Source organism: Lissotriton vulgaris, chromosome 1_1 (assembly GCF_964263255.1).
Source record: "Lissotriton vulgaris chromosome 1_1, aLisVul1.2, whole genome shotgun sequence".
NCBI classification, from domain to species: Eukaryota; Metazoa; Chordata; class Amphibia; order Caudata; family Salamandridae; genus Lissotriton; species Lissotriton vulgaris.
The window spans coordinates 1,060,739,444-1,060,883,622 of record NC_141685.1 but is presented as its reverse complement, the minus strand read 5'-3'; the positions used below and the strand labels follow the sequence as shown (position 1 = coordinate 1,060,883,622).

The window sequence follows — 144,179 nt, the reverse complement described above, 5'->3', positions numbered from 1 at the left end:
CTAACTATATAAGGCCGAAAACCTATGGTTTTTTCAGTGAATTTCAAAGGTTTTTCAAATGCTAATTCCTAACTATATAAGGCCTAAAACCTATGGTTTTTTCAGTGAATTTCAAAGGTTTTTCAAATGCTAATTCCTAACTATATAAGGCCTAAAAGCTATGTTTTTTTCAGTGAATTTGCAAGGTTTTTAAAATGCTAATTCTATTAGCGGATAACGTTTAAATATGTTAATATCCTTGTGGGACCACCTGAGCAGCCCGAGGGATCCGATTTTTGGACCGGAGCTAGATGCTCTCTGATTGTACCGTATTTCTTGCCTACTGCCCCCCTGATTGTGCCATATTACTTGCTTCTGCCCCCCTGATTGTGCCAGAGGAGCGGAGCGGGCCATCTTCTTTGAGAAATTTGTGAAGATTCATCAACCAGCGCCAAAGTTATTCCCAATAGAATGTTGCGGATTTCCTATGGAAACTAGCTCCTAACTATATATACCTACTGCCGACCGCCAGTAGGTAATATATATATATATATATATATATATGTATATATATATATATATATATATATATATATATCTATGATATCAGAAGCAATACTATTTTATGCTTTACATGCATTTCTTTTCTTTGACTGCTTCTCTGACCCTCCTCTTTTTACACCCACAATTCCTATCCCACTTAGAAATTGTGAGTGTGGATCAGTTACGCCAACAGTGTCCACTTCTATCACAGGTAAAACTCACTGGCACACAGATCTTACACGTTGCTATGATCGAGAAGTGTCGGTTTCCACGTTTGCATTAAAATGAACTTCTGGGTACCGCAAACGATTCTTAACTCTTCCCATTACATTATGTTTGTCTATGGAAAGACTAGTTTGGCTGAGGTTTTTGAAAAATGTTAAGTCTATAAGTTTGCCCTTACTAAATCAAAAGGTATAAAAAAGAGGAAAAACCTTTGAGTCAAAGAAACCACCCTAGATGTGGCCATTGATTTCTGCAATTTCAAAGCTGGTATCGCCATTTGTTTCTTTTAAAAAGGTGAACTCTCACATACTTGCGCTCTTTGAACTCCCATAGCTGTCGGTGTTTCCTCTCACTTAACCAATGATAAAAGCATTGTATTGTCTTAAACAGTCTGGAAATGAAAGGCATGGCACTGAAAAAATTCCATCTAAGTGAATGCCTGTCTTCTGAGTGGTGAAGAAACATAAAATATGTGTTTATGCCAGGCTCTTCATCATCTTTATGGGGAGGCTGAGCGCTTTGGTCGTATCGGGTGCCGAAATGGACAATTCCTGGAGACTGTTTATTTTCCAGTTAAGCTGTGCTAATCCCCAAGGGCCACCTGAACCTAAACCAGAAGACACACACACACGGAGTAGGGTAGGGTGCTCTAAACTGGAGCCGCTCCCCACTTAAATTTGGGAACTACCCAGAGTTCTCTGCTTCTTTCTTCATAATTTATGTGGCACTCTGCACCTGAAAGGGTATTGTTTTGATATATTTCAAGATATGCAGGACTGAAGTTTAAAATATTTCTACTGTCATGGTATAAATGTATATGAATGTGTACATAATGTTGCCATGACAGTGTAAATAAATTGTATAATATATTAGAACAAGTGTGTTAATAAATGTATAATCAAAGATTATGTACTAAAGTGGAAAGCTCAAGTTCCCTATTATTATCATACTGCAGGGCAAATATTGTGAAGAAACAATGATCTCGAGCTGGGTGACCGCATATTATTTATCTATTTCCTGACAAAATAACTGATCCCATATTCAATAAGCATATTAAATGAGATATTATCTCACTGCACATGTTTAACCTCTTGTGTTCTGCTTACTGAGTAAAGGCCTTTCCATAGCACACACTATGATGCCGCTGATCTAAAAAAAATAACTTTAAAAAAACTGCCTGAGTCTTGGTTAAATACCCGTGCTAATAACTAATGCACATAAAAAAATGTGTGGTATAAAATTCACATGCAAATCTACCGCGACTAGTATACTACGTATTATTATTGTTTCGTGCTGGAGGGAGCGTTATGTCCCACTCAAGGCTTCGCTTCCCGTGAGTGCTGGCCCCTTCTCACATTCAATAATGGTAAAACATGGCATCTAAAACGCTGCGCATCTGCATATACAGGACAGAAAAATTAAATATGATGTTGAAGATAAGGTTGATAAAGTATTATTAGAGGGTACATAAAACCTAAAAAGACACCTTTCTGACTAATTAAAGTAATAGTCATAACCGTTACGTCCATCCTGCCGTTCCCACAAAACAAACAAACACACTCTCTTAAAAGTCATTGAGCAGGTAGGCTGGACGTTATCTGTACACACACTGTGTGAGATATATTCAAATAATACGTGTTTGGTGAGCACCATCTTGCTGCTTCTGTGATTTCTGCCTCTTTAATGATCCCATCTCTATAACCATCACAAGCTTCATCGATTTTAGCATACACTGTTTGGCATTCTTGCCGCAGAGTTGCTTGCACTGAAGAAAAGTGAATTTGGAAGGGGTGATCTTATCGAAGGGATCGTTAAGGGAAGAAGCAGGATATCCGGATTTGGAGGACTGATGGATAGATCAGTGAAGGATCGCCCGCAGTATTTTGGGTAGGTGAATTCAGGCTACATGGTCAGAGAGGACGGTATCAAATGATGGGAGGGCACTGGGTGTGCTCACAAGCACGCTGCCGCGTCTGGATAAGGGTGAGCTGGGAGGTCGAGATATGCGACGTTTTGGGTACTGGAGAAGATCAGTGTGATAGGCGCTTGTTAAGAATGAGATTCAGGCTGCCAGGGGGGATCTGAAGGCGGCGTGATACTCGTCCCAGGGCAAGTATGGAAGGCTTTAGGGGCCGGTTCTCATTCGATCTCAGGGCAATTCGGATCCACGACGCAGGACGCTACGGTCCAGGAGAGGCTCGCAGTGTCGAGACACCCTGGATAATCTAGGAGTGAGACCCGTCCCCAGACTTGCGGAAATTAGCAGCAAGACAATCTTTGGCCGTGCGCGCCTCAGAGCAGAGTATCGGTGCCCGAGGGCACAGGCCTCTCGCGCTGCTCCTCACCACACAGTACTTTCCCGCACTCACCGGTACAGGTGCGGCGGGGCTCTTCTCCTGTGGCTCGCCTTCTCCTCCGGCACTCTCCCAACACCGCGGGGGCCTCGCTGCGGTGCGGGCGGCGTCTCCTCTTCTCCCGGGGCTCCCTCAGCACCAGCCGGCAGCATCACCCGGTCTCCCCCTCGGCACGGGAGACCGGGCGGGCACATTGAAGGCTTCCCCCAGGCAGGGGGAAGCGGAAACCACGTCTTCCCGGCCCTGCCCACAACCAGGCGGCGGCCATCTTGAGGCGGCTCGGGCCGCGGCGGTGATATCGGGGGTAAAACGAGGGGTGGGCACCCTCGAAATTAAAATAAACACATTTAAATAAAAAGAGAGAAGCCCCCCAAGCCCCCCCCCAAATTTTTTTCCCCAAAAAATCGCGGGGTGCGCGCACTGTGCGCGCTTACAGATATATAATTGTTTTCTCTTTTAATTTTCTCAGGAACCACTGGAGGGATTTACACTATTTAACCAAAAGCGTGATCTGCGTACTAGACTCTACCATTTTGACAAGCTTGGTGTAATTCCCTTCAGTGGTTCAAGCTGTAGCCGTGTCTAAAGGTCCTATGGAAATTAACATGGGGAAAACACGTTTTGGGACCCCCCTTTTATCTCGGCCCCCGCTTGACGAATCCCCCCCAAACTTTCAGGGAAGGAGAGGAGCGGAGCGAGCCATCTTCTTTGAGAAATTTGCAAAGATTCATCAACCAGCGCCAAAGTTATTCCCAATAGAATGTTGGGGATTTCCTATGGAAACTAGGTCCAAACTATATATACCTACTGGCTACCGCCAGTAGGTACTATATATATATATATATATATATATATATATATACACACACACACACACATAAATACATAAATACATACCGGGTCTGGTGGCTCAGTGGACGAAGGCGTCCGCTGCAGGGACCTGTGTTCAACCTCATGGTCACAGTTTTTTTTTGTTGCTCTGGCCCCGCCCCTTGCCCCACTGACCAAGCCCCCACTGGTGCGGCCCTCAGACACAAACCACACTGTAAATTTGGCCCCCTAGAGAAAGTTTGTGAGTACCCATGCACTAACGGTTAATACAATACACGGCACAGCTGGACTTTCCTCAACTCTGCACTCTTTCCCCTGAAGCACAAAATGTATCCCCAGCCGTGAACCCCCCACTGGTATTAGTGTCACTTAGCCCAAGAAGGGGAGGGCTACCTGAGTGTTCCGGGATCCAGAGCCCAAGGACTGGTTCATTCTCCTATAGGGGACGAAATTAGAAATGGGGCCGGCCAGTCCACGTCTGGGCAGTAGTATGCATGGTGTCAGCGTGAACCCAGACCGCCTTCTAACCCCTTGAGCGCTGGCCTAATGTGTTCTTGTGCAATTTGCGATGCAGCATTCTAGTCCTCGGTGCTTTCCAACATTATGTGGTGTTCATGGGGAAAGTGCCCATCTTAGATTGTGGATGCCTTAGTTGTAATCTTGGCTCTTCCACTGGACTTCATCGTGTGATCCTGGACAAATGCTTTTTTCCCCTGTTGTTCATTTTCTTACATCTGACTTACATTAGAAACATCTGTGTTGGGCTAAATGTGGGTATTAAGTGCTGCTTAGACGACTATATGTCTGAGAAGCCACAGAGTCGGGGAGTGGTATTCAAGAAGCATTGGGGAGTGCATCCATCATGCCTCAGAGGGATGTCTACTATTTCTGATAAGAATCCCCGGCGATAGGCGGTGTTTCAGAATAATTCAGAAATCGTGCAGAATACTGGTCGGATTCATGTCTTTATACACTCAAATGATGGTGCCAATTGTGATATTTCTTACTGGACAGATATTTCGAGGGATAAATATATTGGATTCTTTTTTCCCTTTACTACCCATAACGTTATTCATTATCAAAACACACTCCGATTGACCTTATATAACATAACGCATGATCTCAGACTTCCCAATTTGTGTGAAGATAATAGCAGATGTAACCAACAGTGAACCCTTTGTCCATCAATACTCAAGCTCTAGGTCTCATTCAGGAAAGGGGAGGGGTCAGGGTGGGGGAGGGTCATTGCCCTTCAAACATGTGAAATGGACTTTAAAGTTACAGCTGTAGAAGTGTAAACAGTGAGTCAAGTATATAAACAATGAAGCAAGGTTAGAAATGTCCTTTTGTTTTAAAAGTGTTTAAACACTAAAAATTTAACTAAATCAAGTTTTGCAAGAGAAGGCTTGGTAACCGGGTCATACTTTTTTCTTTTTTTAAATTTCAATACGTTTTTTATTGTTTTTACATACACATAAACATACACATAAACATACACTCCTCACTGGTTACAGGGTTTCAGCCAAGGTTCGCTGAGTTGTGTGGCGCTACTTTACTGATTTTCAGTGCTAGGTTGACCCCCTTATCCAATTGTCCCCTTATATGGTAGGGGGGAGGTGTGAAGAAGGAAAGAAGGGAGAAAAAAGAAAGGAAGAAGAAAAAATGCAAGAAGTTTGCTATTCTTGTAATTGACACGGCCTCCTAAAGCGGGATATGCTGTACTCCGGCTGGTGGCTTTGTGTTGGTATTGTTTATGGCGGGTCATATGTGTCCAGGTATTTGTCTAGGGCCTCCCACATGCCCCTGTGGGGTTGCTTCCATGGTGATTGATGGAGGGCGATTGTGTCAGCCCCCCTCAGGTATGTCACCCAGTTGAGCCAGCCCTTGAAGGTTACCTTGGAGGTGTCTTTCCATTTGGTGAGGACTATTTTTACCGCCGCTGTGATTAGCAGGTCCTCTAGGTGTCTGTCGTCTTGTGAGTCTAGCTCAGTGGTTAGGAAGGCAGTTGTGAGGAAGGCAAATTCTGGTTTGAGTGTACATCCTAGTGTTTTGTTTATGAAATTGAATATTTTAGCCCAGAATTCTCTGACCTTGGAACAGTGGTATAGTAGGTGTGCAAGGTCGCCCTTCTCCTTGTCACAGTTCCGGCAAAGGTCGTTTTCTCTGAGCCCTAAAGTCGCCAGACGGGCTGGTGTCCAATAGATCTTGTGCAGTGGCCAAAATTTTGTTTGTGCTACTGTTGGGGTTATTTTGTTTTGTGTGGGGAAGACCATAGAAGTTGTAGTTCTCTCTCGCTGAGCGTAGTCCCTAGCTCTTTCTCCCAGTATGCGGTTGTATTTATTTTTGTTTAGCTTTGCACATTAATTTGCGGATAAGAGTAAATCTGAGACAGTACTTAAATCACAAAAAATAAACTGCAGTCTGCACATTAATTTGCGGTATGCACGTGGAAGTGAAATACTGCACGGTGGCCAGCAGTCAAACATTTGCAGGAATACTGCTGCTTGGTGCGCATGGTCAGGGACTACCGACCATCCCCTCCCCATCATGCAAACAACATTTACAATCCACGTAGTAATTAGCCAGGCGAGAGAATTCTTTGGAAGGCAGGGGGTCTCGCGACCCCCGGCCGTATTTATTAAAATATGAAAACAAATAAAAATGAGTAAAATAAACATTATTTACATAATTATTAAATGCAAAATTCAGACTAGATTTACAGCAAAGTAAACCGGTATGAAGGGCTAACCTTAACAAATGTCTAATACAGCGTGTTCATAACCGAATCTAACATCCTACGTATCAATTTTGCATTTTAATAATTTTCTGGGCCTACGGCAAGGTCGTTAACCGGTGTCAGATCCTTTTCCAGCTGCGCCCTCACGTCTGAGTGCGCATGCGCAACAAGGGCCCGATTACCAGGAGAGTTCGTCCCTCTCCCGGTTACCCTCGTACGCACCTTGAACTCCATTTAACCAAAAAGGAGGGCCCTTTCACTCACAACATTTGCTGACGTCATAGTGAATGTGCGGGGTGGCTACCAGCCCGAGGAAAGCGTAACTCCCTCCCCCGCACCTTTCCAAGCAAGAGGATATCCTGCCCCTTAAGTTCTAGGAGAGACCAGTGGCCCCTCCCCCTGGGCAACCCCATTCGTAAATGGTGTCGCCCCTAAGGACCTTAAATTGCTGCTCACCGATTATGACCTTACCGCCACAGGCCAGCATAGTTGACCGACTATCGGGCCCCCCCCAAACTCCCTACTCTGAAAGGTCATCCCTACCTCGCGAAACCCTCTAACCATGCTCATTGCCTGTCTCGATCCGGTGGACCCGATCCTGCAATATAAATGGTCCCCCCCAGTTTAACCAAACCGTTGCCAGCCATGTGTAAGATAAGGACTGGGGGCGGTGTGGTGTGACTATCAAGTAATTATCACTTCCTACTCTGAATGGACAGACAACACCTCTAGAATCCCAGTAGTCACTGTGACCGGGAGTATCTCGGCCCTAGGCGTATAACCCAACCTACTTCAGTATCCTGTTCAAGTTGCAGGGTCTAAAGGTTCATAGGCACTTAACACCCCCCTTTTGGCGCCATTACCTGGCCCCCGTCATCAGCACCACGGTGCGCCGGATCTTCACACCTACCACATTGATGTTACTCGCTGTTGGTGTTACCCTGCCATTGTACGGCTAAGCCCTGTGCCAGCCTATCTTCCTACTATGGAGCCTCCTAACACCACGCAGTGTTATTTATGAATGGTGCCCGCGAGCACCGGCAACCCATCGCCGTATCCATTTGACAACGAGGGTGTCGATGTGACGCCTGTTTGCGATGGCCCAGCGAGCACAGGCGCCGTTACTTTAGAGATACAGTTTCCTGATAGGGAACATACTGCCATAATATGTGAAGCTACATCCTGCTGTATTACTGTGGCCAGCCCCAACATATGGTTAACACACCATTAAACAATCAAACCCAGTGTTGGCATCTCTTGAGTCCTTGAACTATTGCCCATCACTCTTAGTGTTTTGTTTGCCATTCCTGTTTATGAAGCACAGGGTCCCTTTGGCTGTCCACCTCTTGCATTTGTCGCGTTGGAGTACTTCCCAAGTATCCGCCATGGATCCAGCCACACATAAATGGAAAACAAACAAATGATTAGTGCTTCTGGTCACCTGAAAGCTGCAGCACACGTGCCCGTATTACATTGACATTGCCTTCTAACCTTAACAAGATTAGCACCATACGCATCGGACTGTTTCACATGTGGAGTATAGGGTGCCCGATAGTATGACCTTTACTAAAGAATAGACCTGTGGTCCACAGTGAATACAAGCACTCACAGCCTCTGAGAACTGCCAGTGAGCCATCTATTTACCGAATGTAAACACGCCTTCATGACCCCTTAAGGACGGTACAGTGTGAAGTGCAGTCAAATAGCGCAATCGTGGTTACTAAAAGTATGCTGCAGCCCAGTACATTCATTGCCAGGTCGATGCTGTTGGTATTCCTGAAGTCTGTCCACTCCTACGTGTAAGAGTGTATGGGTGTTTTATATCAGTACAGATTTCCGAACCATCGCCTGGAATTGAACCTGTGTCAAACAGAGACCCCTACACACGAGCCCTTCGTCCTCTGAGCCACTGGACCTGGCCATGGCCCCCCCTCAAGCTTACGTGTACCCCCCCTTGGTGCCCAGGGCAAGCTGGAGTCTGCCCCAGAGGTAACCTATCCAGTCACTGTTACAATTTCCACAGAGGGCACATGCCGTATCTACCATTACTCAATAACGCCTTGATGGATACTTAAGGAAGGTATGGCGTATAAATTGGAGAACTTTCAGTCCCTTATGAAAGATTCCCCCCCACTAAGTCCAGTAATATTTCCCTCACATGTGTAACTACCCCGTGAGAGTGCTTGCCATTAATGTTATCATGGTTCGGCTCCTTTCAGGGCTGGTTGACCTGAGGCTAGGGGACTCGGAGCATTGTGGGTCTACTGTAATTTAATGATGTTGAAAGCCCCTAACATCCCACAAGAAGAAACTTTTCACTTGAGCTTTTCCCCAGCGGCATAATTGAGCCTTCCCCGATTTGCCAACTCAGTGCTGCTTGTAGTTCCCTGCAATGATTGTGAACTGCACAAGACAATCTTTCCCTCACAGTAAGGACTGAATTAAGTCCTGCCGAGCCCAGGCTTCTGTGAGCATCCATGGTCGGTGCAAGTCCTGCTTGTGAGTGACGGTGTCAGATCCTCAGCCCAGCACTATAAAATGGGGCTCTTCTGTCCTTCCTGAAAGACTCCACCCCACTAAGTGCAGTGCTATTCCCTTTACCCGAGTACTTCCCCATGAGAGCGCTTGCCATGAATGTAATAGTGCGTCAGCTCCTTTTCCAGGACTGGTTGACCGGAAGCTAAGGGACTCGGGGCATTGTGATTCCAGTGTAATTGAATAAACATGATATTGAATGCCCCTAACATTGCCTCCAATGTCTGCTTTTCTATCTGAGTATTTAGACATAGGATATAGGATTGAAAGGGACACAGTCTTTTTGCCAGTTCAGCAGCAAAGTCTTTAAGCATAGGATTAGCACAGTGATACCCATGCTGGGCGTTTGGTAAAATACCCTCCAAGCCACTCTAACATGATCAAAATTGTGCATTCTCTGGTGCTAGATGCTGCTTAGTTTGCAACACGTTTCTGTCCTGTTCAGACCTTTTCATGGCCTGGCATCATAAGCACTGACTGTATTAAAACACCCTCGTGTTCACATGGAACACTCGGCTTCAGAGTCTAAGCCCGGCCGTATTTAGCCTGATGCATTTCAAATCCTACAGAGCAATCGCTATTGTACTGCTATATCATCTTAAACAGTAACCTTTAGAGAAATAATACCTACTGATACTGGGCATAGGGTGCAGCAGATCATGACACACACCAACATAGATGGAGCAAGTAAAATCATCCTTCCCCCCTGCAAGGTTAAACTGTCTCACTGTGACAACTTCACTCAACATCCATTCTTCATAAAGATGCAGTCCAAGTTAAACTGATAAAATACTATATCCCAGTAATGTCTGGTACATAGCTTGACCTAAGAGGCATTCTTGCCCCCTACTTAAGACAGTGGGTGAGAATTAACTGCACCCAAAAAGAGGAAATATTTCCTCTGAGCAATTCATATAAAGGATCGGGTTGATCTCTGTTATTTGATAAAGTACATATGCAAATGCATGTCATCTTAATCCACCTCTGATGAGAGATGTGATTAGATTGAGAAATCAGAGATTTATTTAGCAATCACCTTATTTGGCTTACATTTGAACAGGAGAAGCAATTGGATGGACTCATGCTTAGACTAATTGAGGGTTCGGGTCCTCTAAGGTGGCATATCAGACGTTACGCTCGGTATGCTAAAGTTGACCTTGCCACACAGGTCATTGTCTTCACATAATCACTTACTGCTAGAGCTCTTACTGGCTTCCCCTCTGTCACTTGGGGGGTTGTCTCTTATAAATTGATGACATGCACTACAGCATTTTTCCACTGTCCTGTTCATAAGACCCCATGATGTTTCATTCTCTGCTCAGGTGTGCTACTGCTTTACCAGGTCACATTATTCATTTTTATTTTTTATTTTTTTCTGAGCAAGATACCATATCGTTTGGAAATGGTCACTAAAGTCTGTTCGAGTTATAACAGGAAATTCTGAAATAGTTGAGCTATCTTTGTTAGCAAAATTAAGTCTTCGTAGTTGTAACAAAGCCTTCATTTTCACCCTGTCATCTATGTCTAGAGCTCACCGGATGAGGCTAAAGATGCCTTTGTGTCATGCTCATGTGAATTTAGAATATATTGAAGACGTAGCTGTTTGTCTCCATCACTCCATCACGGACATTATCTCCCCGCAGGCCATCGCATCCACCAACTACACCCTGCTGGGAGACCTCAACTTCCACCTCGACAATCAACTGGACCCCAACACCACATGCCTCCTGGACAACCTCCACAACATTGGACTCCGCCAGATCGTGACCGAGCCCACGCACTCAGCAGGACACACCCTCGACCCCCTCTTCACTACAGGAAACTCCATCACCTTCAGCCACACCACTGAACTCCCATGGACCGACCATCGTTGCGTCCACTTCACCTTCAGAACACCCACCATCCACAGACACCAGCACCTGCTTCCACAAAGAAACTGGACCAAAATCACCGATGACCAGCTCACCTCCTCACTCAACAACTCCACTCCAACCATCGCGGAAAACGACGACCCAACACCGCAGCCCGAACCCTGCATAGATGGATCTCGGACAGCACCAACACCATAGCCCCCTCAAGAAAAACAACAATACCGTGCCAAGAAAGCCAGATGGTTTACCACCGAACTTCGAGAGTCCAGGCGCACATGCCGCCACCTCGAAAAGGCCTGGAGAAAGACCAAATCCACAGAAGCCCACAATAACTTCAGAGCCGCCACCAACGCCCACCACCAACTCATCAGAGGAACGAGGAAAAAAGCGATTGAAGACAGAATCTCCACCCACGCACACAACAGCAAGGAACTCTTCAGCATCATCAAGGAGTTCGCCCAACCCACCAGCGAGTCTACCCACATCCCTCCCTCACAAGACCTCTGCGACAAACTCAGCATCTTTTTCCACCACAAAATCAAGAGCATCTACGACAACTTCGACGAAGACAACCAACACACTGAACCCTCACCAACCACCCCCGACACCCGGAAACCAGCGATTGATGACTGGACAGCCCTCACCACTGAAGACAATGAGGTCAATCCACTCAGGGGCCCCCACGGACCCCTGCCCCCACCACATCTTCAACAGAGCCGCCAACACCATCGCACCCATGCTCCGCCAAACCATCAACCGCTCCCTGGCGACCGCCTCGTTCCCCGACGACTGGAAACACGCCGAGGTCAACACCCTCCTAAAGAAACCCTCAGCGGACCCCACCGACCTCAAAAACTACAGACCCATCTCCCTGCTCCCGTTCCCAGCGAAAGTCATCGAGGAAGCCATCAACAGCCAACTCGCCACATTCATTGAAGAACACAACATCCTCGACTCCTCCCAATCCGGCTTTAGAAAAAACCACAGTACGGAAACCGCCCTCCTCGCTGCAACAGACGACATCCGCACCTTACTGGACAAAGGAGAAACAGTAGCCCTCATCCTCCTCGACCTATCAGCGGCGTTCGACACAGTCTCCCACCGCACCCTAATACGCAGACTCTACGATGCAGGAATCCAGGACAAGGCCCTCGACTGGATCTGCAGCGGGTCAGACTCCCCCCTTTCCTCTCGGACCCCACACCTACCACCTGCGGAGTCCCCCAGGGCTCCTCCCTCAGCCCGACGCTCTTCAACGTCTACATGGCTCCACTTGCCCCCATCGTCAGAACCGACGGACTCAACATTGTGTCATATGCAGACGACACCCAGCTCATCCTCTCCCTATCCAACGAGCCCAACACCGTCAGACGCAACTTTAGAGAAGGCATGAAAGCCATCGCCAAATGGATGAAAAACAGCTGCCTACAACTAAACACCAACAAAACAGGAGTACTCATCATGGGCCCAAACCCCGACGCCTGGAGCGACACCTGGTGGCCCACCGCCCTTGGAAACCCGCCAACCCCCACAGACCACACACGCAACCTGGGAATCATCCTGGACTCCGAGCTCAAAATGGACCACCAGATCAACTCTGTCTCATCTTCCTGCTTCCACACCCTCCGCCTCCTTCATAAGACCTTCAAATGGATCCCCCTCGAACACCGAAAGACAGTCACTCACGCCCTGGTCACCAGCAGACTCGACTACAGCAACGCACTCTACGCCGGAATAAACAAAAACCTCAACCGCAAGCTACAGAACATCCAGAACGCCGCCGCAAGACTGGTCCTCAACCTGCCAAAACACTGCCACATCTCCCAGCACCTGCGCACACTCCACTGGCTCCCCGTCGAGGCGAGAATCACCTTTAAGATGCTCACCCACGCACACAAGGCCCTCCACAGCACCGGACCAGCATACCTGAACAGCCGCCTCAAATTCCACGCACCCCAAAGGACCCTAAGATCAGCCCAGCTTTCCTACACCGTGGTTCCCCGCACCAGAAAGACCAGATCGGGAGGCCGCTCCTTCTCCTTGCTCGCGGCCAAAGCATGGAACGCCCTTCCGCTCCACCTCAGACAGACAACATCGCTCCCCATCTTCGCAAGAAACCTCAAAACCTGGCTCTTCGACAGACCCCCTCCTTGATGGAATGGAACCTGCACCCCCCTAACCCCCCCACCCCTAGCGCCTTGAGACCCTTACGGGTGAGTAGTCGCGCTTTAACAAACTCCTGATTGATTGATTGTCTGACCTGATTGCAATGGTGAGTCTATATTGATCATCATTACCACTAATGTATGAACAGAAACTTTGCTGCGGAGCAAATATGACACAAGAAACTGGATAATCCTCTCCTGAGCAAAAAGTTCGTGTTTATTTTTAAGTATATTTACAAAAAGGGGTGGTGAGGGACAGAGTCTCTGAATTAAGCAGAAAGCTCTCACCCAGTCAAGAGATCAGGGCTAGTTCCAACACCGTTTTTTAGCTCACTGCACCATCCCAGTTTCAGAACCTGGCTGTATGCAAATTAGTCTGTTCCTGTCCCAGTGCATGATGGGAACAGGGCAAACCAAACTACAAAAGCCAATTCTTACACTGGGAAGGAAACAAGCTCCCGGGGACCGGTTTCTGGCATTACAGCCGTCTTCGGCCCGGTTTGCTTGAATCCTGATGGTGCAATATAGCCAGGTTCTGAGCTGGGATGGGGCAGTGAGATAAATAACGGTGATGGATCAAGCCCTGATCTTTGGACTGGGTAAGAGTGGTCTGTTTAACTCAGACACTCTGTTCATCACCACCCCCTTTTCTAAAATATTTTTAAGTATTGACAGTGTTGTGGCTAGCCAAGTTTACCATTAGTGTTCATTAGATAAATGAGATACTATTATGTAACATTTCATTTATCTTTGCCTAAACCGACAAAACAGTACTGTGCACCACTCATCTCTAAATGTTAGGAGTTAATATCCCAAACCCATGCCAGGGACTAACAACATCACACATAATGAAAGATGTGCTTTACAATGACTATCTATTCTCGCTGTATTGTGCATGCGGTGATGTTATTAACCCACTAGATGGCAGCACAGCCAGCTTAATCTAATTTTCTGTATCACGAACGACTCTCGCCACCTGCTATTATAATTGCTTCCGTACACCTTCATTAAATCATGCCAGTCTGTGCAGCGTTTAAAATTGCTCATTTTGTCGAAGGCTTCGTAGGCAGCAATGGAAAGGAGAGGCCTATCGACGTGGTATTACCCTCCATCTTAATTATCTGCTTTCAGCCAGCTGTATGCCCTGATGCGACCCTAACCCGAGCCCAGGGGCGTAACAAAGGCCCGGCCCCGCGGCCCCCGCAGTGCGGGGGGGGGGGGGGGGGTGCCCTCAAGCTCCAGGGGCAGCCTACGCGCACTGTATACTTACTCACAGACAGGGTCCGTCTGAACTCTGTGACCTAGTGTGAAAGTTATCTCCTCGCTCAGGTCGCTGAAAAAGCACGGGTTTTCCAGAGCAACACAAACAACATCCCAGCCCCAGGGGCCCAGCCCCCTTCTCTCCATTTACCAACCGGAAGAAAATAATATTTTTAAAGGGAGTGGATAGACTGACAGCAGAGCTCGTGATGCACCGGCGCAAGTGTGGGGGCTTCTGCAACTGTAATCGAAAGATATTCATCATTCTATCACTTCACCTCCTGACAAGGAAATACTGTGTATAATTAGACTCTGGGGTGACCTTAATGGTTAAAATATATTGGTGCCTTGTTGAATTTCATTATATTTTAATGTAATGGATGCAAACTACCAACATTTTATTTAATAAGAGCAAAGTCCTCATTTTGAGAGGAAAAAGCCTGACAACACCTCCCTGATTTTTACTACCGGCGCCCTACGCCCAATACCAACTGATGTTTTGGAGAATGTGTGACTTTCACACCAGTGTGTGTGAAATGATGACAACCACCCTTCCGCCCAGTGCCACCAAGAAATTAAGAGGCAGATTTACAAGCCCCTTGCGCCACTTTTGCGTCACTTTTAACATGGGAAAAGTGACGCAAAAGTGTTGCAAGGGGCTTGTAAATCTGCCCCTAAGTGTACTTTAAGTGGGTGGGGATGTGTGACAGCGGACAAAGGCATTTAAAAGTGGAAGGGTTGGGTACCAATCGAAACAATGTTTTGGATAATGTGAGCAACAAACACGAATAGTCAACTCTTAGTAACAAGTACCCAATTATTTTACGTGTTTTATTGCTGACAAAATTATGTGTAAGGAATGTGGATTTCTGCCCAGATGTGATTTAAAGTATGTTTGGACTTGTGGCAGTGGATAACACTCACTGGCAAAAAAATAAAATAATAATTAAGTTAGAGAGTAGTCTGATGAAAGAATGTGGACATTTCAGGGATTTCAACAATCGATTTAAACTTATCTCTGCTTTCACCCAACACTCCCCATACGCAGGTACCCACCGAAATGGTGTTTTGTAATCTGAGTAGTGGTGTTTTCAGGTACTTGATGGACACGTCACATAACCTTGCGTTGCCATGGAGTGCCCCACATTGCTCATTGCCATCAGCAAGGCAGACCATATATTACAAGGTGCATGCACCAGCAGTGGGCGCAGCGGTCCGAGGGGCCCACTGACCAGATTATTGCTGTGTTTTTCATTTATAAGAGAGAAAAAAAGCTTTAAAATATAACAAATGGGGGCGTGGCCAAGATGGCGGAGTAGGAGGACGTGTCCTTCCCGAGCTCCCGCTCCCGGCCAGGCCCTAAGCCTCTAAACCGAGCATTTTCTCCCCCCCCTAACTACCTGGGAGAGCGAGACCAGCTGGGGGAGCCTCCGGTCGCCGATGGTCTGGAGTCCGGACTCGCCGTCGCCTGGAGTGCCGTGAGCGTTGTGGGCGGCCCCGGAGCCCCGAGGCGCTGCAGTGGAGCGGGCCGGAGCCGAGGCACGGCTGTTGGAAACGCGGCGCCTGGTGTTTCCGAGGCCCGGATTGTGAGCGGATGCCGGTGAGGTCGGTGGCCCTGCAGTGGTGAGCGCCGGGGTCCTGGGAGAGAGGAGCGGAGCCCCGGGGGTGGCGCCTGCCCTGATGCCTGCCTGCCCTGGCGCCTGCCCTTCGGCCACTTGAGGACGCGGCTGCGGCCTAGCCGGAAGGCAGCGGAAGTCGGAGCAGCGGAGTGGTGGCTCTGGTGGCGGTGGCGGACTCGGCGCCGCAGCGGTACTTGCGGTCCACGGAGCCGCGCCTGTGACCCCTGCTGCAGCGCCCACAGCAGCGCACCCGAGACGCGGTGCCGGGGAGGCCTGGGAAGCCGCGGGCGGACACGGAGCGGGCCCCCCCCTTTCCCCCAAGATCATCAGAAGAGGTGAGGAGGCAGCAGGTGGGGCGCAGAGACGCGCTGAGGCCCCAGGCATAACAGCAACGGACCCCGCGGACTACCTGTGGGGGGTGAGAAACACGCAGGAGGCAGTTGGGGCCCAGGGTGGCGGCCGGTCCGGCCCAGGAGCCTCGCTGGGGGACGGTGGGGGGCCCCATACCCCGGAACTTGAACATTGGGGGCTTCCCATGAGCATGCGGACGTCGGGGGAATTGCGGAGCCCACCGACCCACGTCACAGGCCTGAGGTGACCGAGGGGAGGCAGCATTGGACTGGTCAGGGCGCGGCTTACCCGGTTGAGAGCAGGCGGTCCTGACAGGCCGTGGCTGCTTGGGACACTGTAGTAGAGCTGTATTGAGGACTTCTCAGGCCCGCTCGCGGCTTGGACCCCTGTGGTGACACGCGCTTGGTGCGGAGAAGCAGTGGTGGCTGTGTGGCCCTGGTGACGCGCGCAGGAGCTTAGAGACTGGTCCTGTGAGGAGGGCGCTGGGTATTGAGGCGAGTCAAGCACGGACGGCAGGCCCGCAGACAGGATGGCCGGACAGAAAGGCAATAAAAGGGGGGACCGCACTCTCCCTGAGATGCTGGGCAAGTCCCAGGGCAGGGGCGACAAGAACCAAACGTCGCCGGGGGCGGCCGGCAGCTCACAAGTAGTGTGCAGTGGAGAACCCCCGGTCACCAGATCCTTTCTGGAGACCCTCTTTGGGGCGCTGAGGGAAGACTTCCAAGCCCTGAAGCAGGAAGTAGCAGGGGAGGTTCGTGAAATACGTCGGGAAGTAGATGGCCTGGGGGAGAGAGTAGCCACGGTTGAAAGCTCCACACAGAGACAGGACGAGGAGATCACGCACCTGCAGCAGGAGGTGCTGCGCCCCAGAGATCAACACCTGGACCTTCAGCTGCACAATGAGGATTTAGAGAATAGATCACGAAGGAACAACATACGGGTACGGGGAGTACCTTCCACGGAGGAGAATGCTGGCATAGTCGAATACCTACGGGAGCTATCCCGTGACGTCCTGGGCGAGTCAGAGGACTTTCTTATTAGAATCGACAGGGCCCATAGGGTGGGTCCGCCTAGGCGTGCGACAGGGCCTCCACCAGACATCCTGGCCTTCCTCCCCGAATTCCCGCTGAAAGAACGGATCATGGCCGAGGCGAGGAGGAAACAACCGATAACGTTCCGAGATCACCCGGTGGCCCTATATCAGGACCTCTCCACGATTACCCTTAAAAAGCGCAAGGCGTTTAAGATAGCGACGGACTTCCTGCGGCAGCATGACACGCCCTACTCATGGGGGCATCCCTTCCGCCTCATTTTCAGATGGAATGGGGAAACGCACCAATTGAGGTCCCTTCAGGACACTTGCGAAGTGTTGGGGATCACTGCGGAAGAGGAGGAATCTTCCACACCACGGAGACGACGCACTACCGAGGAGGGATGGCGGTGAGTCACGAGGCACAGAACCTCAACTGTATCACGGAGACCGGGCTCACCCACTATCCGAGATGGGATGGTAGACGCCATTCAAGCGGTTTCAAGGGACACGGCAGCCGAAGGTGGAGTTGCACTTACCGCGTAACATGGCTCCGGGGGGAGAATGACACTGCATCACTGTTGGAGCTGGCTTGGGGTATGGTGGGGGTGGGGGGGCGGAGGGGGGGACACTGGTGGCAGGACGTCCACTGAGGTGCTTCACCACAGACTTGTCCGGTAGGGGCAGGACTGGGACTATTGGTACTAGGTTTCTGGGGGGGTTGCAGTGGATGGGCAGAGGGGGGGAGTTTGGGTTCGAGTTTGGAAGGGGGGTGGGGGGGAGTTGGGGAGTTGGGGGCTGGGGGTTGTGGGATCCGGGAGGGGGGAGTTTGGGGTAGCCCTGTCCGGTGCTTCTGCTGCGTTCATCCAGCTTTGTCATAACTCACGGGCCTATCTGGTTGGTCTTTCAGTGCTTTGTGCTTCAGTCCCACTGCCGATGTAGAGTATCCCTGATTTGGTATGGCGGGACTGAAGGTAGTGACCCTGAATGTTAAGGGGTTAAACATTCCCACGAAACGGAGGGCGATCCTCTCTCTGTTGGAGACCACTCAAGCTGACATCTGTCTAATTCAAGAAACTCACTTGCTGGCTAGTGACTGTCACAGGTTACGGTCCCGTTCCTTCCCCACACAGTTCTTTTCCTCCAACACGACCAAGACGGCTGGGGTGGCCATACTGGTGTCCAAGTCCTTCAGGGGGGAGGTGTTGCACAAACTCATAGAACAGAAAGGGAGGCTCCTGGCCTACAGATTTCAACTGGGGACTCTGCAGTTTACCGTAGGGACGATTTATAGCCCAAATGAGCAGCAAAACCGCTTTCTTCACTCGGCACTGGTAGACGTCACGGCTTCACCAGACAGACACATCATTCTGGGGGGGGACTTGAACATGGTATTCGACTCGTCAGTGGATAGATCAGCGCAGCGTCACACGCAGACTGGGGAGTTATCGAACGCGGTGAAGGTACAATTGGCTGACCTGGATCTTCACGATCTCTGGCGGGAGCTCCATCCCTTAGATCGAGATTACTCATACTACTCGCATGCTCACAAAACTTACGCAAGGCTGGATCATTTGCTGGTCACTGGTCCGGTTCGGGACATGGCCACTGCTTCTGATATGGGAGTTCTCTCTCTTTCGGATCACGCACCGGTCTCGGGAACCTTCCTTCCCCCGTCGGGCCCAGCGACCTTAAGGCGGTGTTGCGGGGAGACTTCATAGCGATTTCTTCGGCGGAAAATAAAGAGAGAAGATTGAAGCGGGAGGAGCTCATGCAGAAGGTCAGGGAACTAGAACAGGTACATCGCCGCACTGGGGCCCCCAGGATTTGGAGACAGTTGAAGGCTGCGAGGAAGCTCCTGTCGTCTTTGGACCTGGACAGGGCTGAATACGCGGCGTTACGTCTAAAACATGCCTATTACACTGGGGGGGATCGATGTGGGCGATTACTGGTGGCCAAACTCAGAGCTGTGCACCAGAGTCGTCAAATTAAAGAGATTGCGGCTGGTCACGGGTGACGCCGAAATTGCTGATGCCTTCCGCCAATTCTACTCTGAGTTGTACGTGGAGGGGTACGCGCGGATGGAATACCCCGATGTCTATTTGGACTCAGTGACTCTCTCGTCCTTGGCCCCGACACAAGACGACTACCTAGAGCGCGAGATACGGATCGAGGAGGTCGTGGCGGCTATTTCTAGACTTAAGCACGGGAAGGCCCCTGGCCCTGACGGCTACACCACTCTTTTTTATAGAACGTTTTGCTCAACGTTGGTGCCCATTTTGACCAAGCTGTTTAACTCCTTCACTAGCCCCGGCGCTATCCCACCGGATCTCTTACAGGCCACGGTGGCGGTCATACCTAAGACCGGGAGGGACAGGGCTCAGTGTAGCTCGTACTGGCCGATCTCCCTCCTAAATGTCGATCTCAAAATCTATACTGGGATCCTCGCTGCGAGACTGGCGCAGTTCCTCCCCGGTTTGATTGAACCGGACCAGTCTGGCTTTGTGCCTGGGAGACAGACTGTTGATAATACCAAAAGAATAGTGCACATCTTGGAAAAGGTCTCGCGGATCCCAGGGGAAAGAATGTTACTGTCGGTCGACGCCGAAAAAGCGTTCGACCGGGTGCATTGGCCATATTTGGAGCGGGTGATGGCACGTATGGGCATAAGGGAGAAATTTAGATGCATGGTGTTCAACTGCTACAAGTTTCCATCGGCGGCGGTGCGAGTCAACGGCTGCGGCTCGACACCTTTTACTATTGAGCGTGGCACGAGACAGGGGTGCCCGTTGTCCCCTCTCCTTTTTGCTCTGTACATGGAGCCCTTTGCCCAAAGAGTGCGACAAAATCCAGACGCGACCGGTGTGCGAATGGGCGGTTATACTCACACGGTCAGCCTCTACGCCGACAACGTGATTTTTACGTTGGAGGACCCGAGGCGGGCTCTACCCGCGTGTATGGACGAACTTGAGGCTTTCGCGGGGGTAGCCGGCTTTAAAATGAATGTAGGGAAGTCTACTGCATTAGATGTCTCCCTGTCGCCCGCGACGAGGCAATACTTACAGGCGCGTTTCCCTCTGCGTTGGTCACGGCACCATATACAGTACTTGGGCATCTTGTTGGCACCAACGTTGCAGACGATGGTTACGGCTAATTATGAGGCACTTAGCAAGAAAGTAAAAGAAGAACTAAGGAGATGGAGCAAGGGGATGATATCCTGGCTCGGCAGGGTGTCGGCAGTCAAGATGACAGTCTTACCCCAGATTCTGTACTTATTCCGGGCACTGCCGCTACAGCCCCCGAGGAGGTGGATACGGCAGATGCAGCTGGAGGTGTCCCGCTTTGTTTGGCAAGGCCGTAAACCCCGGATGAGGCGGGCTTTGACAACTCTGGCGCCGGAGTCAGGGGGACTGGGTGTCCCAGACCTTCACAAGTATTTCCAGGCATCACAGTTACGGTACCTGGTGGAATGGAGTAGGTGGGAGTCAGACAAACACTGGCTATTCCAGGATCAGGCGGTGGCGGGGCGGCCCCTGCAAGAAATTCCGTTTCTACGCAGACCACACCGCCCCCCGAACCTGTACGCATCGTACGTCACGAGGGTGCCGCTGCGAATATGGGATGCCACCAACAAGCCCTTTGATCTCACCACGTTCCCTTCTCCGTTTACGCCTATTGTGGACAACCCGGACTTTGCACCGGGGACGGAACCGGGCGCCTTCGCACATTGGCGGGCGAGGGGATGCAGGGCACTTTTTCACCTATATGGTGAGGAAGGGATTCTTCCCTTTGAGAGCCTTAAGGAAGAATACCAGAAGTCCGAAGCAGATAGAATGAGATACTGGCAGGTCCGACACTGGGCCCTGCAGCCACAAGTGAGGGAGTCAGCAGACAGACGCCTGTTGCCATATGAAAGATGGCTGGCGACACGCACATCGGACGCTAAACTCATAACTGATCTGTACAAAATATTGCAGCACCCACCCTCGCACTTTTATATCCCCGGCAGAGAGAGATGGAACAGGGAATTGGGGAGAACACTTAGCCACAAGGAATGGGAGCAGATCTCGTACCGAGCACGACACTCCGCCTATCATGTAGGGCTCACCAAAACATTCACCAAGGTGTCTACGTATTGGTACCATACCCCGGAGCGTCTGCATGAGATGAACCGGCTCATAGACACCGCATGTTGGCGCAACTGTGGAAAGGTAGGCACACTAACACATATTTTATGGGACTGCCCACTCCTACAAACATATTGGTCAGAGGTGCTCCATGAGATAGATACCTGTTTTGGTGTCGAATTGCCCCGCTTTCCAGCTTATGTCCTGCTAGGTCTCCCTAATGGCTTAATGTACCCGTTGAAATGCCGTAGGGGGAGGCAGATGGCTATCGCGCTGGGCTCAGCGGTTCAAAACATCCTAATACATTGGCGCACGCCCAACGCCCCCTCTATTACGGGTTGGCTACACAGGCTGTGGCATGTTCTGGGAATGGAAAAGATATCACTCACACTGGCCGGGGAGGTTGAACAATTTGAGGAGCTGTGGCAACCCTTTCACGCACTACTAGCCACAGAATTCAAGGAACTTACGTGCCCGAGATACCTGAGGCTTCTGAGGATCACACCGCCGTTATAGCACACAGCCCAGAGGGGGTGGGAGTGGAGGGGTTTCACGCCTGCGATGGGAGAGACGACGGATAGGAGTTGAGAGTATCTATGTTCTAATCGTAACAGCACTGGACAGGGGGGGAGGGGGGAGGGGCGGGTGGTAGTTGAGGGGGGTTGTTTCATTAAAAGAAGGGTATGGAAGGTTTGTTACTTGTTTACAGTCTTTGGTAGGGATTTAGCACACGGGGCCAACACCTTGAGCAACCCCTGGCGTGGACTGGGGCATTTGAACGTTAATATGGACGGCGGGCCCTGGCTAACGCATTGATTCCTTGCATCTTTGTCTCTCTTTTCTTGCTTCTGTACCCTTTAATAAAATACTTTAAACCTAAAATACAACAAATAAATAGCTAAATAAAGCAAGACATAGGTGGTCTCAAAGTGGCCAGATTAGTTGTATTCACACTCACACACTTTAGCACCACTTTACAAAGTTTGCCAGTGAAGCGCTACTTTTGTTTTCTCGTCTTTCTTTCAACGGCATTGTTTTCCTTGGTTGGGGAAGCGCAGCATTCCTGAAGGGACTGCAATACCTAGTTAATGTGTAGAGTGGAAAACGTTTAATGTGTTCATTATAAGCTGTTTTCCTTATTTTAGTTTATCTGCGTCCAGGGATGTGGTCTTTATAAACCAAACTGCTTACGTTTTTTAAGTATATAAGCAATGGATATTGAAACTGTTCAATTCTAGGCCCTATAGTCATTTCCTTCACTTTTCAAGCAAAAACACTCATTGATTTCTGAATAATGAGTGTAAAAGCATGAATGTTCCCACGTTGTTCCTTCTTACACTTCACATGCTTTACTTAATTTTGCATTTTCTATGAATGTTTGCTTTTTTCCAGGATGTTGTTGCTTTTTTTTTCAGGCAGCATATGACTTTTGTCTAGTGCATTATTTGAATTGAGTCGCATTCAGGTGTTTATAGCATGGCACGATCTGATTGTAGCTGAAGGCCGTGCGAGTTTCTCTCAGTGAGCAGTCTGGTGTTCAGTGGGGGAGAGGATGTGGCACTATGGCCAGAGCTGACGATTTTGGCACTGGGGAACCAGGTTCAGCCTTCATGGCCAGTCCACCAGAACACTCTCCTGAGGGAGCACATTCCATGCTAGACCTTAGAAGGCTCCGCAAGACCTTAGAAGCCCTGGTGTTTTAGCACAAGCAGGTTGACCCTAATGCTGACAAGTGTGCATTAAGTTTGAAGGCCTGTCCACCACAATATATACTGAAGTTCAACTTCAGTCTTGCGGGCAGGCCTACGATGCAGCACACCCTAGAGCAACAGTGATGGTCACTGAGGTCACAGAACCCTTGAAACCAGTCCACCTTACCCATTGGTACCTCCATTCGCCTTGTTATGGCAGTAGTAGTGCAACTCACCAAGGATCAGCAATGCAGGATTTGCACACACACCAAACTATGTTTGCAAACTTCACTGTTTCTGCTTCATGCACGAGCATTAATTGTGCTGACTGCTTTGGGGCCACTGGAATCATCCAGCTATGGGGGACAAAATTATGCCGCAGTGTTTACTAAATTATGCAGCAAACAAATGGCTGCAGCGTAATGCAGTATATTTTCTGATACTTTACTATTTTGACTTTTTACACATACTGTCAAGTCAGTCAAATTAACTTTATTCGATTCGATTAAAATCATACAAAGGACATAAAAACAGAGTTATTTACAATTAAAAAAGGATTAAACAGTTTCTTTACAATCGAGTTAATTTGGCATAATGTTATGATAAAAAAAAACAATTTGACTTTTTACACATACTGTCTGTGCAAAGATTTTGCCTCATTAGTACCAGTGTAACATACAAATGAAGCAGTGAGAAAGGTGACCAGTCAACCTTTGCAAAGGGCCCTGCACTCCGCAGCAACACAAGTCACATTTTTTAGTAACCTTTGATCCGTTTGAGCTACAATGTATTAGTTATAATCGTCAAATTATGCAGCAGATGATGTATTATGTGACAAATATGGCAGAGCCATAATTATGTAGAATACATTTGCAAACTAGGATATTTCGTCATTCGTGTTTGAACTGCTCTTGTGGAAAAGGGCAAGAGAAGTTCTGATGACAGAAAACTGCATGGCTCGGAGACAGATAGTTTGTGATTCCACTTTTGAGCATATGTGGGAGATTCTGTGATTGGAAATGTATCCCACTTTGTGAATGTATTTTAAGGTCAATAACTCATATTAAACCTTTAATAAACATATGCATACATTGGTTGAATTAAATAATGTAATAAGCTGTAAATGGTCATTGAAATGCTAAACAAATACTAGAAATAGGGATGTCCTTCTCTTTCTGGCCACACCTCTGACTCCGCCCACTTATCCAATCCTCGGTTTATCCCTGCCCTCTGATTCTCCGCCCACAGTTCCCCAGTGTTTTTCCCCCACTTCGACCACTGGTTGCATTCAGTTATGTTCTCTCTTCATTTCTCTGCAGTGGGTGCTGCTTTTATTCAGGGACCTGGGCCCAGGATTTGCTTGCATGCCATTTGCGAGACTCTAGCCACTACGAGCCTTACACCCATCATAAAATAAACCTTACTTTTTAAAAATGTTGCAGATATCAGCCTGCGGCCCTGCAAGGGTACTTGATTTATTGATGCTTCTTTACTGGAGGGTCCGGTGTCTCTGGATGGGGTGTGGCACATGAATAATATGACAAATGGCTTTTCCCATTACAGCCTGTTGGGAACTATGAAAGTGGACTAACAGCAAGACCCAAATGTCTTCAATCGCATGCTTCCTCTGGAGGAGCAGTGCTCTGTTAATATGGCAATGTTCATTTTTCATTGTGCTGAAAATACCCAATCGTGCTACGCATCCACACATTCAGAGCAAATCGTACATGCCCCTATTTTGTTTTTTCTGCAAAATTTGTATGTATATTAGGTAATACTTCAGTGATTATTTTTCTTCAGCAGTGATGTAACATAAGTTCCCGCAGTGCCTGGGTGCAGAGTTCCAGGGGGGCACCTCAGCAAAAGTGGTAGGTGTTGGGGAGGGGGCCCCTCCATGTACTTTGCAGGGGGGCCCCCTCAAGTTTCGTTACACCACTGCACGGGCCGCATTGCGTGTGGATTCGCAGTTCTTGCATACAACCCCAAGCTTTTTATATATCTTGTGTGGCTTTCTTTTTTTGCGTTTCAATTGTAAAGAAACTGGAGGCTGGCCTACTTCTAGAGCCCTATTGCCTCTTGTTCCCCTCTCTGGTCATTACCTGAGTTCTTGTGGTTTCCCAATTGTAAAGAAACCCCATTGAAAGTGCTTTTGCCCCGACCGGATAACCTACAGAGGTGCCAGTCTTCTGAGAGCAGATTGCGCACAGCCATTTCTTTCGGACATCACCCTTTACGCTTAGTGTAATACACATAGGCCAAACATGCTTTAAATTATGCTTTACACTGCCAAACAATAGAACTTCACACATTTCTAAATCCTCAGACAATGATGCGATCAGCGACACATGCAAGGACAGGCCCGCCTGTTCCTTAGTGAACGAGGACCCTTGTTGATAAGAGGCAGCTTAGTCTAAAATGTGCCTTAGTCCCGACATTAGCTCCAGCCATCCGCTCACGTACTGCAGGGCAGATCAGAGGCCCTAACTCCAGACCAGAGGCCCTAACTGTCTGTCCATTGATTTTACCGTATGAGAATGAAAGGTGGGCACTCGCTTGCAGCACACAGACCAGCATCCAGCATAACAAAGTCCTCTATGTAGGGCTGCGTCGGTGCTAAATTAACCTGCTTGCGGGGTGTGTATTTCAATGCGATTAGGCCCCGTAAGCCAGCGTAATAACCATGCCACATCCAGTTCGTGCGGTCTCTCTCGAGCGCACCACCCGCCTACCTAAGCGACTGAGGAGTGTTCATTCCTCCACCCGGCTCGGCTGCTCCTTTGCCTATCGTTCCCCTCTTAGTCCTCCAGACAGCCGAGGAACCTCGCCGCCTCTGAGCACCACCAGGAATTGAAGCTGCTTCTGTTGCACACGTGCGTCGTCGCGTTCTCTTCACTCCGCTCGCCTCCTGCCGCACGAATATCTGGTGAACTGCAAGTGAGCCATCTATGTTGCTCAACTACCTACCTGTAGCTGGGGAGCGCTGGTACAAGAGGGCGCTTCCCGCGCACCACAGGCCTCTTAAACCCCCCTGGTCCCGCCCCTTGACCCGGAAGCACTCACACCACTTCCGGGTCAACGTGGGACCCACCAATCAGGAGGGGGGAGCGGGGCCGGGCCCAGCCATGCGTGCGTGGGGGCTGAGCAGCCCCCCCCTTTCCTTTATCATTAGCAAGTGAACTTCGTCTCCAAAGGTCCCGTTAAAAGGGTACGGTGATGCAGCCCAGTTACATGTGTACCCGCTGAAGTGAACATCTGCTGGCTCTGCATAAATACTTATTGACATTATTTCTGCATCTACAGCCACCTATCTGAGCGTAGAATTCAAATAGTCATGCACAGAGGACCTCCTCGCACAGGTCAGTCTTGGTGCCATGCTCTGACAAAGTCGAGCATGAAGACACATGTGCAAGAGAAAAGGTGAGCTTGGATGAAAAAATAAAGGAAAAACAGGTCCACGTGTACTCTTGTCAAAAAGCTAAGTTGGGAGGATAGTATGTTTCTTAGTAAAAGTAAACAAAAAAAAGCGAATACAAACATTGGTAATGCATTAACAATGTAACTTATTCCCTTGCCACAAGTATGTACAATTAATACTGCAACACCAAAGGCAAACTGCCATTCACAGTTATAAATATATTTAACCTTGCATGCATCACTCCAAGGTACCGGTGATATTCCTCTGTCCGAGTGTTAACGAAGCCGTATTATGTTTTGGAGTGCTCAATGATGACCACAGGCAAGCAGACGGATTAGCTCCCTGCCACATACCCTTCCCTACAGCACACAAGCCCCTTTCCAGCAATGCACGCTACGTTGCCAAAAATATTCATTTCAAGTGACTCCTATTAACAAGTCGATGAGAAAGAAAAACACGCAAGGCTGCCCCCGGCCGCCCCCCTCTGAAATGTGCCCTTCATGCGCCTGTTTACTGTCATCACAGGCCTTGGCGCAGATACAATTTAAATAACTAATCAAATAAGATACCCAAAGCATAGGAAGAAGTCACAGATTGTATGTGATTTATAGCAGCCTAAAAATTGGCCAGCAGGTATATCACACGGACGCAGATCGTTTCTTTCCGAGGCTAATGGTTCATTATAGGTTATTTAGCGGTGTTGCCTGCAGAGGTGAAAGGGGCGCTGCTACACCCATGCTGAATCGTTATACATTATAAATGCTCTGGCTATTTGAGTGAATTAATACTATTCCCAGCGGACATGATAAGGGTAAATACCCTGAGTAGTTCAATTAATACACAAATCAAGCATATTTCTAAAGGTAGACAAGAGAGAAAAAGTTGTCTTATTCTGTTCTACTGCAAGACCAGAAATGCCAGTATAGCAAAAAGCCGCCGTAACCTTTATTACAATGCAAGCAATCCGTAACAAGCGCTCGCCATCTGTTTTCACTCAGCCGCTTATTTATATTTACATTGCGCTTTTACTTTCACTTTAAATGAAAGCGCCATGCAAAAATAAACACTGAGTGATAACAGATGCCCCCTATAAAGATAAGAAATTGCTTTGTGACAGCAGCAAAGCAGACAACCCTGTCCAGATCGAAATTGCTTTGTGAGAGCAGCAAAGCAGACAACCCTGTCCAGATCGGCCAGAAGAAAAGGCGAAAGGGCGTCAACAAAAAAATCTAATTTCCAATGGCAGGCCACCGTTTAGTATAAACGGTGACACCAGCCAATGAAAATGAGGGGCGGGGCTTAAAGTCTCCTTTTCTAAAATCTATTCTCTTACAATATCTCTCGCCCAGCAAGCAATGCTTTGCGCTGCAACGCCAGGCGAGACCTAAAAAGTCTTCCTAACGCTTCTGAGAGACTGAATTTATCGCTTCAACCACTTTCTGTAGGATTAAGATCTTACTGCATTCTAGATGGGTTTCAGTTTATGAACAGTCTCATCAGAGCGGGAAGTCAGCTTCATCTCCCCACCCCTTCCCTGCAACAGAAATGGACGGGGAGGCATGTTATATCTTGGTTTCCTTATAAGGCTTCATCTTTTTGCAGCCATGTGGGGTAAAACTTTATCTGGGGGCAGAGCAGTCATGTTTTCTCCTCAAGAACTCCCCTCTCTGTACCATAGAAGGCGCATTTTCTTCAGTTTTGATGAAAATTGCATGCTTTAAATGTGCTAAACAAGGTTTGCTCTTTGGGGGTTGTCTATGCATTAATCTTTTTAAGCATGAACGGGATAAAGTAGTTTGCAAAAATCGAAATTATCTTTCTGCATCAATGTCTGTGCTACTACCAATAACATCTTATTTTATACGGTGCTCAATTGTCGGGTAGGGGGCTCTTCTAAGTGCTATGAACACATGATCACAAGTCTTCTATGCACTGTAACGTGTGTTTACTACATCTGAAATTCTTTGGGTGAGTTTGAAACATAAATGATGTAAGTACATATTTTTAGGTCTCGACTATTATACCCCGCAGGGATAAATAGACGAGAGTATAGTAGGCAAACCAAGCTCTGAAACCATTGCGGATTTCGTACAGTTCATGTGGTGCACTAGTGCGAAATGCGCGTCCACATCAAACCCATCAGCTTCCCTCCCACAGGCATCTGAAGCTTCCCCAGCGTGCGCTCGGCCTCAGGCATTCACCCTAGCGCGCGCTCGGCCTCACTTCTCCTCCCCCTAATTCACCCCTGCAGTTTCACTTTCACGGCCGTGAGGCATTGCTCTCACTTCAAAGGAATGCGCACCCCGCCCCCGCAATGCCAAGAGCATTTCCCGGCCGCTTTTAATTTCATTCCCCCAAGCCGCATCTTGTTCCTCGCACACTCAATGATGAACGTGCATGTTGCGTCTCTCTTGCCCCATCCTGATTTCCGCGTCATAAAGTAAGTGCCTTTAACTTGTTTTTTTTTATTTTGGATCCATTTCACTCCAGTCTCTTGCCCCCTCGTTCACTATCCCTCCTACATTTCCCCATTCCACCCCATCTCTGCCCTCCCCGTATCCCATCCAATCCTCTTTCTCGCCCACCCGATTTTCTTCTCCTAAGCCCTGCCCACGTTTCTTCCGCCCCTCTCTCTCCTCCTCCCTACCTCGCCACCGGTTACTCACCCGCCCCCCTTTCTTTCTATCGGCATTTCCCCCAATAGCTTTTTAGTGGCAGGCTGTTGTATCTTATGCCGCTTTTACTTTGCCAATCCGCCAGGCTCCGGTTTTGGTTCGTGGTTTCTAAACGTTTAAAATGCTTTTGTTTTACCAGCAGCAGCTTTTGTCGCAAGTTCACTCATGCTACTGCTCTTGTTTTAGAATTGAAGATGTTGGGTTTACTTTTGGTGAGATTCATGGAGTGATGGTAAATGTAAGAATTTTTGGCCAGGCTATATGACTGTTGACTTGTATGGCAAAGAAGTGATCTTTGGACAAGACTTTTAGGTTGTCACATATTTCCAGGAAGCTTCTAGAGGAGGCAAAAGACTTATTCTCCAACGAGACTTTGAAGTCCTAAGTTCCTAGGAGGAGATTGTGGTGAAGGGCAGGCATCTGAAGCTTCCCCCAGCGTGCGCTCGGCCTCAGGTATTCCAGTGTGAAGCTTCCCCAGCGCGTGCTCTGCCTCACTTCTCCTCCCCCCTAATTCACCCCTGCTGTTGCTTCCAGGCTGCTTTTAATTTCATTATTCCCTTGTTTTTGGCACCACACAAATCTCAATATTCAATGACTTGGTGATTATTATTGTTTGTTCCCGTTACAACCGAACTATATTTACATTTTGCCATTAGGTATATAAAACCACCAACATCTTAAAAACTTAAAGGCAAGTAGGACTAGTGTTGTATAGACTAACGTTCTAGCAGTTTATTTTAAGGCCCATATGTCAACTCATACATCAAGTGTATATCGTGTTGTATGACTAATGGCATTCTGGGACCCGCTCCATTATATGACTCACTAATGTGGTCTGATCTGTCGGAGGCTCCCTCTGTTGGCTGAAATTACACGTCACGACCAGAGCACCACTCAGCACCACCACAGCATCACTCAGCAGCACCACCACAGCACCACTCAGCACCACCACAGCACCACTCAGCACCACCACAGCACCACTCAGCGCAACCACAGCACCACTCAGCACCACCACAGCATCACTCAGCACCACAACAGCATCACTCTGCACCACCACATTATCACTCAGCACCACCACAGCACCACTCAGCACCACCACAGCATGTCTCAGCATTACCACAGCATCACTCTGCACCACCACATTATCGCTCAGCACCACCACAGCACCACTCAGCACCACCACAGCATCACTCAGCACCACCACAGCACCACTCAGCACCACCACAGCACCACTCAGCACCACCACAGCATCACTCAGCACCACCACAGCATCACTCTGCACCACCACAGCATCACTCTGCACCAACACATTATCACTCAGCACCACCACATTATCACTCAGCACCACCACATTATCACTCAGCACCACCACATTATCACTCAGCACAACCACAGCATCACTCAGCAGCACCACTCAGCACCACCACAGCACCACTCAGCACCACCACAGCACCACTCAGCAGCACCACTCAGCACCACCACAGCATCACTCAGCACCACCACAGCATCACTCAGCACCACAACAGCATCACTCTGCACCACCACATTATCACTCAGCACCACCACAGCCCCACTCAGCACCACCACAGCATGTCTCAACATCACCACAGCATCACTATGCACCACCACAGCATCACTCAGCACCACAACAGCATCACTCTGCACCACCACATTATCACTCAGCACCACTCAGCACCACCACAGCATGTCTCAACATCACCACAGCATCACTATGCACCACCACAGCACCACTCAGCACCACCACAGCACCCCTCTGCACCACCATAGCACCACTCAGCACAACCACAGCACAACCACAGCATCACTCAGCACCACCACAGCAACACTCAGCACAACCACAGCACAACCACAGCATCACTCAGCACCACCACAGCAACACTCAGCACCACCATATTATCACTCAGCGCCACCACATTATCACTCAGCACCACTCAGCTGCACCACAGCATCAGTCAGCACCACCACAGCACCACTCAGTACCACCACAGCATCACTCCTGCTGTTGCTTCCAGGCCGCTTTTAATTTCATTATTCCCTTGTTTTTGGCACCACACAAATCTCAATATTCAATGACTTGGTGATTATTATTGTTTGTTCCCGTTACAACCGAACTATATTTACATTTTGCCAATAGGTATATAAAACCACCAACATCTTAAAAACTTAAAGGCAAGTAGGACTAGTGTTGTATAGACTAACGCTCTAGCAGTTTATTTTAAGGCCCATAGGTCAACTCATACATCAAGTGTATATCGTGTTGTATGACTAATGGCATTCTGGGACCCGCTCCGTTATATGACTCACTAATGTGGTCTGATCTGTTGGAGGCTCCCTCTGTTGGCTGAAATGACACGTCACGACCAGAGCACCACTCAGCACCACCACAGCATCACTCAGCAGCACCATTCAGCACCACCACAGCACCACTCAGCACCACCACAGCACCTCGACAGCACCACTCAGCACCACCACAGCATCACTCAGCACCACAACAGCATCACTCTGCACCACCACATTATCACTCAGCACCACCACAGCACCACTCAGCACCACTACAGCATGTCTCAGCATCACCACAGCACCACCACAGCACCACTCAGTACCACCACAGCACCACTCAGCACCACCACAGAATCACTCAGCACCACCACAGCATCACTCTGCACCAACGCATTATCACTCAGCACCACCACATTATCACTCAGCACCACCACAGCACAACCACAGCATCACTCAGCACCACCACAGCACCCCTCTGCACCACCATAGCACCACTCAGCACAACCACAGCACAACCACAGCATCAGTCAGCACCACCACAGCACCACTCAGTACCACCACAGCATCACTCAGCACCACCACAGCACCACTCAGCACCACCACAGCACCACTCAGCACCACCACAGCACCACTCAGCACCACCATAGCACCACTCAACACAACCCCAGCACCACTCAGCACCACCACAGCATCGCTCAGCACCACCACAGCATCGCTCAGCACCACCACAGCATCGCTCAGCACCACCACAGCATCGCTCAGCACCACCACAGCACCACTCAGCACCACCCCAGCATCACTCAGCACCACCACAGCATCACTCAGCACCTCTCAGCACCACCACATTATCACTCAGCATCACCACAGCACCACTCAGCGCCACTACAGCACCACTCAGCACCACCACAGCACCACTCAGCACCACCACAGCACCACTCATCACCACCACAGCACCACCACATTATCACTCAGTACCACCACATTATCACTCTGCACCACCACAGCACCACTCGGCACTACCACAGCACCACCACAGCACCACTCAGCACCACCACAGCACCACTCAGCAGTGCCACAGCACCACCACAGCATCACTAAGCACCGCCACAGCACCACCACAGCATCACTCCACACCACCACAGCATCACTCCACACCACCACAGCATCACTCAGCACCACCACAGCATAACTCAGCACCACCACAGCACCACCACAGCATCACCCAGCACCACCACAGCACCACTCAGCATCACCACAGCAGAACTCAGCAACACTCAGCACCACCACATTATCACTCAGTACCACCACATTATCACACAGCACCACCACAGCACCACTCAGCACCACTCAGCTCCACCACATTATCACTCAGTACCACCACATTATCACTCAGCACCACCACAGCACCACTCAGCACCACCTTAGCACCACTCAGCACCACCACAGCACCACTCAGCAGCACCACAGCACCACTCAGCACCACCAGAGCATCACTCAACACCACCACATTATCACTCAGCACCACCACAGCATCACTCAGCAGCACCACTCAGCACCACCACTCAGTAGCACCACAGCAGAACTCAGCACCACCACAGCAGAACTCAGCACCACCACAGCAGAACTCAGCACCACCACATTATCACTCAGTACCACCACATTACCACTCAGCACCACCACAGCACCACTCAGCACCACCACAGCACCACTCAGCACCACTCAGCACCACCACATTATCATTCAGTACCACCACATTATCACTCAGCAGCACAACTCAGCACCACTCAGCACCACCACAGAACCACTCAGCACCACCACAGCACCACTCAGCACCGCCACAGCACCACCACAGCACCACTCAGCTCCACCACATTATCACTCAGCACCACCACATTATCACTCAGCAACACCACAGCACCATTCAGCACCACCACAGCATCACTCAGCACCACCACAGCACCACTCAGCATCACCACAGCAGAACTCAGCACCACTCAGCACCACCACATTATCACTCAGCACCACCACAGCACCACTCAGCACCACCACAGCACCACTCAGCACCACCACATTATCACTCAGCACCACCACAGCACCACTCAGCACCACCACAGCACCACTCAGCACCACCACAGCACCACCACAGCATCACTCAGCACAACCACAGCATCACTCAGCACCACCACAGCAACACTCAGCACCACCATATTATCACTCAGCGCCACCACATTATCACTCAGCACCACTCAGCTGCACCACAGCATCAGTCAGCACCACCACAGCACCACTCAGTACCACCACAGCATCACTCAGCACCACCACAGCACCACTCAGCACCACCACAGCACCACTCAGCACCACCACAGCACCACTCAGCACCACTCAGCACCACCATAGCACCACTCAACACAACCCCAGCACCACTCAGCACCACCACAGCATCACTCAGCACCACCACAGCATCGCTCAGCACCACCACAGCATCGCTCAGCACCACCACAGCATCGCTCAGCACCACCACAGCATCGCTCAGCACCACCACAGCATCGCTCAGCACCACCACAGCATCGCTCAGCACCACCACAGCACCACTCAGCACCACCCCAGCACCACTCAGCACCACCACATTATCACTCAGCATCACCACATTATCACTCTGCGCCACCACAGCACCACTCAGCGCCACCACAGCACCACTCAGCACCACCACAGCACCACTCAGCACCACCACAGCACCACTCAGCACCACCACAGCACCACTCATCACCACCACAGCACCACCACATTATCACTCAGTACCACCACATTATCACTCGGCACCACCACAGCACCACTCGGCACTACCACAGCACCACCACAGCACCACTCAGCACCACCACAGCACCACTCAGCACTGCCACAGCACCACCACAGCATCACTCAGCACCGCCACAGCACCACCACAGCATCACTCAGCACGACCACAGCATCACTCCGCACCACCACAGCATCACTCAGCACCACCACAGCATCACTCAGCACCACCACAGCACCACCACAGCATCACCCAGCACCACCACAGCACCACTCAGCATCACCACAGCAGAACTCAGCACCACCACATTATCACTCAGTACCACCACATTATCACACAGTACCACCACATTATCACACAGCACCACCACAGCACCACTCAGCTCCACCACATTATCACTCAGCACCACCACAGCACCACTCAGCACCACCGCAGCACCACTCAGCACCACCAGAGCATCACTCAACACCACCACATTATCACTCAGCACCACCACAGCATCACTCAGCAGCACCACTCAGCACCACCACAGCATCACTCAGCACCACCACTCAGCAGCACAACAGCAGAACTCAGCACCACCACATTATCACTCAGTACCACCACATTATCACTCAGCACCACCACAGCACCACTCAGCACCACCACAGCACCACTCAGCGCCACTACAGCACCACTCAGCGCCACTACAGCACCACTCAGCACCACCACAGCACCACTCAGCACCACCACAGCACCACCACAGCACCACTCAGCTCCACCACATTATCACTCAGCACCACCACAGCATCACTCAGCACCACGACAGCACCACCTTAGCATCACTCAGCACCACCACAGCACCACTCAGCATCACCACAGCAGAACTCAGCACCACTCAGCACCACCACATTATCACTCAGCACCACCACAGCACCACTCAGCACCACCACAGCACCACTCAGCACCACCACAGCACCACTCAGCACCACCACAGCATCACTCAGCACCACCACAGCATTACTCAGCACCACCACATTATCACTCAGCACCACCACATTATCACTCAGCACCACCACATTATCACTCAGCACCACCACAGCACCACTCAGCACCACCACAGCACCACTCAGCACCACCACAGCACCACCACAGCATCACTCAGCACCACCACAGCACCACTCAGCACCACCACAGCACCACTCAGCACCACCACAGCACCATTCAGCACCACCACAGCACCACTCAGCACCACCACATTATCACTCCGCACCACCACATTATCACTCAGCACCACCACATTATCACTCAGCACCACCACAGCACCACTCAGCACCACCACAGCACCACTCAGCACCACCACAGCACCACTCAGCACCACCACAGCATCACTCAGCACCACCACAGCATCACTCAGCACCACGACAGCACCACCACAGCATCACTCAGCACCACCACAGCACCACTCAGCATCACCACAGCAGAACTCAGCACCACTCAGCACCACCACATTATTACTCAGTACCACCACATTATCACTCAGTACCACCACATTATCACTCAGTACCACCACATTATCACTCAGCACCACCACAGCACCACTCAGCACCACCACAGCACCACTCAGCACCACCACAGCACCACTCAGCACCACCACAGCATTACTCAGCACCACCACATTATCACTCAGCACCACCACATTATCACTCAGCACCACCACATTATCACTCAGCACCACCACATTATCACTCAGCACCACCACAGCACCACTCAGCACCACCACAGCACCACTCAGCACCACCACAGCACCACTCAGCACCACCACAGCATCACTCAGCACCACCACAGCACCACTCAGCACCACCACAGCACCACTCAGCACCACCACATTATCACTCAGCACCACCACATTATCACTCAGCACCACCACATTATCACTCAGCACCACCATATTATCACTCAGCACCACCACATTATCACTCAGCACCACCACAGCACCACTCAGCACCACCACAGCACCACTCAGCACCACCACAGCACCACTCAGCACCACCACAGCACCACCACATTATCACTCAGCACCACTACAGCACCACACAGAACCACTCAGCGTCACTCAGCACCACTCAGCACCACTACAGCATCACACAGCACCACCACAGCACTACCACAGCATCACTCAGCACCACCACAGCATCACTCAGCACCACCACAGCATCACTCAGCACCACCACAGCATCACTCAGCACCACCACAGCACCACTCAGCACCACTACAGCATCACACAGCACCACCACAGCATCACTCAGCACCACCACAGCACCACTCAGCACCACCACAGCACCACTCAGCACCACCACATTATCATTCAGCACCACCACATTATCATTCAGCACCACCACATCATCACTCAGCACCACCACCACAGCACCACTCAGCACCACGACAGCACCACCACAGCACCACTCAGCACCACCACAGCACCACTCAGCACCACCGCAGCATCACTCAGCACCACCCACAGCACCACTCAGCAGCACCACTCAGCACCACTCAGCACTACCACAGCACCTCATTTTCTTCTTCCATTTTTTTTTCTGTTATAGCAACACTGTTTTTTTAAATATCTTTATTGGCATTCAGATATATAGCAAGAATTATACTCAACATGTTTACAGTTCCAGGGTAATAAAAGTAAGTTGTACAATATACATATTTTGATGCGACTCGTTACAATAATCATACTTGCAGGTAATTCGCCCCTTCTATTCAATCCGTGTCTTTCTCCCTACCATCACAGCATCGCTCAGCATAACCACAGCATCACCACAGCATCCCTCAGCACCACCACATTATCACTCAGTACCACCACATTATCACTCAGCACCATCCCAGCACCACTCGGCACCACCACAGCACCACTCAGCACCACCCAGCACCACCACAGCACCACCCAGCACCACAACAGCACCACCCAGCACCATCACAGCACCACTCAGCACCACCACATTATCACTCAGCACCACCACAGCACCACTCAGCACCACCACAGCACCACTCAGCACCACCACAGCACCACTCAGCACCACCACAGCATCACTCAGCACCACCACAGCACCACTCAGCACCACCACAGCACCACTCAGCACCACCACATTATCACTCAGCACCACCACATTATCACTCAGCACCACCACATTATCACTCAGCACCACCACATTATCACTCAGCACCACCATATTATCACTCAGCACCACCACATTATCACTCAGCACCACCACAGCACCACTCAGCACCACCACAGCACCACTCAGCACCACCACAGCACCACCACATTATCACTCAGCACCACTACAGCACCACACAGAACCACTCAGCGTCACTCAGCACCACTCAGCACCACTACAGCATCACACAGCACCACCACAGCACTACCACAGCATCACTCAGCACCACCACAGCATCACTCAGCACCACCACAGCATCACTCAGCACCACCACAGCATCACTCAGCACCACCACAGCACCACTCAGCACCACTACAGCATCACACAGCACCACCACAGCATCACTCAGCACCACCACAGCACCACTCAGCACCACCACAGCACCACTCAGCACCACCACATTATCATTCAGCACCACCACATTATCATTCAGCACCACCACATCATCACTCAGCACCACCACCACAGCACCACTCAGCACCACGACAGCACCACCACAGCACCACTCAGCACCACCACAGCACCACTCAGCACCACCGCAGCATCACTCAGCACCACCCACAGCACCACTCAGCAGCACCACTCAGCACTACCACAGCACCTCATTTTCTTCTTCCATTTTTTTTTCTGTTATAGCAACACTGTTTTTTTAAATATCTTTATTGGCATTCAGATATATAGCAAGAATTATACTCAACATGTTTACAGTTCCAGGGTAATAAAAGTAAGTTGTACAATATACATATTTTGATGCGACTCGTTACAATAATCATACTTGCAGGTAATTCACCCCTTCTATTCAATCCGTGTCTTTCTCCCTACCACCACAGCATCGCTCAGCATAACCACAGCATCACCACAGCATCACTCAGCACCACCACATTATCACTCAGTACCACCACATTATCACTCAGCACCATCCCAGCACCACTCGGCACCACCACAGCACCACTCAGCACCACCCAGCACCACCACAGCACCACCCAGCACCACCACAGCACCACCCAGCACCATCACAGCACCACTCAGCACCACTCAGCACGACCACAGCACAACCACAGCATCACTCAGCACCACCACAGCACCACTCAGCACTACCACAGCACCACTCAGCACTACCACAGCACCACTCAGCACCACCACAGCATCTCTCAGCACCACCACGGCATCTCTCAGCACCGCCACAGCACCACTCAGCACCACCACAGCATCACTCAGCACCACCACAGAACCATTCAGCACCACCACAGCATCACTCAGCAGCAGCACCACTCAGCACCACCACAGCATCTCTCAGCACCACTCAGCACCACCACAGCACCACTCAGCACCACCACAGCATCTCTCAGCACCACTCAGGACCACTCAGCACCACCACAGCACCACTCAGCACCACCACAGCATCACTCAGCACCACCACAGCACCACTCACCACCACAGCACCACTCAGCCCCACCACAGCATCACTCCAGCATCACTCAGCACCACCACAGCATCACTCAGCACCACCACAGCATCGCTCAGCACCACCACAGCACCACTCAGCACTACCACAGCATCACTCAGCACCACCACAGCACCACCACAGCACCACTCAGCACCACCACAGCACCACCACAGCACCACTCAGCACCACCACAGCACCACTCAGCACCACCACAGCACCACTCAGCACCACCACATTATCACTCAGGACCCTACATTATCACTCAGCACCACCACAGCACCACTCAGCACCACCACAGCACCACTCAGCACCACCACAGCACCACTCCACACTACCACAGCACCACTCAGCACCACCACAGCACCACTCAGCACCACCACAGCACCACTCAGCACCACCACAGCACCACTCAGCACCACCACAGCACCACTCAGCACCACCACAGCATCACTCAGTTCCATCACAGCATCACTCAGCCACACCACAGCATCACTCAGGGTCACCACAGCATCACTCAGGGTCACAACAGCATCACTCAGGGTCACCACAGCATCACTCAGGGCCTGCACAGCATCACTCAGGGCCTGCACAGCATCACTCAGGGCCTGCACAGCATCACTCAGGGCCTGCACAGCATCACTCAGGGCCTGCACAGCATCACTCAGGGCCTGCACAGCATCACTCAGGGCCTGCACAGCATCACTCAGGGCCTGCACAGCATCACTCAGGGCCTCCACAGCATCACTCAGGGCCTCCACAGCATCACTCAGGGCCTCCACAGCATCACTCAGGGCCTCCACAGCATCACTCAGGGCCTCCATAGCATCTCTCAGGGCCTCCACAGCACCACTGTGCGCTACCACTGCATCACTGAATGCCACAGCATCACTTGTTGCCACCACAACATCACTCTGAGCCATCACAGCATCAATCTGTGCAACCATTCAACAACAACTAGTTCAAATATGTTCTCTCAATGTTTCAAGCTTTATTACAAATGTCACAAAAAAATGTTAATATTTCACTTATGTTCTTGTTTTTCAAGCCACCTCTTCACTCCTTAATGGTGCTTCACCATTCCACGGCCACAGCTGTTATCCTTTTGCGGAAATGGGTTTCCTTGCAAAGAGCTGTAGCATGGTCCAGTTCACTGCTGCCAAATTATTCTTTGCTTCGCACCCTGACAAGGTACTGCTCCGCAGTCCCCAGGGTGGGTGGGTCAAAGTATTTTCCGGTTTTGTGCATTGTCGTTTCTGTTTTTGCGCTCATTTTCTTCCGTTTTTTTTCTCTGTTATAGCAACACTGTGTTTTTTAAATATCTTTATTGGCATTCAGATATATAGCAAGAATTATACTCAACACGTTTACAGTTCCAAGGTAAGAAAAGTAAGTTGTACAATATACATATTTTGATGCAACTCGTTACAATAATCATACGTGCAGGTAATTCACCCCTTCTATTCAATCCGTTTCTTTCTCCCTACCGATAACTTCTGAGGGGAATCCCTTTCCCAATGTTGCACAACCATCCATAAACCTCTCTCCATGTTACGTTCTCCGATAAGTTTTGGGAATGACAGTGCTCATTATTGTTGAATATAACGCCCAGCAAGTAGCACATTTTGTCTCTCGTGTGTTTAGTCAGCCACGATGTAATAGAAATGATGTATTGTTGTCACTGACAACGATTCTCCAGCTTTTTGCAGCTCCTTACAGAACCCTCCCATCTCCAGGACTATTTACGGAGGGCGCACCAAAGGCAAGCCCATTCGAACCACCTCAGACCCCGGACACACCAACATCCACTGCTGCTGGACATCTCCACGTACCACCAGGGGACTGTTGTCCTACCGACATAGCCGCCTCACCTTCTACACCAATGCAATCGATAACACAAGAGATACAGGTAATGCAGCCATATCCTCCAAATCAGCAGACTCCACCACAACTCAAATGCATCCTACTCAATGAACGTTCACTTGGTAAACATGCCATGGAGATCTGGGACACCATCTCATCCTGGATGTCCTCTTCCTCACAGAAACCTGGCTCAACCCCACCACCGCAGCAGACATTGCCACCCTAGCAGGCTACAAGATAACACACCAAAACAACAAAGGGAGGTCGAAATGCCATCATCCACAAGGCCCTCATCTGCTGCACTACATCCCCACATGACCCGACCCCACTTATGGAACAGATCAACTCCAAATCCACACTATCAGAAATAGGACGATCAGTGGCACCCTTGCCTACAGACCTCCTGGACCACACCCCAACTACTGCAACAACATCCTCGAAATCGACTTAGAGCACTACATCTTCCTTGGGGACCTTAATTTCCAACTCAACGACCCCAGCGATATCAACACCACTGACCTCTTGGAATACATGACAAACATAGATCTCAAGTAGATTGTCACTGACCCCACCCTATGTGGACACATGCTCGACCCGATCTTTACCTCCAACGAAGGAGTCAGGTACAACCACTCAACTCTCCTGGACTGACCACTACATCATCCACTTCCTCATCGCAAGACCATACCCCCAGATCCATGTGCAGAGACTGGAAAAAAGAACAGAAGATTAGTTGAATGACATTCACTACTCGCACTTTCCAGACCCTACACGCAACCCAGATCAAGCAGAAAAATCCTCTTCCTGATCCCAGTGTGCCATCACCATCGCATCAGCCAAGATTGCCAAATCACTGACCAAAATACCTAGCTGGATCACCAAGGACATGCACTCCTCCAAATGCAACTAGAAAAGAAGTGGTGCATCAGCTAAAGAAAAAAACAACAAATAAGACTACACTGCCTTCAGGACCACACTCCACCAATACCACCACTCCCTGAAAGCAATCAAAAGGAACACTCTGGCAGATCTCATTCAAGCTGGCACAAACCACACAAAAGAACTCTTCGCCCTAATGAAGGAGTTGTGCAATTTCACATTCACAGAGAATATTACACCGTCCCAGATTATTCCACAATCATGCAGATGTCTTCCACGACAAGATCTCAGCCATCTTCAAAAACGTCAAACACCAACCCTCCACCACTGACAATTTCAACTAGCTCACAACCTCATACTCAATCCCTGAACACCTGATAACCCACTGGAAGCCCATCACCATGCAAGACACAATCTCCATCATTAACTCCATACACCCTAGAGCACCCACGGGCCCATGCCCACACCAAAATCGAAACCATGAAAGCAAAACAATCCGAAATAAACTCAGGAAGGTCCTTAACAGTTCCATTACCTCAGCCACCTTCCAAGAAGACTGGAAACACGCCTAAGTGAGACCCTTCTGAAGAAAGTCTGCTAACCCAACTGAACCCAAGAACCTGTAGCCCATCTCTACTCACCTACAGCAGAGGTCTCCGAGAAAGTATTCAACCAACAACTCACCCAATACCTTAAAGATGACACCCTCCTGGTCCCCTCCCAATCAGGAATCAGAGCTAACCACAGCCCTGTGACATCCCTGAACGCAGCAACCAACATCAGAGCCCTCCTTCAGCGTGTAGGAATGGATGAGCTCATCCGCCTATACCTGTCTGCCACATTTGACACCATCTCCCACCACGTCCTGATCAGACTTTATTCATAGGGAATCGAGGGAGCCTATCTCAGATGGATCAGCTTGTACCATGCTCTGCAAGATCTACAGGTGGATCCCCACAGAAACAAGAACGGCCACCCTGGCCCTCGTCAGCAGCAGGCTGGACTACTGAAACGCCCTCTACGCGGGAGCCTCGGACAAACTCCTGAAACGACTGCAACGCATACAGAATGCCTCTGCACGCTTCATCCTTGACATCCCTCGCCACAGCCACATCTCATCCCACCTTAGAGACCTGCACTGGCTCCCCATCAACAAGAGGATCACCTTCAAGCTCCTCACCCACGCACACAAAGCACTCCACAACACTGGACCGGCATACCTCAACGTACGACTCACCTTCTACACCCCGCAACCACCAGCTCCGCTCCGCCAACCTCGCCCTCGTACCCCGCATCTGAAGAGCGACCACTGGTGGGAGATCGTTCTCCAACCTCGCCGCCAAGACCTGGAACAACCTCCCCATCCTCCTACGGCAGACCCAGGACCTATTGATCTTCAGGAGGCTACTCAAGACCTGGCTGTTCGAGCAGTAGCAGCAACTCCCCCCCTAGCGCCTTGAGACCCTCACGGGTGAGTAGTGCACTTTACAAATGTGTTGATTGATTGATTGATACCTCACCGGCAGAACACAGAGGACCTGCCACCCACCATTTACATCACAGCCAAAGATCTGCAGAGGATTGCCCTCAGCCCCATTCTCTTCATCACCTACATGGCCCACTGCTGACATTGTCCGATAACACAGAATCAACATCTCCTATGCCGACGGCACCCAACTCATCCTCTTCCTATGAGAAGATCCCTCCACCACCAAAACCAATCCATTGTTGTTGGAGGAACATCATGGACTGGATGAATGACAACTGTCTCAAATTCAGACAAGATGGAAACCCTCATCTTTGGGAACATCTGTCCTTGGAACGCATGGTGGCCCCCATAACTCGGCCCGCCGTGATAGACCAAACTGGCAACCTTGGCATCATCCTGGATAGCAAGCTATCCATGAAGAAACAGGTCAACGCATTCTCGACTGCCTGCACACACCCTTCGCACACTCCCCAAAAATTTCAAGTGGCTACCGGCCAACACAAGAAGAGCCATCATGCAGGCCCTCATCACAAGCAGACTGGACTACGGAAAACCTATGCAGGAATCAAGGCATGCCTCATGAAGAAACTTCAGACAAAACAAGACTCATCCTTTACCTCCCCAGAAGTGGTCACCTCAAACCCAATCTCAAGAAATGACACTGGCTCCTGATTCAGAAGAGATGCAAGTTCAAGACACTGACCCACACCTACAGGGCCCTGCACAACAAAGGTCCTGCATACATCAAATAAGTGCCTGACTTTCACCAACCAGCCAGACACCTCTGATTCGCTTCCTCTCCTTTGCAGACACCCTTCAGATCCGCCAGGCCAACAATAGAGGACGCTTAACCTCTCCCTGCACCTTCTAGGAGGGCGCGGTCCTATACCTAATTAGGAACATTCAGTAACCTCCACACATTTTCTTTACTGCAAGCATCCAAAGCGGTTCAATCATACCTTGAAATAAAATAAAAATTGTCACTTTGATCCGATTATCTGTTTCTTTTGGGCTCTAAAGTGGCTGGACGAATTTTTATTGGCTCTCAAAGATGATTCAACCTCCAATAAGAGGATCCCACACTGTTGTGTTAAGCACTTTCAGCAAAAACGCACAAGCTGTGAACAGTCATGTACGCAGCCCTAAAGCAGCCTGGGCCCAATTTAGTGTCATTTCAGCCAAAAATGTTGAATTCCTTTCTGGTCTTATGCGGCAACCTATTTATTGGTAGATTATTTACAAATCAGCATCTCTTTTCCTTCTTCCTATGCAAAATGGCTCCTCTCAACAAGGAGTGCGACGTTTTTGCCCCTGCCCAGCACAAAGCACCCATGCAATTCGGCTTACAACTGGACTGCTTTTAGTGTTTAGTGCAGGAGTCCAAGAACATTGTAAAAACACCACAATAACTTGTGAAATCTTGTTAGAAAGAGAACTTTAAGCCATCTGTCCATATCACCTTGCTAATCAGGCAGCCATATTACAAAGTCCAAACACATAGGACATTTCAAAGTTGGTATACAAATTATTGAAATAAAATTCATTTTCCAAAAATGAATGACCAGCAATTTTGGACTGTACAATTGTTTGGTCCAAAATTTCCTCACACCGCCTTCAAAGGTGATCCTGTTTAGAAGAGGACTTATTGGTGCCTGGGTCTCCAGCAGGAAAACTAAAGTGCACAAGTGAAGGCCTGCAGGATCCATACCTCGGGAACAGTGGTTTAAGTGCCAGCTGAAGTGTGACCACAAGATGATGCAGGCAGCAGCCTGAAGGCGCTAATCAAGGCACTCAGTAAGTGTTGTATGCAGCCAATTAAGTAGTGGCATCATGCCAATCACAAAGGCAGCTGCAACCAGATGGAACACAGGAGAGGAGTAAAAAACACCCACAAGTGGTGCCGTCTCTGGACCCACCACCAAATTTTAGAGGGCGTGCAATTAACTCAACCTCCTCATCTTGCCCATGGCCTCTTTCCATAATGCCAAGGGACCACACACCCTGCCAAATCTGGAAACAAACTATCAATGGAAGTTAGCTTCCCAGCTGTCTAAAAGAAGGGAAACAAGGCCCTGGCAATTCATTTACTGACATTTTTTGGAACATGTAAATGTAAATTGATACATGTATAGCGGACTACTCACCCGCAAGGGTCTCAAGGCGCTTGTACGAATACCGCTGTGGAACCCATCCTGGCTTTCCCTGTGAGGCGTCCACTCCTGGGCACCCCCAAGGTGGAGGCCAGGTATCCTTAGTGTTGTAGGGGCCGTTGTGGAGATTAAGCAAGCTATTCCCCAAAGTTGCAGAGTGGGACTCCATGATTGGAATAGGCTCAGAGGCGAGAATTATCAGGTCCGTAGCATTTTTGAGCCCAAGACCCGCCGAAGTGGGGAATTGAACCCTGGTCCCGGGCCAGACCTCTGCAGCAGGCTCTGCCGCTCTAACCATTGAGCCACACTTCTCCACATGTTTTAGTCTAGCGCCCATTGTATATGTATTGGCAGTGTTATAGAGTGATGCCCTCATTTTGATTGCTCTTGCCTGCTTATCTCACACCGTGACGCTGCTGTTATTATGACCTATGGCGATTTCACATGCTCTTGCCCCCAAACCCCTGCAAAAATAAAGCATTAAAAAGCCGGTAGATATTGGCTATGAAAGCTATTGGCTTTGGCAAATGTGTTTTAACAACTATATACACCAGTGTAGTGGTGGAGTTAGGGGGGAGTGGGCTACAACGGTGTGGAGGAGTGGCATTTCATGGAGTATTGGCTTAGATTGGAGTGGTGTTAAGTCCAGTGGAGAGGCATAGCGGAGTTGCATAATGTGCATGGTGTGGTAGCGCAATACTATTACAAACACATTTTCAATTGAAGTGACCATTACATTTGCACCAAAATACTGTTTACTGCACACAAGCGATAATTTGTGCAAATGTTATCACCTAGTCGTGTATTGTTGTTTATCATATTTAAATATTCGCTTCCCACACTTCAGAATTACAATAAAGTGCTTTATTTGCACTAATTCTGATATATTCTAATCATTAGAGTTAATTTTTGGTCAGGTCCATGGGATGGGGTGGGGTGGGGTGGGGGGAGAAACACACTAACATCTTACATAGATATTCTGCAGGATTGTCACCAATTCTCACTTTGAAGTCAGAGAAAGAAAACTAAACACCAAGCTCCCTCAGAAGAGCTTTACATTTGACCTGTTTTTGAATGCACAGCAAATGGAACAAAAGAATAAGATTTATAGACCCATTTACAGAAATGGAGTTAGTGGAAGAATACAGTAAACAAGTTTGGGCAACAGGAGGGATGAATGCAAGCTGGACAGCTTAAAGCAATGAAGCCAGCAAATAGAAAACTAGAAAACGTGAGCGACAAACCCAATGGTAAGCAAAGGGTGGAATGCATTCCTGGGTCAGATTTCTGAATGTCCCCAAGAATTCTTCAGCAAACCAGGCAGCTGTGCTTTCTGGTAGGCTTCAACCTTAAAAGTAGTCCCACAACGTGATTTTTGTCCCCCAAGAAAGACCCCTTGTGGAGAAGGATATGCTGTGCGTTAGACAAGGGATTATATGATGTAATCAAGCGAGACAAATAATTATAACCACGTTCAATTAAATTGTGTGGAATTGAAGGACCAACATATGCACTAAGATAAAGCAACAAAAATAGGTAGTGGTGTTACCTGAAAGAGAACAACCGCACCTTCACCTACGTGTCAAATAAGTAGTGTTTTTTTTTATTTTTTTCTATTAAAGACCTTTATTCTTCATTAAGCATAGTATGCATTACATATCTCACAATCTCTCGTAAAAGCAGTCAAAGCAGCACTACTGATCGTCATAGCGTAAACATGTTGGACACAGCCATTTAGCCGGCATCCCGGGGGCCCGGCGGCGTTCAGCACAGCAGACGTGCAAAGTAATTAGTTCTTAGTCATAATGCATGAGTATATATGGCTCCGTATGTGCTTGTATTCTCGTGTCACCTGCAACATACACATGACTTGGCTGTGCTTGTGAGTCACACATCAGTGGTCGTATCTTCATATGCGTCTAAAACCTTAAGACTATAAAAAAGAAAATAAACTAGCTACCCCAACTATCCCTCGCCCTCCCCCGTGTGCCAGCAACCATGTTCCTAGTAATGTGCCCGTGATTATGCTACCGGCTAGTTCGTACCTCACTGCCGTCAAACACTACGTTGGGGTCCCTACCCCAAGATCTAGGCTGACTGGAAGTAACGTTACGCGCGCTAATATCAAGTACCCCCCCCCACCCAAGACACTACGTCTACCGCTCCTCCTGTCCTTCTGGAGATTCCGGGGGTCCAGTGCCCAGGCTTGGTCAGGGCCCTCCTCCTCACTCTGATGTATGTATGTCTGGTATAAACCCCAGAAGTTTTTGGGCCTGCTCCTGGGCGGGAGCAGCTCGCTATAATGTTCCGACTGCGTACAACAGTAAAGTAAGTCGCCCGCCCATCTCTTCTTTGTGGGAAGCGGGCCCCTCATCCAACACATGGCAACCACTCTTCTGGCTATCAGTAGTGCCATGTCTACGAGTCGTCGCTGGGATACCGGAAGTGGCTTAGAGTATCCCAGGAGTGCCAATTCCGGTCTAACAGTCAGCTCTGAGCCCAAAATCGTACTGAGTTCTGAGCAGGCCCGGACTGGTAAGTCCGGGCACCGGGCAATCCCCCGGTAGGCTGGAGGGGGTGGGGGCCGGTTTTGTGCCAGGGGGCCGGTTTTGTGCCAGGGGGCCGGTTTGGACCCTGGCATGTGACCAACCCGAGTCAGTTGAGTAGTGGCTACATCTGCTAAATAATTAATGCTATGCTGGCAGTATTCGATGTATAACTTAATAAATGCACCTGCTGCTGCTCAGGCAGATCCATGCAGCGCGCAGATGTCTCTACCGCCCTGGCCGGCCCCCGCGTCGGGTCGCGGCCGGCAGGCCAAGGTGTAGTTCACCCCTTAGAGTGGGGTCTGGAATCTCTGGATGTTGAGCATGCGCATTGCTAGGGGCCGGGCTCGCGCAAAATGCACGTGTGAGGTCAAGGAGTCAGGCATCTCGGGATCTCAGAGGCAGAGAGAGACGAGTCGATGACAGAGAAAAGGAGCGAGGCACCGCACACCATTTAATTATTTATCGGCCCCCTGTCTCAGGCGAGTCTAGTCAGGACCGTCCAGGCGTTTAAATTGCAATGCATGCTGTGTAATCGCTGATTCGTGGGGCAGGGCACTATCTGAGCGCGAGCGCGTCGCCGTTGCAACTGGGCCGGATTCGAAATTAAAAGCAAAAGGCCTTGTTAGGGCCCTGGTCGGGTCGGGACGGCCAGGGCAGAGCTGCTTCTTAATAACAACATGTGGTATCATAAGGCTGGGGATATCAAGGCAATGCAGGTACACGGCAAATTTATTGAATCATAAACCGCACCAATTGTGCAAGTACAGCCGTTCACGGCTAATAGACTCTCAAAGTTCAGTTCAAAACATCCAAACTTTGAGACTGAAGTTATATTTCACCAATTTGAATAGTCTTATTTTCTTTCCTCAATTAATCTGAGCCCAATTTTAACCGCACTTCTCATGTTCCCATCCAGCCTAGTTCTTCACAAATACCATATCGTGAAAGGCCAGCGGTACAGTCACATTGAAGTAAATGACTCTTTCGATGACTTCATCCTGTCTTTTCTTACCGCAAAACTGCAAGGTTTTATAAATTCTCTTTAATATACTGTTTTTCTACTTGTGTTAATCGACCTTTCTGGCGAATTTTAAACAAACCTTTAAGCCTCTCACTGTGCTCGCCTCTTCCTTCTTGGGCATCCAGATATTATAATAGGAGGATTTTATGCAGGAAAAAAACATCAAATTGATCACCATCTTGAGAAGTGCTGTCGCAGCCACCAGAACCCATGGCATCCAGTTGAAAACCTTTTTTGAGGTTCGAACTAGAGGGTATCCTCAAGATGAAGTTGAAAATTCCATGATAGCACAGAGACGGGGAAAAACTGGTATCGGCAAATGCGTAATCCTCTCTCATAATTTTGGGAGGAAATATATTAATTTTAATTTTTGCTGTTCAAATAGATCAAACGTGGCCCCAAGGTCATTGGAGCACTTTACACGAGTTTTAGACACTACTAATTATTTTCTTTAGGCACATGAAGTTGAAGTGCCCAGAATCTCGATGTTAAGTCGAGGCCAGGATTTGAAAATTGCTCCCTATAGTATGCAGCTCTGTCACTAGCCCACATCTACTACATTTATTCCAGGTTGTTTCCATGCTGTATATATAGCAGAAGCATTTTTACTCACTTTATTTAACCTAGGTGTTCCAAACAATGCATTTAAGTTTCAAGTTCCCCCATCACAAATTAGCTCATACCTGCAGGTATATTACAGACCGTGTTCACAGCAGGCACACACTCTTCTTTGACATCAGCGCAGTTCACAAATCATTTTAAACAGTCTAACTCATCTTCAAAAGAAACCTTTGGGATTAAACAGATTTTCCAGTGGGCTGTGGTGTTCCTTACGTAGTGTTCTCTGGGTACATCCCAAGACTGGCTCTGTATTTTTTCATTGGCATTGGTTGTGCCATGCCTCTCCTGGATTGGGTCCTTGCATCCTTTGTGACCTTTTTAGAAGGGTGTGCCATACAAGCATGTTGCAAGGGGTTGTGGGACATAGTTCAGACGTATTCATGTACTTTGTATATCCACGCATTAGAATCTAATGGTTGAGCTCTCCCTCTCACTTGTCTTCACTTCATGCTCACACATTTGTGCAGTGAAAATATGTCACATCTGTTGTCCTCATGCAGTGTCATACTCTACCCATATAAGCTTCATGACCGAAACTCACTCTTCCATCCATTACACTCCAATGAAGTAGTGTGCTGTACTGCCGCAGATGTTTTTCCGAGCCTCATGGCTGTATATGACTATATAGTAGTATAATTCAATACAGTAGTATACTATGGAGCAAATTAAACTGGGCATTTCTCTCAACATGGCATCAAATTGCACTTTGAGCTACTTTCCTGGGTGCTGTGATATGTCTATTTATTCTTTTTCTGCACTTCTACTAAAGCGGTGCCTTTTTAAAGACGCCATCTACCTTGGACTGTGGAAAGCATCCAAACAATATTGATATAGCCTTTCCAAAGGGGCTCAAGGCAGCTTTTGTGGACATGATTCTTCACCAAGACCCAGGGTCCTTGTTGCACGGAGTTTCCTTTGTTGGTGCTGTTACCAAATTCACCTGATGAGAAACAGATTTCTTCTCTAATTACACATTCCACTATACTAATTCACTACTAATGCTTTATGGGTTCCAGTGTAGGGTGCTATTAGCCAACAAATCGTTTCAACGCCCCATCACGGTTTTAAGCGCTTTATAAATGCAAACCTTTTTCCCTTTTCTACCCCTCCCCAATCCTTCTCACTCCAAATAACTGACTAATATCCACCACTCAAATTACTTTCATATTTCACCATACTAATTCACATCAAATCCTTTATGGGTTTCCGCAGTAGCGTGCTACTCGCCAAAAAAAACGCATTAACACCCCATCAGGGGTAAGAAGCGCTATATAAATACAAACCTTTTCTCCTCTTCTGTCCTTCTGCTATCTTTCCGAATCCAAATAACTGAGTAACATATCCACCACTTAAAATGTACTTGCATGTTTCACTATACTAATTCAACACTAATCCTCTACGGGTCCCGGAGTAGTGTGCTACTAGCCGAAAAAGCGCATTGACGCCTCGTCAGGGGTAATAAGCGCTATACAAATGTAATTACAATACAATACACACTGCCAGCAGACCAAACAACTCCACCACAGGCACCCTCTGCTCACTGAGAAGCACGAGTGAAGCCTGAGTGCAAAGCTCCGAAGCTACACCAGTGGCATGGGAGGTGGCTCTCTCTTGTGCTTGTAACTCAGAAACAAAAGCACATCTCTGCAGCCTTTCTAACAAAGCACATTACTTGTACACCCCTTGTGCTTTCCTTTGATTTAATGAGAGGGCATATGCACACCTCAAGCTCTGCTTGCAGGCTCACACGAGATTCAGTGTTGACTTGAAACCCACTCAAGGCTCTGTGTGATGATGTGAACGTCTTCAGAAAATAAGAAGGGAAAAAAAGGTCCTTTGTATTTTGGCATATAACAATTACAACAAATTAGATTAGGCCGACGCCTGTTTTTCACACGTTGTCCTTGCGTGTAATAGCTCATCCGCAGGAGCTGCATTAATTCATGGGTGAGAGAGCCATTTTTAATTTCTATTTCCTTGCACTTATTTAATGTGATCTGTGGGATAGTGAGGTGGCAGATTCACAAGAGCTGCCTGTTTGTCTCGGTATACCAGGTGATTTGTTTGATAGAGTGTGATAGGTAATCACTGCCTTAGAAGGTATTCATAACAAGGAATCTGATTACTTTGAGACGGCAAAAGCAACACCTTCCATTTTAATTTACTTTTAAGATTCCCACACCTATTCACCACAAAATAAAGAACAAAGTTTAAGAAACAATTTCAAAGAAGACAAAAAGACTCAAAAGATGTCTGATAGATATGCCTCAAGAAGCCTACAACCTTGAGAATAAATAACGGAATAGGTCCCAAAATACACATCCATTAAGTGTGTTCCCAAAATATTAAAACACACTTAAAATATGCCCTTTTATGTAATTCTTTAAAAAATGGATAAACCCCATAAATTCATGCTTTTCACACACATTTGTGTTTTGAAAGGAATGACTCATTTTTACTGGATGTCCAAAATGTAATCCAAAAAAAAAAATATTATATATATAATACTAGGAAAGAAAGGTGAATTGTAATTTTTCAACAATTACTTTATTCATGTTATCCTAAGGAACATGATGATGGAAGACATACAGGTCGGTTAGAAAAAAAATCTACCTGTTATGGAAACATGGCTGCAGCTCTTTGAGGTGGAAGTATGGCTTAGCTTGGAAAGGTTTGTAAGAAATCCTTGCTGAATTGATCAAAATTCAGAAAAATCAAGTGAAAATCAATAAATGACATCCTGGATAACGGGGTCAAGCTAAGACTTTGTACCCCAAGCCACAAATGCACAAAAAGAAAGTAAAAGACCATGAAATAGTGGACCGTTTGAAGATCCACAAAACCCTGTCATTTCAATGTAAATGTTGATAGAATTCTGAGAAGTACAGATGTTGTCTCGATATACTTTATAATAGTTTTCCTTTACCAAATTATAAACAGAGGAGGTTGTAGAATTATCTTTTTAAATGTCCCTGTAATTGCATTTCTATCCAGATAATTGCTCATAATCACTAATGCAATGATATGCATTTTGGAAACATCAAAGAGAGTATCAACACTGCCAACACCAAAACCCAAAGTGGAACATGGGATAAGCCCCACCCCCTTCATTTGAAGGGAAGCTTCATGTACTTTGATTTCATCTACTGTTTTCTTATGACGTTTTGTATTGTGGGGACGAGCATGTATATATACAAAATTTACAAGTAGGATTTCTGCATCATAATTTTCTGCTAAGCTCTATTCCAACAAAAAGGTTGTGAGGTTTATCATGAATGCATGGTTTTCATATGTACATTTAGCACAGTTTGTGATGATGAATAGGATTGCGGCACCACCGTTCACATTGAGTGGCTACATTACTTCTCTTATTCCACCCAACAAAGACAAAAGGACGGACTATGATACAGGTTGGATGTACACGCATGTTTGAAACATAGCTTTCAAAGATGAGTGGTGTTATAGAACATCACTTTATCTTGAGATGCACATTTTTTATTTATGTGCTGAACTTTAAAAAGGATAACATTATTTTAGTGGTTTATGGATTAATTCATATTATGAATGTATATTTGTGTGACTGTCACACCTCACAATGACGAAGGAACTATTGTCTTTTCTAATCACGCCTAATGATGATGAACTTCTGTGGTTTATCATGAAGTTATTCTTTCGTGTGTGGGACAGGCTCTTGTTTAATTCTGAATGAGCATTAGCAATCAAGCCCATTCATCAAACCTGTGTTCGCTGCACTATAACTTAAAATTAACTATTCATATTATACTTAAGCAATTAACTATATTGTTTATTTCTGTTTTATTAATGTATGAGGAAAGGCTATACTAGCAGCACACATTGTTAACTTAGATTAATTATTCTTTGCTTATGAAGTACTTGGTATTTGTGTTTTTTTGTTCCAAAGACTGCAATCCCTAGTGAGTCGCTTTTTCCCTTAGATTTAGGAGGTTTGCCTGTTTCTTAAAGAATTTTATTTTTAAGTGGATACTTAAAAACATGGTTTAACTGCTTTTCCATGTTCAGTTCTGCAATAAATTGTATGGTTCAACCTTAGGCCCATCATTATGGGCAAGTGATCTTCGTACTTCGTACAATGCTTTGAAAGTTGATACAATTGAATATGTAATGAAACATGTGCTGTAAAATGCATCCTTTTGGTCCAAAATTTTCTTGGGGGGGAAACCCCCAAAAACCCCCGTTTACTGCGCTCGCTCGCTACGCCCGGGAATGGGGCTGGTCTGAGAAAATTTGCCAGGGCTGCTTTCAGTTCCCAGTCTGGCCCTGGTTCTGAGAAGACCTCCGCCCAAAACTTCTGAACACCCGGACAGTACCACGCCATGTGGATAAAATCAGCAACCTGTGCATGGCACCTCTCGCACTCCGCCGTCTTCCTAAGCCCGTAACGGTGCAACCTCTCCGGGGTATAGTATACCCGTTGTAGAAACTTAAAGTGCACCAGCCTATGCCTTCCATTAAGGGAGAGTTTTCTTGTGCTGGTGCAGCATTATCTCCACATGTCGTCATCAATTTGCAGTTGCAGATCCCTTTGCCATTCCGACCTAGCTTTCGAATGCTGGAGCTGGTGATGTGTAACACCCAGTTTATTTAGGTTGGAGATTAGTTTGCGGGATGACGTGGAGTTAATTACATAAGTGAGTCTAGGAACCTCCGGAGGTTCCTCCATTTCAGGGCCCAACAACTCCTTTAACGCGCTCCGAACCCTATGAAACTGGAAACGCTGTAGAAGCATAGACTCCGGCTGCGTGGAGGAGAGTTGTTCCCAGGACTTGGGCACCCCTTCAACAAACAGGTCCTCCATTTTCGTGAGTCCCAGCGCACGCAGTGCCTCTGTTACTCCTTTTTCCCTTAGCGGGCCCAGCCAGAGCACCCAATCTATCTGCATCTGCGGCGAACACAGGAATCTACAGTCTCGCGCCCGGGTCAATGCGTGCCACGCATGATTGGTAGATTTGAGAGAGTCTAGTTGTCCAATAGCTCGGTCTACCGGGAGACAAACAGTGGCTGGAAGGGGAAGAGGCTCTGCAAACAAGCGCTCTAATGTCACATGCGGTATGCGCGGGTCCCCATGGATCCATGAGTGTAAATGGGCTGCCTGCGCAATGCGGTAGTATCTTTCCATGTCAGGCGCCCCCAGCCCCCCCATTTCACAAGGAAGCAGTAGAGTCTCCCACTTAAATCTAGGCTGTTTACCCCCCCATGCTAGCCTGAGAAGCACTTGCGTTAGCTGTTTGAAGAACGCCTTTGACAGAACCACCGGTATGTTGTTGAAGAGGAATAGGAACCTAGGCAGTATCACCATTTTCATGATGGCTATTCTGCCCACTAGGGACAGCGGGAGTTTACACCACGCGTCCACATCCTCGACCAGTTTTGTGTACGCCACGCCGTAGTTCTCCCTGACTAAGATGACCGGGTCAGTGTGAAGTTGTATGCCTAGGTATCTAACTGAGTCAGTGGTCCATTTCAGGGGGTATTCCATCTCAAAGGGTTGCGTTGCGGGCGTCAGTGGGAAAGCTATTGATTTATCCCAGTTCACTTTCAGCCCCGAGAGGGCACCGAACCGCACCACTTACCGCAATACAGCTGAAAGGTTTGTTTCCGGGTCGCGAACATAGAGGAGTGTATCATCGGCATATGTGGATATGCCGATTTTATATGTTGGAAAACTAATACCTTCCAAGCTGTGGTATTCCCTGATTGCACACGCTAACGGTTCCGCCACCAGTGCATACAGAAGGGGCGAAAGGGGACATCCCTGTCTGGTTCCTCTGCTGATATCAAATGCGTCCGTGACTCTATCCCCTATCTTCAGCCTCGCTGTGGGTCGGTAGTACAAGGCTCCCAACATCTGCAAGAACGGCTCTCCCAACCCCAACTTCCTCAGGACTCTGAGCATGAAAGGCCACTCCACAGAGTCAAAGGCCTTTTCCATGTCCAGAAAAATTGTTAAGGCAGTGTTTTCCTGACGCACGTGCTGCATTGTCCCCAGCACAGTGCGGATATTATATGTCAGGTTCCTATTGGGAACGAAACCGGCCTGCTCAGGCGCCACCAGGTCAGGTACCAGGAGCGCCAACCGTGTGGCCAGCACTTTAGCAAAAATTTTAGTGTCCACATTTATCAGGGAAAGTGGCCTGTAGGAGCTGCATGACTCGGGGGGGGTTTCCCAGGCTTTAAAACGGTAATTAGAAGGGCTTCCCTCATGGAGTGGGGCATACTACCCTCCTCGCATATGTCGTCAAATAGGGTGATCAGGTGTGGGACCAGCTTGTCTTTAAACGACTTATAAAAGCCTACCGTCAAACCGTCCGCTCCCGGGGCACTACCAGATCGCATGCTCGCCATAGCCTCCAAAATCTCATCCTCCTGTATGGGAGACATCAAGAATTCCCTGTCTGAGTCTGGCAAGAATGGCATGGCAATATGCTCGAGGTAGTCGTCAATCTCTTCCTCGACCCGCAGTGATCTGGATTTATACAGCTCAGCATAGTACCGCCTAAACGTTTGGAGGATCTCCTCCCCGTCAGAAATAACCTCACCATCTGGCGTGAGTAATTCATCCACCACCAGGGGCCTCCTGGTACTACGTATCATTCTAGCCAGTAGCGCACCCGGCCTTTCCCCTTCCCCGTAAGTTCGCGCTGTAGCTTATTTGGCCATGTGTTGTATTTCCCTGTCTGCCAGGTCATGGTATTCAGTCAGTAGGAGTTTAATTTGAGACTCAGCATTAGTATCGGAGCCATTCTGTAGGCGCCTCTCCAAATCAGACAGTCGGGATTCAAGCTGTTTCAAGTCATGTCTTATAAATTTAAGCACACTCGAGTGTTTGGACATTGCCATACCCCTGATGTAGGCCTTAAAAGCTTCCCACACAGTTTGGAAACTGTCAACGGACCCCAGGTTTGTTTAAAAAAACATGTCTATATCTTCCACCTGTTCTCCCCGAAACACATCGTCCAGGAGTGAGTAGGGGGGGACCCTCCAGGTGAAGGGGGGAATTGTTTTCTTTGGGATCACTAGGTGGAGCTGTACCGGGGAGTGATCGGAGAGGGTGCGGGGCAGCACTACACAACTCCCAATACTATCTAGTAGAGCCTGAGACACTAGCCAGTAATCTATTCTAGTATGGATATTATGGAATGCAGAGTAGTGAGTGAAACCACCTTTCGTGGGGTGTTTACTTCTCCATACGTCCACCAGGTCCAATTTAAGCAGCTCCGCCTTCATGTGCAAAGCCGAGGCCACTGGCCTCCGGGTGGGTCCCGCCGACCTGTCCAGGTCAGGGTCAAATACAAAGTTGAAATCACCTCCCTAGAGCATTCTGGAGTGAACGTGTGTTCTGCATTGTGCCACCAGCTTTGTGTAAAATTCAGGACTATCATAATTCGGCCCGTAAACATTGACCACTACCAAATCGTGTCCCCTGCCCACACATCTAGTTATAACTAACCGCCCCTCCGGGTCTGACACCAGTGGTACCAATTTTAGCTGTGAGGTAGGGTTAACCCAAGTGAGTACACCTCTGGAGTGTGTCATGAACCCCGCCGCCGAACTGTGCCCCCCAAGCCCCCTGGCCAGCAGCATCCTGCTAGTGAGTGGAAGGTGGGTCCCCTGAAGGAGAGCGAGGTCAACATGATGTCTGTGCAAGTAACTGAGTACCTTCCGAAGTTTACGGTAATCATTGAGCCCTCTCACGTTCCATGTCAACATTTTCAATTCCTGTAAATTGCGTGAAGCATTCCCATCATCAGCATTAGTCATCCCAACAGTGATAGCAATAGGGTGCAGACAGCTGTACTACTATGCCGTACATTCTCCTTATACTCGAAATCGGGCAACATGTTGCTTGGCTTTATCTTCAATATCCCACGATCAAGATAGCGGTTACAATCCCCAACATAGCCCCCCCCCCCGCCCACAGCCGACCTCCCCCAACCTGGCCTGGCAGTACCCATTTCCTCCCATCAACATCCAACTTATGGTGCCATTCCGCACAGTTCCCAACATTCTACCCCCAAGAACAATTAGAGCTAGAAGCGCTAGGGCAGAGGTCGCCATAAGTGGCACCAAACAGTGCATCAGAGTTAACTAGTGCAAACGTGGCTCCCGCCACCAACACCCTAGGCAGAGTTCAACAACGGGAGGATTATTCAAGGTCCAAAAGAACATGGTGTTCAGCAGCTCCAGAGCGCCCTTCCTCCCGGCACATCCACAGCACACCCCAACCCAACAAAAGGTCTATAACATTGCACGAGAGTGCAACCAACAATACAGAGTCATGAGCTGTGTCTCGAGTTCCACACAGCCAAGCCCAAAAAAATATATACAGTGGAATGTTCTCACCCAATCGCATGGCGCAGTCCAATCTCAGCTCTCAGCAATCACACGGCAGCTATGCAACTTGTCCCCAAGATGCTATCTCGAGGCAGCGGTGTCACCGTCTCGACACCACTCTGAGTCTAGTGCGGTCATCCGCGCCCCAAGACCAGGAGCGCACGTCGGGCTATTCTTGTTCGTCCAGACGACTGCTGTCTTCGTGCTCTTCAGTCCGTCTACTTGGGCTGTTCCTCTGCTCCCTGGACCACTCCTTCAGTGACTTTTGTAGCTCTTTTGGGTTTGTGAAAAAGTGCGAGTGACCACGTCTGTTGACCCATAGTTTCGCAGGGTATAGCATTGCGTAGTCTAGGCCTAGTTCTCGCAACTGTTTTTTATACGTAGCGAAGTGCCGCCTTTCCTCCTGCACCTTCGCCGTGAAGTCAGGATACAGGGAAATTTCCATGCCCTCGTACTGGAGCTTCCCCTTGTTTCTGGCCACTCGTAGGGCTGTGTCTCGGTCCCTGTAGTTGAGGAGTTTGGCAATTATTGGCCTCGGGGTAGGTCCCGGCCGCGGCCCCAGCGTGCTGTGTGCTCTCTCAACTATAAACATCGGAGAGAAGACGTCGTCACCCAGCAGGGAGACCAACAGTTTCTCCACAAAAAGCTCCATCTTGCCTGTTTGTGTCGTCTCTGCGACCCCCGTAATGCGAATGTTGGAGCGCCTCGATCGGGCTTTCAAGTCCTCCGACTTGTCCTGGATTACCTGTAGGAGTCTGGAGAACTGCTTGCGGTCCTTGTCCCACTCGGTCTGCGCCTCCTCCACCTCCGTGAGGCGCCTCTCCGACATGTCGAGGCGTTCCGCATGTTTATCCACCCGTTCCGACATGCGGTCCATGCGGTAAGTGAGTGCGTCTATCTTCGTGCCGATGGATGACATACTTTCTTGCAGTCCTTTCTCCATGGATAGAAGCATTTCTTTAATGTCAGCATACATTGTGTTGTCTGCGCCCTTGTTTCGAGGTGAAGGGTCCGGTGCCGGCTCTTCCGGGGCCTTCGCTCTACGCTGTTCAAACGCCAGTTTGGTCTGGGTTCTATCATTCTTGCCCATAGTGCGCAGGGAAGTCCGGGGGCGTCCCGCTCCCGTATGTAGTCTCCGATGTGTAGGCAGAGGCTATAGGCAGCCTTGTTATCCCAATTCCGCGCTCACCTACAGTTCCCGTGTTGCTGTGCCCCCCATAACTTGCAGACGCCAGTCTCAGGAGTTGTCGCTGCGTAGGCCTCACCTCCAGTGAGCGTTACATCCACGCCCCATCAGGCGATAGCGCAGGTCTACAGCCGGTGGCAGTCGAGTGCAGTTGCAGAAACTCAGTCCTGGGCCAGGGGCTCCAACACTGTCCCAAAATCACTCCAATGTATGGCGTCAGCAGCCCTGCAATCCGTGCCGGCAATATGTAGAGGTGTGCAGCTCCGCTCACATCAGGGTCCCCAATCTGGCGCACAATTCCCGATATCGCAGTGCAATCCCCCAGGTCGTCTTTTCTGACTCTCCGCCGCAAGTCGCTTGGGTGGAGGTGGGACACTCATATTCGCGGTTCCGCCCGATCAGGGCCAGCAGCAGGTGTCGTTGCGGGGGGGCCCGCACAAGTATCCAGCCGCTACCTTGCCCCCAGCACCCCCTGCACCCCAGTGTCTGCCGCACCACAGACAGGCTGCCCAGCAATTGTCCAAGGGAGGGGATTTAGTCCCAGGGGTCGTCCCAGGGGGGAGGGGGGGGGGGGGGGGGGAGGTCAGACGCCCAGCACAGCAGCAGCAAATGCAGCTCAGCCCACCTCTAATGAGCCTGGCGGGCCGTCAATGGCCAGTAGTCGCGCCGGGGATCCAAGTGCAATGCGCGGGAAACAGTCTCCGTGTCCGTTTTTCAGGAGGCTTCGTGAACTCCAAAGTGGGGCGACGCAGTGTACTCCCCCCTCAAAAGGGGGGTGGCGCAGGATGTCCTAGAGCGCCTCACCTCACTGAAAGCCGGGTGCGTCTCTCCGCCGGACCGTTGCGGGGGTCACCGGTCCTCAGCACCCGAAGCGGCCGCACGTACAGGCACGCACGGCGGCCGAGATTCCAGGCAAGTCCGCTGCTTCAGGCCCAGTCAGCGGTCAACGTCGCGCTGCCAAAACTCAGCGGGTTTTCGTCCAAATGCGCCGGCGACTTCACCGATCGCTGCACTGATGCCCACGGGGCAGATCCCCACCTCGAAAGTCCGTTGGCGTCCGTTGTAAGAGGATAATTTTTCAGGATATTGCGGGTGTTAGCGCGGAGCTCAGCACACACGCGTCCTACATCGACGCAGGCAAGCTCCGCCCCCCCAAAAAAGTAGTGTTGTGGGACACACAATCAATACAAGATGTTAATAATCTCATTGGAGTGCCAGGGAGACCACTGTCACACACTACCCAGAGTGACTATAGCAAATCTCAAGGATTTACAAATACAAAATTACAAAGAAGGGGTCAATTCAGCACTATCCTGTGTGTTATGTTACAGCCAAATAACAGAAGAAACAGCCAACACGTGTTTCGTCAGTACACAGTTTGTACCATGACTTTCTCAAGGCTGAAAGGTTGAATGGAGCACACTGGAAATAGCTATGTTGTAAGTGATGATACACGCGAAGAAGTATACAGCGTTCCAGACCCGAGCAAAAATATTTTGTCCAGGAAGTGTCAATCACAGAAGCCCTCTAGGGGCTCGAAAATCACTTATAGAAAAACGTGACCAAGGGATATTCAAGGTATGTCTGGTATGTATATCCCCAGACCCAAACATCCACAAGGTCTAGCGCAGTGAGTCAAAGAAAATTATCGAATGACATAATCAAGGCTCGGGAAATAGAGAAATAGGTCACTCCGGTACTCTAGTAAGTAAGAAATAGTTATCAAAGAAGTCATACATCGTAAATCATGTTGATGCACCCAGTCCGTACTCCAGAGTTGTAGCATCCAGTCCGCTTAATAAGTCATGGTACAAACTGTGTACTGACGAAACATGTGTCGGCTGTTTCTTCTGTTATTTGGCTGTAACTTCTGAGATCTATGAATGAATGGAACGACATACACAAAAGGACTTTGACTTGATTTTCCTGTCTTGAGATTAACTCTGTTATTGAAATGTGCAATGTTATGATTACTTTGATCATGGAATTGTAATGACTAATAGGTTATGTTTTTGACATAACACACAGGATAGTGCTGAATTGACTCCTTCTTTGTAACTAAGATAAAGCAAGTTATACTACCCAATGCAACACACTGATCGTATTTCTACATAATTCGTTTTTCATGTAAACACTGGGCGAAGGTTTCACCTCATTAGTACCACTTTAGCATCCAAATATAGTAATAACCAACAAAAAGATGGCCAGGCAACCTTGGCATAAGGCCACACTGCTTGACACTGCTCACCACGAACATTAACCTTTGATCTGTTTACCCTAGAACAGATTTGTTTTGGTTAAAATCAGCAGATCTTGGATTATGCGGCAAATACCTAATTATGGATAAAACTGCAGCTGCAGAACCACAATTCCACTGACTCCAATTATAATGAAGGCTCCGAATGTTATGGTATTTGACATACCGGTCTGTATTTATCAATATTTGTTTTCGCTCATTTTGTCTAACTATCCATATTCAATTTGTGTTAAGGGTAAAATGGAAGCTAAAATGAGTGCAGTTCACATTCACCCAATAAGTGGAGATTCACGTTTGAAAACTCCGATTAACCATTTACATACAATGTAATCATCTAAATACGCCTGCATTGTAAAGCAGCTTAACCAGCTGAACATCTGCAGTTAATTCTTGTTAGGACAACTGTACATATAATCCCTCTCCCCCTCCCCCCTCACACACACAGCACTACAGGCCTGTCTCCCATGATTGGCATAAGTGAAAGTCAACCAAAATACTATCCATTTCCATGTTTCAAATGGACGATTTTTAGTCTGTATTTCAGTAGAAAACAGTAAAAATAGAAAACGGGAGAGCCCAAGTTATCACTTAGTCCCCATCCAGTTTCTCTCTAGTGTGCGATACCCTCCTCAGAAAGAGCATCGAATCAGACCTTGTCACTGGGGCAGACACAGACGCATAAGCAGCAGACTATGGCTTGGAAGGTGCCAAGTGTGCTCCATGGAACATAAGGAGTTAACAGAATATGGCGCTGGCCCAATATCACGACGAGAAAGCGTGCAGACATGTCTCCCCCTTATCCCTCCGCATGTCTTTACTCGCCACAAAGAACTCACTGAATTCACCTTGGTCCAGCACAGACCCGTGGAGTGAGTAAGGTGTTCTCCTGGCCTTAGACATCCGTTACTGTAAATCAGTCAGGTGGGGGCAGACTGCTGGTCCATGCAGATTCCTGGAGGAGAGACATGCCTTTGGGACTTTTAACAGCAGTCAGGCTTCAGCAATAAGAGTTTGCACCCATGAGGCCTGCCTTTGAGAGGGTCTCTGGTCCCATCCCGTTTAGCTCCTTTATAGAATTGTGGGAGTTTGTTTGCTTGGTTCATCCCCACACACCAGTAGACACCAAGCTTCTGGATGGCGCTATGAATGGGTTTTCATGCTGATTGTCCAAAACACATCGCAACCCTTCTAGACACCTCCACTAAGATGCATTTTGTACAGTGGAAAAAATAAGTCAATCACTTATTTTTCCATTGTCGTGCAGGTTTGCAGGACTTTGCTGTCGTCACAGCCCGCAAGGGGAGGTGTGGTAGGCACTGAACTGCGCATGACTTTTGGCAGGCCGTCTTGGGCCAGCCAAACCCCCAATGCGCACTTTGCGTGTTCCCCAGCAGGCTGTAATACACAGCCTTGTGAGGAACATGCACAGGCTCCCACTGCCTGTCAGAGCACCGAACCATGGCGCTCAGACCAACCACAATCCTGCATTGCAGCGTTGTCATTGGCTTATTGTAGCCTTGGGTGTGCTTCCTGCTTCAAGTAGAAACAGAAGAGGAGGATGGGAGGCGGCAGTCCAGCAGTAAGGTAAGTGATTATTTTTTACCACACCGCCCATATCCCCCCCCTTGCAAATGAGTGGCAGCAGCCAATGCCTCCATAACACTCCCCAGCCTGGATTTGGAGGAGCCCCAGGGCAGAATAAAAGCCACCACTTTACGTCCTGTCCGTCCCCATCCTTAGACTACCCCCAACGAGAAGCACCATGAGAAGCCATTATGACAGCATTACAAAGACATGCGTTGCAGCTCAGATACAAAGCAGATGTGCTGGCCCTTTCCAGAAGACAGCATCCTACGCACAGAAAATTAATAAATAATTAGACATTTCCTGTAACTATCTGGGCTGTAGATAATTTGCGATTAAATCACTGTAAAAGAGGAGAGCTAATGAAGAACTAGCAGTCAGAGAAAATAATAATTTATTCAAAGTAGATGGCAGAAAACACAGGTCAGAATGATAAAGGGTGAAGCGGGTTCCTTGGTTTCTGTGGTCCTCTGCTGGCGAAGAGACTGGATACGCACACTGAGGTTACTCGGTTGGCAAGAATGGTCCATCTGTAGGGCGTGGCTGCTCTACTCCATCTTTATAGATTTCACCTGGAAGCCGTCCACATACATGTAGGGAGCCTCCTCGAACCCCAGTCGGTTGGGGAAATGTATCAGGTGGATGCCAGAGATCTTGATGGTCACATCGTCCTCGTCTAAGTGCATGCAGATCTACAAGGGGGACGAAAGGAGATGGCATCAGGAAAACATTCCTGACAGGAGCAACATGGCAATAAACCCCCTGACAAGACACTATCACACCCCCCTACCCCCAAGTACCATCTCAGCGGCGCCCTCACCCACCGTCCAAGGTTTGTACCTCCCAAATGCCTCCTATGCAAATGTTCTTCTCCACACCCACATTCCAAAGTCTGGTAGCCCTGGGTGCATCCAACTCATCCTTAGGGTAATCACCACCCATCCAGGTCAGTATGAACATTGAGAGGTCCACCAGTTGTAGTAACCTACTGCATTCTGGGTGCTGTAGTCTTGTTTTGCTTCCACTGAACTAATATAAACCAAAATCTAAAAACATGATTTCTAGGTGAAAGATTGAAGCCTGGAGACTATCAGTAATGGCCACGAGGTGGGCGCTCTACTGAATGTTCTACTCACCCCATCCATACTCCAAAGTTTGAAACTACCAAACATCCTGCTACACACTCCTTCCCTATGCCCTACCAAGACTAGGCTATATAGCCATAAGGTCCATCTTACTCACTCTCCTGTCCCACCCACCTAGTGTTGATAGCCCCCAGGCACCAAGACACGATCCTGCCCCCACCCTACTATCAGGTCTTGGTGTCTGCTCAACACTCAGGACGAGCTGCAGAGGTCATGAACTCTGCTAAACTGCCTCGGTTAAAGGTCGCAACCCCCCCTCCCCCCTTCCAGGGGACAACTCAAAGGATCCAAGACAGATATGATGAAGGTTTAAGAAATCCCTCAAGGGAAGGCATAGAGTTTTCAAATTAAGTTTCTTCTCCCCTTGTGAGCGAGCAAGTCCCCTCATGTCAAAGTCATTGACACCTTTGCATCGTACTACAAGGACCATTATGGTGCCTGGAAGTCATTTGTCACCTGCCATATGTACACCAATTGGGCAGGTCAAGCCCTCTTTTTAAGTCGATGTTCCCCTTCCGAAACCCAAAGGGTACCAAAGGGCCTCACGTGCTTAGGGATAAGACTCAAATACTGGCCTGGAGGACAGTAGAAGATAAATTTTGGAAAAGGTGATGGACAGAGTTTCTGAATGATGCAGAATACTCCTACCCAGTCAAGAGATCAGGGCTTGATCCATCACCGTTTTTTAGCTCACTGCACCATCCCAGCTCAGAACCTGGCTACATGCAAATTAGTCTGTTCCTGTCCCAGTGCATGATGGGAACAGGGCAAACCAAACTACCAAGCCAATTCTTATACTGGGAAGGAGACAAGCTTCCGGGGACCGGTTTCTGGCATTTTAGCCGTCGTCGGCCCGGCTTGCTTGAATCCTGATGGTGCAATGAGCAAGGGACTCACGTCTGAGTATACCCTCCCACACTTAGTGTGGATAAAATCAATTTTGGAAAAGGTGATGGACAGAGTTTCTGAATGATGCAGAATACTCCTACCCAGTCAAGAGGTCAGGGCTTGATCCATCACCGTTTTTAGCTCACTGCACCATCTCAGCTCAGAACCTGGCTACATGCAAATTAGTCTGTTCCTGTCCCAGTGCAGGATGGGAACAGGGCAAACCAAACTACCAAGCCAATTCTTATACTGGGAAGGAGACAAGCTTCCGGGGACCGGTTTCTGGCATTTCAGCCGTCGTCGGCCCGGCTTGCTTGAATCCTGATGGTGCAATGAGCAAGGGACTCACGTCTGAGTATACCCTCCCACACTTAGTGTGGATAAAATCAATTTTGGAAAAGGTGATGGACAGAGTTTCTGAATGATGCAGAATACTCCTACCCAGTCAAGAGATCAGGGCTTGATCCATCACCGTTTTTTAGCTCACTGCACCATCCCAGCTCAGAACCTGGCTACATGCAAATTAGTCTGTTCCTGTCCCAGTGCATGATGGGAACAGGGCAAACCAAACTACCAAGCCAATTCTTATACTGGGAAGGAGACGAGCTTCCGGGGACCGGTTTCTGGCATTTCAGCTTTTGTCGGCCCGGCTTGCTTGAATCCTGATGGTGCAATGAGCAAGGGACTCACGTCTGAGTATACCCTCCCACATTTAGTGTGGATAAAATCGACAGTAGAAGATAACCTGAATCTAAAAATAATTTTGCAAATTGATTCAGTCTTAGCATATCTACACACCGTGGCATACAAGCTGTCAAAATGACAATTTCATTTAGCAATAGTTCCATTTTTGAAGTGCCACCATTACAAATGCACAGTGGGGGTTGATGCAGACAGACTCAAATCTTAAGATTGAAACCATGTCAGTGCGCGCACAACTGGGGGCAATAAGACTCACCCATATGAAATGTATTTCACAAATCATTTACACCAAATCATATACCTCCCACCATGTTAGAATGACCCCCCTGCATGGGTGCATCTAGAGATACCTGTTCTCCCCTGCCCAAATGAAGTCTCGCCTCTACACATGCAACATAAATCACCTATGTTGTTTTCTGCAATGCGGGTGGCCATATTTAATGCATGGAACTTGCTCTATAGACTCCAAACACACCCATGACTACAAAGCAGGCATCGAGCTCGCACAGTTTTGATGTACGGATTGGAGGGAATGAGGTGGTTTGTTACGTAGAGTGGATGAGGAATGGAACCTGGACCAGTGCTTAATTTGAGCTGGAAGTATGCCGTACTTGTGCTCGGCACTAGATTCTAAACACTAGAATTTGGCGGTCCATCACATGGTTTGTACTATTTTAAGAAGAGCACAACAGTGCTTAATAATTCAACATACTTTTTAAAGTAAATAGTGCTCATCACCCATGCCATCCTTACAGCTTTGGGAGCCTGGAATAGTATGAATTGTCATTGTAGCAGTGTGAGGACTAGTAGGTGTGTAGGTACTGTCATTGGTGGACTGCCAGGGATAATGGGTGGTGCAAGCTGCAGGGCCCTCCTGATGAGGCCCTTTGCAATTATGTTCTTACAAATTAAGCACTAGTCTGACACCCAGACTAACTACCCAAGACCTTAAACCTGCAAACTGAATTAGGGCTAGGAAGTCAGTTATTGGCAACAGACTGCTACCACAGCTTGAAAAGCAGACAAACAGCAGGCCAGGCCTCACAGCCAGATTATCCCATATTCAAATGTCTAACAAGAGGCGAGAGAGGTCCACTGTCAAGCATCCGTGTAGTGTACCCATCTCAGAGCAGTTTTCCAGTACCGCAGAATGTGCGCAAACCGTCCTAAATACAGAACACCCACCAGAATGGATGGACAGGATTCAGGGGTAAAATGACACAGTGGCCCGAGAATGAAACTTCAATTACTGTACTTTAAAGGTCTTAAGTGACTGGTATTTGTCCCTGCCAACATTAATCTACCCACGCCCATTTGTTGGACCACTAGAAATGCAGAAATGAGGGCTGTAATCTAGTCTATGGGACTGCTCTAATGTACTACCATTTTGACTAAGGGTATAAGAAAAAAAAGTTTCCATTACTTCCCCACTCCCATTTTTTTTAAATCACTGTTTCTATTACTCCCCCCCCCACCCCCCAATCAGCATATCGCAAGATTCATCGGGTACGACTGATGGTTTATCCAGGCAAGGCTAGTTGCCACTTCCTGGACCACAGCTAAACTGCACATTGTGCATGACTGGTTCGGTCCTACTGTTCTTCCACTAGATCAATGGTGCGCTGAGTTTTATAGGATAGCCTGTCAAGAAGTTAATGATCAGATGGAAGTATTGAGTCTTTTCCGGCTGCTCACAGGGGTTCAATGACCTAGAACCCAGAGGGCAACACGTTTGAGATAGATACCCCCGTCCCCCAAACACAAAGTGAGTGGCTTCAGAATCTATCCATCTATAAGTGCCCTAGCTTAGACGGACACCTGACATCACCCTGATATACCAGGGATTATCCCTGAGAGATCAAGGCGAGGCCTTCAATCCCAGGAAAACTGGCATGCAGTCAGTTGCTAGTACCAGCCGTTTGATTCTCTCTGGCCTGTGTCACAATCTCCTTTTGCACTTACCCCCCCCCCCCCGCCCCCCCCACACCCACTCCCCTAACCTACCTCAGTGTGAGGATCTGTACACCCCCTTCGATTGAGAGGCCTTAATTTCACTGGTACCAACCGGACTGCCCCACCCGCTGATCTTCATCAGCGGCACCACCATCCTGCCACCCCCATGCTACCTCCCTACCAACCAAAATACTTCCTATATATCCGATTCACGTCCGAGGTGGCACTCCACCCTGCCATTTTTAACTCTGCCCTTCATGATAGACTCGTAGGCAATAAATACTGCTTTGCTCATATGGATGGATTCTGAAACACCAATAAAGGACTACTTCAAAAAATGTAAAAGCCACATTGGAGTGGAGACCGCAGGGCAGTGGTGGGCATGGCCGACCTTGGAGGTCAAATCTACTTTTCTAACAGCTCTTGAATATTTGTAGAAAGAGCTACTTTTCCTAAAATTATCCAGGAGGCTTATTTACTATTCCAACTCCAGTTCTGAAATTTTTTGGGTAGTTAAAAACCTCTTCATATTAAAAGAAAGGGTTAGGTAGTCTTTTTACATTGCTCAAGGTGCTGGCCTGTGTGTGCCGCCTAGGGAGTGGCGGGGACCACACGAGTACGAGTACACATACACCTGTCTACTTCGACTCAAGACTACAGGAGTAGAGAGACCGAGTGTTCATGAAATAGAGTTCCATAGTAACCTGCACTTACACAAAGTCCACAGTGTGGAGGGTGGACATCCAGCCACCTCCAATGCCTTCCAATTCATAGTAGTTAAATAGGACCAGGGTCCGTGAAGCATTCTTTTGGGCTTTGAACGTGGTGGAGTGTGAAAACAAAAATGATTTCTGAAGTGTACATCATGCAAACTTGGGCCAGAGGCATTAGAGCACCAGTTACATTACACAAGGTGAGGTGTTTTTTTTTTGAAGAGGCAATGTATTGATTAATATTTAATTTAAAAAAAACCAGATGTTGAGCCAATGCCCGGATCGAACCCACTTTCACAGTTCCAAAGTTGGGAGCTCTAACCCTTCGGCCCCATCTCCTCCCCAGATTGTAAAAGCTACACATTTAATACACCCAGTGATGCTGCAGAGAGTGTGATTCGACAAATAAGGTCAAGTCCACTATGCTATGCCCAAAATACAATAATCTGCGGCACACGTTTCTGTTTCCGATTTGAAGGTCAATGAATTTTACTCAAATAAGGCCGGCTGTGCTGTTTTTATAGTTCTTAAACTATCCTTCTGTACTCTTTTTCCTTGTACGTTTTCTGATGGGGGTTTTAAAACATGAATGAGTTTGACTATGATAACCTGTATGATCATGTTAATGGTATCTTATGTCTTTTATGGTTTTATCTGTAAAATAGAATAAAGAAATTTGGACTTGGAGAAGGTGATTCGACAAATAATGTCAAGTCTTGCGTAGAAGTTTTTAGGTCTGGGGAACAGGGTTACTGATAGGCACTGCGCATGCTCAGCTGCTTCCTTTCTATGCATTTTCCACGTAGGTGGTTGGGGTGGAAAAGAACTGGCCAGATAGCTAACCTAGAGGTGAACCAGGACCCCTGCAGACCACTGCCACTACTCTGCCAACGTTCTATCAAGTTGAGCAACCACCGACATGCGGTTTCACATAAAAACAAAGAAAAATGGTTAAAGCTGTTAATGTTTACCTGCTCCATATCAATGATGGAAAAGCAGATCCATAAACCAGGAAACCTCACCACCGATAGTACTTCCTATCGCCCCATCTTTTTGCCCAATGCAGAGGCAAAAATACTGGCCAAAATGTTAGCTCTCCAATTTACCCCCCACCTTACCAAACGTGTTCACCCGGACCAATCGGGATTCATGCCTGGAAGAAATACCGCCCTAAATCTAGCGTACTGAGCTGCAAACTCACCACACAGGAGGAGACTACCATATAGTCTCTTGATGCAAGGATGCCCTTCAGCTCTGTCGAATGGCTGTTCCTCTTCGCGGGGTTCGGGCTCTTCAACTGGGGTTCGGGACAAAATTTTGCTTGTGGGTTCGACTATTATACACCAACCCAGTCATGCATGTAGTAGCTAACGGCCATATCTCACATGAATTTTCCCTGAGACGTGGAACGCAACAGGGTTGTCCTCTGTCGCCACTCCTCTTTGCCTTAATTCTAGAGCCACTGGCAACCTGGATAAGAGAAGACCCAATTATCCGCGGACTTCGATGGACAGAAGGATGGAAAGACCGCATATCCCTCTAAGCGAACGACATCTTGGTATACGTAGCATCCCCCAAACGCTCCCTTCATAGATTATTACACATATGCAAATTATACTGGACATTTTCCGGGTACATCGTCAACTGGGAAAAGTCAGAACTATACATCTTACATGACCACTGACAGTATTACCGAAGGACTGTACAGTTAAAGTAGTAACAGATAGCTTTAAATATTTAGGGATTCCCATCACGTCTAACCCAGATGACTTTATGGCAAGAAACCTCCAAGAGCCACTCTAAAGATTGCTAAGAGAGTAGAGACGCCAAACATAGGAGGTCACTGCCGCTCACCGTACTGGGTAAGGCGGCCCTTTTTAAAATGATGGCACTTCACAGGTTTCTATATGCATTACATAATACTCCCTTTCCTGTTCCTGCAGCCTATTTCAAAGCCATAGAATCAGAGGTCAGTAATCTCCTATGGGATGGCAAGCCCGCCTGGATCGCTGCAGAAGTTGGTACGACGGCGGTATAGCGCTTCCAAATGTTCAGATCTACTATTGGGCCGCCCAATTAGCAGTGATCAATCAATGGGTTCATGCGCCCCAAACTGACCCTGCATACCGCCTAGATAGACATACCCTAGGTGTGAGAGGGATTAATCGGGTTCTATATAATAAAAAGCAAAAATTTAACCTACCGGGTCCCACTGCACACACCGTCTACTTATGGCACGCAGTCACACGGTTTCTGGGTTGGGCAGACAAACGGACTCAACAAACTCCGCTATGGGACACTTGCAAACCAGGTACACTAGGAAAGAGTAAAGGGTTCAAAAAATTGGATGCAATAGCAATTTCCCAACTGGGCGATCTCTGGAAGGGGGGAGTTGTCACTTTTGCCCACTTGCAGGAGCTATACGAAATGGCACCCACTGAGTTGTTTCGCTACATTCAGATCAAACACGCGCTGGAAGCGGCAATCCTACTGAACAAGATCCTTCCTGCATCCTCCCCATTAGAAGACCGACTCCTAACAGATTACATGGACAAAAAACCAATCTCCCTCACATACCAGAAGATTGTCAACAATCAGCTACCCTATGCAAAAGCTGCGGGTCAAATGTCAGGCTGAAATAGGAGAATTAGATGTTACAGACTGGCAGGAGGTGATAGAATCCCCTAGAGTGGCGGCGGTGTCCTTTAGGTTACGCCTAATACAACTTAAAGTACTCCACAGGACTTCTTTCACAAGACTGACAGTATGCAAGCTAGGACAAGCATTCGCAATGCAATAGGTCTCCCATTAAGAAAGTTTGAGCTATTTGCATTGTAAATGTCACATTTTGTATTTGTGTTGGTTTTGAAAATAGATACATTATTAGCATTGTCATTTACAATGCCAATAGCTTAAACGTTCGCAAATGTGACACCTATTGCATTTGTAATGCAATATATGTTGAGAGTGAGTGAGTGTGTTTTTTGTGTTTTGTTATGCTATGCTATGTTTTGTTGTGTTTTGCTATGCTATGCTATGTTTTGTTATGCTATGTTTTGTTTTGTTTTGCTGTTTTTTTGTGTTTTATTATGCTATGCTATGTATTATGGTATGCTATGTTTTGTTTTGTTAGGATGTGCTTTGTTATGCTATGATGTTTTGTTTAGCTATGCTATGTTTTGTTATGCTGTTTCGTTGTTTTGTTATGCTATGCTATGTTTTGTTATGCTATGCTATGTTTTGTTGTGTTATGCTATGCTTTGCTTTGTGTTGTTATGCTATGCTATGTTTTGTTATGCTATGCTATGTTTTGTTATGCTATGCTATGTTTTGTTATGATATGCCATGCTATGCTTTGTTTTCTTGTGCTAGGTTTTGTTTTGTTATGCTATGTTTTGTTACGCTATGCTTTGTTTTGCTATGCTATGTTATGCTATGTTTTGTTGTGCTATGTTTTGTTGCGCTATGCTACGCTCTGTTTTGTTGCGATATGCTATGCTTTGTTATGGTATGCTATGTTTTGTTATGCTATGTTTTGTTGTGTTTTGTTATGATATGCCATGCTATGCGTTGTTTTATGTTGCTATGTTTTGTTGTGTTTTGTTATGCTATGCTATGTTTTGTTATGCTATGTTTTGTTGTGTTATGCTATGCTTTGCTTTATTTTGTTATGCTATGCTATGTTTTGTTATGCTATGTTTTGTTATGCTATACTATGTTTTATGTAATGCTATGTTTTGTTTTGTTATGCTGTGGTTTGCTATGCTATGTTTCAGTGTGTTTTGTTATGCTATGCTATGTTTTGTTATGCTCTGCTATGTTTTGTGTTATGCTATGCTTTGCTTTATTTTGTTATGCTATGCTATGTTTTGTTATGCTATGCTATGTTTTGTTATGCTATAATATGTTTTATGTTATGCTATGTTTTGTTTTGTTATGCTTTGGTTTGCTATGCTATGTTTTGCTATGCTATGTTTTGTTATGCTGTTTCGTTGTGTTTTGTTATGCTATGTTTTGTTATGCTATGCTATCTTTTGTTGTGTTATGCTATGCTTTGCTTTATTTTGTTATGCTATGTTTTGTTATGCTATGCTATGTTTTGTTGTGTTTTGTTATGATATGCCATGCTATGCTTTGTTATACTAGATTTTCATTTGTTATGCTATGTTTTGTTGTGTTTTGTTATGCTATGCTATGTTTTGTTATGCTATGCTTTGTTTTGCTATGTTATGCTATGCTATGTTTTGTTGTGCTGTTTTGTTGTGTTTTGTTATGCTATGCTACGCTCTGTTTTGTTGCGATATGCTATGCTTTGTTATGCTATGTTTTGTTATGCTATATTTTGTTATGATATGCCATGCTGTGCTTTGTTTTGTTATGCTATGCTATGTTTGCTTTTGTTATGCTGTTTTATTGTGCTTTGTTATGCTATGCTATGTTTTGTTTTGCTAGGCTATGTTTTATTTTGCTAGGCTATGTTTTATTTTGCTAGGCTATGTTATGCTTTGCTATGTTTTGTTGTGCTATGCTTTGTTTTGTTATGCTATGCTATGTTTTGTTGTGTTTTGGTATGCAATGCTATGTTTTGTTATGTTATGCTTTGTTTTGCTATGCTATGCTGTGCTATGTTTTGTTGTGTTTTGTTAGGGGACGCTACGCTCTGTTTTGTTGCGATATGCTATGCTATGCTATGTTATTCTCTGCTATATTTTGTTGTGTTTTGTTAAGCTATGCTTTGTTATGCTAGGTTTGGTTTGTTATGCTATGTTATGCTATGTTTTGTTATGCGATGCTATATTTTGTTATGCTATGTTTTGTTATGCTATGCTGTTTTGTTATGCTATGTTTTGTTATGCTATGTTTTGTTGTGTTTTGTTATGCTATGTTATGCTATGCTATGTTTTGTTGTGTTTTGTTATGCTATGCTATGCTGTTTTGTTGTGATATGCTATGCTGTGTTTTGTTATGATATGCCATGCTGTGCTTTGTTTTGTTATGCTAGGTTTTCTTTTGTTATGCTATGTTTTATTGTGGTTTGTTATGCTAGGCTATGTTATGCTATGCTATGTTTTGTTGTGCTATTTATGTTGTGTTTTTTATGCTATGTTCTGTTTTGTTGTGTTTTGATATGCTTTGTTATTCTATGCTATGTTTTGTTATGCTATGTTTTGTTTTGTTAAGTTATGCTTTGTTATGCTAGGTTTTGTTATGCTTTGTTATGCTAGGTTTTGTTTTGTTAGGCTATGTTAGGCTATGTTATGCTATGTTTTGTTATGCTATGTTTTGTTATGCTTTGCTTTGTTTTGTGATGCTATGCTATGTTTTGTGATGCTATGCTATGTTTTGTTGTGTTTTGTTATGCTATGCTATGTTTTGTTATGCTATGCTATTTTTTGTTGTGTTTTGTTATGCTATTTTTTGTTGTGTTTTGTTATGCTATGTTTTGTAGTGTTCTGTTATGCTATACTATGTTTTGTTATGCTATGTTTTGTTTTGCTATGCTATGTTTTGCTATCCTGGTGTGTGGTTGTGTGTGTGGTCATATGTGTGTGGTTGTGTGTGTGGGGTTGTGTGTAGTTGTGTGTGTGGGTGTGTTGTGTGTGGGATTGTGTGTGTGTGGGAGGGTTGTGTGTGGGGTTTTTTTGAGTGTGTGCGGTTGTGTGTTTGTGTGTGGGGGGTTGTGTGGGTGTGGGGGGTTGTGTGTGGGGGGTTGTGTGGTTGTGTTTGTGTGGGGGGTTGTGTGTGTGTGGTGTGGGTGTGTGTGGTGTGGGTGTGTGTGTGGGGGTATGTGTGTGGGGTTGTGTGTTTGTGGAGGGTTTTGTGTGTGGTTGTGTGTGTGGGGGGGGGTTGTGTGTGTGGTAGTGTGTGTGGGGGGTTGTGTGTGTGGTTGTGTGTTTGTGTGTGTGGTTGTGTGTGTGGGGGGGGGTTGTGTGTGTGTGGTTGTGTGTGTGCGTTTGTGTGTGTGTTTGTGTGTGTGCGGGGGGGTTGTGTGTGTGCGGTTGTGTGTGTGGCTGTGTGTGTGTGGGGGGGTTGTGTGTGTGTGGGGGGGTTGCGTGTGTGTGGTTGTGTGTTTGTGTGCGGGGTGTTGTGTGGGTATGTGTGTGGTTGTGTGTGTGTCTGTGTGTGGTGTGTGTGGGTATGTGTGTGGGGTTGTGTGTGTGTGGGGTTGTGTGTGTGGGGTTGTGTGTGTGTGGGGTTGTGTGTGTGTGGGGTTGTGTGTGTGTGTGGGGTTGTGTGTGTGTGTGGGGTTGTGTGTGTGTGGGGTTGTGTGTGTGGGGTTGTGTGTGTGTTTGGTTGTGTGTGTGGGGGGTTGTGTGTGGTTGTGTGTGTGGGGGGTTGTGTGTGTGGGGTTTTTTGCGTGTGTGTGGTTGTGTGTTTGTGTGTGGGGGGGTTGTGTGTGGGGGTGTGGGGGGTTGTGGGGGTGTGGAGTTGTGGTTGTGTGTGTGGGGGGTTGTGTGGTGTGGGGTTGTGTGAGTTGTGGTTGTGTGTGTAGGGGGTGTGTGTGCGCGCGGGGGGTTGTATGTGTGTGGGGGTTGTGTGTGTGTGGGATTGAGTGTGTGTGTGGGGTTGTGTGTGTTGGATTGTGCGTGTGTGTGGGGTTGTGGTTGTGTGTGTTTTATGTCCCCCCCCTCCCAAATGAACAATGTCAGTTTCTAGCAGCGCTCCCTGTCAGGACATAAGTCTGACAAAAGTATTCCCCCACATGCTTTTGCTGTGCTTCGCATATGTTAACGTACTCCAGTGTTGCTACATGTGTCCGAAGACTGTTTTTAGATGAGTATCAGCGGCTGGAACATATCCGTTGTTCTAGCATGAGAATACCCACTGGAATTGAAAACCAGATTTTCCCCACCCTATTTCAGAAGTGCCTTTGGTTCCTCCTGCCAATCTTTGTTTAGCCTGTGTTTTGCTCTCAGAATATGAATTGTGAGGACTGACCCTGCACAAGGCGTAACTTTGCACTGGAGGGCATCAACGTCATTACTTTATTGTTGTTTTAGATAGTCTTTGATTATTATAATTGAAATGTTTTGTACAATGAAGTATTAATTGTGAAGCATTTTTATAATGGATGCAGCGGGATTCACTAGGAATGTGAATCTTTAAGTCTTGTTAATCAATTTCAGCTGCACATGCCCCTTTAAGAAATATTTTTTAAAATGGTGTAAAACTAGAGCAAAATGGTGACCGCTCTTTGTTGTGAGAAAGGGCGCATGGGCAGTCGAAACGCGTTACCTGAGCATGCCACAATAAAATACGTCTTGTGAATGCGAGTGTGCTGGAGCCTATTTCAGATGAATGGGACAGGCATTGGAGTATAGTTGTTGAAATTGCTGCCACTGGAATCCGGCAAGCTCTCTCAATTAGGTGCACAATGGTCACTGGCATTTGAGAAGTGTACAGAGTTACATGTCACTTAAGGGACCCTGCCCTAGCAAAAATCACGAACATCGGCTGAGCTGCCCTCATTTGGATGTCGGAGAGCGTTCAGAATTACGGTAAGCTGTGTTGCATTAGTGGAGGCAGTGGGGAGAGAGGAGAGCAGAAATTTCCTGCAGATCAGGACACGGAGAATGCTTGAGGTGTTGTGGCGACAAAGATTAGATAGTCAACGAAGACAACCTTAAAAAAACAAGTCGTTCTCACGCAATTCTTTCTGTGCCAAGGAGCCTGCTCACAGTGCCAGGCAGGTGGCATCACAGCACTTTAATGGCGAGGACTGAGGCACAGAGTTACGCTGCGATCTTCAGCAGCAGTCAAAAACATGTTTTTGGGCCGTCTGTTGTGCCTCAGCTGATTGATCGTCTCGGAAGGAACCCTGCCAAGTTCCCAACAAATTGGCAGTTCTGCTGCCTGGAAAAACAAGCTCTCGGTATTGCGTGGTGGGGGCGTGGAGCGGCTTCCTTTGAAGCTCTCGGCATTGCGTGGCGGGGGGAGGGCAGGGGAGCGGACTCCTTTGAAGTCTGATGCGGGGGCGGGGGAGCAGATTCCCTTGCTTTGAAGTCTGATACCGAGGCTCTGTGCTATGTGCACGCGCCCGTGTCACATGTACTGTACCCGATCTGCAGTTTGGGTAGACTTTTGAAAGCCTTACTATAATCTCGACAAACAAACATTGCTAAGGCAATGCTGTAGTCGAGACCTAAAAACCCTCTGCTCAGTCCTGCCTACGCCAATGTGGGAGAGTGGGCACTTTCTATCACACACTTTCGGAATGCCCTGCAAATAAACTGTACTGGACTGCAGTGATGAACACCATTACTTAGGTTAGTGCCATTTCCGTTCCACCCGAGCCTAAACAATGCCCCCTGAACATCTGGGAACTAACAGACCTGAATCACACAGCTCGAGCTTGGGCTACACTAGGAATGATGATAGCAAAACGAGATGTGGCCAAACATTGGGGGGCGGCTGTCGCCCCAATCCTCAAAGACTGGGGTAAAGATATGGATGTGACTATGGGGGCGGAAAAAGACACATATATCCACAGAGGGTGCCCTAAAAAATGGGAGAGAATGTGGGGTAAATGGAACACCTTCAGAGGAGGTATTTGTACTGCTCCGACAATGGGTCAGAGCTCAGATGATGAAGAATAAAAATACTATTCATTCACTGTAATTATACAATGTATGTCTGATGTAAGATGTACCTATGCTAAGGTTAAATGTGATGGAAACTGTTATCATAAGAACGAGTCGTGCTGCACATGTCAATATTGCAAGTCTTCTTTAATAAATTGTTACCAAAAAAACTGCGTCTTCCCAAAAAATTATGGAACAGCAGCACCATACCCTTGCGAGTTAGTTAACAGGAAAAACAAGTTACAAATATATATATATATAACCGTGCCCTTGGGCCCAGTAAGTGCACATCCAAGGACAGAACCGTATTTCATTGAACACTAAAGGACAGAACCGTATTTCATTGAACACTAAAACATGCACAAAACGAAACTTGAGTTTCACTTTTACAACACAATATAAATCAGTTCAGTGAACACCTGTAGAAAGGCAACCTCTATTCCACAGCTGATCGGTGTACAGAAAACTTTTTGGAAAGAATATAGCTTGGTTTCTTGCATTTTATTCATTGCACATTTTGCTCCCATGCATAACTTGCATTACGGATAGGGGCGTGTCAAGCATTACCTGCAGCCACTTACGGCCGTCGGAACAAGCCCCAAAAATGAGTATTTGAGTGCAGCAAACAGCAGGCTACAGCCAGGGCTACTGGAATCATGAGACTGCGCGGCTGCAGCATTTTTTGCATAATTATATATTTACGGCATTTGCCACATAATCCATCAGCAGGTTTTAACAACCTGTATTTAGCTCACATGGTCAGCGACTGGCTGCCGCCCCCCTCCCAACTTACCACACCAACTCCCGGACACATGAACATGAAACATGGTTATCTTTGGAAGGCGGGGGTCGCGGGACCCCCGGCCGTATTTATTAAGATATAAAATTAAAGAATTTTAATAGCATGATAAATACATTATACAAAAATCAGCAGGACATTAGATACAATATTGTCAACAAACTTGAGAGGCTAACCTTAACAGAGACTCTAATACAAGTTGTTCCTAACCGAAACTAACATCCTCAGCTAGATTTTTGTATACTACATTTCTGGCCATATGGCAAGGTCGCTAACCGGTGTCAGGTCTTATTAGCTGCGCCTCACCTAGGGATGTGCGCATGCGCAGCCGGGCCTAGTAATTACCCGGTCCACGCCGTGAATCCAATTACCAGCTGCGCCTCACCAAGAGATGTGCGCATGCGTAGCCGGGCCCGGTAATTACCCGGTCCACGCCGTGAACTCCATTTACCCACTAAAGGAGGGCCCTTACTCTGCGCCATCCGGTGACGTCATGAGTATGCGCGCGCGGGGTGGCTACCAGCCTAAGGAAAGCGTGACTACTCCAACCCGCGCCCCTTTGAACAGCAATTACCTTGCCCCTGAAGTTCTTATGAGGTGCCAAGGGCACCTCCCCTTGGGCGGGAACCTCCATGGGATGATGCCCGCCCCCTCAGACCTTAAAATAGCTGCTCACCGGTCATGACCTTACCGCATGCCCCAAACCTAATAAATACGACGACCTATGGAAGAAAAGAGCTAAAGGACAACTACTCTAACTAAATATCACATCAAAATCGACATATCGCTACAAAGGAGAGAAGGTCCTAACACAAACACCACCACACAGCATATTATAGCATAATTCACTAAACTGGGAAAAAAAGGCCTAAAATACACTTACAACAAAATACTTTAGTCACATAACGCACGTTAAACCAGGCCTTGTGCTAGTAATAACCCAGCAAAGTATATGTACATTGAACTAAAACAGCTTCGACCGAGTAGTTCCAGGGATGGTGGGTGGGAAAACGAGAAGCCCCGAGCGCGGGGCACGACACACTGTGGGGGAGCGTCCAGAGAACAAGAGGGTCTCCTGGGCGCTCCCCGCTTCTTTATCCCCAAGGGGCCAGGTGAGGGCGGCACGCCCCCACCCAGCCCCTCCTGCAGCCCGCCCCCCCCCCGACCCGGAAGCCCTAAAATGACATCCGGGTCAAAGGGGGCGCGCAAACCAATCGGTGGCGAGGCGCGCCCGGAAGGGCACGCCCCTCCACCGAGGAGCTCTGAGGAGGAGGACGGTCGCCGCGCCGCCATGCGGGCGGGGGGGCCAAGAGCCCCCCCTTTTCATACGGTTCAAAAGTCACTAAAAATGCAGCAACATGAATTGCAGCGCAATGGAAGGTCCTTGGCAAAGGCTTATTGCTGTATTTGGGTGTTCAACTGGCACTAATGGAAGTGCAACTAATGTCTACGTAGTGTTAAGTATAAAAATGACAAAATAGCGAGGTAATACCGACACAAAATGTGATGCATAATTTACTCAAGCCTGACAATTTAACCCTCCCCGGTTATGTCCTAGTGGACACAGTCTAGTTGTTTAAAGTGTAATGAAACACTTAACACCCACCCACCACTGATGTCACAACACCACGTGACACAGCTAATAAAGAGAGCCGAGCGCACGTGCTCGAGGCTCACTAACTCAGTAACCATCCGGTGTGTGTGTCCAGTTCACGACGCAACACTTCCCTGCTGCATAATTCCAGTGGCCATGGCTACAGCTGTAATAAGTGAATCCAACTTTCAGATGTAAACCAAATTATGCAGACTTTCACCTCCAGTAAGGAACCGGAAATGGAAGAAATGGGCGTCGCTGTCAAAACCATGAGACGCCGACATCAGATGCAGCAACGGTTTGAGCCTCCATTAAGAAACTAAATAAAGTTGGTAAGAAAGCCTTAAGAGCGAAATGCATGATGGGTGGGTAAAACAGGAGTTCGCCCCCCAACATTCAATTATGAATCTGTTAGTAGAAGAATCTTATAAAAAAAAAAAAATAGAAAAAACTAGAAGTCTGTGATAAGGCTATACCTAAATAGCTGAATATTAAAATTGTAATATTGCAGTGGCTGTACATGCTCGGTTAAGACCCATCCATTTATCAAAATGAACCCTTTTTACAGCTGTGCAAGTTTGTCAGCTGGAGAATATATTTTAATTAGTTTACATCCACGAGGCGGACTTGCATGAGAGGAAGTCAGTCACATAACATTAAGTAAAGAAGGAAAAAACACTGCGAGAAGAAAGGCTACGACGCTCTTTATTAATCAGGATGTGGTGTGAAAATAAACCCTCCACCCATCACACAGCTGCCTTGAAAGCAAGAGGGTGGGTATACTAAAGGCAATTGCAACATGGACGGGGCAGGAAGAAACACACAGGTGACAGACAGCAAAATAGAGTGCAAGAGGAGAGATACACGAGAGCGACAGCTGGAAAACATATGCACTTCTATACATCGCTCAACCCAAAAAGGAATATCAAGCAGGAGAAGCCAGGCAACATAGATGGTAAAGAGGCCAAACAAGATGGACAAGCTGGGACACAAAAAGCAGGAAAAACAATGCCAGGAAAGTCAACCAATTGAAAGCAATGGGTGGGCTCCAAGCCGGTTTATGTCCTTGGTAGGCCAACAATAGATCTTTCCATAGACAGTGCATATGTCGTCTAGTAAGCTTGACCTTAAAACTATAGGTACATCCGGCTAACAGGTTAAACAAAAATAGATAAAGGAAAGAAAACAGAGTTTCACCCAAAAAAAAGGGATACAATTAAAAGCAATAGGCGGTGGTGAGGCTAGACATTAAGAGTCAAATAATCTTCAGAAAGGGTAGATGAAGGCCTCATGGGTGTAGCAAAAAGTAAGGTGAGTGGGCAGGGGAGAGGAACTGATGTAGGTCAAACTGAACAAATGATTAGGGCCACTGGAATTATGCGATTTCCCGGCTGCAGAGTTTTTTGCCCTGTTATGGATTAAATGAATTTGTCGCATAATCCATCATCTGATGCATAATCTGCAGATTAACAAAAAAATGTTTCTAGCTCAAGCAGTTCAAACGTTACTAAAAACGCAGTGACACGTGTTGCAGTACAGTGGAGGCCATTTGCAAAAGCTGACTGAACCTTTATTGTTATTATTATTATTATTATTAATTAGGCGCAAAACGAATGATCCCCAAGGGGATCTCTCAGCGCCACAATAACAGGCAGAGCAGAAGTGGAGACAACTAGTTAGTGATTGAACAGCCAGGTTTTAAGAGGTTTTTTAAACTGCATGAGGTTGGTGCAGGCGCGAATGTGGTCTGGAAGTTTGTTCCAATGGCTGGGAGTGAGGTACAAGAACAAGCGGCCCCTCATTCTGTTTCTATTTATCCTCATATGGCACAGCAACCGCTGGCCACTAGATCTCAACTGACGGGAAGGAATATACGGTTTTACCTTCTTTTTTAGGTAGCCTGGACCATTCCCCTGTAGTGTTTTAAATACCAGACACAGAAGCTTAAACACTGCTCGTTTCCTAATGGGCAGCTAGTCGAACAGTCGTAGAAGGGTTTCAGAAGGTGTTCGAGAGGGCCGATTAAGGCCTAGGCGAGTGGCTGTGTTCTGCACTACCTGCAGCCTTTGGAGTAGATCTTCCCTTATCCCTACCAGTAGGGAATTTCCATAGTCTAGTCTACTTACTAGAAGTGCCTGAATAAGAGATTTTCTTGCTGAGAGAGGGATCCATGGGAATACCTTCCTGAGTAATTGCATCAGGCCGAAGCATGTGCCAGAGCTGATTTTCACATGTTCTTCCATGGAGAGTTTGTCATCCAACAGGACGCGAAGATTTTCACCCATTGTTTTGGAGTAGGGGGTTCACCCAGCTCAAAAGGCCACCAATCAGTAGACCAGAACTCTTCCCCCTTACCGAATAGCAAAATCTCGGTTTTATTTGTGTTAAGCTGTAGAACATTTGCAGTAATACACGCAGCTGTTTTTAACATGCAGTTTTTAAATTTTTCTCTGGACGAAGCGGGATCTGTGTCAATGGTGATTATTAATTGTGTGTCGTCCGCATACAAGATGGTATCAAAGCCACAAGATCTATTAATGGTGACCAGGTAGGACACATAGATGTTGAATAAAGTGGGGCTTAAAATGGATCCCTTGGGGAACCTCTTTGTCTACAGCTATGGTTTGAGATGTAAATGAATCTAGTTGGACTAGCTGTGTTCTGTCTGCGAGGAAGCTTTCAAACCATTTTAGCGCCAATCTGCTGACATCTATCTCTCGTAACCTTTGCACTAGGATTCGATGAGATATAGTGTCAAACGCTGCTGAAAGGTCGAGTAGGATCAACATGATTGGTGTCCCCTTATCTAAGGCAGCTTAATCGTATCTGTTAATTCTCCTAGGGTTGATTCAGTACTATATGACACATGGTGCCTGACTGAGTGAGTTATTCAATTCAAGAAATTCAGTTAACTGATTATTAACTGATGTTTCCATAATTTTAGAAAAAAAGGAAGAAGTGATATGGGTCTATTCTGTAAGTCCTGTGGATCGGCCAGGGTTTTTTTTAGTATAGGTCTTATTCGAGCCTTCTTCAATTTCTGAGGGAAAGTAGCTGTGGTTAGTGATAAGTTACAGACTTCAGTGCTAGAAGCCGCAAGGGCCGGGGCAAGCGCTGAGATGATAAAAGTGGAGGGGCCTGGTCAAGAGAGGAGCCTGATTTTATTTGGACTAGTAAGGACTGGACTTGCTCCGGAGTGATAGCATTAAAATCTTTCAATGGGGGAGAGAGAAGATCTGGAGCTTCACGGTTACGTGATGCCACGCTAAGTTCCTCCACTATGCTAAAAGAGCTATAGATTTTATCGATCTTTAACTTGAAGTGATCTGCAAGATCATCACAGAACGTTTGAGTCAAAGGCATAGTAGGATTATTATCTCTCGGGTTGATGAAATCTTTAAGAATCTTAAACAGCTCTTTGGAGGAATTTTTAGCTTCACTGACTATGTCCCCTAGGTGGGATCTTCTTGCGGTGTTGTACATTTTTAAGTATACTCTGAAAGCTGTTTTACAGGCTAGTTTATCTTCCTCCTGTTTTGATTTCCTTCATTTCCTTTCCAATTTCCTACAGGCAGCTTTTTCTTTCTTATGACTATCAGTATACCATGGTGCAGGGGCTAACTTCCCAGGACTTGCCCACTTTACATGGGGCAATAGTATCTAGAGCCTTTGCCAAAGAGTCCACTAGCATTCCCAGTAATAATAATCCACATTTGTAAAGCGCGACCCATCACCCGTTAGGGTCTCTAGGCGCTGGGGGCCGTCGGGAAGATTAAGCAAGCTATTGCCCAGAGTCACATGGTGCTGGGCTATTCTGCCCCCGGCCCCGGGGATCGAACCGGGATACCCAGATTCCGGAGTCAGTCACCCTGGCCGCGGCGCCACACCTCTCCCACTGCAACAGTGTTGCATCTCTGTCCGGACAGTACTGAAAGACTGGGGGTTTAAAAGCAGAGGTGAATGAGGCAGGGGTCACCTTCCTCGTTGATCTCTGAGATCCCAGCATGTACTGATGTTTGTTGATAGCATTAGGGATTTTTAACGAGAATTGTAGTGCAAAATGGTCTGTCCAAGTCAAGTCTATGGGAGTTTCCACTACTATGTCCTGTATATTAGAAAAAGATGAAAAGATGGTATCCAACGTGTGTCCTGCTATGCGAGTGCGGCTAAGTACTTTAGGAGAGAGACCAAGAGATTCCATAGCAGCTATCAGACAGGCGGAATCAGGGTCTGAAAGAATGTCTAAATGATGGTTAAAATCCCCTACTAGTAGAAAGTTATCTGCATGCAAGATGAGGGGAGCAAGGGATTCCAATAGTGATGCGCCAACAACTTTTTTATTTTCGCACGGGTGACAATAGATCACAGCTCCCATCCAGTTCTGACCATGTGAGATCTTCAATTTAAATGCCATCATTTCTAGGCTAGAGGAGCAGATTGTGTCCAAAAGCTTGATGCATAAAGGTAAACGGGTTGCAATGGCTAAACCACCTCCCTTCTTCCACACTCTGTCAAGTCTAGAGACTCTGTACTCTCCTGGAAAAGTAATAGGAAAAGATGGGGCGGCAAGCCATGTTTCAGTGAAGAAACAGGTGTCTGGTTTAAAGGTGTCTAACAAATCCCAGATTTCAGCCGCATGTTTGGGGATGTACCGTGAGTTAAGATACAGACCCTGTAGGTCATATTGTTTACCTCCCTTCTCATATGTCTTCTTACTGGAAGAATTATTGCTTAAACCTTGAGAGTTTGTGGGGTGAATATGAGAATGAATGACCGGGGGAGGGGGGATGCCAGGAACTGATTGCATCTTGAGCAATGGCAAAAAGCGGGCCACTAATCAGGGATATTTTCCCCTTACACCTTGTTTTTTCGATGTTGGTTCCAATCTCCACGAGAGTAGATTTTTAACAAGTAAGTGGGGGCATTTTTATCTAACTCTTTGGAGCGAAAGGCAGCCTCTCTGGCGGCATTGAGGCGCACACGGGCTTGTCTTTGGTGCGCCCGCTGCATGTAAGGATAAGGGTCTGTTTTATGTATGTGGGCCGAGGCCCAGTACCAGGAGCTATGTGGAACAACTACAGTGTAAACTGCTCAAAGATGGCGCCCGTCAACGGGCCAGTCGACCACCAACAGGGCTGCCTCTCTCCACGCAATCGGTCTCCTAGCAAGACCGCGGTGGACCGTAGAGTAGCCTCGGAAAGGTCAGGTGCCCTAAGGTAAGCAGACTAATGGAAATATCACACAGTTCAAAAGACACAATGTTAGGACACAGTTAAAATTGTTTTAAAGTTAAAATTCATCCAAAGATACTCAATATGTACCGAGCGTAGTTTCTGGTGCCAAACAGCTAAGAGTAAAACCAGATGTCTGCAATTCTGACATCACCTGCTATCGTCCTTTCTGTTGCTTAGTGCTATATTTGGGTGTTAAGGGTAAACGTATGAGGTGGAATCACCGTCCAGAGTGGTTAGTGTAAAAAAAGAAAATAAACCATTAAAATATGCCGTATAATGTTGCTGCATAATTTAGTCAACCCTTCTGGATATTTAAGCCCAGCTGAATAATTCAAGTTGCTCTGAAAATTATATATTAACAATGGAGCAGCCAATCCTCATACACAACGAAAGTGTCTTCGGAACAGGGGGCATTTGAATTATTTTTGAATGTTATTGGGAAGGGCATTGTACAAAGAGCTGGAGGAAGAGAACTCCAGATTCTGTGGTATTGCCCCAGAAAGATTGATTCATGCTACACTATTAAAAGTAGGTGGCACGAGCAGGAGACATTCTGCATTGGGCCACTCATTGGTCAGAGAGTCTCAATTTATGAGTTAAATAACTGGAAGTGTGTAGGGCTTTGTGGGTGATTCAGGCAGTCTTGAATTGGGCTTTTCCTTCCATGGAAACTATTGTAATGGAATTAAGATAGGAGTACTGCGGTCAAATTTCATGCATCGAGAGGCAAGACAGGAAGGTTCATATGGGGCACCTATGTAAAGGGAGGGGCAACTTGAGTTTTTGAAAGGCCAGTGAGAAGCACGTTCCCATATTTTGATACAGAGATGAAAATAGCTTGAATGAGGGACTTGGGTCACTTTACATGGTAAACTGCCAAATTCCCTACAGAGCCTGGAGGTGGTATTGGGAACGCCCCTTCACCAATTTTCAGGTTAACTAATTTGTGGATTATTTACAATTCATGTACCCCTATATAAAGCATGATTATCATGTTGTAGTTGACCATGCTTTAAGAGTGTTCATATAAAGTGAGCTATAGTTAATGTAGGCCTCAGTTTAGCAACCCACGCCAACATTGGAAATGTACATTTAGGCTGCTGTGATTGTCCTCTTTTTCTCTCGTTTCAGAAGAAAAGCTTCAAGCTGCATTCGTTTGAATTAATGGTTTCAATTGTTTAGTATCTGTTAGACTAGATTAGTATGTTTAAGTCGAGCGTGCGCTCTCACGTGCGAGACTCGGGTCTAGTAATGGATTTGGAACCCCCCCATAGCTTAACATTTGTTGGTAACATTGTCGCTCTTCTTTGCTGCCTTCTCATTTAGCAGCACTTGCCATGCACCACTTCCTTATAGTGCCATGGTGCAGGGACCAAGTACTGATTAATTAAATTTGATTAGTGCACCTCCGCTGGCCAGCTTTTCTGTTTTGCAGTTTTATAGCACAAGCTTGATCAGTTTTTAGAGTGCTTTACATGAGTACCAGTTACGTTACACAAGGACACATTCAATTTTTTTATTATCCATTGAGAGATTAAGCGATTTGCCCAGAATCACAGGCTGTTGAGTCCACGCCAAGACTTGAACCTGGTTCTCCAGCTCCAAAGTCACCACCTCTTGCTGCTCGCTCTGAATTCAGGTACTATTTATGCACTACTATGAGGAGGTAAACGCCACATCATAGCTTTTAAAGAGTCATTTTCTTTAAGATATACTTCCCCCCTCTCCCAGTTTCTTTGTATGTTTGACACTGGTTTCTCAACACTGTTCCTCTTACGCAAACTGGGGGAAGGCACATTTGTATACCTGAAACTAAAATTGAAGCTAAAAATACTTGACCTGAGACACTATCTGCTAATCATAGCAACTGGATAATTAATTTAAAAATACTTCACTGTTTTATGTGCGAATGACAAGGTTACTTGCTGCTCCAGTACTTTATGAAAATATCAAAAAGTACTTCTTAATCAATTACATTTTTTCCAAGTTGTCTCCTGGAGGTAGGCTCTGCATAACATGGTTGTGATGTCACATGCTGTTGAAAGGTCTGGTAATGCTGTACTTCGCTTTTGAAAACTTTACTAGTTTTGTGATGTAATGCCTGTGTTAATCTCTGTGCCAATCCTTTTTTGCAGTTTTATAGACCTGAAGATATTTGAGTGATTAACATGAACAGTTATCCCCGTACATAATGGGATATATGATAACTGAGTTAAGCCCTCTGGGAGATTTTGGGTGAGTGGTTCTTTCCAAAATGACTGACACCGCTGTTGAGCTAAAATTGGGTTGGGGATGAAATACATATAGGGGGCTCATTTGGGTTACCAGCCACCATTTTAAGGTAGACACTGCGGCTGGTATTGGGCTAGGTAGGGAAATGAAGGCCATTTTCAATATGTTTTGCTAATTTCTTCTGGGGAGGTCACAAGGAAGGACCCCCAGGTTGCCAAAGCGGTCCAGCTCCTTTGTGAAGCTAGCTTCATAAATTTGTTCCCAAGCAGGAGCGTGGGAGCTGACCAATGTGTGACTCGGAGAGCGTAGTAGCATTAGCTTGCACGCTGCCATGCCAGAAAGGCCCCAGGTTGGCAGCACCCTGTATTGAAGGTGGTCAGAGAGGATGCATTGCATCGGGTCCGTGAGGCCCTGTAAGGAGAGGCTGTGCGTTGAGGGCTGTGGTGCATATTTATAGGTTGACGGGGATAGGCAGAGCTGCGGGCCTAGTTGCTATTGCAGGGAGCCCGGTGCCTTTACCAGCGACCAGGGGTTGTATGACGGAACAATGTAGAGAAATAATTTGAATGTCTTAAAAATGAATTTTTATTACCCCACTTTTTTTTGAACGCATATGCTTTTACAACGCGTGCCATTACAACCCATTGTGAGTATATATAAAATACAAACTATGTATACCCCCCCAACACCACCCCAACTTACCTTCAAGGCGTGGTAAAGGCATGCCGTGGTACAACAACATGGTAAAAACCTAATTGGAACTGCTGTTTCCCGCGAACAGTAGATTCCTTCAGGGACGACCTGGCAGTGGTAGGTGGGACAAAAGGTGGGTTGGCTGGGGGAGGGGGGTCAGTTTTACACAGGGAATCTCCACAGATTGTTGGGGGGCCCTCTGGCCCCATAGAAGAGGTGCCAATGGGCACACAGATGGTAGGGGGGACTTCTGGGCCTCAGTTAACTGCTGCAATGGAGTCAGTCAAGCCAGGGGCCCGCTGGGGGCGTGGGAAAGCAGGTACAAGGGCTGGAAGGGTCAGGGAGGTTAAAGTCAAGCCAGGAATGGTAGAGAGTCCAGGATCAGCCAGGGCAAATCTGGTATTGCTAGCGAGGATGAAATGGGGGCAGTGGGGGGTGGTGAGGACAGGGCATGGGACGAACTTGGACAAGGTGAGCTTGATATTTTTGCCCCCTGGCGCTGATTGGCAATCCACTGGAGTATATGGCATAGGTGACAGTCAGGGGCAGTTGCCAGCGTTGTGGGGAGGTCACAGCGGAGGCTCAGTATCATTCCTAAGGGGCCAGGGCCTGGGCCAGAAAGGAGACGTTCCGGCATGGCATGATGCAGGAGAGGTAAAGGGTAGGGCAGGGCAAGCCCGTGCACACAGACCCTTTGGCTGCTGTGATGGACAGTGGAGCAGACTTGGGAGAGTCTCGTATTTCTCACTTACCCTAAGGTGAAGCGATAGCATGGTCTAGATCAGTGGTTCCCAAACCTTTGACTCCTGAGGACCCCCATTGAGTCACCACTGGAAGCCGGGGACCCCCAAGCAATTTGTATGAGTTAAATTTCAAATATTAAAACAGTAATTCGAAAAAAATACACACATGTGCATACAAAACAAATACTCAAAGTACTAAGGATTTTGGGGCCAGATGTATGACCATTTCATTTAGCGCCTCGCAATTGGCGACAGATGGCAAGTGGCAAATTGCGAGGCGCTAAATGAAATGTACAACAGTGTGTTTAACACTGTTTTGGAATCCCAATGGGTTCGCAAATTGCGAGGTTCATTAATATTAATGAGCCTCTCGCAATTTGCGAGTCCATTGGGAATGCCAGCCCTCCCAGGTATGGTGGCCTGCTGGGCTCTGCAGGCCCCCATGTCTGGGACTGCTTTTAAACAAAGCAGTTTTAAAAAGAAAATGCAGCCTATTTACCATGCATTTAAAGAAATAGGAAATGAAACATTTTCGTTTCATTTTCTAAGGGCAGGCAGAGGTCCCTGGGACCACTGCCTGCCCGTAAAAAATAATTTTGCATGCATTTGCAAAGGGGAAGGGGTCCCCTGAGGACCCCTTCCCATTTGCAAATGCATTACCATCTACTTGAAGTAGGTGGTAATTGCAAATGTTTTCCGACCGCAAAACATTTGTACATGGTTTTGAGACTCGCTATTTGGAAGGAAATGCCCCTTCCAAATAGCAAGTTGCAAAACGTATTTAGCGAGTCACAAACAAATTGCGACTCGCGAAATAGGCAATGTACATGGCCCAATAGGTCTTTGCATGCGCAAACAGGTTCGCGAACCCGTTCGCACATATTAAAACCGATCATACATCTGGCCCTTAGTATTTTATATTGAAGTGATAGCCCCTCTGCCACATGCATTTCATTTGTTTTATAGCATCTCTCATACCATTGTAGGATACCAGAGCACTTTACATCACACACATAGAGACATTGAATCATACATGTAAATCAGTGTGTATATAAAATATTTAAAAGGTGCTTGGTGTGGAAAAGCAGAAACTCAGGATTCAGAACAGAAACACGGTGGCTAGCACTGACTTTAACATAAAAAATGTATTTCCACCCAAATAAACCTTTTTAGCAGCATCAGGATAATGAATAACTGGGGAAAAACATAAGTTACTAACTGGTACCATGCAGTTTGCAAGCAGCTCTTTGATGACAGTTTATAGGTCCTTCTGCTACATCACAATTGTCACTTGTGAAGTGCACAGTAACGAAAGAATCTTTGTGACAAAAGCAGTAACCACGAACCTATGCACATAAAATACTGCGTTTTAAAATGCATGTTACACATTCTTTGCAGTAGGCACATTAACCCTCTGTGCTACATTAGTTAAGTCAAAGCTGCCACTGAACAAAACTCTCCTCACGCTCCAGCAGGTACATTAATCACTGGCATGATCTTGACACTTTTATTGTTGCTGGAAAGCTGCTAATTATACAAGAAACATTTCTGTGCTTTTAAAACTGTTGCCTACGGACCCCCTGGGAATGTGTCACGGACCCCTGGGGGTCCGCGGACCACAGTTTGGGAAACACTGGTCTAGATGATTGAGGGATTGCAGAGCAAGAAGGTGCAGGTGAAGGAAGTGCAGGTCCTTTTGGGACATTTGACTTTTGCATGCAGTGTGGTGCAGGCAGGACTTTGTTGTTATATTGGCATGGTCAGGTCCATCTTAGCCCAATAGCTTTCCTAGAGTCGTTTCCATTGTTGGTGGTGCTGGCTCTGTGGAGTGGCGAGTTTGCAAACTAGTGTTCTTTAATCTGGCTAATACGGCAGTGGTGCATCAGAAGTTGGCATATGATCCAAGTTTTGAAGTTGCTGACTGTTTGTGTAGACCTATTTATGCCAGAAAATGTAATTCAGGGCGTGGCATGCACCAGGCCAAGATATTATTGCAGACTGTCTTGTTTTCAGTGGAAGAGGTTCTGTGGTCTTGCGTCAGAAGTTGACAGGACAGTGATGCCAGACCATTTGTGGAGAGTAGGAGAAAATGCCCCAATTGGTAATAGGTTCCGCCAGACCATTTGTGGAGAGTGGGAGAAAAATGCCCCAATTAGTAATAGGTTCCTTAGCCATTTCTACAAGATGGGCATACGGCCATGCATGGAGGGAGTTTCTGGCATCGGGGGCACAGAGGAGGAGCTGGGATTGTGAATTTGGGAGGAAACGGGAGGATGGAGAACCTTATCATGTTGATAGTGGAAAAGGGTAGGTCCAGGGTGAAAATTGTTGGCAACCTTTCTGGCATTGCTTTTGTGGGGTTAGATGTTGTGGGCTATGCGCCCTTGGCCACAGGAACTGGGTTCGTTGCTATTGGAAGGTTGGGTGCGGGAGGCTGGTAATTTAGGGGGCGGGGGAGGGTTTCGGATGCTGAGACCTTTTGTTTGGACAGTTTTTTGCAAAGTAATTGATGCATTGCCCGCCAGCCTTGGGGAAGCGGTCTTTTTTATTTGTCTCAAATTTCTTTTTGAGAGTTTGGAGGTCAGAACTTCTGGGGTCTATGCTGGTCAGAGGTGCAGCCAGAGCAATGGGGAGTTCTGAGGTCCAAGGTGGATCAGAAGGGGAAGGAGCGACCGTGGTTGGAGTCACATCCGCGTAGGCGATGTTGCCTGGTGTTTTGGTAGTTAAAAAGACGAGCAGGAGATGCATAGGGGTTGGTTTTTTGGTATGACAATGTGTCGCCGGTGTCATCCTTCCAACTTTTACAAGTAATGTACAAGACTTTGCAGGAAGCGGGGCTGTCAGCATAATACGGACGCATTCCTTCAGAATAGGAGCAGCTACTGAGGCTGGGAGGACTGGATGGAGGAAAAGAGCAGATAAAGCGTTTGGGGGAAGTAGTCGGATCACTGTAAAGCTTTGAGGAGTGTTTGGGTGCATTGATAATATCTAATTATATGTTTCTCTTAAGGTTCGGTGCTGGGACCAGAGTTCTGGGTTGAGCGTTGCGATTGTGGACTCTTGTAAGACGGGCACAGGGTGTGAGAAGTTGGCCTGGTATATGATGTTCACTATTCTAGTGAGCACCTTGCACCAGTCCAAACAACCCTAATGGTGATGGTTGTAAGTCAACCTTATAGACCAGCTATCCTAGTGGTAGCATGGACAAAAGCAGTCTTAGGCTAAACTCAAGAGGGCATGTGAAGCCAGCTGTTTTACCATATGCAATCCTTTTAATACCAAATGAAAGGACACCACACAGGTTATATATTCAAAATATATATGTATTTATTTCTAAATCAATCCTCTGAACTCTTTATGAGGACAGAGACACAAGCGCATAACAAGCATCTCAATATAACATACAATAAGTTGCACAATATGGATAGGTGGCCCGCTAAACCGTATACTAAAATAGTGGTATAAGAACCACGTCACAAATAGTTGGAAGGCCTAGGGAATCGCTGGGGCTACACTGGACTAACAGTAGTTAGGAAGCAGGAGGCCCACGGGATGCGTGTGCAGAGTCAAAAGGCACACGCGTGCACACATAGAAGTCAATGGGTGCGTAAAGTTGGAAAGTTAAAGATTTAGGAGTCTTCCGACTGGACTAGAAGCTAACCACTTGACACTAGGAGAGTTAATCTTCACAGGAGCACAGCAGCACTCGCGTTACCTCACCCACAGGAAGCGGGTGCATAGGTCCCAAAGTGTGTCGAGTTTCGTTGTGGAGTTCTATGGAGCCTTGGAGAAAAGATGCTGCAGGCGACCAGGAGAGAAGAGTCCGGTTGGATCCAAGGGCGGATTGAGGATGAGGAGTACCTGAAAGCAGAGGGGACAGAGTCTGGGTCACTAGCCAGTGACCAGGATGGAACCAGGAAGGAACCAGGTGATGTCGGGAAGCAATCAGGTGATGTCGTGAAGCTTGTCTCTGCTGCCACGTGGACCAGGAGTTGTCGACGACGACCAGGAGCTGGGCACGGACTGTCCCACAAAGGCTCTCGCTGTCGGCGGTGTCGGCTTCCGGATTGGAGTCAACAAGCCTTGTCAAAGGCAACCCATGCAGGATTCGAAGAGGGCTTCTTACTCAGGCCAGCAAGGACTGAGGGGGTTCTCCTTCGCAGGGAAGCAAGGGCCAGTCTGGAGCAACCAGACCAGCAGTGTAGATTTCGGATTTTGTCGTCACAGAGGCCACTAGCCAACGGGCAAGTGACCGGTCAGACGCGTCGAGCAGGAAAATGCAAAAGGGCCCCACGCAGCACTCGGTGAGTGTGGAGGGGTTATCTTTGGTGCAGTGGATGCTCAGGGCTGGGGCTTCTGAATCCCCAATGCACAACTTCGAGGGTGCCTCAGAAGTTGCACGGAAAGCGTTTCGCTGGCTTTCCAAGATGGCCGGTCCCACGTCTCGCGTCGCCTCCACGGGTCTCAGCTTTGCTGTGGCTGTGGATCGGGCTGAAGGAAGTCTGGAAGTCCTGGTCTTGTCCGGCTCTGTGTTCGGGCTCCGGCGGGAGCAACGACAAAGCAAACTGTTGAGCGCTTGATGGTGCCTGCTTGCACAGGGTGGTCACTCCTTGACCACAAGGGAGATTCTTCAGTCTTCTATGTCGAGTAGGATGTCGAAGGTCCAGAGTTTCGTATCAGAGTTTCAGTCAGGATAAATCTAAAGTCTTGTGACTCTGCTCCTACCTATATACCAAATCTAGGGGCTGGATTACCTGCTAGGTCCCTCCTATGGGTGGGACCCAGGAAGGGGGTGGTTACACCCCTTTCCCTTTGTCCAGTTTCACGCCAGACCTGGGGCTGGAGTGCCCCAGCACCGGTTTGAACTGGACTATGCATGGGACACCTTGTGTGCCCCAGGCAGTGTCTCATTTCATTCAGCCCTCCCTGCCCAAATACACTATAGCCTGTCTGGGGTGGTGCTAGCACCTCCCTGTGACAGGAAACCTATTGTCCAAGCCTCCCTCGCTGGAAGGACGCCCAGCAGCAGGAGGCCAGACTCGTGTCTGTGGCAGCAGCATCCATTTTGTGATGCTGAGGCTCTGTTTAACTTTAACCGGGATTAATGGAAGTAACATGTCTTCTCCCTCTAGAAGGGTGGAATGCTACCCCCGTCGCCAGGACTGGCGAGGGGGTAGTATTCCAAAGCGTATGACACCTTACACAACATGTTTTGATAAAGCCAAACCAGAGTTAGCATTTAACCGCGAGGTTCATAATGCACTTAAGAGTATATGGTATGGCAATATCCCAGAACAGCTATAAGGACATGGTTCCGAAAGCTGCAGACAGGCTCAGCTCATGCTAGAGCACCATCTCATATAAAACCAAGCACTCTGCCTTCAGGATTGTTAAGGCCTGCCATAGGAGTGACTTATAGGTGTATATGTGTCTAGATATAAGGTTAGACATAGGAATACTATATCTAAGCAAGGGGTGATTACACGACCTTGACCCAGCTGAGTGATCAGCCAGTTGTGTCAGTTTGGATGGCCAGCCAGGGGTAGCAAAAGATATGCTGCAGCCCCTGGTAGGCCTTGGGTGCACCTATGCCCTGGGTACCTATAGTACACTGTACAGGGACTCATAAGAGTGACCCAAATCCCAATTGGTGATGTACCTAAAGTACATGGTGTGAAATTTAGAGAGAGAACAGCAGGGCTGTGGGTCTGATTAGCAGGCCCACAGCCACATTAAGTCGAAAACCAGTGAAGCAAAAAGCAAAAAAATGGGGTAACCATAGGAAAGCAGACCCTACTCTCCTACACAGGGCACAAGTCCTAAAAAAAGAAGTGGGGGGAAGCTGACATCACAACAGGAAGTGATGTCATGAAAGGTGGCTTGCACTCAGTTGCAGTTTATAGTTATTGAGCTCTGGTAAAATAAGTGGGGGGACCCCGTCCACCCGCGTGGTACCCCTCGAGCCCTGGATGGGTAGAATTGCAGGTGACTGGAAGGAGTTTCGGGTCACAGCTTGGTTTGTCACAACAGGGCATTAAGGTTGCATGGTTTAGGAAAAGGGGACTGTTATGGTCTGGAAGGAACAGCTTCCTCATTTGAATTGTTCAAAGTGTTCGGATGACTGCCCGTATGTATTGCCAGTTACATGATTTGGTTCAGAGAAAGGGACAGGCACTTTTGAAGGCAGATTTGGAGAAAATACTGAGGTCTTGGGCAGGTACTCATTTTGAGGAGTAAACTAGTACAGCGCTGAAGGTGAAGAGGGGCAGAGAGGCCGGTGCCTATTGACCAGGCACGGAGGAAAACCAATAGGGCGATAAGGAAGTTTTGTAGAGAAAGAAGGCTGGGGAGAGTGGTACACTGAGATCAGCTTTGAGGCGGCATATCTTTCCAGGGATGTTGAGTGCACTCATTTGCCGGACATGGGAACCGATCTCTTTTGCAGAGGAGAGGGGCAGTGTGAGTTGCTGGGTGTGCGGTGGTGGGCGAAAGGTTTGTGAGGATGCAGAAACTCCCCGGTCAAGCTCCAGAGTGGCATTGGAGGAGAAGCTTTGCAGTCTGTCAAGCGGTTTGTATTGTGAGGGGATTGAGGGGGGGGGGGGGTCTGTTAAAAGGGGAAGAGTTATTTTATCTTGTAAGTGCAGGTAGGTGAAGATTCGAGTTGGAAGAGTCAAGGTTGGTTTTGGTCAAAATCATAATGTAAAGTGCTGTGCAGGAAAGATGGTCAAGTTCAATGGGAAGTGTTGGGGGTACAGTTAGTGGTGGAATAGTAAAAGCCAGTAGCTGTATTTCCTGTATAGCGGGGTTTTTATTTCTGTAAGGCATTTCTGCCTGGGGTTTGGGGTAATGTTATTGTGAGGTGCTCCTACCTCAATAATACGTCCATTTCCATGCTAAGAAGTTGTCAGCAGTACATTTTTCACCCACGTGCCCACAGCACATTCATGTTTGTTTGGCGCAAGGTGATCACGTGATTAGCAGAGAATCCCAGGGTGTTGAGGCGATGCAGAGAGACTAACCAGGATCCCAATTTCCAATGTGAACAGCTCTGGTCATTACGCCACATCCCCACCAAATCAGCAGCAGTGTAAGCAGTAGCCTCTGGCATGTTACTTTAACAGGGAAACAATGCATGCATCTTTATTATGTGCAAGCAAACTGTTTGAGCCACAGCCTTCCGGTAGGAGGGCTGAAACACCACAGCTGCAGTAGGTTTTGGATTTGCTGCTTGCAACCTAGCCATGGTAAGCTGCTTGTAGACACTGCATCCATACCCACCTTTAAGAAATGTAGTCTTTTAGAAATGAGCTAGGTCCTAGTAAAGCTGAATTTTAGGGCATGCTGTCAAGTTTGAGATACATTTTTCCGAGAACAGCAAATTCTAATATTTTAAGGGATTTCCGTGCTCTGTATGCAGATACTTTAATTTACAAGATCTTCTGCCTCTGGTGAGGATGTGCACGATATGCAGCCAAATGACGCTGGATCACAATTGCTGCACTGCGGAGCCTGAGGTAAACCTGTCCTTGCTGGATTATCCTATATTGCCCATTTGGCTTTGACTGTTCTTGTTGCAGCTTTCTTCCAGTGCATTTGTTACCTGATCAAATGCCCCTTTAATCCAACCTAAACTAATACAAGTTTCCTGCTTGTGTCCAAGTTCCTCTTTATTCTGCATGATGCACTTTTCAGCTGTAATGTTCAGTGCTTAATCTGTAAACGAATAAGGGCCAGGGCTCCTGTTAGGATACCACTGCAGCTTGCACCACACATTGTCCCTTCCGTGCTGCTAATGATAGTAACTACATAGCTACTAACCATCAGACTCCTAGAAGTGTGACTATTTGGACTGATCCAGGCCTCCAAAGCTATAAGAATGGTTTGGGCAGCATGTAATAGTCATTTTAATATATATTGAATTAATAACTATCTGTTTTTGTGGTCATCTTTAAATTAGCCAGACCTTGTGGCAGACTGTCACAAGCTCCAGTGCTGAGCACCGGAAACCACCAGCTCAAATTAAGCACTGGTAATGTCTTTGAACAAAGCGAACATCCTTCTTTAGAGCTCTATGATTATGCTCTAAATGCCTCAAGCTCATTACCTTGGTTTATCATGATCGCATGCTTTAACTTTTGGAACTTTTTCAAGCTGCTGTAGGTACGATAAAAGGCCTGAATTGTTGCTGCAGATTTGAACATATGGATTTTTTAGGTCTCGCCTGAGCCAGCGCATGCACTGCCCTGGCGAGACATTTAGTGAGTGGTCTTTAAAAAGTCGACCACAGCTTTTTGGGTGGCATACAGCGTGCCGTTACGCGCACAGTAACTCGCATTCCTCGCATCCCTGGTGGGCACCCTTACAGCACGCGATCAGGCGCCATCTGGCTTTCCACCCTTATACTCACAGCTGCTTTCCCTTTTGCCGCCGCAAGCGCACCACTCGCGTGCTTTTTTATTTCACTGCGCGTACTCTTTAACTTTTGCGGCCTGTCTTTCAGTGCCTGTTTTAATTAGCAGCTTGTTCTCCGATGCACCCAAACTCTCGGTTTGCTGGGGCCTGGTATCTGTCTCAAATTACCCCTTCAGCCATTTGCTCTTTGCCTCTTCCTTCGTCTCTCTACTACCGCTGTTTCCTTCTAGCCGTCCTCTCTCGCCTTTCCTGGTTTCTCCCTCCTTGTACGTGTTGTTGTACGGACTCTTTTGTCATGACTCCCAGGTCATACGATCATGAGAGAGTCCAGAGTCCCCTGGGTCTGCCTGGGTTAGTCACGCTGCAGGTGAAGGGCTGAGTCACTGCAGCTCGGCGTGCTTGTTGAAAAGCTAATCAGGTGCGTTGGCATTGTTTTATTAAACAAGGTCTCCAGCCGGGCACATTAATGCGCATTCATGTAAACCCCCGCTCACATTTGGTGGCATCTCCTAGGGTAATAAATACTCTGTAATGATCATTCTGAAGCTCCTCTCAGGTACGAGCTGTCAGTGAGAGTGTTCCAAGTAAAGCACTTTCTCTCTCCCTCACACCCACTTTATCTCTGGGTACCTAGTGCAAATGTTCATTATTAAACAAGGGAAGCCATGCCTTTGCTGTAAACTATCACCAGTTTCCAAGTCCTGCGCGATGCTCCTTACTTAGTATATTTGCAGAAATTGTGTGGATGCGAGGTTTGAAGCTGGAGCGTAGTTCCCTGTTATACAGGTGTCAAGCGTCTCAATTAGCTATGGAACAAACCAAACGACTGTCTTTGGTGGGTGCTTTGCACAGCCGTGTACATAGCAGGTGCAGGGTCCGAACAGTAAATATTCATACATTAAATCTTGACGTAACAGTTCTATATTTCTGACAAGGCATTCACGACTGGAGGAATTCACTCTGCTGCGCCCACACAATTGGGAAAAACATTTAACAATTCAGCTACTGTGTCAGCTGTTACACACTGGCTTGAGTTTTTCAAATCCTGGCATACAAAGTATGAGACATTTTATGATCTGGTTATCGGTGAGAGAATTACATTATTCTGTATTAATACTTTAAATTAGTTTTTAAGTCAAACAAAGTTTCCAATCAAACCCATGGAAGAGAATGCTCACACTTTCATAGTCATTAATATAGGATATTACAAAAAAATGGGAGAGGATGTCAACACCATCCCCAAGAGAAAAGAAGCGGCTCAAATACAATATTCAGGTCTGGCCTACATTCAGCTTCAGCTGTGTATTGTTCTTATTGATGTATAGTGTACAACAGAATGCATAGCGTAAGCCCACTGCTTATGTCTATGTGGTTTGCTTGCCACATATTCATTGCCTTTCCTTCCTCAGCTTGTGTTTGTCCCTACCCTGGAGTGGACATGTTTTACAATGTTTTGGACTAGATGAGTTCAATACTTTAATGCTGCATCGGGAACTACTTTCTTCTTTTCCTCTCATCATTTGACGAAGTTACATGGGGTTTCTTTCTCTTTCTCTCCCACATGCCTCTTTCCCATACCCTCAACTCCTGCACTCCATGCTGCCCCATCCACCTCGTTAACCCCCTACTCCTCCCCGTTCTGCCATGTTGCTTAGCGCCCCCACTGCTCTGACGACTCCCACGCTTCCCCATCCCTTTGTAGTTTGGGGGCACAGCAGCTGCAATTTACTACTGTGCTGCTCCCTTCTCTGGATATGCTTCCATGTAAATTTTTTTAAAAATGTTAAAGCTCCAATGTGGCAATTGCCACCCTGACATGGTAAATTAAAAGTTTACCACAAAAAAGACTGCTGCTGCACCATGGCACACGTGCCTATGCCGTTGATGCAGGCAAGTGCATACATTATCACACTGGGGCCAGCGATATGAACTTTTTTTTGCTGATGCTGTTCACTATTGGTAACAAGCATTTGCATAGCCAAAACATCAGCAAATGCCTTTCAAAGGCAAAACCTACTGGCTTTGCAAAAGCTGGTTTCTTTTATTTTTAGCACTTTTTTCATTCGTCTCTCATCAGTCTTGGTACATTTTCCCCTCTGTTCTCCTCCCTTACACCTTCACATGTCTGTTGCTTCGCTTCCTCTCCCCCACCCTGTCCCCAGTATTCGAGTTATAGTTCATTTCCTTTAAAAAAAAAAAAATCCCATGAGGGACTGGAAGCTGCAGGCTGCTACCAGGCTGCTTGCTTTTTTAGGTCAAGCCTGGGCAGCGCATGTGCTGCTCTGCGAGGCATGCTGTATTTGAGTATAGCCTTGATGCCCCGCAAACTCTCCACCCATATTTGTCATTGGCTTGTGTCAATGTCCTTCATAAGTGCTGGCTTCTGATCCGTTAATAGCCTTGTTAGTCGCTCCTTAATACCGCCTTGTCTTCATTTGTAACCTCCCATGAGGACTGGCCCTTTTACTTCTGTTACACTCTACGTGTTATTTACCCTCTAAGCCCCATTTTCTTTAACGAGTTTCTCCTGCTGCAGGCACAACATGATTTCCTGCAACATTCAGCGCGCCATGCGTGCCTTCACTTTCCAAGCAGCCGGAGACAATGGCTTCTACTTATTTGAAATGAAAATGTTCTCGCATTTACAAGAGTTTGAGCTATTGGCATTGTAAATGACAATGCCTTTTATTTATGTGTTAATTATCATACCAGAAAAATAAAAGGCTTTGTCATTTACAATGCCAATAGCTTAAACTCTCGCAAATGCAAGACCTATTGCACTGCAAATGCTTGTTTTTCTTGGATGGCATATTTCTTTTTATAGTTTTCACCACCACAACAGCAGAATATGTTATTTTGTACACAAACACAGCTCACTTTGTAGCGGGGTGCCCTCTGTATCGAACGTGCATCACACTGGCAGCATTTCTACATTTTCTGTACTCGCGCTGCTGCTGTCACTTCGTTACATGGGCCTGTAATGAGATGTCACAGGTTTTGACATGTAAGAAGTGTTGCCTCATTCACCAGAGTGACTGAAGTAGGCAGGCTGCTCCGACTTGCTTTTGCAGGAGGCGGGCTATTTATCAAACACACCCATCTTCCATACTTCCCTTGCAGGTATGTTTTGAAGTACTATTGAAGTTAAGGGCTTTAAGTGGGTCGGGTCCTGCCAGTGCTCAGCACCGGCAGTCCTTAAAAGCAGGCGCCGAGATGGGTCCCTACTGGGCTCTCCATTTTTACCTTAAGGGTGGAAAAAACAGAAGCTTAAATCCCATCACTGCTTTTGATGTAACTTCAGAGAGGCTAATCTTTTCAGTTTTATATAGCACAAATTTGGAGCAAACATGAGCACTAGTTACATTAAACAAGGACATATTCATGTTTTGAATCACAGGATGTTGATTGAGCCGACGTGAGGCTCGAAGCTGCTTCCTCAGCTCCAAAGTCGGTAGGTCCACCCTTAGCCACAACCTCGCTCACGAGAACGGAAGCATTATCAATATTATGTACAACAAAGTCATACTTATTGCTGTTCATCTTATGCAATTTACAATCACTGACAAAGCCAATAGTCCTGGCTTGTTGTAGGAGTAAAGGTATTTGTTGTATTATATATTTGGATAAATGGATAGAAGCAGCAAAATACCACTGGGGCATCACACTATGCTAAGCACAGATTTTTTAGCTTAAGTTTTTTAAGCCACACCCTTAATTACATCGGCCCCGCCCCTATGGGAGACCCCCCCCCCCCCCCCCCCAATTATTGAATCCCACTTAAAGCCCTATTTGGGGTGTAATTATGTGTCCCTTTTCAGGTCGAGGCTGCAAAAGCGGCTTTATAGCCAGTGCGGGGCACCCCTCCCTTTGATGTAGATTGGGCATCATCAGCCTATTGTTGGGAATGTTGAGCATCAACGCTCAGACACCTCATCAAGGGTAGTCAGTAGCACCCCATTGCCTAAGCATCTGACCCTGTGAGGGATAAGGAGAGGCTTGACCCGAGGCTATAAATAAACCAGGCAATGATCGCTCGTGGTCATTGGTCCACCTGTTCCAATTCACATTGTCACCGCGTACTTTGTCCCATGCAGCACGCCAGGCCTAAACTCCTCTACCATGCTACACTGGCGACAAGGCAGAGATGGGCACACCTGTCGACATCAGCTCAGTGCACCACCGGTGGTATCCCCAGCCCAGCAGCGACTGCAATCGGCCTGACGACGGACCTCCCTGCATTCGAGGCACGCCTGCATCACGTGACGCGGCACTACCTTCAGCGACGAAGCAGGTAGGATAAACCCTAGCATGACGATATCGGCACCACTGCATTGCCGGCCCCGGAGCTCCCCCTGACACGTGCGTGTGACGCGCACAACAATCCTGAGTGGCCAAGCCCTGCAGCCGAGCCCATGCACGAGTCAGAACACCCGGCGGAGCGCCACACCTCCTACGAGGCCAGGCCTGAAGACTGTTGGATCCCGACAGGTGACACCACTTCCCATGGGAGGAGAAAGAGTACCTAGTGCTCACTAGGGGTGAGAACAAATAGAGAGTAAGAAGAATAAACAAGCATGTCCCATCCACCTTGTAGCAGGTGCATTAGGATATAAAGCACTTGTAAGAAGGCGGATTGGATATTCATCACATTTGTGAAGGAGCAACCCATCTGCCAACCTCTTAATCAAACCCTTAGTCGAGCCTTGAACATTGATAATGTCTTCTTGGATTTAATGTGAATTGCTGTTCTTTCTTATTTATTACTTATATGGCAAGCACCTCTTAGCCAAATCATTCATTCTTGTTTTTTATACACATGTTCAATTGCCTGAAGTAAGCAGGTAACATTAAAATTCCTTCTTATTATCACTTAATAAGGAAATATCATTACATCTTATTCAAACTCTAATAGTGAACAAATCACCTGCGTGAGAACTGAGTTCAGTGCAAAAGTCAGCAGGTTCAAAACAAGCATTTGCAATGCAATAGGTCTTGCATTAGGAAAGTTTGAGCTATTGGTCCTGTAAATGACACATTTTTTATTTATGTGTTGATTTTGAAAATAGCGAAATTAATAGCTTTGTCATTTACAATGCCAATACGTTTAACTTTTGCAAATGTGACACCTATAGCATTTGTAATGCAACATATTTTGTTTTTACGTGACTTAGATGTTTTGATATTACAAACAACAATGGCTTTTAATTTTTTAAAATAATTAATACTTAAATAAACTTTATTGTAATTTATAATGGCAATAGCTTAAACTTTTGTAAATAACTTTTGTGAAGATTATGTTCAGTGTATTTTATTGTGACGAAAATCCAAGAACAAAAGTGAAATATTAACATCTTTTTGTGACATTTGTAATAAAGCTTGAAACATTGAGAGAATATATTTGAACCAGGTGTTGTTGAATGGTTGCACAGATTGATGCTGTGGTGGTGCGGAGTGATGTGGTGGCGACGAGTGATGCTGTGGCATTCAGTGATGCTGTGGTAGTGCATAGTGATGTTGTGGTGCCCCTGAGTGATGCTGTGGTGCCCCTGAGTGATGCTGTGGTGATGCAATCGATAGATAGAGTGAGGGCGATAGATAGCTAGAGGGAGGGCGAAAGATAGATAAAGTGAGAGCGATAGATAGATAAATAGAGTGAGGGTGATAGATAAATAGATAAATAGAGTGACGGCGATAGAAAGATAGACAGAGTGAGGGCGATCGATAGATAGAATGATGGCGATAGATAGAGTGAGTGCGATAGAGTGAGAGCGATAGATAGATTGAGTGAGGGCAATAGATAGAGTGAGGGCGATAGAGTGAGGGAGATGGATAGATAGAGTGAGGGTGATAGAGTGAGGGAGATAGATAGAGTGAGGGCGATAGATGGATGGAGTGAGGGTGATAGAGTGAGGGAGATAGAGTGAGGGCGATAGATAGATAGAGTGAGGGCGATAGATAGATAGTGAGGGAGATAGAGTGAGGGCGATAGATAGATAGCTAGCTAGATAGAGTGAGGGCGATAGTGAGGGCGACAGATAGATAGAGTGAGGGCGATAGATAGATAGAGTGAGTTCGATAGATAGCTAGAGGGCGATAGATAGATAGATAGATGGCAATAGATAGATAGATAGATAGATAGAAAGATAGATAGATAGATAGAGGGCGATAGATAGATAGCTAGAGGGTGATAGATAGATAGAGTGAGGGCGATAGATAGCTAGAGGGTGATAGATAGAGTGAGGGCGATAGATAGAGTAAGGGCGATAGATAGATAGAGTGAGGGCGATAGATAGCTAGAGGACGATAGATAGATGGCGATAGATAGATAGAGGGCGATAGATAGATAGAGTGAGGCCGATAGAGTGAGGGGGATAGATAGATAGTGAGGGCGATAGAGTGAGGGCGATAGATAGATAGTGAGGGCGATAGAGTGAGGGAGATAGAGTGAGGGCGATAGATAGATAGCTAGCTAGATAGAGTGAGGGCGATAGAGTGAGGGCGACAGATAGATAGAGTGAGGGCGATAGATAGATAGATAGAGTGAGGGCGATAGATAGCTAGAGGGCGATAGATAGATAGATAGAGTGAGGGCGATAGATAGCTAGAGGGCGATAGATAGATAGATAGATAGATAGATGGCAATAGATAGATGGATAGATAGAGGGCGATAGATAGCTAGAGGGTGATAGAGTGAGGGCGATAGATAGCTAGAGGGTGATAGACAGATAGAGTGAGGGCGATAGATAGAGTGAGGGCGATAGATAGCTAGAGGGCGATAGATAGATGGCGATAGATAGATAGAGGGCGATAGATAGATAGCTAGAGGGTGATAGATAGAGTGAGGACGATAGAGTGAGGGGGATAGATAGATAGTGAGGGCGATAGATAGAGTGAGGGCGATAGATAGAGGGCAACAGATAGATAGAGTGAGGGCGACAGAGTGAGGGCGATAGATAGATGTGTGTGTGTGTGTGTGGTTGTGTGTGTGGTTGTGTGTGTGTGTGTGGTTGTGTGTGGTTGTATGTGTGTGTAGTTGTATGTGTGTGTGGTTGTGTGCAGCTGTATGTGGTTGGGTATGGTTGTGTGTGTGTGGTTGTATGTGTGGCTGTGTGTGTGGTCTTGGTTGTGTGTGTGTGTGTGTGTGTGTGTGTGTGGTTGGATGTGGTGGTGTGTGTGGTGGTGTGTGAGGTTGGGTGTGAGGTTGGGTGTGATTGTGTGTGTGTGTGGTTGGGTGTGTGGTTGTGTGTGAGATTGTGTGGTGTGGTTGTGTGTGTGGTTGTATGTGTGTGTGTGCATGGTTGTATGTATGTGTGTGTGCGGTTAGAGAAGGATGTATGTGGAAGAGAGCAGATCAGCACAGCAGAAGAGAACAAGGAGTTAAAGAAGGAAGCGGGTGGAAGAGAGCAGCAGATCAGCACAGGAGAAGAGAACAGGGAGTTGGAGAAAGAGGTGAGTGGAAGAGAGCAGCAGATCAGCACAGGAGAAGAAAACGGTGTTAAAGAAGGAGCCGGTGGAAGGAAACAGCAGATCAGCACGGGAGAAGAGAACAGGGAGTTGGAGAAGGGGGCGGGGTGGAAGAGAGCAGCAGATCAGCATGGGAGAACAGAACAGGGAGTCAAAGAAGGAGGCGGGTGGAAGAGAGCAGCAGATCAGCACAGGAGAAGAGAAGAGAACAGGGAGTTAAAGAATGAGGTGGGTGGAAGAGAGTAGCAGATCAGCACAGGAGAAGAGAACAGGGAGTTAAAGAAGGAGGTGGGGTGGAAGAGAGCAGCAGATCAGCACAGGAGAAAATAACAAAGTTAAAGAAGGAGGCAGGGTGGAAGAGAGCAGCAGATTAGCACAGGAGAAGATAAGCGAACGGAGTTAAAGAAGGAGTTGGGGTGGACAAGAGCAGCAGATCAGCACAGGAGAAGATAACATTGATTTAAAGAAGGAGGCGGGTGGAAGAGAGCAGCAGATTAGCACAGGAGAAGAGAAGAGAACAGGGAGTTGAAGAAGGAGGTGGGGTGGAAGAGAGCAGCAGCTCAGCACAGCAGAAGAGAACATGGAGTTGAAGAAGGAGGCGGGTGGAAGAGAGCAGCAGATCAGCACAGCAGAAGAGAATATGGAGTTAGAGAAAGAGGTGAGTGGAAGAGAGCAGCAGATCAGCAGATCAGCACAGGAGAAGAAAACGGAGTTAAAGAAGGAGCCGGTGGAAGGAAACAGCAGATCAGCACGGGAGAAGAGAACAGGGAGTTGGAGAAGGGGGCGGGGTGGAAGAGAGCAGCAGATCAGCACAGGAGAAGAGAAGAGAACAGGGAGTTAAAGAAGGAGGTGGGGTGGAAGAGAGCAGCAGATCAGCACAGGAGAAGAGAACAGGGAGTTAGAGAAAGGCGCGGGTGGAAGAGAGCAGCAGATCAGCATGGGAGAACAGAACAGGGAGTTAAAGAATGAGGTGGGTGGAAGAGAGTAGCAGATCAGCACAGGAGAAGCGAACAGGGAGTTAAAGAAGGAGGTGGGGTGGAAGAGAGCAGCAGATCAGCACAGGAGAAAAGAACAGAGTTAAAGAAGGAGGTGGGGTGGAAGAGAGCAGCAGATCAGCACAGGAGAAGAGAACAGGGAGTTAAAGAAGGAGGTGGGGTGGAAGAGAGCAGCAGATCAGCACAGGAGAAGAGATCAGGGAGTGAAATAAGGAGGCAGGTGGAAGAGAACAGCAGATCAGCACAGGAGAAAAGAACAGAGTTAAAGAAGGAGGTGGGGTGGAAGAGAGCAGCAGATCAGCACAGGAGAAGAGAACAGGGAGTTAAGGAAGGAAGCGGGTGGAAGAGAACAGCATATTAGCACAGGAGAAGAGAACGGGGAGTTAGAGAAGGAGGCAGGGTGGAAGAGAGCAGCAGCTCAGCACAGCAGAAGAGAACATGAAGTTGAAGAAGGAGGCGGGTGGAAGAGAGCAGCAGATCAGCACAGGAGAAGAGAACAGGGAGTTAAGGAAGGAAGCGGGTGGAAGAGAACAGCAGATCAGCATGGGAGAAGACAACAGGGAGTTAGAGAAGGAGGCGGGGTGAAAGAGAACAGCAGATCAGCACAGGAGAAGATAAGCGAATGGAGTTAAAGAAGGAGTTGGGGTGGACGAGAGCAGCAGATCAGCACAGGAGAAGATAACATTGAATTGAAGGAGGCGTGTGGAAGAGATCAGCAGATCAGCACAGGAGAAGAGAAGAGAACAGGGAGTTAAAGAAGGAGGTGGGGTGGAAGAGAGCAGCAGATCAGCACAGCAGAAGAGAATATGGAGTTGAATAAGGAGGCGGGTGGAAGAGAGCAGCAGATCAGCACAGGAGGAGAGAACAGGGAGTTAGAGAAAGAGGCGGGTAGAAGAGAACAGCAGATCGGCACAGGAGAAGAGAACAGAGAGTTAGAGAAAGAGGCGGGTGGAAGAGAACAGCCGATTAGCACAGGAGAAGAGAGGAGAACAGGGAGTTAGAGAAGGAGGCAGAGTGGAAGAGAGCAGCAGATCAGCACAGGAGAAGAGAAGAGAACAGGGAGTTAGAGAAGGAGGCGGGTGGAAGAGAGGGGCAGATCAGCACAGCAGAAGAGAACATGGAGTTAAAGAAGGAGGGTTGTAGAGTGGTAGAGTGAGGGCGGTAGAGTGGTAGAGTGAGGGCGGTAGAGTGAGGGCGGTAGAGTGGTAGAGAGGGCGGTAGAGTGGTAGAGTGAGGGCGGTAAAGTAAGGGCGTAAGGGCGGTAGAGCGAGGGCGGTAGAGTGGTAGAGTGAGGGCGGTAGAGTGGGGGCGGTAGAGTGGTAGAGTGAGGGCGGAAAAGTGATAGAGTGAGGGCGGTAGAGTGGTAGAGTGAGGGCGGTAGAGTGGTAGAGTGAGGGCGGTAGAGTGGTAGAGTGAGGGCGGTAGAGTGGTAGAGTGAGGGCGGTAGAGTGGTAGAGTGAGGGCGGTAGAGTGGTAGAGTGAGGGCGGTAGGGTGAGGGCGGTAGAGTGGTGGAGTGAGGGCGGTAGAGTGGTAGAGTGAGGGCGGTAGAGTAAGGGCGGTAGAGTGAGTGCGGTAGAGTGGTAGAGTGGTAGAGTGAGGGCAGTAGAGTGGTAGAGTGAGGGCGGTGGAGTGGTAGAGTGAGGGCGGTAGAGTGGTAGAGTGAGGGCGGTAGAGTGGTAGAGTGAGGGCGGTAGAGTGGTAGAGTGAGGGCGGTAGAGTGGTAGAGTGAGGGCGGTATAGTGAGGGCGGTAGAGTGGTAGAGTGGTAGAGTGAGGGCGGTAGAGTAAGGGCGTGAGGGCGGTAGAGTGGTAGAGTGAGTGCGGTAGAGTGAGGGCAGTAGAGTGGTAGAGTGAGGGCGGTAGAGTGAGGGCGGTAGAGTGAGGGCGGTAGAGTGAGAGCGGTAGAGTGAGGGCGGTAGAGTGAGGGCGGTAGAGTGAGGGCGGTAGAGTGAGGGCGGTAGAGTGAGGGCGGTAGAGTGAGGGCGGTAGAGTGAGGGCGGTAGAGTGAGGGCGGTAGAGTGAGGGTGGTAGAGTGAGGGCGATAGAGTGAGGGCGGTAGAGTGGTAGAGTGAGGGCGGTAGAGTGGTAGAGTGAGGGCGGTAGAGTGGTAGAGTGAGGGCGGTAGAGTGGTAGAGTGAGGGCGGTAGAGTGGTAGAGCGGTAGAGTGGTAGAGTGAGGGCGGTAGAGTGGTAGAGTGAGGGCGGTAGAGTGGTAGAGTGAGGGCGGTAGAGTGGTAGAGTGAGGGCGGTAAAGTGGTAGAGTGAGGGCGGTAAAGTGGTATAGTGAGGGCGGTAGAGTGGTAGAGTGAGGGCGGTAAAGTGGTATAGTGAGGGCGGTAGAGTGGTAGAGTGAGGGCGGTAGGGTGGTAAAGTGAGGGTGGTAGAGTGGCAGAGTGAGGGCGGTAGAGTGAGAGCGGTAGAGTGGAGTGAGGGCGGTAGAGTGGTAGAGTGAGGGGGTAGAGTGGTAGAGTGAGGGCGGTAGAGTGGTAGAGTGAGGGGGTAGAGTGGTAGAGTGAGGGCGGTAGAGTGGTAGAGTGAGGGCGGTAGAGTGGTAGAGTGAGGGCGGTAGAGTGGTAGAGTGAGGGCGGTAGAGTGAGTGCGGTAGAGTGAGGGTGTGAGGGCAGTAGAGTGGTACTGAGGGCGGTAGAGTGAGGGCAGTAGAGTGGTAGAGTAAGGGTGGTAGACTGAGGGCGTGAGGGCGGTAGAGTAAGGGCGTGAGGGCGGTAGAGTAAGGGCGTGAGGGCGGTTGAGTGAGGGCAGTAGAGTGAGGGCCTGAGGGTGGTAGAGTGAGGGCAGTAGAGTGAGGGCGGTAGAGTGAGGGCATGAGGGCGGTGGCGTGAGGGCGGTAGAGTGGTAGAGTGAGGGCGGTACAGTGGTAGAATGAGGGTGGTAGAGTGAGGGCGTGAGGGCAGTAGAGTGAGGGTGGTAGAGTGGTAGAGTGAGGGCGGTAGAGTGGTAGAGTGAGTGCGGTAGAGTGAGTGCGGTAGAGTGAGGGCGGTACAGTGGTAGAGTGAGGGTGGTAGAGTGAGGGTGGTAGAGTGAGGGTGGTAGAGTGAGGGCGGTAGAGTGAGGGTGTGAGGGCAGTAGAGTGGTACTGAGGGCGGTAGAGTGAGGGCAGTAGAGTGAGGGTGTGAGGGCGGTAGAGTGAGGGCAGTAGAGTGAGGGCCTGAGGGCGGTAGAGTGAGGGCAGTAGAGTGAGGGCGGTAGAGTGAGGGCGTGAGGGCGGTGGTGTGAGGGCGGTAGAGTGGTAGAGTGAGGGTGGTAGAGTGAGGGCGTGATGGCAGTAGAGTGAGGGTGGTAGAGTGAGGGCGTGATGGCAGTAGAGTGAGGGTGGTAGAGTGGTAGAGTGAGGGCGGTAGAGTGAGTGCGGTAGAGTGAGGGCGGTAGAGTGATAGAGTGAGGGCGGTTTAGTGAGGGCGGTACAGTGGTAGAGTGAGGGCGGTACAGTGGTAGAGTGAGGGCGGTAGAGTGAGGGCGGTAGAGTGAGGGCGGTAGAGTGAGGGCGGTAGAGTGAGGGCGGTAGAGTGAGGGCGGTAGAGTGAGGGCGGTAGAGTGAGGGCGGTAGAGTGAGGGCGGTAGAGTGAGGGCGGTAGAGTGAGGGCGGTAGAGTGAGGGCGGTAGAGTGAGGGCGGTAGAGTGAGGGCGGTAGAGTGAGGGCGGTAGAGTGAGGGCGGTAGAGTGGCAGAGTGAGGGCGGTAGAGTGGTAGAGTGAAGGCGGTAGAGTGGTAGAGTGAAGGCGGTAGAGTGGTAGAGTGAGGGTGGTAGAGTGAGGGTGGTAGAGTGAGGGTGGTAGAGTGAGGGTGGTAGAGTGAGGGTGGTAGAGTGAGGGCGGTAGAGTGGCAGAGTGAGGGCGGTAGAGTGGCAGAGTGAGGGCGGTAGAGTGGTAGAGTGAGGGCGGTAGAGTGGTAGAGTGAGGGCGGTAGAGTGGTAGAGTGAGGGCGGTAGAGTGGTAGAGTGAGGGCGGTAGAGTGGTAGAGTGAGAGTGGTAGAGTGGTAGAGTGAGGGTGGTACAGTGATAGAGTGAGGGCGGTAGAGTGGTAGAGTGAGGGCGGTAGAGTGGTAGAGTGAGGGCGGTAGAGTGGTAGAGTGAGAGTAATAGAGTGAGAGCAATAGAGTGAGGGCGGTAGAGTGAGGGCGGTAGAGTGAGGGCGTGAGGGCGGTAGAGTGGTAGAGTCAGGGCGGTAGAGTGAGGGTGGTAGAGTGAGGGCGGTAGAGTGGTAGAATGAGGGCGGTAGAATGAGGGCGGTAGAGTGAGGGCGGTACAGTGAGGGCGTGAGGGCAGTAGAGTGAGGGCGGTAGAGTGAGGGCGGTAGAGTGAGGGCGGTAGAGTGAGGGCGGTAGAGTGAGGGCGGTAGAGTGAGGGCGGTAGAGTGAGGGCGGTAGAGTGAGGGCGGTAGAGTGAGGGCGGTAGAGTGAGGGCGGTAGAGTGAGGGCGGTAGAGTGAGGGCGGTAGAGTGAGGGCGGTAGAGTGAGGGCGGTAGAGTGAGGGCGGTAGAGTGAGGGCGGTAGAGTGAGGGCGGTAGAGTGGTAGAGTGAGGGCGGTAGAGTGGTAGAGTGAGGGCGGTAGAGTGGTAGAGTGAGGGCGGTAGAGTGGTAGAGTGAGGGCGGTAGAGTGGTAGAGTGAGGGCGGTAGAGTGAGGGCGGTAGGGTGGTAGAGTGAGGGCGGTAGGGTGGTAGAGTGATGGCGGTAGATAGAGTGAGGGCGATAGAGTGAGGTGGCCTCATGGTGGACATGGTGGTGGACATGGTGGTGGCTGTGGTGGTGGATATGGTGGTGGTGGACATGGTGGTGGATGTCGTGGTAGTGGACGTGGTGGTGGTGGATGACGTGGTGGTGGTGGTGGACGTGATGGTGGCTGTGATGGTGGTGGACGTGGTTGTGGTGGACACGGTGGTGGTGGATGGGGTGGATCTGGTGGTCGAGGTGGTGGAGATGGTGGTGGTGGTGGTGGAGGTGGGTGTGGTGGTGGTGGACGTGGTGGTGGTGGACATGGTGGTGGTGGACGTAGTGGTGGTGGATGGGGTGGATCTGGTGGTGGTGGAGATGGTGGTTGTGGACGTGGTGGTGGATATGGTGGTGGACGTGGTGGTGGTGGACGCGGTGGTGGTGGGTGTGGTGGTGGACATGGTGGTGGTGGTGGACATGGTGGTGGACATGGTGGTGGTGGTGGTGGACATAGTAGACGCGGTGGTGGTGCCCAATGTTCAGAGGGGTGGCCCCTTCATGCAGCAATAGTTGTGTTTACACAACAGAGCTGCCGGTTGCTCTGTCAGTTGTCAAAGGTTGTTCTGTGGCACTTCAAACAAGGTGTGCATAAACAAGCACTTTGTACTTATAGCCCTTTCTTATGAGAAACAAAGCTGGCAGTCTCGGTTACTGATAGCCTTGCTTCTCGTAAGCAAGGACTATACGTATAAAGTGCGTGTTTATGCACCGCTCCAGTTCCCAGCATTGCAGGAGGGTGAGGAACTACGACCACATTACGCAGCTGCTGCTACTTATTGGTACTCACTAAAGACATCTCACCCAAGTCTGTGGATATTTTAGCTCCCTTCACGTAAACCCACAAAATAAACTAGTAGACACGAACACTGCCAAGAATGCCATTCACCTCAAAATTAAAACATTTCCACATTAAGCAAGTCACACATCTTAATCATCGTGTAATATACAAATGGCATTTAAATGTGTACGCATGAGACATACAACCATTTTGGTTACTTTGGCTGAGAGACAACTGGATATATTGTGCAAGAACATCACCAAAAACAAAGACACAAACATGTTTAGTGGGATGCACGACACGTTCACGGGAGCACCCCATCACAGTGATCGGAAGTACATGTACTTGACGTCTTTCCATACCCATGTAGAAGAGTTATGAATGTAAAGGTTTCTGTGTGCTGTTTATTAATTTTTTGTGTCTCTGTGTACAGAATGTGTGATGTTGTGTGACAGAATCCAGAGCAGGCCGCCAGGCTTTACCACTGATTTACACAACCCAATGTAATAAATACAGAGCATTAAAAACAAGGCAGGGAGAGAGGAGGGTGACTGGGGGGGACAAAATGAGAGGGGAAGGAGAGGAGGACATGCAGACATTGGCGTAATAAATACAGAGCATTATAAAAACAAGGCAGGGAGAGAGGAGGGTGACAGGGGGAACAAAATGAGAGGGGAAGGAGAAGAGGACACGCAGACATTGGCGTATAGAGAAAGAGACGTAAAACATGGCTGCCTAAAGTGCGTTATGTCAGTATCCAGATTTAAATGGGTGACAAAGGCCCCGGCATTTCTGAAAACACGCAAAATGTTTCAAATAAGGTGTACGAGTCATTGCGCGGTGGTGACTTGGTTCACCAAGGACCTCACTATTTAAGGCAAATGACTTGGAATGGAATCCAGGCTTCTTTCTTCCGCAAATGCAAACATAGAACGCCATACATGATGACTTCAGTCGGGACGTTTTGAACCAGCACTTACAATGTTAAAAAAAGCAAACAAAAGCGATGGGTAGGAGGTGGTGGTGTGGGGACGGCTCCGCACGGGGAGATTAAGTGAAGTGGGAGCAAACTAACTCCATGTTTGTACCACAGAACGCGCTGCCAATCCAAACAAAAAATAAAGCGGCTGCCATGAAGCACTTGTGTTGTGTGCAAAGCCTGCCATATGTTTGTACCACAGAAATGAAACGTTTACGCCGGAGATGGCTACTACGTGTAGGGGGACGATACAACGCAAATATAAACAAGAAAAGGAAAACGGCACTCTGCGCTGCTCAAAAAAAATTTGAATAATTAAAAATCCGAGTAGGGAGAGCCGCAAGGCCGCCATTGTTTAAGATTAAGAGAGGTGTGCTGCGCTACTTAAAAAGTTGAATATTAAAAAATTGAGTTTCGCGAGCCATGCAAAAGAAAAGAAAGGTGTGACCTTCATTGCTAAAGATGCTGGGTCGTGTGCAGCATCACCATGCAGTTAAACTGCGGGGTGGGTTGCAGAAGCGGGATAAGCCCAAAGTTTAAAAAAACAAGAGGGGAAGTGCACGGAACAGGAACAGGCACCCTCGGAAGCATCTGGTGAGTCGGGGAGTGGGAGCGGGAGGCATTCCTTTGAAGTCTGATGCCGAAGCTCAGTCAAATGGTGGAATGGTGGTGTGCAAGCGGCTTCCTTTCAAGTCGGATGGGGGGAGGGGGAGCAGGGGAGCGAGCGAGTGGGAGGGAACGAGCATGGGGTGTGAGTGAGAAGTGAGGCCGAGAGCGCGCTGGCGAAACTTCGTGCTTGAATGCCTCACGTGCATTGGGGAGAATCCGCAATCCAAAACCTCTTGGTAGGATTTGCTGGAGGCCCTCTATATGTCTCGCCAGCAATGCGCATGCACATTGGCAGGTCGAGACCTAAAAAAGAAAAGGAGGGGATACATAAGGGGACCACTCCAGGATGAAGGCACACCACCCATAGACGTCCACATAAACCAACAAAATGGGAGAAGAAGATAATGCAGCCCTGCAACCCAGCCGTGTTGTCATGCAGCATGCCCTTACTGGTGTCCTAACCCCCTTCAACGAGTTAGACGACCCCGCCACAGCGTCCCGACAATGGAAGAAGTGGCTAGGACGTCTTGAGAACTACTTTGTGGCGACAAGGGAGATGGAATGCTCGGTGAAAAGATTGCTACTCCTACACTATGCAGGGGAGGAAGTGTACCTCCTGTTCAAAATCTCCCGAACACAGGAGCATCTACCGATTGACACCGCTGTGACAGTGTTCAACGCACATTTCAATCCGCAGTTCAATCTGGATTTCGAGCGACTCCAACTACGTCAGGCCCGACAGAGAGGAGAGTCAATTTATGCTTTTTATCCGAGACTGAGAGCTGGCAAGCACCTATGTGACCAACAATCGGGCCAAGGAAGAAATTTGCGCACATATAATCAAATGGTGCTGCAATTAGATGCTACAAGGGCTGATCCTGAGGCTACCAAACATAGCCCTGGATGAAATACTAGTCCGGGCCAGAACACACGACCTCTCCGTGGCAAGGATGAACGAGATGGACCTAGCACTGACACAGGCGCCAGAGAGAAGCGTGGCCGTTAATACCGAGCGAGCCGATCCAATGAGAACACAAGATGGAGGAAGTGGGCAGAGAGGCCGTCCACCTCAAACTCAGAAAGGAAAGTATTAATACTGCAGGCAAAAAGAGCACCCCGTCCATGCGTGCCCGGCACAAGGCAGAACGTGCTCCCACTGCGGGATCCCAAATTACTTCGCATCAGTATGCCAGAAGAACCAGAGGAGAGGTAACCGAAGCAACAAGCCACCCTTGGGCTGGAGGGCAGCGTGAAAGGAACCGCGCAGGCCACCTACAGATTAGAAGTTTTTATAAACAGGGGATCCCAATTACTATGGTCAGGGACCTTGGGTAATCAGTACATTATAAACACAGTGGTCCCGGACAAGGATAAGAAGAGAAGAAAAATAAATATAGACTAAGAATCAGTACTGTATTTCTGCTGTCCAGTCAGACAGGATCAATTTAATAATTCAAAATGTATTTTATCAACAAATAAAGTGGGGACACAATCTTGCATCCAACGAGGTATACATAAAACAAAACTCTAAGAATACAAAGGTCTCAGGCAGTACTAAATGCTTGTGTACAATGCATTAAATAAGACAAGCATCAATGTGAGGAGACACCGTTACACTAAAAAATTGACAAATTTAAATTGTGTACACAGGGTAGATGACGTTTTGATCCCATGAAAGTAATTGTTGGATCATCATCAGGACATTAAATTAAATGCCTGAGTGAATGCCATGGAGGGAACCAGGGCCTTTAGATACAAGTTGAGGCTAGATTTAAGGGACCCCCTCTACAATTAATCTGGGTCAGGGAAAAGAGGGGTATGAACACAGAATGCTGAATATTTCCTTCGGTGACCTACACACTTTTAACTATTGACTTAGTTAATATACATTTCATCAAGTTAATGAACATTAAGAAATCAATAGTGACCATTCAACTCTTCTCATTATTTTTTAATATTTCATATTCTTTTTTTCTCATTTATTTTTTTAAACATTATCAAATTCATATGTTGGTTCTCCTCGACCTGTCCGCAGCTTTCGACACGGTCTCTCACTCCATCCTCCTGGATCGTCTTAAGCAGATAGGCATCGGTGGCACTGCCCTCAGCTGGATCGAGTCCTTCCTCTCATCCAGAAATCAAAGAGTACTGCTACGCCCTTTTAAGTCAGAGAAAAAACCTCTATCATGTGGGGTGCCGCAGGGCTCCGCCCTAAGCCCCCTGTTCTTCAACGTCTATCTGGCCCCCCTGGCTGACGTTGTGGAGTCTTACGGAGTCAGGGTGGTCTCTTACGCCGACGACACACAGCTGGTGTTCTCCTTTCGGGACCACTCGGACTCCGCATTCCTCAACTTTCGCCAATGCCTTAATAACATCAGTGGCTGGATGACTACGAACCACCTTAGATTGAACGCAGATAAAACTGAGGTTCTGTTCTTTAATCAGAAAACCTCTATTCCCTCTTCTTGGTGGTGGCCTACGGCTCTTGATCCTGCCCCATCCCCGGTTCACTCGGCACGGAATCTTGGTTTCCAATTTGATGACTCCCTGTCATGTAAAACTCAGATCAATAAAGTTACTTCCGCCTGCTTCATGAAACTACGCATGATAAGAAAGATCCTCCCTTACCTCCCCATGGATTCCCGCCGCACAGTTACCCAGGCCCTTATCACGTCCCACTTGGATTATGCCAACAGCCTCTATGCAGGGGCTCCCCAGTACCTGATTGGTCGGCTGCAGATTGTCCAGAATGCTGCAGCCAGACTGATCGGTAATATCCCGTACCGTCAATCTGTCTCTGCATATCGGAGGAAACTCCACTGGCTCCCTGTGGCTAGCCGCATCCAGTTTAAGGTCCTCACTCTTACCTATCGAGCCGTCAACAACTTCGGTCCTACTTACCTGAAAAATCGGGTCTCGATATCCCGCTCCACCAGATCCTTGAGATCCAATGACCTCCGCCTCCTGATCTCGCCCCGTTTTAGACTGTCCAGAACCGGTGGCAGAGGTTTCGGTGTCATTGCTGCCAGACTTTGGAACTCCCTTCCACTTGAGCTGAGGTTTTGTCCCTCTGAAACCATCTTCCGAGCCAAACTTAAAACCTGGCTCTTCTCCTGACTCTAGTCTCCCTTTCATCGCCTTCTTTTTCACTTCCCCTTTCACTTGGTAACCCCTGGATTTTAGCGCCGGGACACCCCTTCGGGGGTAGCTGCGCGCTCTACAAACTCCATAAAATAAAATAAAAATAAATAATTATCAAAAAATGCCATTTCTTTTACAGTTGTTCGTCTTCATAATTCCATATTAATACAATATTCTGCAGTCATAAACATACAAGGTTTATAAATGAATTATACCAAAGAGCATTTCATCTGAAATGATTTTTTTCTGCGATTGCCCCAGGAAAAGAATAAATATATATAATCAAATTACAACCACACAAATACACACACACACTCACCACAGCTACATTCCACTGCGGGCCAACACTGTATGCACCTTAATGTTTCTAACGATTGACATATGAGTAGTGTATTTAGGAAATTGTACCGTATGCATAGTTTAATTCAAGAGTAACTCACAGACCATTGTAGCCAAGTTTACTCATCCTCACCTTGGTTAAAGGAACCGCTATGACGTGACAAGGCTCATGGGGGAACCTGGAATATGGGGCATTACGTACCACTGCCCTTCCAGTCACGAGCATGTCTAATAATGGTACACCGTAGTGTAGTGTCTAAACACATTCTACCACGACTGTGCCTGCCGAAATGATTATGCAATGTCAATTTGTAACTATGGGCGATCCGACAACCCGATAGGATTATATAATTTTATTCGGATTGAGTCATTCATGTTTAATGTCCAACTATGCCTTGAAATGTACTGTAATCACTTGTACCCGATATGATGATATAATTTTATTCGTGTTGACCCATTCATGTCTAAATGTCCAACTATGCCTGGAAATGTATTGTAATCACTTGTATCCGTTGGTGCTGTTCAATGCCGCTCTTTTAATTGCTTGCGAATCACAGACTGTAACGAAAACTTTGGTGAAGTCTTTCTTCTATCACTATCGCTCCTCACCGGACCCCCACCGGCGTGCGACGCACGCAAGCGGGACGCTAATTAACGTCTTCGCTACTGAACAGGTTCCTTGCCTGATTCAGAACGCGGACACAAGACGCCTCCGTCCAAGGTGAGAGGCTGCCCCTCCCTAGACTCACTGCCCTTGATAGGCTCTTATTTTCTAACGTACGCCCTTCTAATGTAGGCCTATCTTTTAGCAGTGACCTCGACGGCACCCTTGAGGAAGAAGAACTCACTCTTCTATCTGGGGTAAGTGCATGCCCCTTGCACCTTTTAATAGATGCCCCCTTCACCACTCTTGACTAGATTCTAATGACAGCTCCTCTCACTACAGATGAGGACGCCGCCATCCCCAGTAAATCAATTGATACGAGGCACTAGATGAACCAGTTTCCTAGCAGTGATAACAACATCACCCTTGAAGAAGAGGACAATACCCTTCTTAATGGGGTAAGTGCAGGCGCCCTTATTGCATCGCTAAGTATATAGCCCAGATAACGCTGTTTACTAGGTTTTAATGGCAGCACCTCTTAATACAGATTAGGACGCCGCCACTGACTGATACGGGGACTCAGTGAGCCTTAAGAAAACCTCTGGAGTTGCCAGACAATACCTTGCATTATGTATTGATTACACTGACTACCCTGATTTGCACACGGGTAAGGCTCTGACAGTGCTCTGACAGCACACTTGCTAATTGTTTTTATCCCTTGCACAACCCTGACACACTACTATTTATACCTAGGAGCTTGACACGCCCTTGGTACTGAGGTTGCCCTCCCGTCCTGCAGAACACCCGCAGGCTGAGGCACCCACTTACCCCAAAGCATTAAGTCGGGTCAAAATGTCGACGCCCCCACAACCACTCTTGGACCACGAACCGCCCCATTTTTTTAAAACCTGCCACACAAGAATCTGTATTGTTACATAAGTGATATAACAATGTTTGAATACTAAATGTGGCCAAGATAAAAGTGACTGAGATCGGATAAACAGTCTATATTTCTTTTTAAAAACACACCAACCTTTGCTCTTTCTACTCACCCTTTCATTCCTTGAGCACCTCTCTCTTGCACGTTCTTAGGAGTATCCTCCTTGTGTACCATAATTGTCTATAAGTAAATGAATCTTTAATTTACTGTTGAAATTTGGTGGAATAAAAATTCCTTTGTTCTCCAAAATATATTAGTCTTGGTTGTTGCATTATCAGTCTAATGATTGTATTTAATACTGTGAGCAATTCATGCTAAAGCTCAAAAGAAGGAACTCACGATTACAGGCTTGCTTTGTTCCATCTTAAATTAAGGTCTAGGACCATTGTTTTTCATAACGAACTGTACCCAGGTCCAGTACCACTTTGGGTCACCCCATTTTTGATAATGGGTGAAGGCTGCGGCGGCGTACCCATCGTGACACGCCGTCACTTACCTCTTCCTCTACGAGGAAAAAAGACCGTACCCATCCAGTCGGTCGACCACAAAATCGTCACAACCGTTCATGCCATCAATCAAGAGGCAGACACAATTCTCAGCAGTTACGCAGAAGAGAACTTGGCCCTGGTTACCTTCACAAGAACAGTGCAAGCAAACCAAAGATGAACTGCTGAAACAATTTGCGAGCCTCTTTGAAGGTCTGGGGTGCACCAAAAGACCCCCTGTGAAGCTACATATCGACCCCTTGGTGACACCACCAGCACTCCACCACAGACAAATTCTCTTCTACTTTTGGGCACTGGTGGAATGGAACAGGAATTACAGAAATGAGGGAATCAGTGGGTAATCGAGAAGGTGTCGGGCCAACCCCCGGGTATCTCCCATGGTCATCGCAAAAAAAAACACAGCAACTGTGAACAATCAGACTGTGCATCGATATGCGCCTCCCCAACAAGGCCATCCGAAGAGGGCCACATCACACCAATGATGGATGAAATCGTGGCAGATGTCAACAGATCCCGGTGATTTTCAAAGCTAGACCTAAATGCAGGGTACCACCAACCGGTCCTGGCAGAGGAAAGTAGATATATCACAACATTCAGCACTCATCTGGTGCTGCAGTGCTACAAGTGCCTCGATTTTAGGATATCATCAGCAGCAGTGGGTGTTCCAGAACTCAATACACAAAATTTCGACAGGGCTGCCAGGTGTACTAAATGTCAGTGATGCATTCTCATTCACTCCTCTTCTGCAGACGAGCACTACAGGCACTACAATCATCTCCCAAGGACCCTAAAACGCCTTCAAGACCATGGAGTCACCCTGCACCGGGAGAAATGCTTATTCTTCCAATGAGAAATAGATTTCTTTGGGTACATCTTCAAACAGGAGGGAATCCAGGTGGACCCGCGAAAGTCTCAAGCCATAAAAGACACGCCACCCCCCCCACCACTTTGTCAGAAGTGTGAAGTTTCCTGGGGATGGCCACGTACTGTGGCCAGTTCATTCCAGACCTAGCTACAATCACAGAACCACTAAGGAATCTCACCCGATCAGACACCAGGTGGAAGTGGGAACAAGAAGAAGTTGCAGCATTCCAGAAAATCAAGAGCACTCTCCTTGACACCACCACCCTGGTATACTTCAACCCCATCAAGCACACTGTGCCCTGGGAGCGGTACTCACATAGGAGCAAGAGCCGGGAAGGTGAGACTCTCTGGCTTTTGCCAGCAAGTCCCTCTTACCCACCAAAGCACGATAAGCTCAAATAGAGCAGGAGGCTCTAGCTATAAGGTGGGCATGCCGGCACTTCCACCTCTACATCTGCAGCCAGCCTTTCCAGGTCCTTACGGACCACCAGCCGCTGGTACCCCTCTTCAGAGGGTCGGCGCCTCACACACCCCCCCTGGATCGAGCGCTGGGTACCGGTTTGCAGCAGTACCAGATGGAGATGATCTATCGACCAGGCGTGAAAACCTGGCGGATTTCCTCTCCCACCACCCAGCTTCATAAAGGAGCCCTGAAGGGGTACCAGAGACCAAAGTGATGAAGGCGCACATCAACATGATGTCAGCGGCCAAGTGCCTCAAGGCCCTAACCCCAGCGGACATTACTGAAGCAGCCAAAGCTGACCCAATCCTCATTAAAGTGCACAACGCCGTCCAAGGGGGAGCGTGGCAACCTTCCTATGGCACGTCAGGGCAGGAGAGGGAGTACCTCACAAAGATGTGGAGAGTACGGAATGAGCTGATCGTGACCCTGGAGGGCATGCTACTGTGAGGATCCCAAATTGTGGTCCTGTCAAACCTACATCACCACGTCACCCAACTGGCCCATGGGCGGCACCAAGGGGCCATGAAGATGAAGGCAAGAATGCGGGAGAAGGTTTGGTTCCCATGACTGGAAGAACGAGTAGAGGAGAACGTGAGAAGGTGTCCAGCCTGCCAGCTGACCAGTGTGCCAGAACAGCCAGCACCCCTTCAGACAGAAGAGCCTGCAAAGGCACCCTAGGAGAAAGTAAGCATAGACTTTGGGAGCTTCCCAGACGGCAGGATGACCCTGATCATGATGGACAGCTATTCGGAATACCCAGTGGTTGAGGTCATCGGCTCTATCGTGTTCACCCGAGTAGTCAACATTCTGGAGAAGATATTCGCAATGTTCGGATGCCCTGAAGAGATCAAGAGCGACAATGGACCCCCTTTTCAAGGAGGGGAGTTTTGCAAGTTCATGCAACTTAACGGAGTATGACACCGCCGCATCACCCAACAGTGGCTGCAGGCAAATGGAGAAAAGAATTTATGCCTACACTCAACCAGATATTGTGAATTGCAGTTGCAGAAAGCGCAGACCTAGAACGTCAACTGCAGCTATTCTTGTGGGACTACAGAAGCACGCCACGCAGCACCACCCAGCAAGCTCCCTGGACGCTCATGTTCAACGGGCCATGTCGGGACACCATCCGTGTGTGCCCTGTCTGGACCCCACCCACGTACAACGAGGAGGAAGCCCAAGCATGGCGAGAACAGCAGAACCTGGCTGGTAGCTACAGAAGAAGACCCAGGCACCGCCGCCTACAATCAGGAGACAAGGTGATAATCAAGGACAGGAGGCCGGACCCCATACAAACCAGGCCACTGGACAGTGGTGGATGTCAAGAGGACTATGGTGACCGCAGAGAAAGATGGAGATACTGTGACCAGAAACATCTCCTGGTTCAAGGAAGTGGAAGGAGATTTCTCAACCCCAACCAGAGAGAATGAAGTCACAAGGGTTTTGGGTCATCATGGGAGGACGAGAGCGTCCAACTGGACTCCCAAGCGGGTGGCCAACCCACAACACCAGTTGAGGCTGCCCCAACTCCTGTGGTGATGCCCCGGAGGCAGCTGAGTGCCCGGGTGGCTGAAGTCGGCACCCCAGATACCGCCTGTGAGAAACACCTCTCTCCTGCCCCGAGCTCTCAGCTAAAAAACTTTGCATGCCATTCAACGAGCCAACATCAGAATACAAAGAAAAAGAACTGAGTTAAGATGAGATGTGACAGGTAATCTGTCCTGTAGTTCACCCGGTGTGAAGCTGTAAATGTTGCACTCAATCCCTCGGGCCAGGCGTGGCCAAAGGCTATAAATCAACTGGGCAATGATCACTCGTGGTCATTGGCCCACCAGTTCCAATACTCAATGTCACTGCGTACTTTGTTCTGCGCAGTGCGCCAGGCCTAAGCACCCCCTACCTCACTACACAATCCTCAAGTGGGAGTAGAGTGAGCGCACCCCCCTCAAGCATGTGACCCACAGTTCAGAGAGAACACCAAACAAACATAAAGCCAAAATGCAAACGCTTGCAAAAACCCCTTCGTTGTCACAAGCACAGTTAGATACATCATATGGTGCTGCAGTGTCAGCTCAACTCATGCTGAGAGAGTCACCAAGCCCTAGGGCCGAGACTGGAGCCGTCGCCTCGGCCTGAACTTAAGCGCCAAAAAAACTGACAATGTTAGTAGCATTGCATGTCCGCAGAGGCACGCAGCCTTCTGGTAAAGAAGGCAGTGCTGCATTTCCATTGTATGCCTTATACGGCAAGGAAACATAAGATTTATTTTAAACCCAGGCAGTTGAATGGAGCACCTCCCTCCCCCACTTTGATATTTGTACAAATAACCCTTATTATATGGTTTTTAGGTCTCGCGCCTAGCGTTGCAGAGCGCAGCATTGCTGGTAAGACCTCTTGTAAGGGGTTTTCAAAGCTGACCTCACGCTCGTCCGTGTGATCAGGCTTTCGCTGGCAGGCATTGGCTTCCGTGTGCCTTTTAAAAAAAAAAAAGGCACGCGATTGGGCAAAGGCGGGCGAATGTCCCGCCTTTGCAACGCCCATTCCCGTCCGTGTCTAGCACGCGCAGCAGCGCGCGTTCGCCTCGCTGCTCCTGCTGCACTCCCTCCTTCGCTCCTCTGTGGTGCGCGAGCACCACTAGTTTACTTCTGTAGTTCTCACTGGTGATTAATTCCCGAGTTTTCATGGTGCCGCTTTGACTCAAAATGTAACTCTACAGCGCCTCTTTCAATTCTATTGTATGGAGCATAGCCGCCAAAGTTTCGAATTGTTATGTGTGACATTTTCATAGAATTGTAATAATGGGTGATATTTCCGTGAATATGAGTAACACATTTGGTGAAGCAAATTCAAGCAATGAAGACGAGGGAAACAGTGGGGCTGAATAAAGAAGCTGTAATACAAAGTCACCTTAGTAGTGAGTTAAAGTATTTTACACGACCTGCAGCACAGCACCCTCTGAATGCAGGAAAGCAGCTGCCTGATTGTGTGCTGACAACAAAAGGAATTTGTGTTAATTAACACACTCTCAGGCAGAATGTCTACTGGGGGCGGCAGGGAGTCCGAGGCAGAGCGCTTGCAAGTGACGCCGGAGCCGGTGGGGCCCCAGAGCAGTACTGTAGGACAAGATGAGCTGCCTGACAAAGAGCGACACAGCAGGACCAGGCGCAGATCTCTCAGCAAGTGCTAAACTTGCAAAAACTGAGGCCACTCAAGCATCAGTGACTGCATCCCACAGAGGTGACGGAGAGAGGAGGAGGGGTGTCTCTATGGTGGTACGAGAACTCGTAGCAGAGACTCTGGGGTCAGGGACTTTCGCAAAGATGTGCTACTTCAACACTCGTTTCACCAATTTATCCAACTCTTCCTGAGAAGCTTAGGTATGCTGACTTCTCCCTTTCCCTTATTTTTGCGCCCCTCACATACACACCTTTGCCCTACTGTAAACGTGGCAGGCCTTACAGTGATCCGTGCGGCTAGTTTTGCAAGCGCCCACAAAATTCTGAATTTAGTGTAGCATCCAACGCACTTAATTTCCAGACATGTTTGTCCGCAGACTGGACGCTGTTCCTGATTGTAAGCACTGGTGCACCCGGGGGCAGGCTGAGACTTATAGCGGTGCAGGCCGTGTGCTGGGGCAGGGGCTGCTTCTGTATCAGGCGCCATCGCTGCTGCAGTGCTAAGGCTGTGTTGCTGGTGCCATCTCTCGCTCCACTAAGCCAGGCATTGGCTGCCTTCCATGCCCGCTCTCAGAGGGAACTGCTGGTGAGCATACCTCGGGAGTAGTACCAGTGTCCACTTCCCAGGCCACGTCTGGTTTGCTGGATGTGGTAAGAACTAAAGAATGGGGTCTGGGCCTGCGCTGCTGTTGTGACTGTCGCTGCAGGGGAAGTCGATAATGCGCTGGGGAACCTGCGGTGGAGGAGGAGATGAAAAGCGTGTGGAGTGTTTCTTAGCTGTCTTCGTGGTTTTAAGCCAAGCTGTGTGTCATTTTAGACATGTTTCAGTTTTGTTTTCTCGTAATTGGGCAGCATACATTACACGCTACTACCCTTGTGTCCAAAATGTTACACCGTGCCTATCTCTTCACAGCTACAGCTTCATTTTGTTTCTCTGCAGTGAACACTAATGCTTTGCCAGTGGGTACCACTTTGCAGTTAGTCTGAGGCGCCCAGTGCTTACCCTTCTCATGTACACAGCTCCCTCTGCACAGCCCTAATCTACCCCTGCGGCTCTGGTCCCGTGTTCACTCTCTTCCTGCCACCCTGCCCACTCTTCTTGTTTAAAGTAAATTTTGCTTCAGCTGCTTGTCCACTCTGCTTAGCTGACTGTTGTACCTCCCCGGTCATCTTACTAACAGACACATTCTGCCTAGCTGACTCTGGTGTCCCTACGTCCAGTTTCACCCGGCCCTAGTCTGCCCACCCTCCTATCTATTACTACCTCTCCTGCAGTTACATTGTCCCTCAACCTTGTGTCCCCCAGTGTCAAACTGATGCCTTTATATATCTAACTATATGACATCTGTCCATTCAAATCATGTTGCCATCTACTCGGCTAATTTCTGTTCCTCTCTGATTACAAACTACATGCTAAGACACTGCCCTTGCTGTCCCTGGTGCCCGTCCCTCTCTACCAGCCCAACCTTCCTAGCCCTTCTGCTAATCGCGGCACAGCCACATATCCTCAGTCATGTTACATTTCTATACTAAGCCAATTCACAGCCCTCTACATTTCTCTTTCAACATACATTTGGATTTGTTCTACCACACTACATCCTCATGTCCCACTCTGCTCCGTCGCATGTACGTCCCTCATTGCTCAGCCTAGGTGCTGCCCATTTGCCTATGCTCACACACTGTCTATCCTTCAAAAATAATCTGGTTGGCTCTAACTCCTAGGCCACGGATTCCCCCAAATCAGATCCAGCCTAGCTTTGTCAGGCCACCTCTACCTGTCTTGCCAACTCCTGTTCCTATCTTCTCAGCCATACTGTGTTCGTCTCTAACCAGCTTTACTGTTTCTGATGACCACTCATCTCTCCCTGGCCTTTCTTTGCCCAGCCTCTTCATGTCGGTTCCCTGCAAAACTCTTCCTGTCACTTCTACCCATTTCCTGTCACACCCTCTGTCACTCTCTTCTCAAACCACTTCCTGTAACTATCTTGCTAAGCCACTTTATGTTACTCTTTGCCCAGCCACATCTTTGTACCAGTCCCGTTCTGCTCTTTCTATCCAGGCAGTCCCTCTAACCACTCTCTGTCCAATAAATTCTCACTTTTCTATTTCCAGCCACCTTAAAACACTCTGCTTACTCACCTTCAGCCCCTTTTGTTAATCCTTGTCTTGGTCCTGTCTTTTGGTTCTCTCCTTCTCTTGCCCCTACCTTCTCCAGCCACCTTTTTCTGCCAATCCACTGCCTCTTTATTGTGTGTCCCCAAGTGGCCTTTCCTAGACTCCTTTAACCCCTTCCCTGCTGCCGTCGGCCGTCGCGAGCACTACCTTCGTAGTGCTGCTCACGTCCAACGGCCGAAGCAGCCCCGCCAGTGCAAGAGAACGCCCGCATCGTGGCGGAATTACCGCTGCGGTTAACGGATTAAGATTCTTGGCAATACAAGGGCTGCTGCGTTATTTTAGGTTGTTCCATGGCACTACGCTTAATTTAAGCTGCCCCTGCAGCACTGCAATGGCTGTTACTCTCAAGTTGCTGCATATCTAGCCAGCCTCTGGGAAATGCTCCCTCACTCTGTTACCAGAGTGCTGCAGCTGTAGGTGCTTCTATGTTAGGCTGTTCAGGATAACTTCACTCAATGATACACAGTTCCAAACCAACACAATTACACAACACATACCTCCAATCCACACCACATAATTCCACGTCATGCCACAAAATTCAACCGCACACCACATAATTAAACGCCTCAACATGCCACTCCACAACACATAACCATCCACATAAGTGCACTTCATGAAACACACTCACACTCCACATAATTCCAATACACTCAATATTACATAATTGCTATCCACATAATTCTACTGTGAACCATGCAACATAATTCCACAACTAATGATTCTAATCCAACCCACATAATTCCACATACATCCACTCCACTCCAAAACACACGGGAAAAAGACATTGCCATTTAAAATGCCAATAGCTTTAACTCTCACAAATGCGAGACCTATTGCATTGCAAATGCTTGTTGTACTTGACACTATGTGTATACCGGGTGCTGTTGAGACGAGGCAGCCTGTGAGGTGTAGTTTCCTAATGACTAGAGAAGAGACAGGGTTGGGTCTGGCTGGGGAAGCTTCAGAGTGCGCCCTCGCGCGGCTGCATGGGGAAGCTTCAGAGTGCGCCCTCGCGCGGCTGCCCCTGCTCACCTCTGTCTTCTCCCCCTGCTTGAAGGGGAAGGCGGTTTCGCGCCGCTCCGTGCCCCAGCTGCCCGCCTTTATGGAGTTGCAGACTATGGTGTTGACGTCGCCCAAGAGGTTGAAGCGGGCGCTGAAGTGCAGGGCAATGTCCGAGCTGTTCTTGCCCAGGTTAATAACGAAGCTGCAGGGTAAGGGAGAAGAGAGAGGAAAAACATTGCGCTCAGAATAGGCAGACATAGCTTCACTGGGGCAGTGTTCTAAAATGTACCCTGGTGGACTGGGGGTCTATGTTTAAAGGGTCCTAGCGTACACTACATCTGCACAGTACATTCCCCCACCCAACTGGTTACCATGTGGTGCATGCGAGGGGCGAGGCTCAAATACCAGTGACCCCACAGGAAAACCATACAAGACACCCACTCCCGTCCACCCTTCCCTCCTCCCCGCCACCCACCTCCAGAACGGGGTCTTCTTAACCACCTTCCGTAACACGTATCAAAGCTAAAACCGGTACCACCAACTTCACCAGTTGGTCTCATGCCCTCACCACCACAGACACCCAGCCACTCACAATCTGTCCTGCCCCCTTACCCTCCAGATATCCAGGCATTTATACCCCCTCACCCACTGCCCCAGTCAGGCATTTCCTTCACCATCGCCCTCTAATTACCCCAGGAAAGTAGCTTGCCCTCGCTCTTCAGAGTAAGCCTTGCACCTTAATCCTCATGCTGCCCCTTACCCTCCAGGTACCCAGCCACTCACCACTTAAAGTGACCCCTCACCAGTGAGAGGTCTCACCGCTCACTACTTACCCCAAGATCCTCTGCTTCAGCCTTGAACACTATATGTATACCCCACCCCTAGTATACCCCGCTTCCCTCCGGCCTTATTCTCCTAATATGCTGCAGTCCTATCTACTAATACCTCACCAACCTTTAATACCCCCACACAACACTGGACGCACCAACTCCTAAACCTAGGGCCCGTCATTATATTAAGACAATGCCCCGTCTGTTTCCAGGATCACTACCCTCAGATACCCCGGCCCCATCTTCCTCTAACCACCCCTAATCAATCAATATACTTCAGATACCCTGGCCCCATTTTCCTCTACCCGCCCCCAATCAATACTTCAGATACCCCGGCCCCATCTTCCTCTGCCCACCCCCAATCAATACTTCAGATACCCCGGCCCCATCTTCCTCTACCCACCCTCACTTAATACTTCAGATACCCCGGCCCCATCTTCCTCTACCCACCCACAATCAATACTTCAGATACCCCGGCCATATCTTACTCTACCCACCCCCAATCAATACTTCAGATACCCTTACCATATCTTCCTCTACCCACCCCCAATCAATACTTAATATACCCCAGCCCCATATTCCTCTACCAATTCGCAATCAATCTAGACTTCAAGTACCCCAACCCCATATCTTCCTCTACCCCCCCCCCCCCCCAATTCAATACTTCAGATGCCCTGGCCCCTTACCCTTTAGCATCCGGTGGTATAGTGCCCATAATGTTGACCCAGTCGCCCAGCTTGAAGTTCATATTGCGCACTTCCATTTCCTGTAAGGCAAGCAAAAGACATCAGCATTGTGGGGGTGCTAGTTTCACCCCTGCACCCTTTCCCTCGTCAATATTATTCTGCGAGCAGAGGCTGTGGGCTTAGAGTGCTCTTTTACCCAAATTCAACATAAAACAAAGCTAGCCTTTATAATCTATAAATAAATATAAATGTATGACACTTGGATATCTTGAAACTCTGGCATGGAAGGCATCTGAACTTTGTGGACCAATGTTGGACACCCTGGTTTTATACTTTAATCTCAGAAGTAGCCTTGATCGCACAACGAGAAAGTAAGTGCACGTGGCAAGTTCAGGGACACTGTCCAGATTGGGGTTTATCTGACCACCATTAATATACAAAAATAGCAGGATGTTCAGTGAAGCCAGGTGGGCGGGGCCCAGAGATGCTGCTATTTTATTTTTACCCAATAGAGCAGGCTGCGTAGTTCGGAGGAGCTGAGGGGGAATGAAATTTAAGCCAGGAAAAACTATATTTGGTGTCATGGACTGCTGCCCGGCCTGAGATTAGCCTGTGGTAGCTGATCCACAAGTTTGTATTTGTTCCAGAAATCGACAGTTTACTCTTCCGTGAGTAGGCAAAAGTCCCCACCCTTCCCATCAGTGAAATCCTTGCACTGTAAAGTAAAGCCTGCAGCCCCAGGGCAGCGGGTGAGATGTAGCACAGTATTATGGACTCTGGCCAAAGGCACGATAGGTCCACTGCACAGGTCCACTGCGTGATTTCAAACTGTATCCAAACTCCCGAGAGCATCATAAGACTGACGTGTTACTTCGCCTTGAGATTTTATGTCCGCAAATGTTGAAAGAACCCTCTGATTGTCTAATGGCTCTATACCCAGTCTCGTGGTCTGTAATTGACAACAGAACCCCATGATAGGATCATGGGATCAGAACTTTGAAAGAACCCTGGGATATCTGTACCCAGTCTCATGGTCTGTGAATGTCACCAGCACCCTATGATGCCAATACAGGACCACAACATAAGGCTTTATGGCTTGTAAATGTCACAAAGACCCTACAGTGGCATTCGAGAACCACATCCGGTTACCAGCCTCATGCTGGTTCATCACTAAACCGAAGGGATGGCATGTAGTTGCCTAAAGCCCCTATGCCACCTGAAGTCCTTTAGAACAGACGAGGGCAGGAGGAAACAGAAGGCAAGGGTGAACACCACAAAAGACCAACTTTGACTGACGCTGACCAGCCTAGTGTGCAGTTCTTCAGATGGACCCATAGTGCAAACAAGGCCTGGGTGTCGCCGGGGCAACACCGGGCCATTAGAACTGTACATATGCGGTGACCGATTGAGAGGAAGTGGAGGTTTAAGACCATGACAAGAAGTGCTTAGGCACGCTGAGAGGGATCGTGAAGGACCCAATGAAACACATTCGAATCAGCCCGTATGCACTGCTAAACCCAACTATGTCCACAGAGGAATAACGACGTACCCATTGCATAACCAACCCACATCTACCAATGCTTCAAGGGTACACCCATGACCGGCTCAGGCACGCCAAATACTCTGTCATACTAGCCCATAGATTTCCAGCGTGTCAAAGAACCCACGCACACCAAAACCACACCAGTCTCACCTTTCACACGTCACACCCAACCCATCTACAGCCATCAAAGTTGACCCGCACCCTTGCTGCCATGTGCCATAACTAATTTACTACACGTACAACTTAAGGAATCAACCAACCACACTGATATTCCACCCCAAAGCACCACCACAGTAACAGACAACAAACTGAATACACTCAGTGTTACTTGACCACACCAAGCGTTACCTACACATAACCATCATTGCTGAACGAAAGACGCCAATGCCCAGACCACTGTGTATACCACACCAACCACACACCTTATGACCAACCACACTCTAGTATACACTGTTACATCTTACACAGCAGCCAACATACCAGATGTTAAGTACGCCCTCCCACACCATCACCACACCCAGACCAGCCACCACAACCTCCCAGCACAGCCATATAAAAATCAGGTCAGCTATGTGCCATAAACACCAGGGGCTGTATTATGGCATGTGTCCCGTGGGTGCAATGGGCTTGTGCCCCCGTTTTGCACACTCCCAGGGCACTTTGGTATTACAGAAAGGGCCACAGACACTTGTGAGGCCTTTTTTGTAATACAGATAATGCTGGCGCACATATAGAGTCAGTGCCTTCAACAGAAGGAATCAGGAGAGTAACAAAACTCCCCCCCCCCCCTTGCAAGGTACAAGGAGGTTGCCTCAAAGGACTCAATCAGGAGATCGGGCAGGGTACTGTGCTGAGGAGGCCGCTGTAGCTTGGAGCCCCACTTCACTGCGGGGGCCTATGTTACGTCACTGAAGGGGGTTCCCTTATTTGCATGGAGGCGTGGCCCCATCCATATATGGGAACCTCTTTGCCCCAGCGTCATTATAGACATGGGAGAAGAGGGAAAAAAAAGCTGTCAGGAGGTGCACTGTTAGTACACTCCCCTGATGGCAGCCCTCTGGGGGGAAAGGGGTCCTATTGACCCACCCCGATAGTCCCTTTTAGGCAGGCATTCACTCACTTCACCCACAAGGGGATCTCTTCTCTCCCCCTCTTATAAGTGTAGGTGGGTTGCTGCCTGCACAGTGACACACGGAGCGGCTGCTGCAAAGCAACTCAGTTTTTCACTTGAACGCACTACTCCCAGGGCAGCACGACTTTGCGGCTCCCCTGGGGCAGCGCATTCAATATAATACAGCGCCCTCTCCTTGTTTGTGCAAGACACAGTTTTTGAGAGTGTGCCCGGTGCAAACATAGCGCACACCGTATTCTGTAATATGGCCCCAGGAATTGACACAATGACCCAGTACACACAAGAGGCACATGGCCATGACTACCTAAGCATAGAAAAAAAAACCCTAGACAACAAATGACTCAACTACAAGTATTATTAAAAATCATATGCACGTCAACTGACCACCAACAAACCATGCAACTATCCGCTAATACTGGATGGGGCGAGATCAACATTAAATGCACTATGGTCGCCCTGCAGCATCAACCACTCCTCCCGCCCCCCCCAAATCTAGAATACATTACCTTTGGCCACATCCTGGCTCACAAAGGCCTACACCCTGACTGTTCTGCAACGCCCCTTAGCACACTCACTCCTCACTGAGGGACACTGGCACAGTCCCTCGCCTCCAAGCCAAATCTCGCCTAGACCCTCAGGTTTTCCATTATCGAGAAATGAGATGCGATGAAACCATTGGGGCTATTGAGGATGCACACGATGTAGTGCTTTGAGGAGCGAGTAATCGGCACTTGCACCCCATGTGACACTCCCCCCAGGAATCACACACATCCAGACAGATCTAAAGAAGAGGAGAACGTGCACCAGTCAGTGGATCCCCCTCACAATCACTGAGAGGGAGACCTCTCAAAGTGTAACACACCCACCCACCCACAGAGAGACTGTGCGCCCACGACTCGCACACAATGAATGACACTTCAAGAGAGTAACCCCACTAGAGAGACTGATCAACAGGGTGGAACGTCCACTCAGTGACTAGGTCTGTGCTGCCACCTGGGGAGACTGACGGCACACCCTTTCTCACACCAAACTTTCTAACGCCCTCCCTTGACCATACTAAGACTTCCATTCACCTCCATCGTCCGCCGACTGGGCGCGAGCTCTCCATTTCAATAATCTATTCATCCTACCACTCACCCACTGCGCCCATCCCACCTCGAATGAGTTTGAGTGCCCCAGCTCAGCACCCCCCACGCTCCATTCATCTATCTATCTATACATCCCCCATTTCTCTAACCTCTTCCATTGCTGGTTGCTCAGTTTCCATCTCTATTAATTAATACATTGATTAAGTCCCTCACCTGTCCCTCGTCTGAGTGTAACTGCTGCCGCTCTGCTCCCTCCACGGCCCTGACTAGTTCTGTTCCTTCCCCGTCCCCCTTAAATGACTAGGAAAGTGCCCGAGAGTGTCAGGTGTACCCAAAGTCACGCAGCCAATCAGCAGGGAGGGTTTGGCAACCAGCCCAGCTGGGTAAATTAAATTGACAGAGGAGGCCCAGGGCTGTAGCAGCAGTATTTATTTTGGGGGGCACAGCCCCCAGCAAAGAAAAGCACGTGTATGTGGAGAGGGGAGGCAGGCTGGAAGAGATAGCATTTGAAAGTGTGCTGTATTGACACAGTGATATTTCAAACCACAACATTATTTTTTCGTGCTGTTGTTCCTTCTCAGAAGTGAAAATGGGTGAAAAATGGCACATTTTAAAGCCACAACTGAACATAGTTCAAAAACATACATACAGCAGAGATAGAAATGACCCTCTTGTTACAAGTGGAAACGGAACGCTTTTGTCAACTGCTGCACATAATAGCACATTGAGCCAGTAAACCGGGTCAAAACCGGATAAGATTTCAATGTAAGGAGGTTTGGAGTTTCCCTTGCAATGAACTCTTTTCATGAGTTGTGGTTTATGTCCACTACCCCAAGTGGAAGAGCCAGGGTCTCGGGCGAAAACCCAATAAACTACTCCAAGAGTTGCCACCACCAGGGACAAGAGGGGGTTCTAATGTTAACCCATCACAGCCTCAAGACATATCGGACCGTTGCGGCTGAAGTAACGGTCCGCAAGAGATCATAGCAGCAGACAACTTTGAGTCTTTTCCCACACCCTCACCTGGCCAAAAAATGGAGGTGGTTGACCACAAGGGCAAACAAGCAAAAAAGAGAAAACGTTAAAACAAGATCCATCCCACAACACAAAAATTGGCGCAATATCCACTTTTTAAACCCGAATCCATGTAGACTCAACTAGACACAACAACCTAAATAGGCCAAGCAGGTCAGCAAATGTGATGGACGACCCAACTCTAACTCCTAATCAGGTTAAAAAGCAACAGAGTGCAATCACACCATTTATTTAGGTGAAGGCTACAGCAGCTGGCATAGATTCTGCTGTACAGCAACAAGGATCTCCCTTGAGGTTCCCGCCAAAACCCAATGGCAAGACTTGGATCCCGCAACTCTGTGCCAAGCGGTGGGGCGAAAGAGCATTTGGACCACAATCCCACTTACCAGTAACAATAGAGCTGTTAGACAGCTGCTAAATTGCTCATTTGCTCATCCCTCAGTTTTAAATATGTTTTAACTTGCTGTTCTCCAACTAAAATTGTGATCAGCCTTTTGACATTGTACTGACCCTGTGGTGCCCATCTGTCAGAGCGGACCCGCTGTGCTCTGGGGTCAGCTTCCCAGTCTTTCCTAACCCTGCCCATAAAACTCACACTGGCGTGACCGCGCAGCGTGTGAAGCGTGACGCTTGCCGGTTGTGAGTGCGAGTTGCCTGTTGCTGCTAAATTGCTCATTTCCACATCGCTCAGTTTTAAATATGTTTTAACTTGCTCTTCTCTAACTAAAAATGTGATCAGCCTTTTGAAATTGTACTGACCCTGCGGTGCCCGTCTGTGAGAGCGGACCTGCTGTTCTCTGGGGTCAGCTTTCTAGTCTTTTACTAACCCTGCCCATAAAACTCACCCTGGCGTGACCGTGCAGTGGACGCATGCAGCGGGCGTGCCGCCGGCGCACTGAAGGCGCGCCAATGGCAAGCCCGTCTGCGCCGTAGGCGCCCGGAGCACGACCAGCACCAGAACCGCTGCCCATTTTATTAGGCACACTTATACGCGAAGGGAACTCCTCGAGCTCAATAATGGTGAGTGTCCACAACCATCATTAGTACTGGATCAACTAAATTACAGCCCTAAGTGATGTAATTCCTGTGGGCTGACGGCCCTATATCTATCTACAAAACCCAGATACAACACAAGGGATAGGGAGAGTGCTACGCCTCTAGCCAGCTTGGAAAACAATGCCTCCAAAAACATAAGGGGCCCTCAGTCTATCGATTTAACTCAAGTAATTCCCCACAAGGAACCCAATGTAATAAGCTGTATTTTACTGAACACATGGTCGATGACTAAACACAAGTACGACCTAGAATGTCTAATTCAAGTCACTAACCCGGACCTGGTGTTCCTCATGGAAACTTGGACGAATTGCACCTCCCTGCCGGATTGGAACACTGCTATTCCAGCAGGCTACCTGGTAGCTCACGTAGATAGAGTAGGGGAAAAAAGTGGGAGGTATAGTGTTGATCTACCGGTCCCACTATTCGGTGAGGATTGGGCCTGAACCTACACTGGAGGTCGAGGCAATGACATTCAGTGTCAAACATAACAATCGCAAACTCTTCCCAGGCCTACTTATTTATAGGCCGCCAGGGATGAGAGCTTCTTTTATCAGATCATTGCAGATCTTTTTGGAATCATGCTTAGACACTGCTACCTTTACAGTCTTGGGTGACTTCAATTTTCACTTAGAAGCAAATAACGACTCAGACACCTCCTGCCTGATTGATATTCTGGCAGGCTATGGGTTGAGTCCGATCATATCTGAGCCAACGCATCAAGCTGGGCACACGCTGGATGGTATTTTTACCAACAATGAACACATTGAAGTGGAGAGTGTGCGACCAGTACTTTGGTCTGATCACTCCTCAGTTTTTTTAATGTCAATATGTCAACAATTAGTAGCTGTTGCAGTAAAAGATCCTCTTTGGTCAAATCACGTCCTTGGAAACTAATACAAGGAAATAAACTGATCACAGCTTTGGCAAGGAGCCCTCCAGCTATAGCAGACTCCAACCCAGCAGCTATAAACTTTGAAAACGGGCTCAGTCGCGCAGTAAATGGGCTGGCTCCGGAAGTGACGAAGCACCCAGGAGAAGGTAGGCTTCGTCACTCTGATATTCAGCTGAGCTTAGACAAATCAAAGTTAAATGCCGGCGTAAGGAATGTATTTGAAGATCTGACTATAGCATGGAACATAGAAAGGACTATAATAGAACCTTGGAGGAATAACAATACTGCTATAAAACAGGCGAACACGGTATATTTTACGAATAAAATCCAAGAGGCCACCAAGTTCTCTAAGGAACTATTTAAAACTGTGTTCGCATTATCAAAGTGCCCACGAGAGACAGTATTTGCGCCTGATCAAAACTTTGTGGACAAATTGGATACTTTCTTTCAGAATAAAGTTCAGATAGTCTACAATTAACTTCTGAACACAGCAGATACTACTGGGGAGAACTGTGAAGAGTTGTTGGAGGACACTCCAACTCAGTCTAGCCTATCACGGTTCTCAGTGCTAGGGGAAAAACAGGGTGCTGACCTGTTGTTACAAACCTAGACCCCTAGACCACAGCTTTCCAAAAAGTGTGTCCCGACACAGTACTGTGTCGCGTCCCATGTGTGGGTGTGTCGCGGGATGATGTTGTCTGCGCTGCAGATTATGGGAATGCTCTCTTGGACGTTGCGTTTGCATTCAGTGCGAAGTACGCAGTGGAAGGAGAAGCATTAGACGAGCGAGACCTGAGAACGTGGCTGTGTCCCCTTTGAGAAGCAGTGATCACGGAGCCCCATCCCATGCACTTGGAAGGTTGTCGGCCTGTAACTTGGTTTTCCTTTGGGTGCTCTGTTCGCATAGCACGCCGCACTGGCAATCCAGCTCTCTTTCTTTGCATTGTAATTGCCACAAACAGTTTGTTATTTTCTGCCCTGCGGTTTGCGCGACAAAGCTTTTGCGTTGTGAGAGAAAAGGATCCAAATTTTCGATTGCACGTGGTGTTTATTTTCTCGCACTCCTTCATAGCTGCCAAGGTTTTAGATTGCCTTAAAAGTAAGATCGCTATTTTTAAAGATCACTGCTATACATGCCGATAGCCCAGTCTGAGGCGGGAGACGGAGTCCAGCTTTATTTTAGCCCCGCTGCTGGCTCTGGGACAGCCCCACTCCCAACACCTAGGCCTAGCCTGATAGCTCGACTGGCATAACGGTACACTCCTATTTGTATGGCTGAGGCACCCAACTGCGTGCCTGACTCTCTGAGCCCCATCGGACAAACACAGATTAAGACACGAAGGCCGTGGAGCAGAGCTACACTGGAGTTAGTCAGGTCAGTGTGCTGCGTGCCCCAGCCTGGACCGTGCACAGCTTATTGTGCTTCTTGAGGCCGCCAGGTGTGTAGAGGAACATCGAGTCCTGGTCCAAGGGGGCAAAACTGTTGTGCTGCTTGCAAAGCAACTCTGCCTCACCAGGGAACGAGTGACCTGGACGACTGGATTACTTTAGCTGGGGAAGAAATAGTGCAGCACCGTTACCCCGGAATCTGCAAATTAAATGGAGGGGCCTCCTTGACTCCTCCACCTCCCGAGCCAGTCTAGAGTTCCAAGGCCAGGGGCCCGCCGCCAGTGCACTCTGCCGGAGGTTCCCTAGAGATTGTGAAGAGAGAAAAGTGCATAGCTGCCAAGGTTTTAGATTGCCATGTGTGACATCTCATAAATTCAGTGTAAATTTGAGTGGCATTTCAATCACTAGGTGTAACACTTTCTAGTGAGCAAAAATCAAGCAATGAATACGAGGGTAACACAAATTTCAGAAATTACACCCCTTTGAACAAGGACAAACTCTAAATTAACAGCTGGAAAGCTTAAAAATAATTGTTAGACGGCTTTCATTTATCTGATTAGCCAAAATTGCAGCAAACAGATAAAGGGGTCTGGAAGACTTGTATAATTATAATCAGCTGAGTGCCTTGCAGATTCCCTCGATTGCCACTGGCTACATGAGCAGTAAGCATGGCTGCATTGGAAAGCTGTGTAGTGGGAGGCACTCATTTAGGTCACAGGCAGGCCTAAAGCATATTTTCTTTTTCAGACAGATGAGATTACGATTTTAAAAGTTCTGTGCCACCTCAAACTGTGCAGTGAGTGTGGCATTTCTGCCCCATAACAGGATTCATTGTAGCTTGACTGGTGTGATCAGATGTGCTGGGTGTGGACTTGTGTCACCTTGTTGCTCACTCCCTCCATTTAATGACAGTTTATGTGTTGTCGACAGTGGTGGCTGCTGATATTTAAAAGTCGTAGGGGTTTGTGGAAGGGAGTTCTTCCCCAGAGAATAACAAAAAAACAAAAAAAGTTTGGGCAAATGGTGCATTTTAATTGGTACAGCACCACTCCAGCCTCAATGGGAGACCAGATCGATAGACCTGATGCAGTTAGTTATCAAAAGTATTCTCATCTCCGAAATGGAATCTGCACACAAAGTAAGAAGGTTGTTGTTTTTATTCAAAGTTTTTCATTCTTGCACATATTTACATATTGTTACTCCTAAAGGGCATCATGTTTTGAAAATGTATGTGTGTTATATTACAAATCATATATTTTTTTTTAATCAATGAACGGTTTTCGTGAGATATATTGTGTCCCATACATTTTGATATTTACAATTTCTATGACATATATGTATTGGTCCTTATTTCTTATTTTCAGTTAATTCTACCTCAAAGTGCTGAATGGAAAAACATATGACTCGTCTTATTTTCGGTTGCCTTTTGGCGCGCTGCGTGGAGGAAAGTGGTCCCACCTGAGTGCAATGCGCAGAGACCGGCTGATAAGTTGCATGATTGTTCTATCACTCACAATTCCCCCTTCCTGAATTGATTTTTGTAAAACTCATATATTCAGCAAGGTAGCAGGCGGACTTTGTGCGTGGTTGAAAGGGTTGGCAGTGCGTGCACCCGCCATTTTTGTGCCGTAAATCACTGGGGCACGTGTCAACGTGTTCATGATCATATTCTTCTTTCATGCACAAACCTAACCTTGCTTACACTCAGTTTTGCCAGTCACTGTCTTTGTTAAAACAGATTCATAATTGCTTTATTAACCTTCCTGCTTTCGTAAATTTTCTTGGAAATGCACGTTAGTGTCATATGCGAATGACACCCAGCTAGTGGTGTCAGTCACACTAAGTGTTGACAAAACGGCTGAACGGTTCCGCAACTGCCTCACGGCACTGATGGTATGGATGAAATCTACTTTTCTGAAGCTCAACACAGAAATAAACTGAGGTTGTTTAGTTTGGTCAGAAACCCTCAGTATGGACCCAACTATGGTGGCCCCCGAAGCTGGCACATGTCCTGTCCCTGTGTCCAAGGCCAGGAACTTAGGCTTCCTAATCGATAAAGGCTTAACGCTTGCCCCACAAATTAACCAAGTCACTTCGGCTTGCTTTTTTACGATGAAGGTCCTACGCAAAATTCTTCCTTTCGTTCCTTTCTCACTAAGGAAAACGGTGGTAGGAGCATTAGTTCTGTCGAGAGTAGATTATTGTAATGCTTCACACTTGGGAGCTGGCACAAGGCAGTTCTCCAAACTTCAGTCACTACAGAATGCGGCTGCTCGGATATTGTTGGACCTACCCAAACATCATCGGATGTCCAATGGTATAAAGCTATAAAGCAGCTACATTGGCTTCCAGTTTGATGACAAGTGGACTTTAAGGCCCTCTGTTTGGTGCATAAAGCTCTGTATGAAGGAGGAGCGGCGGATCTCAAGCTCCTTTTTCCTCTGTACGTACCACTACGTTGTCTTAGGTCCGCAAATATGGGGTTGGTATGTCTCCCAAGACAAGAAGAGTCAGATGGGGAGGAAAGGGCTTTTCATTCCAAGCGGCAAGCTCTGGAACTCCCTCCCAATACAGATGCGACAAGAACCCAGCAGGATTCTATGCAGAAAATCGTTAAAAACATGGCTTTTTGCAAAGACCTAGACCTGTTAATGCTGCACGATAGTCAGTCAGACATGAAACAATCAACACCGAAGAACCTGTACAAGCCAGCGCCTTGTATAGTATCCCTGTCACTCCTTCAAGGAGCCCAAAAGAACCGTGCATCACACTTCCTCCACCCCTTTCACCTCAAATTCTGTTCTAGTCTCTAATATGCCTGCCAGAAGTATCTCTACACACTGCAGCAATCGGGCGGTGTTAACCCTGGGTTCAGCTCGGTATATAGGGCCAGCACAAGCACCATCTGCATATATATTATTCTATCCAGAGTACAAGTCAAAAGGCAGGTTCGACATCCTAAATCGGGGGAACATCTTGAAGCTTATACAAGCAACAGGCTTGATGGAAGAAGTTACATTCCATTAGATACTCTCTGTTGAGTTTATCGTACCAGAGCTCGGTCAGTCCAATGAATCAACCAAAGTCACCTGGCGATCGGCAGAGTTAGCCAATAAGATCCTGAGATACACGGATATCTTCAAGCAGTGGGGTATTTCCCTTATTTCTGGGAAGGAACCAGGCTGCCCTCACATCCTCGATACCACACCAGACGTGGCGAGTTCAAGAGCGTCGCCAAGATTGGTTTACTCTGTCCTGAGGAGCCCTCTAAGTAAAACCCCTTTCTCCAGCACAAGGAACCTAAGTGGTGGCCACAACATTCAATCTGTGGGATTGGCAGGAGCCGACACCTGGTCGTGGTTGCTGGGGACCTTGAACTCAACTCGACTGCTACAGTGACAAAGCAATGGCAACAATGACCTTGCTGGAAGCCTACTCAAGTTATGTTCCCGGAATATCAACGGCCTGGTAAATAAACTGAGCGATCAGGGTGCCGTATCCTACATATGTTCCTTTGAAATAATTCTATTGCCAGAGACATGGCTTCAGAGGCCACACCACCTAAAAGGGTACAAAATCCATCACACTCCTGAAACCAAACTAAAGACCCTGCAGTAGTAGCGGAGGTCTAGCAATCTACGGATTGGCCCCCAGCGCCATCCGCTCTTGGGATCAAGCGAGTGACACCCCAGGGCTGCTGGTAGTAGGCAACTCACTCAGAACCGCCAACGACCAATCAAGGAGTCTAACTCTGATGAATGTCTACATCCGCCCAAATTCAGCCTCTAGGTCAGTGCTAACTGAGGAGCTGACTTCAATGGTACTAAATCTCAGATCTGGAAATCCCAATACAGACATTTTAGTCTCAAGATACTTCAACATGTGGCTGATGTCCGATCTTAACCTTAACGAGATAACGCAGCCACAGGATGGAGACTGGGCCATACCACTGCAAGATCGCCCCGGGTCGGGCAAAGTTGACCCAAGAGGAAGGGCCCTTCAAGGAAATTTGGAACAACCAACAGAATACCCACAAGATCAAGGACGGGATAAACTGTAATTCAATATACATAATCTATGTCATCATCTGTCCCTGTAGAAAAGCGTACATAGGCAGTACTTACTATCCGTCCCCTCAAAACCATGATCCTGGAGCACTATCGGAACATAATCAAAACTGAGGTTGGTCCGCCACTAACGGAACACTACCAAGAATACCACCCCCACCACAAGAGCTTCAAATTCTTTGGACTTGAACAGGTAAAACCATCGTCCAGAGGTGGCAATCGTGAACTTGTACTATGACAGAGGGAGAGTGAATGCATCCTTCGCAACAAGGACTAAATAAGGATGCAGAGATGCATTACTGTCTCGATTGATGGACCTGGATCCTCTTACCCATATGATATATAAAAAAATGTTTTTTAGAGCTAAGGTTTCTCTGAACCATGCATGAATTACTGCTCACAGAGACGTTACACCAACCTCAAGCTATTACCACCCATAGAATTGCATGTTACTTCTTGTCTTTAAGGCATTTTTCCAACCTTTATTCATGAACACCCTAACTGCTTTCTGAGGGCCTGCACCCACCTCATTGTTTAAGCATCTTTCTTCTACTAGGATTACTCTGCACATTAATATCACCTTACTACCACCCAAATATGACTGTCAACCCTTTATTATGGGGCTTGAATACCTTCCTTCCTGTTTCGTTTGCTAATCTAATAGATAAACTCTGGACTTTCCGCCCGTCTCTGTGAAACCCACAGGTTACCAGATGAGTATATGCCACCAGTCCTTTCATCTATTTACCTTTTTTTACTTTGTGTATCATTTATCTTATGTAATATTATTTACCTCACTACTCTAAATCTTACCATATGTATTATAGTGTTACATGTACTGCATGGGATTGCTGTGTCCTGTCCTCTCCCTTTGTCCCCACGCCAGGGCAGTAGTTATAGCTGTACATTTCTCACCTCTTGGTCCATTTTACTTTTAACTAAACCCATTTTGGAGTAACTCTACTATGTCTTATTATTCGGCTGTCTTCGATATTTTTTCTAATATTTTTCTTTTATTTTTTTTAAATATGTTTTTCATTACTCATTTGCAAACTTTCACCCAGCCGCCCCCCCCCCCCCCACCCCTTTGAATCCTTTTATGATTTTCTCCTCATTTTACCGTTCCCCTTGCACATTATTTTTGCTTACGACCTTCCTACAGTAACTTTTTCATGGCCATCGGGCCGGATGACCCAGCACGTTACTTACGCTAGAGGAGGGCCTGCCTGTTTATACATGTCCTGGATTTCGAGATGCTGCGTATTCCTTCCGCAGAGACGCTCTTCGTTTTCCTAGCATAAGTAAGTCATACCTTGACCGTCCTTTTTCACCCCCGATTATGAATGTATGAAGCCTTTCCTATCGAGCTTTTAAATGTTGTTTTTTTTCTGCGCCCACCCGTCCCCTCTCCTTGTTCCTTTGCGAGAATCGGCTCCCCAGCTCCAGCCCTTTGGTTTACAAGCTTGCGGCCACGCTCATACGTCACACCCCTAGACTAAGGCCCGGTTCTGCTGTTTTATGTCGCTTCGAAGGTCGCTACCTGACTCCAGGGCCCGTTTCGCTTTGCTCTCCTGTTTCCCTCCCGTCTTTCTTCTTACAATCGCCTCTTTATTTTTCTAGTTGCATTTACCGCATCTACTGGACCTTGGTAAGCCACGGATTTGTACTTTACCTTATGTTTGGCTGACCCACAGTATCACCCAGTAATGGCACTTTTCCGTTTTTTCACGATTAGAATTGGAACCCACCTGACCTTAACCTCTGGTTGAATTCATCACACTATATTTCAACTATTATTAATCTTTGTCCACAGCTCTGATTTTGTATTAACCTTGATTTTCTCCCATATACCATGTGCGTTTTATTTATGACATATTCCAAACGTTTACCGTTGTCATTAGTCCTGCTGCTTGATGTACAGTATATAACTTTCTTTTGTATTAACCTATGCCTATTTCTCTCATACCATGTACAAATTACATTTACACAATGTTACCATATGTTTTCCTGAGGCATGGTTTACACCATTTCTGATTTGATCTACGACACATTTCATACGTTTATTTCTGGTTCAGTTCTGATGCATGATGAACCTATGTTAACATTTACCTTTCTCCCTCATATCATGGACCAATTACGTTCAAATAGTACTTTCTAATGTTGCTATTATGCCGTGTATTTACTCGTAATCTTTCAACAGGATTAAATGTTTTCCTTTATTTTTTCCATTCTTTTCCACTGCTTTCTCATTACTTATATATTTTTTCGTATCCTTCCCTTGTCTCCTTTCTTTCACATCCGGTTTAGGGAGTGCGCTAGGAGAAAACTCCAGGTGTAGGCCTGTGGAGTACACTAGGTTACTATAGAGTGGACGCAAGCACAGTTCTTATCCCACCGCTGCCACCAATTATGTTGGACCTGGGGGTTCCAGATCACACAGGGTAGCCTGGCACAGAGTAGGAAGGTCTAATCCAAAAGCATCAAGGTTAATCTTGCGTCACACCATTCAGTAATAGTGTTCATCCACTAGAAAATAGGGACACTACACCAGTCTTAGAAAAATACGAGCTGTTTTATAAAAGAATCACTTTGCTGTTTTTCTTTCTGTTACTTAGCAGTCTCTAGTTTCAGTCCATAAAATTGCTCTACATTTGGCTGTTACCATTTACACAATTACATTTAACATTTTCTTTACACAGTTCTCACACCAATGGAAGGAGCTCTGCAATGTTTCCTGTATTTAGGCAGTGTAGAGTATTCAGCTAAAGTTGGAGAACACAGCAATATTCAAACCCCCTCTATAGTAAGGCAAGGCTATACATTACCCTTATGGTCTCAATGTTACTATTGACATGTAGTTACAGGTTCCATCAACAGTTTCATTCTTATCACATTAGTTCCATTGTTCAAGCAGCTGTTTATCTAAATAAAGACAGGCAGGTTATTTCTGTTATTCTGTTTACGCTACATAGACTGCTCCAGATTCATATAATTATGTCAGTTTTCCACAGACTGCCCTGTCCCTAGTATACTTCTATTGACAAGAGGAGAATGCCTCAACCCTAGCGCCACGCACTGATGTCGCGCTGTTCCAGGTGCAGTTTATTCAAAGGGGCGATCTCCCAAGGTCTGCGGGCAACTTCCCAGTCCCCTCACGGGAAGCAACAGTTAATTACTCTCTGGCTGTTCTTCCGGGGAAGTAGTCACAACTCTCTCCCCTCAGGGACACCCTTAAGGACAGTCACAAGGCCCACTTAGCCCCTGGGGCCCCACACTTCCCACCACGTCCTTACCGGATGGTACCAGAATTCAGTCCCGGCCTGCTCACCACCTCCGAGCTTGGTTCAGCTGTCGTGGGGGTGATTCCGGCCCCAGCGCGGCAGCCTTGAGGCAACTGACTGGGCCGAACTTGAGCGGCGGCTCCTTCGGCGCTCCACTCTGTCAGCGTCGGTGGGCGGCTCCAACACGCAGGCGCAGGGGATTAGTGGCTCCTCTTCCGACCCTGCTCGAACGCGACAGGTCTCGGGTTGCCACTCCGCCCCCTCACAAAGATTAGCTTCCGCCTCCCGGGCCAGCGCAGTACCGCGGCTGCCCAATTCTCCCTCAGGGATCAGCTTCTGCCTCACAGGCTTGTGCAGTATCGCGACTACCCAGGTCTGGGGAATTCACGCTCCGCTTCTACACAGCGCCGTCCTGCCTCCTGGGATCACCGCCATCAATTTCCTCCACCAAGTCTGAATTGCGAGGAAGCACTCCCGCGTTGGCGCTACTGACCCCAGGTGAGAGGGAGACAACGAGGGAGACTGGGAATAAGACGAAAGGAGAACGGGGAGGTGGTATCAAATCCGCTTTTCTGTCCACTCTCCTTCCGTGGCCGTTCCCTCACAGTTACTAGTAGGAGTTCACCCTCTGGACAACAGGAGCAGAACTACTACCCAGATCGGTCTCCTAAGATCGATCTTCTGGAACTGGGTGGATCTTTTGCCCAGGGTCAATAGGAACACAACTTGGCAGGGTCAGGTCTGCAGAAGGGGGGAAAGGTGGTGAAAGCAGTAAGGAAGCAATCCCTTGGAAGGAAGTCAGCCCTCTAAATATCCTACCCCCCCACCGGCAAACGCCACAGCCTGTACTCCAGCTGACTCTCTCACTGAATGACAAAATGGTCGCCCTACAGTTGGCCTTTTATATCCCTAGCCTCAAGTGTCCAGAATAGGCCAGAAGGTTCTAGATTCCCTATGTTAACCTATGGGTCCTTTTCCTGAAGTAACCTTTATGGCAGTTACTGGCCACCATTTTGAGTAACTAAGCTTGTCCTCAGAAAAGGAGGGATTCCTAGAACTATGAGGAACCATAGGGTCAGGGAGCACGTAACCCCCAGGTCAACACCTTAAAAATTCCAGTGGACAACAAAAATAAAGGGAATTGAGGGCTAAAGGGGACAAAAATAAATAAATAAATAGGAGGGACCACCCAAAGGGCTGACCGGTCTAACACGCGTCCCCCCAGCTGAAAGTATGCAGAGCTAACCCAATCCTTGGGAGTTCTCATCACTAAGGCGGAAATACCTGGAGAGACCGTCTGCATTGGCATGGTCCACTCCAGGCCGATGTTCCACCCGGAAGTCCATTCCCTGTAGGGAGATGGACCATCTCAACAACTTGGGATTCTCTCCCTTCATTTGCATCAGCCAACGAAGGGGTCGGTGGTCAGTCTGAACCAGGAAGTGCGAGCCAAATAGGTATGGCCGCAACTTCTTCGGAGCCCATACCACCGCAAAGGCTTCCCGCTCTATTGCACTCCACTTCTGTTCCCGGGGAAGTAGTCTCCTGGACAAGAAGACAACAGGCTGATCCAGACCCTCTTCATTGAGTTTCGATAACACTGCC

The 144,179-nt window shown here is 47.9% G+C and overlaps 1 protein-coding gene across 1 annotated transcript; it reads right to left on the bottom strand.

Annotated features, from left to right (window-relative positions):
* Nucleotides 1–63,502: 63,502 nt before the first annotated feature.
* Nucleotides 63,503–131,128, bottom strand: LOC147748545 (galectin-1-like). The gene is made up of 4 exons (XM_086963006.1): nt 131,068–131,128; nt 127,092–127,171; nt 125,606–125,777; nt 63,503–63,817 (listed from the first exon to the last, which is right to left on the bottom strand). Exons 2-4 carry the CDS (start codon nt 127,166–127,168, stop codon nt 63,674–63,676), a joined length of 393 nt encoding a protein of 130 aa, XP_086819132.1. The 5' UTR covers nt 127,169–127,171; nt 131,068–131,128; the 3' UTR covers nt 63,503–63,673.
* Nucleotides 131,129–144,179: the final 13,051 nt, after the last annotated feature.

Excerpts from the sequence above, each read along its gene's own strand:
- LOC147748545 (XM_086963006.1), bottom strand. The coding sequence starts at position 127,168 with ATGGAAGTGCGCAATATGAACTTCAAGCTGGGCGACTGGGTCAACATT. Across the intron at positions 125,778-127,091 it reads ATACCACCGGATGCTAAAGG|CTTCGTTATTAACCTGGGCA; the intron begins GTAAGGGGCCAG and ends CTTACCCTGCAG. Across the intron at positions 63,818-125,605 it reads AGCAGGGGGAGAAGACAGAG|ATCTGCATGCACTTAGACGA; the intron begins GTGAGCAGGGGC and ends TCCCCCTTGTAG.